Source organism: Lepidochelys kempii, chromosome 1, assembly GCF_965140285.1.
Source record: "Lepidochelys kempii isolate rLepKem1 chromosome 1, rLepKem1.hap1, whole genome shotgun sequence".
Lineage (NCBI taxonomy): Eukaryota > Metazoa > Chordata > Testudines > Cheloniidae > Lepidochelys > Lepidochelys kempii.
Genome location: NC_136380.1, coordinates 215,982,545 through 216,121,628, shown reverse-complemented (window position 1 = coordinate 216,121,628; position 139,084 = coordinate 215,982,545). Strand labels below are relative to the sequence as shown.

General features: G+C 47.4%; 1 protein-coding gene across 1 annotated transcript; it reads left to right on the top strand.

Annotated features, from left to right (window-relative positions):
- Positions 1–59,622: 59,622 nt before the first annotated feature.
- LOC144930230 (scavenger receptor cysteine-rich type 1 protein M130-like) lies at positions 59,623–132,387 on the top strand. Its single transcript, XM_078851739.1, is given in 16 exon segments — positions 59,623–59,644; positions 60,292–60,426; positions 68,240–68,554; positions 86,437–86,751; positions 97,223–97,537; positions 97,993–98,304; positions 101,888–102,205; positions 114,732–115,046; positions 116,029–116,343; positions 119,299–119,364; positions 120,988–121,125; positions 127,042–127,137; positions 128,147–128,218; positions 129,288–129,377; positions 131,288–131,440; positions 132,021–132,387. Coding segments are annotated over 16 exon segments (3,102 nt in total). The 3' UTR covers positions 132,146–132,387.
- Positions 132,388–139,084: the final 6,697 nt, after the last annotated feature.

The window sequence follows — 139,084 nt, the reverse complement described above, 5'->3', positions numbered from 1 at the left end:
AGTGATTTTATTAAGAACAAAAAGTAGGATTTCAGTGGTTTCAAGTAATGACAGACAGAACAAAGTAAGTTACCAAGCACAATAAAGCAAAAACACACAAGTCCAAGCCTAATACATTTAGAAATCAATTACAGGTAAAATCTCACCCTCAGTTATATGCTAATAAGCTTCTTTCACAAACTAGACTCCTTCCTAGTCTGGCCCAATCCTTTCCCCTGGTGCAGACTTGTTAGTTCCAGGAGACATTTTAGGTGGAAAGCAGGGGTGTTCTCATGACTGGCAGCCTCCTTTGTTTTGTTCCACCCCCTTTTATAGCTTTGGCACAAGACTGGAATCTTTTGTCTCTCTGGGTCCCCACCCCTCCTTCTAAATGGAAAAATACCAGATTTAAGATGGATTCCAGTGTCAGGTGACATGCTCACATGTCCTGTGAGACCCCAGCCTCCATTCTTCCCTGGCTGGCTCCCAGGAACACTTGCAGGTAAATAAATCATTTACAACCAATTGTCCTAGTCTATGGGAGCCATCAAGATTCTAAACCACCATTAATAGCCCACACTTTGCATATTTACAATAGGGCCTCAGAGTTATACTTCATATTTCTAGCTTCAGATACAATGATGATTTATGCATACAGATTGGATAAATATATTTTATATAGCTTTGTAATGATACTTTACAAGAGACCTTTTGCATAAAGCATATTCCAGTTACATTATATTTAAACTCATAAGCATATTTCCATAAAACATTATGGAGTGCAACTTCACAACTGAATCACCAAAAAGTAGTAATGCTAAAATATCACTTCTCAGGTATCGCAGGCTCTAGGATGGGGCACTGCACTGAAAGTGAATGCTCTATCAGGGTTGCGGTAACAGTGAGAAAGCCAGCAACAAAATATTCCTAACTCCAGAGAGGGCCCTAACCCCCAATCCAGACTCTAGGCTTTCCTCTGAAATCCAGGAGGATAAATGGGAGGTTATTTACAGGTATCTTAATGAGCACACACACACACGACTAGACAGTGACAAGAGGCCCCTAATCTCTTCTCTGCCCTACAAATTCTGATACTATGCCCTTCACTGTGGCATCAGAGCATCGTATAGAGATGCATGAAGTGACATGATTTTCTTTCATCCCATGTGGGTCGTTCTCCATCCTTCCCCCTAGGGAAAAAGTGCATGTGGATTCTTATGGAGGTTTATTTTATGACATGCTATGAGCTTATGCTACTGAAGGCAGATTTCAGACGCTCACTTTCAAGTGGAACAGAAAGAGGGCTCAGGTGATTTTGTGATCCTGTGGGAGTTGGGTCCAGAGTCTCAGATCAACCACCAGGAAAACTGTCTCCTGAACAAATGAGCTTCCCCTGGCTGGCGACAGCTCCACTGTGCCTGAGGGACAGCGCTGATCAATGCAGTCCTGGAATAGGAAGGAATCTTTCATTTGTCAAAGGCCCAAATGCTAAAGACTCAGATCCTCAGAGGCATTTAAACCCCCTAATGTCCATTGATTTCAATGGAGCTTAAATACTTCTACAGATCTGGGCCTAAGTGGCTTGAAGATAAGGACTGAGACCTTCCATGAAACATGATAGTCTAAGCGAAGGTTGAAATGCTTTGTTTAGATAAGGTTAGATTTGCTCACCTTTGTTCAAAGAAGGCATCTTTGTACCATTTTGACTCTTATGTTGCATGGTGCATTGTGGGTGTGGCACATCATGGCAGTGTGTGATGGTATCCACGTGGTGGTGTGTTATGTGATTTGTACAGAGTGTGTGGTGGTTGGGTATTACATGTGATGGTGTGTATATTATGGCGGGGAGTGATGCGCTGGAGTTGTACGTTGTATATGTGCTGTGTGGGGTGTGAATGATGTGTGGTAAAGGATTGTGTTCGGCATATGGATGTGACTGTGGATGCGATGTGTGGGTGCTATGGTACAATTTGAAAGTCAAAAAGATAAAGTCAAAATGAAACTTTTTAATAATTTCCTCTCAGAAATGTTCAGGAAATCTATACTTCCGACAGAATGTTTTGATTTTGTGGAATCAGCATTTTCTGATGGAAAAATATTCCAATTGGAAAAAATGCAACTATCTGTCCTGGTTCTCTTTCGAAAAGATACGCTTTAGGGGCTTGATGTAGGAATTCCTGTGTGAAATGTGTGTTATTCAGGAGCTCAGATGAGATGATCATAATGGTCCCTTCTAAGCTGTGAAAGTCAAATATGAATCTCTGATGTGAGATAACATAGCCAGATCCACCCACTTCCAACAATCCAGGGAACCCTACAACACCCCTCCACCAAAATAGTCAGACAACTGTAGCAGTGTCACTAATGAAAGAGCAAGGAAATGGCAGAAGTCTGCAGGAGATTAAAACAGCCCTACTGGGTTTTGGTTACAGTATGATCATGTCCACTCCCTGAGGGTAACAGAAAGGGGATGTACTGGAAGCAAAAACATACAGAGGTAAATAAGCATCCTGGCTGAGTTCTACAATATCTAGCAACTGACCCAGGACTGGATTAACTTTTTGTGGGCCCGGCCCCAAACATATTTGTGGGCGCCCTTGGGGAATGAAGAGGCCAGGGGCAAGAGCACAGCGGGGAGGGTGGATTTGATTTAAATCACTAGTCAGGAAGACTCAATATAGTCATGGTTTTCTACATAAAAGTGCATTCTTGTTGGTTGTTATAACCTTAGTACATATTCTTCACAACTGAGAGATAGATGTAGGTTTCATTTTTAGAAGCTACACACTATACATTTTTAAACTGTGATTTATTTTGAAAACTTTTCAGATTAGTTTTACAGGTATATTACAAAACGAATGAGTGTTTGGTATGTCATTTCCCAAAGGTAACTGAAGCAGATATTTATGAAGTTATTGGGAGGTGAACTATCTCCAATTCAACAGGTTAATCATTAATATTTAGAGGATTTTCTTGCCAGGTTGTATTAGGAGGAGAACATCACCAGACAGATATTTAAATTGTTTTATTTAACTAAAACAACAACGTTAAGTAAGTATTCTGGATATTTTTCTTCAACAAGAAACAGAATAGTTTAACAAAAAGGCAGATGTCCCTCACTTCTCATCTTTATCTCCAGACTTCTTTTGCTTGTCCAGATCTATTCCGCCCCCAACAATCTTCTATTCATTGAACTTTTTGAAACTTTTCACTTTTAAAGAGAGGTAAGGGATTGACGCTGTGTACACAAATTTGCAGAGGGACAATAGAGTTGAGGTCTGTTATTTCTCACCTCTATATATTATTTATGTATTTAGTTAAAACATTTTTGCTGTTAACTGGTATGTTCCCTCTGGAGACACAAATCCACAGTTTGAGAAGTGCAAAACTCAGCATCTCTGATGGTATCTTCTAAGCTGAGCACTGAGTCCCATTGGGTAGATAGAAAAATTAACCTAAATAATCTATACAGAAGCCTGTGGAACCCCATAAGATTGGGTCCCTAATCCATGAACTATTAGAACTCATTTACAAAACTTTTCTTAAACATTACACGAATATATTGTCTCATACTATAGAATTATGGGGGGAGGGAGAGCTCAGTGGTTTGAGCATTAGCCTGCTAAACCCAGGGTTGTGAGTTTAATCCTTGAGAAGGCCATTCAGGGATCTGGGGCAAAAATTGGGGATTGGTGCTGCTTTGAGCAGCAGGTTGGACTAGATGACTTCCTGAGGTCCTTTCCAACCCTTATAGTCTATGACTCTATTAATTAAAATTTATAATCCTTATTCCATGATGAGATGTAGTGTACCTTAATTAAAACTAGCTTTAGGTATTTTTTCCCTCAAAAATCCACTTTAAATTTAAAAAATCTGATTATTTGATTTTTTTTAAAGTCATTGATTTTTATCCACCCTGACAGTTGGGCATGGTGTGTCGGGGGGAAGGATTGGTCCCCAGCTGGAGCAAGGCAGGGGCCAGGGCAATATGAGCACAGCAGGGCATGCAGGGAGGATTAGTCCCTGTTGACTGGAGGAAAGCAGGGGCTGAAGGTAAAAGCAAAGTGGGATAGGAACTAGGGTTGGTCCTTAGAGCTGAAGAGGGGCCGGGGGTAAACTGCACAGAGTTCACCCTGGTTCTAGCCCTTTTTCTTCATCTTCCTCTGCACCAAGCTGAGGGTGGGGGTGCACCAAGCACAGGGCTGGGGGTGCAGGAGTGTAGGAGAAGGCTGCAGTTTGGGGTGCAGGGTCTGAACAGGAGCTAGAATGAGGGAGGGGGCTCAGGGTTGGGGCAGGAAGTTGGGGTGGGGAGCGCTTACCTGGGGCAGCTTCCATTCGGTGTGAGGGGTGCAGGTGAGTATGTGGGGGGGAGGGTGCAGGATCTCCAGGTTGGTGCTCAGGGTGGGGGTGGGGATGTGTGGGGGGTGCAGGAGTCAGGGCAGAGTATCTGTGTGTGGGGGGGTGCAGGAGACAGTGCAGAGGGCTGGGAGGGGCTGGGTAGGTGTGTGGGGTGCAGAAGCCAGGGCTGGGTGTGTGGGGTGCAGGAGTCAGAGTAGAGGGTTTGTGGGGGGGGTTCAGGAGTCAGGGCTGGTGGGGTGTGAGGGGCTGCAGGAGTCAGGGAAGGGGGCTGGGTAGGTGTGAGTAGGGTGTAGGAGTCAGGGCAGAGCTCAGGGGGCTGTGGGGGTGGGCTGGGGTCATGGGGTTGCTCCCATCCCCCTGCCCTGAGCAGCTCAAGGCAGGGGGCTTGTCATAAATATAAAGGGAAGGGTAAACACCTTTAAAATCCCTCCTGGCCAGAGGAAAAATCCTCTCACCTGTAAAGGGTTAAGAAGCTAGGATAACCTCGCTGGCACCTGACCAAAATAGGAGGAGGGAGAAAAACAAAGGGTCTGTGTCTGTCTCTGTGATGCTTTTGCCAGGGACAGAACAGAAATGGAGTCTTAGAACTTAGTAAGTAATCTAGCTAGATATGTGTTAGATTATGATTTCTTTAAATGGCTGAGAAATTAAGTTGTGCTGAATAAAATGACTATTCCTGTCTGTGTGTCTTTTTTGTAACTTAAGGTTTTACCTAGAGGGATTCTCTATGTTTTGAATCTAATTACCCTGTAAGGTATTTACCATCCTGATTTTACAGAGGTGATTCTTTTTACTGTTTCTTCTATTAAAATGGTTCTTTTCAAGAACTGAATGCTTTTTCATTGTTCTAAGATCCAAGGGTTTGGGTCTGTGGTCACCTATGCAAATTGGTGAGGATTTTTACCAAACCTTCCCCAGGAAGTGGGGTGCAAGGTTTGGGAGTCTTTTGGGGGGAAAGACGTTTCCAAACAACATTTTCCCAATAAACCCAGATAAACGTTTGGTGGTGGCAGGGGAAGTCCAAGGGCAAAGCGTAAAATAGTTTGTACCTTGGGGAAGTTTTAACCTAAGCTGGTAAAAGTAAGCTTGGGGGGGGGGTTCATGCAGGTCCCCACATCTGTACCCTAGAGTTCAGAGTGGGGAAGGAACCTTGACAGGGCTGGAGGGGGTATGTCCCAATTCCACCCCCTTCTCCAAGGCCCTGCCCCTGCCTCTTCTCTGCTTCTCCTGCTCTCTGACTTTGGCAAACAGCTGATCGGTGGTAGGGAGAGGGACAGAAGTAGCAAGCTGGGGGAAGAGGCGGATGGGGGGGAGCTTGGTTGCTGGCAGAGCCTGCCATGCAGCAGCAAGACAGAACCCCGGGAGCCGGCAACACCAAGCTTCCACCCCTTCAGGAGAGAGCCGGGGCAGAGAAGCGCAGCTGGCCGGGGCCCCTTCGGAGCGTGGGCCCAGAGCCCTGGAGCCTGTGGCGCCGTGGTAAATCAGCTACTGTCTAGGAAGCAAGCCGGCTAGACAGTGAAACATCAGACGTTGCTCCAAATGCTGCACTCAGTTTTTCAGAAATTAGTCGACTTTATGGCCAGAAGAGACCATTAGAGCATCTAATCTGACCCCCTGCATATCACAGGACTGCTGGATGACACAATAGCTGCTTTTTAGGCAAACACATTCCAGAAAGGCATCTAGTCTTTATTAAATGACATCAAGAGATGGAGAATCCACCACTTTCCTTGGTAGCTTGTTCCTGTGGTGAATTGGCCCCGCTGTTGAATATTTGTGCCTTATTTGTAATATGAATTTGTCTCTCTTCACCTCCCAGCCATTGGGCCTTGTGCCTTTCTCTGCTAGATTAACGAGCCCTTTAATACTCAATAGTTTCTCTCCATGAAAGCACTTCAACACTTCAATGAAGTCACCATTCAATCCTCTTTTGATAAGCTGAACAGGTTGAGCTCTTTCAGTAGCTGACTAGAAGGCATTTTTCTCCAGCCCTCAGAACATTTGGTGGCTCTTTGCTGCCCCAGCTCCAATTTCACAACATCTTTTTCAAATGAGGACACCAAAATCAGATGCAGTTTTCCAATATCAGTCCCACTGATGCTGTGTCACCTCCTGTGATGTTACTGACAGAATCTGTAACTGTGTAGATCACTGTTGCGACCACTGTTATATATTTGCAGCCAATATTGTATAAAGGTTGTCGTGTAAGCGGTCTAGGGAGAGGTTATGATTGGCTGATGAAAATTATGCTCTCTGTGTCTGTGCATCATTTTTGTAGTTGAAGTTATGAATATTGGCTCTATACTGTCTGTATTTCAAACTTGTGCTATGCTTCCGGGGAACACCCCAGACAAGTTGGTGTCAGCTCAGCCTAGCCTGCTGGATGGCCCATTAAGGACCATCGGCTATACAACTGACCCATTGAGAGAAGGCAGATACGCCTTCTGACTCAGCAAGGTATGCAGGGACCTGCCTACGGACAGAACTCTGAGGTTTTTCTGTGCCACGTGCTGGATAGAGTGTCCTTGGGACAAAGAAAGCAAAGACCACATGGCAAGAGACTAAAAGGCTGATGCCTCCCCTCCATCTTGTCTTCAATCCTGCTTCATACCTCTGGAGGGACTTTGCTACAAACTGAAGCTCTGTACAAAAGACCGAATGACCCATCCCAGCTGTGAATGTACTCCACAGACTTGATTTGAACCTGCAGTTTATTCTATCACTGCTACAAGCCTGAACCAAGAACTTTGCCATTACAGTATGCAATTAATTCTAGCTCTCATCTATATCTTTTTCCCTTCATGAATAAACTGTTAGATTTTGGATTCTAAAGTATGGCAACAGCGTGATTTGTGGGTAAGATCTGATTTGTCTATTGACCTGTGTCTGGGGCTTGGTCCTTTGGGGTCCTTTGAGAGAACCTTTTTTCTTTTACTGGGGAATTGCTTTTCATAACCATTCATCCACATAATGAGTGGCACTGGCGGTGATACTGGGAAACTGCAGTGTCCAAGGGAATTGCTTGTGTGATTTGTGGTTAGGCAGTGGGGTAAAACTGAAGTATTCTCTGTTTGGCCGGTTTGGTTTGCCTTAGAGGTTTAAAAAACCCAGCTTTGAGCTCTAACTGGCCTGCTTGAAGCAATTTGTCCTGAATTGGAACTCTTAGTTGGGTCCCGGCAGAACCAGCATCGTTACACCTCCCTAGCCTACTCATGGCTCTGCCCCTATGTCAAATGATGACTTTAGCCCTGTTCACCACAGCATCACACTGGGAGCTCATTTTGAGTGGCTTCTTCACTCTGGCCCCTAAATCCTTTTCAGAGTCACTGCTTTCCTGGACACACTTCCCCATTCTGTCGGTGTGGCCAGCATGCCTTGTTACTAACTATAGGACCTTGCATTTGGCTCTGGCACTAACATGGGCATGGAAGTTTGAGAAACAGGGCAGAGGCCTGTGTGGGGCAAGGAGGGCAGAGATTGGGGAAGAAAGAGCAGAGGATCAAACACATTCTTAAGGTGGTCATGATGATCCCCATTTCAAAGATAGAGAAAGTGAGGCACCAGGTGGGAGAGTGACCTGGCCAGGATCCTGGTACCACTGAGGGGCAGGGCTGCACTACAACCTGTTCCCTGCTCTCATCACTGGACCCTGCTGCCCCTTCTGTATGACCACTCGAGCCATCCTCTCCCATAGGCCATCCCCACCACTCTCCAATACTAGGCTGCTTCCATAATGGAAGCAAGCTTGTAACAGAGTTCACTCACCGATAGGTGCCCCTTCCTGGCAAGGCCTGGTGTCACAGCTTTCTTGCTGGGCTAGCATCCCCGCCAATAGTCGCTAGGGCACTCTGGCAGTTTTTTGCCTGGGAACTCAGCCCTTCAGCCAGGTGACCGTCTTTTCGTCCACTCCTTCCTGGGTCGTGCTCATCCCAAACTAAAAGTCCAAAAATGTCTTTAACAGAAGGGGGGAGGGATAGCTCAGTGGTTTGAGCTTTGGCCTGCTAAACCCAGGGCTGTGAGTTCAATCCTTGAGGGGGCCATTTAGGGATATGGAGCAAAAATTGGGGATTGGTCCTGCTTTGAGCAGGGGGTTGGATTAGGTGACCTCCTGAGGTCCCTTCCAACCCTGATATTCTATGATTCGAAACAAGGTCCTCTGTCCCTTTGGGGGCGCTTCCTCAGCCTGACTTTGGCTCAGCCTGCCCTTGCTGGCCTTGGAAGCCCTTTCTTTGGCCTTGTACGTCCCCTTCCTCAGAGACCATGGGAGAAGCAGTCCTACCCTGGATTCTAGGTTCTGCCCCGAGGCCCTGTACCAAACAGCTAGGCCTGCTCCTGTACCTTTGCTGCGGTTTTCCCTGGCTTTCCCCTCAGGTGGAGCTCACTCTGTAATCCATTTGGCCAAGCTCCAGGCTTTATAGCCCACAGGCCAAGCCCCCCCCATCAGACACCCTGCTCCTTAGAAACTGGCCCACACGAGGGACGAGGTCTGTTCTTCTCCAAGCTTCATCTCGTTGCTGTCACCGGCTGCGCGCTTGTACAGCCTGCGCGCACAGTATCTCCAGCTCCACTGCCAGCTCGCTCACCAGAACGAAGAGGCAATTCTTCTCTTCTGCAGTATCCCAGCGCTCTTCCTGCAGCCGCTCCTTCTCATTAACAGCTGCCTGCAGAGCCTGTTCTGAAGCCTTTAGCTTCTTCTGTAGCCTTTTTGCTCCTGCTGCTACATACGCCAAAACTTTTCCCACTATGTCCTGCTCCACTCTTGGGTTTCTCCCTACTACAGTCTGCTTCATCTCTGGGCCAACCATTTCGTCCTTCACCTCCCTGCAGCACCCCACGGGCTGTGTTGGTGGAGGGTCTGCGAGGTCCATGGCCATCCCTGCCAGCTCCCCGTTGCCTGCCTCATGTGGGTTTGTGTCAGAGGACACCTTCTCCTCTCTTTCTAACTTCTTGGGGCCCTAGTCCCTTGTTTTGTGACTCAGGAATTTCCTCAACAGGCCATGTCATTTGCTAGGGCCTGCTTCTCTGCTCTCAAAACAAAGGACTCTTGTCCACATCTTGGCATTTGGCCACGCTTGTCCACTTTCTCATGCCCTGCTCTCCTGGGCTAACCTTCTCAGCACAGCCCAGGCATGCTCTCCGTGTCTGCTCTGTTAGTCCATAGGCATAGCAGTCCCTGGGTTGATTTCCCTTTCTAGGATCTCACACAGGTATTGCTGCTTCTGCTCCGTCTGTAGCTCTGCCTGCATTTCCTTCTGCTTCTGTTGGTTTTCTAGGAACTGCTGGAGAAACCTCTGGACCTGCTTTGGCTGCTTAACCAGTCCCTGGAACTGAAGTGGGAAATCCAGTGACCAGCTCAGTCCCTCGATACACCCGCTTGGGAGGACAGACCTTCCTTCAACAGCCAAGACTTTCATCAGCCCTCAAGCATCACAGGGGGAATTCAATCCTCTTGACATTGCCAATCATAAACCAATCTACTCATCGTTACGTCTCCCCCTTCCCCACCGGCAGCCAGGTATCGCATCACAGCTCTCTCGCTGGGCTGGCGTCCCCCATGCACGGTCGCTGCAGCCTGGCAGTTTCTCTGCCTGGTAACTCAGCCCTCCGGCCAGGTCACCACCTTCAGTCCACCCTTCTGGGGCCCAGCTTGTCTCACACTAGGAGTCCAAAGAGGTCTTTCCACAGAAAGAAGTCCTTCTGCCATCGCTGGGGTCTTGCTCAGCCTGCAACCCCCTTGCTGGGCTTGGTAACCCTCTCCGGGTGTGTGTACGCCCCGCTCTTTGGGGCCAGAAGGGGAACCTAGTCTCACCCTGACATTGGTAGCAGCCCAGGACCTTGTACCCAACAGCTAGGTCTGCTCCTTTCTCTTTGCTGCAGGTTTCCCTGGGCACTTTCTACCTCTCTTTTCAAATTCCCCTCTAGACTTTCCTTGATGCTCTGAACTTCCTACCTCGTTCTCATTCCTGTGGATACCCAAGCTGGGCTGTGTCACCACTGAAGTCTGGCTCTTTAGCAGGAGGTCCATGGTGCCTCTCAGTTGGGCTCATTCTGTAATCAGCTTGGCTCGGCCCCAGGCTGTGCAGCCCAGGGGAAAGCACCCTGTTACAGGCCCGCTCTGCCCACTCCTACTCTTACTGGTCTGGGGTCCTTGTTCCCCATTTCAGATCTGGTTTCCAGAGGGGCCGAGTACACACAGGCCCCACTGCCTGGAACTGGAGATTGCTTGTCCTGGTGACTCTGACATTCAGGCCCTTCATCCTTCAGAAGGTGAGGGGAGGGGGAGGTGGGCGCAAGGTGGAAGTTTCGCCTAGGGCTCGAAACATCCTTGCACTGGCCCTGCCTCCAGGAAGGAGCAAGGTCTTCCATCTAAGCCTCTTTGAGAGCCAGCGTTGAGAGCCTGGAAGACAGTTGGGAAGGAGGCTCCGATTCATTTCACACCCAGAGACCCCACAGAAGGGCCAAGGGAAGAATAAAGGGCAGGAGGTGAAGCTAGCCCTGAGCCTCTGTCCCACCCCCACCTCCTCAAAAGTGGAGCTTTCTGAGCTTCAGTGGGGCTGGGCCTGTGGCCTTTCTGCACCATATGGGACAGGGAGAGCTCTGCCTGGGAGCAGGGGGAATGGGATGGGGGTAGACCAGGGAAAGGGGGGAGGGGAATGGGTGTGAGGGAAAGAGCTCCTGTCCCAGATGAAGGAATTTGAGAGGGGAGAGAGTGCCGGGGGCTCCTCCATTTCCCCTTCCACTAGCTCCCCACTTACAGTGAGCCAGAGCAGTACCTGCAGCAGGGAGCAGGAGTTGTTGGTGGCCTCAGAGGCACAGCCCCTGCAGTGCCTCAGGCACCTGGCGCAAGTGCCAGATGATGTGGAGCTGGCGCATAATATGGGCCATGACATCCTCCTGCTGCAAGGGAACGAGAACCTGTCACAGACTCAGACGCCCCCCCGAGGAATCAGAGGGGATTAAGGGCATCTGGAACCAGCAGCATTTCCACCCAGCACCTGCCCACCTCTGAGGGATGGATTCACCCTCCTGACCCCCAGAATGGAGTCTTGTTGTCCTTTCCAGTGACCTCCAGTGGCAACCCCCTCCTTGTAGGGTGAGCTCCTGCCACCTCCCCCTCAGTGCCCCTGACAGCTGTTCCATCTCCAATCCACAGCTCAAGTTCTCAGAACCGTCTCCTCCACCCCCACCCAGGCAGGGCAGGGAGGGGGCTCTAGCAGGGGGGCAGAACTGGATCTGGCAGCAGTGAAGTGGGATGTGGGGAGGTTGAGACCTTTCCCCAAGTCATCCCGGCCATTCATGCTGAAGCCACATCGTGGCAGTCCTGGTGAATGGGGCAGATCAGCAGCCCCTGCTGACTGAATCCTCCCATTCTCTCTAGAGCAGGTCCAACCCTGCCAGCAGCAGGACAAGCTTTCCCCGTACATGTGCCTCAGAACTGCCTGGGCAGTCGCCATGACCCGTCAGTCCTTGGCCTCCCAGGATGCCAGTGATGGGAGCAACTCTGGGTGGTGGCTCGGGTGACAGGAGAGGCTGGCCAAGGGCACTTAGGGGACTCTGCTGTTCTTCCCAAAAGCGATAACACTGTGTCCTAAGAACATAAGTCTGTAATGAGGCAATGCTTGTCATTAATTAGCCTTGCTAAAGAGATGGCTTGGAGCTGCTCCAGGGACAAGCTGGCTCCCTCCTGCTCATGAAGATGAATTCATCTCCCTTCCCAGTAGCACCTGCTCTCACCCTCATTCCCCATCAGGCTCCTTGATGCCAGGCCAGCGAATGGCTGTAGGATGGGAATGAGGCCTGGGCCCTGCCCCAATCTCTGAGTCTAATGCAGCTGCTTACCTTGTCCCCCATCAGCTGCTGGCCTTTCCCTAGAAGGGAGTAGGTGAGGAGCAGCCCTGCCTGGCTGACATGCAGCAGGGGGCCGTGGATGGCCAGCACTGCCATCCAGAGGAAGAATCTTCTCTGCTCCTCCGAGAAGAACTTCCTGAAGACCTAAAACCAACCATATGTGAGGCTTCAGCAGATTGCCCAGAGCCAGGCTCCAAATCTTGGACTAGAATGGCGTCTCCAATTAGTGGCTCCAGGAGGCAGCCACCCCCACTCCCATGCCCTGGCAGAGTGTCCTTATCTCCCCCACCCTGGCCGTGTTCTTGTAGCCCAGGAGCCTGCTGTCCTGGTGCCAGTCCCAGACCCACAGGTCTTCGGCCTCATGGATGGTCCGGCCTGGGAAAGAGAGAGAGACACACACATTTGTCATTCTAGTTGCAGTGCTTGTGTCCTTCCAATCCCATTGGTGGCTGCACAGTGGGCAGAGTCCTCGCTTTGTGCCTGGCCCAACACAATTGAAGGGGGTGGTGTAGAACACCGAAGGAGGTTGAGAGAGACTCATCCTCCAGCAGGAGTCAGTCTGAGAGAAATTGGCTGGGGTCCCAGTCTCACTCTTCTATCGGGTGCCATTTCCCAGCTGAGTTCCTTACCCCTCTGGTGTAGCAGCAGCTGGTAGAGCCGGTAAACCCCCTCCCTGGCCTGCCGGCTGATGTCCTTGGATGGGTCACCGATGAACAGAGCCCAGCTGAGCCACATGGTGACCCATCCTGGGGAATTCGGCTGAGTTCTAGTGGAAGGGAGAGGGAGAGGGGATTCCATCAGCATTTTCCTGTCAGCTCCGAGTCCCCCTGGGCCAGGACTCTCCTTCCCTTTAGCCCCTCTGCAGGAGATGCTAGACCATAGGAGCTATAGCTAGACCCTTACTTTTCTCTCCCCACAAGGGAGCCTGGAGCACAGGGATATGGGCAGGGCCCTCCATGAGGATTTGCTTCCCTGGCTGCTCCAGGATGACAGGAAGGCATGAATCTGGAGCAGGGTCTCCTTAAAAGCCCAGAGTCATCACTTAACCAGGACAAGAACTTGACTCAAGCCAAGCTCATTTCCTTCTCACCATACCTGCTCCAGCCAACCTATACATGGAGCCAGAAACCTGGGGTCAGAGGCCACTTACGTTGAACTCAGGGAAGGTGATGGTGGATCTGAGCAGGGCCGTGCTGCTCCTAATGGCCCTGGCTCTCTCTCGTGACACCCTGGACATGATCCAGTAGTTAATGTGCTGTGGGGAAAGGAGGCAGCTCAGGATCATTGGGCAGGTGCATGTGTTGTGCTAATGAGCCCCTCCCCATCCCCAGGGGCCGCAGACATTGTGTGTGGGGTGGAATATCTAATTCAGTGATCGCAGAGCTTTAGAAGGGGATTGTTGCCCCCAGGATGATGCTTCTATCCTGCAGGTCTCAACTTGTCACTGTCTCTCTACACTGGGACAATGCTCGGTGTTGAGGCTGGTCCCATCCTCCCTGAACTCCTGATTCCTGAACAGCTCACCAGGAAAAAGACAGACCCTCACCCCTCCCTGGCTCTCAAGTCCTTGGTTGGAAAAGGGACTGAGTGTGAGCACAATCCCCCCAGGAATCTTAGGGCCCGTCAGACACAAGAGTTGATTCTCTGGGGTCCCCCGGTTTCTCTAGGAACGAGCCTGTGACTCTTCTCTGAGGACCGTCTTCTGGATCTCACAGGAAGGGTTCAGACTCTCACTCCCCAAGCCAGCCAGAGGCCCTGTGATTAGTGCTCAACAGAACCAGGCAAAGCTCTGGCTTGAAGTCCCAGCTTCTTCCTCTGTTTTTCCTGGAGAAAGGGCCTGACACTGCATTGTAATGACTGCCCTGATCAAGGACGTCCCACTGCGGGCTCAGCTAGGAGGACAGACTGGAAAATGGATCTCAGCGTTTAGGTAAAATTGCCCCCACCCCTCTCATTGGACTCACCTCCAAGATGTAGTGGAGCCTGTTGGTGCCTGGGGACTCTGCCAGCAGATTCCCCAACATGGCATTCACGATGTCTAGAAGACCCTATGCAGATCCTGCAAAGCAAGGGAGAGTCAGGGGTCAGAGTTAGGGAAACTGGGGCTACACCTGCCACAGGATAGGAAGAGGGGTCTCTGGGAAGCAGTGATGAGACCCCCAAACACATATCCTGGCCTCTCTCATTCACATCCTAGTGCAAGCAATTAGCAAGGATTCGTGGCAGGATGACAACTAGCTCTTCAATCCATGACTTTAGCATGATCTACCTGGACTTGGGTGGCGTCCTCCTCCATGCCCAGGGTGAACAGGGCATGAAGGGTATCTTGAAGGAGGTAGGTCTCCAGCTCCGGCTCCAGGGCAGGTGTCATGGTGCTGGCAAGAGAGAGAGAGGAGCCGGTATTAGACTGTGCAGAGCAGGGGTGGGACTGGCACGAACACGGATGTAAAACTGCAGGAGAAAAGGCAGAGGCTGGTGAGAATGGAAACTGGGGCACCGAGGCAGGGAATGATAAGGCCAAGGTTTCCCAGACAGACAGTGGCAGGGCAGGAATAGCGCCTGGACCCTGCTGCCCCTCCTGTATCTGATCCTGGGAGTCAGCCTCTTCCCAAAGCCATTGCACTGTTACTGGAGTGAAAGGAACAGCACAGCAAGGAGAGAGTGAACCTTCCTGCTACCTCTGCCAGAGGAGTCACCCTTGGGAGGTGACTTGGGAATGGGAGTGGCAGTGACTCCCAGCCCTGGGCCTGAGCAGCGCCGGGGTTAGGGGAACCGGGCAAGAGGGTCTCGGTACCTGAGGTTGCCCACAGCAATCAGGGAGTTGGCCAGGATGGCGCCGGGTGGAGAGTCATCAGGAAGCTCCTCAGTTAGCTTCTGTGAAACCCAAAGGAGACAAAGGAGTGTGTGAGATTTGGGCCTCACTGACAATTCCCAATGAGGAGATTACACAGCCAGCACCCCACACAGCCAGCAGGATCCCCCCACCTGCCTCCTGCTCCTCCAATTCCTGCCCACTATTTCACCCGTCTCTTCTCCCCAATCTTCAGCCCCAGCAATCCCTGCCCTCAGCTGCCCCTCCAGCACCAGGCATCCCCCAACCACCAACCCAGAGAAACCCCTGCCCCTCCCATGTCTCTGTCCACCCTCCAGCTGCCGGGCACAGTGTCTCGCTCACCACAATCCTCTCCACCACAGCTGCCTTGCAGCAGTGCGGCTCCAGTGTGTCCTGCCCTCTCTGCTGTGCAGCAAGACACGCGGGGTGGATGGCGTGCAGGAACGTGAGCTGCTGGGCCTCATCCTGCACCCACCAGGAGTGGGGTTAGGGGAGAGAGATCCAGTTAGTCAGGGACCTCCCTGCCCCAGCCACAGCAGCTGCAGGACTTAGGCCTGCATGGGGTATAGTGGGGACCTGCCCATTCTCCAAATCACCCACGGCTCTTACATAAGCAGGGTCAGGAACTGGGACAGTGCCTGTGGGGGGAGGAGACCCCGGCTGGTGTGTGACAAACACCCCCATCTTGGGGGTCCCAGATCATACAGGAGAAAGGTCCCTATTAGGGGTGGTGGCTCATGAGGGCCAAGACCCTCTGCAGGGGTTGGGATGCTGGGAAGGAGCAGGACAATCTTGATTCCAGCACAGCTGGGGAACATTTGTACCTTTCCTCGGCCCCGGAGCTGCTCTCGAATGCTTTTGACCACGTCCACCCATTCATAGAATCATAGAATCATAGAATATCAGGGTTGGAAGGGACCCCAGAAGGTCATCTAGTCCAACCCCCTGCTCGAAGCAGGACCAATTCCCAGTTAAATCATCCCAGCCAGGGCTTTGTCAATTCCTTAAAAACCTCTAAGGAAGGAGATTCTACCACCTCCCTAGGTAACGCATTCCAGTGTTTCACCACCCTCATAGTGAAAAAGTTTTTCCTAATATCCAATCTAAACCTCCCCCACTGCAACTTGAGACCATTACTCCTCTTTCTGTCATCTGCTACCATTGAGAACAGTCTAGAGCCATCCTCTTTGGAACCCCCTTTCAGGTAGTTGAAAGCAGCTATCAAATCCCCCCTCATTCTTCTCTTCTGCAGACTAAACAATCCCAGCTCCCTCAGCCTCTCCTCATAACTAATGTGTTCTAGACCCCTAATCATTTTTGTTGCCCTTCGCTGGACTCTCTCCAATTTATCCACATCCTTCTTGTAGTGTGGGGCCCAAAACTGGACACAGTACTCCAGTACAAGCAGTTCCCTCCTGCCATCACAGGCCACACTCCCCTCTTCCCCCCACCACAAGCCCCCACCCAGGCTGGAGAAGGAACTGAACCCAGGAGTCCAGACTTCTCCTGGGAAACCATTCCCCACTTCAAAGTCCCTAGGCATAGCAAGGTCAGAGCCCCCTCATTTCCCATTGATTTCCATGCTCAGCAGCTCACAGGGTCTGGCCCAGCTCAGAGACTCTCAGCCTGGGGAACAGTCTCCCACAAGGGAAGGGCTGGGAACCCCATTGCTGGGACCTTTCCAAACACACCGGAGACGGCTCTGGAGAAGCCCCTCCCTGGTCTGAGAGCCAGGGGCTCCTGGGGGCTGTTTGCAAATCCAATCTCCTTTGGATGAGATTCTCTCCCCCTCTTTCTGCCTCTCCCCAGATAGACGGGGAATGCCACAGAGGAACCCTAATGCCACTCATTTGCTCTAGATGATGAAGAGATGGATGGAGGATGTTCAGTGTCATCCCTCACCCTTCTCCTCACTCTCCAAGCCCAAGGCAGGCTGGAGAGGGTGGTGGTGACCTGAGGAGTTACCCTGCCCAGGCAGCAGGCAGGGGGATGACACTGGGCGATCAGTTGGCTGTGAAAAGAAGTGTGTTTTCTTGCCAAGGGACAGAGAAACTCGGCCTGCAGCAGCGGATGCAGAACACCGCGCTAGTGCGGGGCTGACAGCGCCTCCAGGATCCTGACATCCCAGCACTTTACACACCTTCCTGGAGCCTCCCAGCCCCCTGGGCTGTAGGGACTGCAACCCCAACCCGACTGTTGAGAAACAGGCCTGGGGAGGGGAAGCTACTGGCTCAGGGTCACCCCAAGTGTCAGAGCCATGGATGGGACCCAGCAGTCTTTATTTCCAGGCCCCTTCGCTAACCACTTCTGCACACTGCCTCCCGCAGCTGGCAATTACAACCAGGCCCTCATGTCTGCTCCCCCTGCCTTTGAGGGAGTGTGCTCTGCTGTAGTGACTAGACCAGGGGATTGGGAGTTAGGACTCTTGAGTTCCATTGCTGGGTGTTTTCCTTTTCCTGTGGGACTTTGGGCAAGTTGCTCCCCCTCTATGGCTCTGTCCCCAGCAGTCAAATGGGGATTTAATACTTTCCACTCTTGGAAAGTGCTGGGAGAATCCCCCAGCAAAAGTTGCTCTGACAGTGCTAAGCAGCATCTGACTGTTAAAGGTCGGAGCGCACTGCCCGGGGGAGGAGTGTTTGGCTCTGGGGTTTCACTTCAGCCCAGTCTATAGAGAAGGGCCCATCCATGGAGTTTGGCTCAAGGAGACCAATTCTCCAATTTGCTAAGGGCTTTTTGAATTCCAGTCCTGTGTTCCAAAGTGCTTGGTGTCATTTGCAAATTTTAGAAGCATACTCTCCACTCCATTTTCCAAATCATTAATGAAAATATTGAATAGTACCGGACCCTGGACTGATCCCTGCCGGACCCACTAGCTACACCCTCTCCGTTGGACAGCCAAACATGGAGAGGGGCTCTTGGAGTATGTGCTTTCAACCAGCTCTGCACCCACATTACACTAATTGCATCCAGACCAGTGGTTCTCAAAGCCAGTTCGCCGCTTGTTCAGGGAAAGCCCCTGGTGGGCCGGAACGGTTGGTTTACCTGCCATGTCCACAGGTTCGGCAGATTGCGGCTCCCACTAGCCACGGTTTGCCGCTCCAGGCCAATGGGGGCTGAAGGAAGGGCGGCCAGCATGTCCCTAGGCCCGCGCCAATTCCCGCAGCCCCCATTGGCCTGGAGCGGTGAACCGCGGCCAGTGAGAGCTGCGATCGGCCGAACCTGCGGACGCAAAAGGTAAACAAACCAGTTTGGCCCATCAGGGGCTTTCCCTGAACAAGCGGCGGACCGGCTTTGAGAACCACTGTTCCAGACCACATTTCCCTAGTTTGCTTGTGAGAATGTTCTGTGGGACTGTGTCAAAAGCCTTAGTAACACCAAGACAGATCACATCTACTGTTTACCCACCTCCACTAGGCCCGTCACCCTGCTAAAGAAGGAAATAGGATTGGTCTGGAATGGAATGAGTTGTTCTTGACAAATAAATGCTCACTCATCCTAAGAACCAAACTATCCAGTAGGTGCTGACAAACTGATTGTTTAATAATGTATTCCAGGATCTTTCCAGCTATGGAAGTGAGGCTAGCTAGTCTGTAAGTCCCAGGGTTCTCTTTGTTCCCCGTTATCATGTTTTGCTAAAGGGGGAAATGGGAACAGGGAATGGGAGTAAGGAAGTTGGAATCATGTTTGGCTAAGGGCAGGAATGGGAACAGGGACACAGGTGTAAGGCTTTGTGGTGTCAGAGCTGGGAAGGAGGATACTAAGGAAGGAAACTGGAATCATGCTTGCTGGAAGTTCACCCCAATAAACATCGAATTGTTTGCACCTTTGGACTTCGGGTATTGTTGCTCTCTGTTCATGCGAGAAGGACCAGGGAAGTAAGTGGGTGAAGGAATAAGCCCCCTAACATCTTGGTGCCGGTGACTCGGATGCATCGTATTGGATAGGTGAGTGGCAGCCTGTAAGTCCCCCTCCCCAACAGTCCGCGCAGCTGCTTGGAGGGGGTATCGCGAACTCTCGTGATGGTAGTTGCGGGTTCTGGCAAGCCAGGGTAAAGGATTTTTTGGATAAATGGATAAGGGAGGACCAGGGCCCATACCAGGTACAGGGGTCAACCTGGGATAAGATTAAAAAGGAAATGGAGGAAGTGTTAGGGGACCCAGAGGTATGGGGGGTGGCTGAGGAGCCCACCCTCCTTGGTATATGGGTAGGGGAAGAAGGTCCCTGCCCATCGGGACTGAATGCCTCCCAGGGAAAAGAGGCACTTCAGTCTGCTTGAGAGGTTTGAAGTAAGGGCAGCATTATGGGAAGCTGCCAGTAATCTTTCAAGTTTGGTGCTGCTTCAGCAAGGGCTGCTGAAGGGTTGTAAATTAGTTAGGGATAGTGAAAGATGATTTGGCACAAAAGGGTTTAAGGTTAAAAGCAGAGTTAACACACCACCTTTAGAGACTGGATCTGAGACTTGGTCCTGGGGGAGTGGAGGAAAAAAAAAAGTTTCAAAGTGCAACCTGCCTTTCCACACTCTTTTGTTTTTCTGAAGTTTTAATGGAGGGTACTTTGGATACTTATGTGAGATGTCAAGAAGGAAGTTTTTGTTTAATGATAAAACCCAGTTATATAAATGTAACTGTATGTCCAACTCTGTGCAGTCACATTGGATGGAAGCTTGGTAATTAAATTATCCAAGGGGGTCAGGTAGAGTGGCTACTACCACCACTACGCTTCTGTCCCCAGAAGCCTTTATAGCTATTCTGTGGGAAAATGGGCCCTTTTCCCACAGAAATGGTCTATAGGGGACTGCTGCAGGCAGCAGGCGGAGAGAGAATCCGAGCAAAATTATTTGACTATTGGGTAATGTAATCAAAATCACTAAAGGATGGAAGAGGTTTCTTTTGGAACTTAACTTGGCTGCCCCTAGTTGTGTCTAGTTGTACAAGATGGAAGTGTAATCGGGGTACAGTTATGTAAAAAGAGTAATTACAGTGCAAGGGATGTTAGGCAAAACAGAATTTTGTGTATGTGTGCACAGGTAAAAGAAAAGGAAAAGGGGAGGAATGATGGGAACACTGAGCCTTGGGATGGCTCTGGGGGATCAGATTGTTGCTTTGGTGGGTTCTGCATGAAAACTCTGTAGGCATGGGGGAGGCAGTTATACCTTGTGTAAAATTAATTTGGCTAATATGATGTTATGGAGGTTAAACTATATGGAAGGAATTTGCATTTTCCCAGGACATGTGCAGTGTATATTGGAAAAGGAGTAAAGAAATGCAAATAAAACATGGTACTTCATTAAAATCCTAATAGGGCTCCAAAAGGAGCCACAATAGGTTGTGCTTTCTTTTTCAGATCGCTGTGTTTTGGAGCAGGAGATGAAAGTGGAAAGTGATCAGAACTCTGGTGGAAGTAAAATGCTTCCCTTTTAAGACAGTGTCTGAGCTGCTAACAGCTTTGGATCCAAAAGCAAGCTAGTAAGCCTCTGTGTGTAAATGCAAATTACCTAGCTGATGGGCACAAAGGAGCTGCAAATAATGAATACATCCGGTCAGCAAACAAGCTACTAGAAGACTCAGATTATGGCCCTTCAGGAAAGGGAGGTGAAAAAAAAAACAAGTTAAGCCTGAAAATAAGGGGGACAGGTTAACCTTAAGGTGTGTGTGTGTGTGTGTGTGTACAGTGCTAAAATCTGAAGCTGTGTCTCAGCTATTACCTGAGAATAAACTTAAAGCTTGGTACAGCAGAGAAACTATTGCAAACTTGGTCTGTTGTACAAGAGGGGAAACTGAGGTACACCATCTCATGAATTTCATAAATGACCAGTGAGTGAGGTAATTCACTAGCCTGACTATAGAACAAAATAAGGACAGTCTGGAGGTAATTCTTCTGTTTTTTCCTGCAAGTAGCAAGGACATTTGTAAAAGAAAGTGGTATTATTATTAAGCAATAATCTGTCCCCACCAGGGGGGTGGAAATTATTTCTTTTGTTTTTCAGATACTCTACAAGCAAGCTGGCGCCAGCGGAAAAATAACCCAGAATACCATGGATCTATGTTTTGTGTTGTTTGTCTGTGGTGTTTGTCTTGTTGCTAGCATTGTTGTGTTTTAATGAACAGAAAACCTCATGATGTGGGTGGGGGATGGCTTCCAAAGGCTGGCCTTGTGGGGGAAGATGTGTATGGGAATGCAAATTCTCAACTAGGAGGCCAGCACCTGTGTAATAGCTACTGTGGTACCTGGAAATGGAATGGCAACTAAGGTGGCCCCCACAAGCCCTATGGAAATAATGAAAAGGGGAGGAGCTCACTGGGAAATCAATGGGGGTGTGTGTAAAATAGTGTAAATTAATAGAAGATGTTTGGATGTGCCCCTCTCTTATGACTAGAGAGGAGCGGGATCAATGGCCTATGCAAGGGGTGGACAATTGGGTGTACTGTGTATAAGGTGTTTTGCTGGGAATGTACATATTACTGGGGGCACAATTACACCAGCCCATAACCAAACTATACCCATCTACATGCTGCTATATGGACTTTGGTGCACAAATGGATCTGTGAATCTTATTGCTGTGAATAAGCCAGGGCTTACTGCCTGATTCCATACCAAGTGGTCAAGCTGGTTTGGACAATATCCCATTTCTCTGTGAACATTCAATGGACTTGTGATATGGACAAAAGCATACAAAACTTGAAGGAGCAGCTTGTTGCAACTGCCAGCAACTGGACACAAGATCGTGACCCCATCGAAGGAGGAGAGGCAGTATTTTGGGGGTGTCTCGGATGTTGGACCATACTGCAGTGGTCAGGACTCGGTGTTGCTGTGGATTTTGTATTGTTAACTGTACTTGTGTTACGTTGCATAGGGAGATAACCTATTAGGAATGTAATAAGCCCTCCAAACCCTGCAGTGTACTAGACAACCCGGACCCAACCTTCTCAGGCCCACTCTAATGGGAAGTCTGGAACACTAATTGGAATAGGTGTGGTATGCCCGTATGAGAGAAGGTGCAGGGCACTATACTACACAAGGGGCAGTGGGACAAATGGAATATGGACACCTTCCACCTTGATGCCTGGCCCTATCAGGAAATGTGTCGCCATATGTCCTATGCTTTTCCAGGGATACCTGGGCAGGAGGATCCCAAAAGAAAAAGAAAAAAAAAAGGGGTGGAGTGTTAGGATATAGATATTCAGGCCTGTCTGCAAAGGCCTGTACTCTAAGAATTTAGGTGTATTCTTATCACTTGGCTAATGATAGAGGTATAAAAGAAAGAATCAAGATCACTGTCTGCTGGTGTAAAGGCCTTCTCTTACTGTGACAGTCTGAGGCCCTGTTCTTAAGCTAAGGCCTTTGGCTAAGCAGCAGAGGCAGCCATAAGCTGGGAAGCGAACGGTCACATCCTCACATTCCAAACTAGTCACATTGAAATAAGGTGCTATTGGGCTGTTAGGCACTATCAGGACAGGATTGTATTCCTATCACCTCCAGAGAAAGGGAAGTGCCTAGAAAATGTAAAAGGAAACTTAGTTTGATAGCATCCTGTCTGGCAAGAACTCACTTATCAATAGCTGGGATGTGAAATCCTCACTTCTGTATTGGTTTGTCATTATAGTTCCCACTTTGCTGTTGTTTGTCTGTATAATCTCTGTCTGGTTCTGTGATTGTTCCTGTCTGCTGTATAATTAATTTTGCTGGGTGTAAACTAATTGAGGTGGTGGGATATAATTGGTTACATAATCATGTTACAATATGTTAGGATTGGTTAGTTAAATTTCAGGAAAATGATTGGTTAAGGTATAGCTAAGCAGAACTCAAGTTTTACTATATAATCTGTAGTCAATGAGGAAGTGACGGGGTGTGGGTGGGGGTGGGCATGTGGGTGTGTGAGATGGGAACAGGGAATGGGGGTAAGAAAATTGGAATCATGTTTTGCTAAAGGGGGAGATGGGAACAGGGAATGGGGGTAAGAAAATTGGAATCATGTTTTGCTAAAGGGGGAAATGGGAACAGGGAATGGGAGTAAGGAAGTTGGAATCATGTTTGGCTAAGGGCAGGAATGGGAACAGGGACACAGGTGTAAGGCTTTGTGGTGTCAGAGCTGGGAAGGAGGATACTAAGGAAGGAAACTGGAATCATGCTTGCTGGAAGTTCACCCCAATAAACATCGAATTGTTTGCACCTTTGGACTTCGGGTATTGTTGCTCTCTGTTCATGCGAGAAGGACCAGGGAAGTAAGTGGGTGAAGGAATAAGCCCCCTAACAGATAGGTCCTGTCTTGTTCATGGATGGGAAGATGTTCTTTTTCAGGGATCTCAGATGAGAACTGGGGCACAGCACCTGGTTTGTTAAGGCCACAAAACTGGAGGCAGGAACCTCTTCTCTCCTGCTGGCAAAGAATCCCAGGTACCTAAAAGACAGGGACTCACATCCCTGAATGGGCTTTAAAAAAGGCAATGGTTAAAAAATTTGGCCCCGACCATTTCTTGTTTCCGCAGACTAGACATTTTAGCAAACTTTAGAATTCCTTGGTGCTAAACTTTGGTGAAAATCCCCTTATCTCCCTCTGGCTCACGACTGCCCAGAGTTCGAGAATTGTCCCTGTTATCATTGGACAGATGGGGAGGAGCCTGAGGTACAGGAAAGGGAATTGACCTACCCAAGAGCCTACACAGCAAGGTGGTTTCAGAGACAGAAAGAGAAGCCACCAGTCCTGCCTCCTGTTCTAATGGACAACAAACCCCCCAGAGGCAGGGATAGAGCCCAGGAATCAAGATGGTGGGGAAATTTCATTGAAACCGTTTCTGTCAAAAAATCCCATTCAGACTAAACCAGTTTGTTTCTTGAAATCATAACAAGTGGGATGAGAGTTCTTTGCAAAAATATTTTGTTGAAAAACAAAAGCATCTCCTCTTTGTCACCGTGTCTTAAATTGTCTCATCACACACAAAGAGGAGACATTTAGATCTCAAAAATTAGAGAAGAAAATACAAATAAAAAAGACTATTTCAGCTATTCTATTAGGTCATAATCTGATCTGAGTAAATGTAATAGGACACCTCATATTCTGCACTACTCCTAGTGACACTCTCCAATGGAGGCCCATCCTCCACCCACCGTGAGGTAGGTAGGAGTGGACTGTTATTATCCCTACTTGAAAGAGGGAGAAGCTAAGACTGAGAAAGGAGAATTGACTTGTCTTAGGTCACACAGCCAGTCAGTGGCAGAGTTGGGAATAGGACCCAAGAGCCCTGATTTTCAAATTAACCATCGAATCTTGAATTTCATACATTGAATGACATGAATAAAGTGCTTTCAAATGAGCTCCAGACCAACAACAGTGCACAGTAATTATTCAGCAAGTATTTGAGGAGAACTGGAATGTTAGAGAGAATCATGAACTGCTCAGAGACAATGAATGCAGAGAAGCAGCAAAATTTGTTAAACATATGACTGGTTTATGACTTACTTGGTCTTAAAAGAGAACAAGGACCTGAGTCTCCTCCCTGTCAATAACCCCCTGCTCAGCCAATCAGGGTAGAGGCTGAGGACGGGAGGCTGAGGGTTCTTACCAGAGAGCCCAAAGGAGGGCCCAGGTCACTGGTGGAGATCGTTGCCAGAGCACTATTTCAGCCCCACATTTTTGGGTGGACCTCCCAGGATGGGAGCTGCAGAGCACTCCCCCACCACACACAGACACACACACAGACACACACGAAAAGACAAAAGAAGCAAGAGAAAGGAGGGAGGGATGGAGGAAAAGGTGAAAGAAAAAGGACAAATCCGAATGTCCCCATTGATTCTAAGGGACAAAATTTGAGATGAGGAATAAAATTCTGCCTCTTTAAGCTTGTGTTTTCCATGCCTAGAATTCAACTGTCACCAGATGGATCAGACTGAAGAGGTTTCAACCCTGAGGAGGCTCTTACCTTCTAAACAGGGACGTCTGTTTTCTAGTAAAATCAATAAAAGGAAAGGAGAAAACTTGAAAGAGGTTCCTCCTTGCGCTCACGTACATGAACCCCAATACTCTCTCAGTCCTCAAAGAGAGACCTCGAGAAGAAGACTTGCTGAAGCAAAGCCACAGGAGTCTCCAAGGTTTCCCTGGCCCCTCACCTCTGTCCTGCCTGGCTGATGTCAGCATCTCTCCATGAGGTCATCACCTCCCCACCACCTTTGACCAATAGGCTGGGGTCCTGCAAAAGGTCTGTGTCATGTCACTGCCACACCCCTCCCTTGCTGTGCTAATGTCCTGCCCCTGACCAGACGCTTTGGAAGTTTGAGCTACACCCTGTGGATCATTCGGGTGTTCATTCTAAGAACAGGGCCCGATTAACTTTTTGTGGGTCTGGCGCCAAACATATTTGTGGGCCCCCCTGGGGAATGAAGAGGCCAGGGGCAAGAGCACAGTGGGCAGGGTGGATTTGATTTAAATCACGAGTCAGGAAGACTCAATTTAATCATGGTTTTCCACATAAAAGTGTATTCTTGCTGTTTGTTATAACCTTAATACATATACTTCACAACTCAGAGATAGATGTAGGTTTCATTTTTTGAAGGTAAACACTATACATTTTTAAACTGTGATTTATTTTGAAAACTTTTCAGATTAGTTTTACAGCTATATCACAAAATGAATGAGTGTTTGGTTATTTCATTTCCCAAAGGTAACTGAAGCAGATATTTGTGAAGTTATTGGGAGGTGAACTATCTCCAATTCAACAGGTTAATCATTAATATTTGGAGGATTTTCTTGCCAGGCTGTATTAGGAGGAGAACATCACCAGACAGATATTTAAATTGTTTCATTTAACTAAAACAACAATGTTGTTAAGTATTCTGGATATTTTTCTTCAACAAGAAACATAATAGTTTAACAAAAAGGCAGATGTCCCTCACTTCTCATCTTTATCTCCAGACTTCTTTTCCTTGTCCAGATCTATTCCGCCCCCAACAATCTTCTATTCATTGAACTTTTTGAAACTTTTCACTTTTAAAGAGAGGTAAGGGGTTGACCCTGTGTACACAAATTTGCAGAAAGACAATAGAGCTGAGGTCTGTTATTTGTCACCTCTGTATATTATTTATTTAAAACATTTTTGCTGTTAACAAACATGTTCCCTCTGGAGACACAAATCCACAGTTTGAGAACTGCAAAACTCAGCATCTCTGATGGTATCTTCTCGCCTGAGCACTGAGTCCCATTGCATAGACAGAAAAATTAACCTAAATAATCTATACAGAAGCCTGTGGAACCCCATAAAATTGGGTCCCTAATCCATGAACTGTTTGAACTCATTTACAAAACTTTTCTTAATCATTACATGACTATATTGTCTCATACAAAAGAATTAAAATTTATAATTCCAATTCCATGATGAGATATAATGTACCTTAATTAAAACTATCTTTAGCTATCTTTTCCTCAAAAATCCAATTAAAATAAAAAAAATGTGATTATTTGATTTTTTTTAAAAGAAGTCATTGATTTTTATGCACCCTGACAGTTGGGCAGGGCAGGGGGAGGATTGGTCCCCAGCTGGAGCGAGGCAGGGGCAAGGGGCAAGATGAGCACAGCAGGGCATGGCGGGAGTATTAATCCCTGCTGACTGGAGCAAGGCAGGGGCTGAGGACAAAAGCACTACGGGGCGGGAGCTAGGATTGGTCCTTGGAGCAAGAGAGGGGCCGGGGGTAAACTGCAAGGGCAGCAGGGCAAACAGGATGCCCCCAACCCCGGCCCACTTAGAGTGGGTACCTACCTTTGGCCCTGGTTCTAGCCCATTCTCTTTGTCTCACTCTGCACCGAGCTGAGGGTGGGGGTGCACTGAGCACAGGGCTGGGTGTGAAGGAGCAGGCTGGGGGTTGGGGTGCAGGGTCTGAACAGGAGCTAGAATGAGGGAGGAGGCTGAGGGTTGGGTCAGGAGGTTGGGGTGTGGAGCACTTACCTGCGGCAGCTCCCATTTGGTGCGAGGGGTGCAGGTGGGTATGTAGGGGGGAGGGTGCAGGAGCTCCCGTTTGGTGCTCAGACTGGGGGTGGGGATCTGTGGGGGGTGCAGGAGTCAGGACTGGGGACTGGGTGTGTGTGAGGGGGGTGCAGGAGTCAGGGCAGGGAGCTGGGGAGGTGGGCTGGGGTCATGGGGGTGGTCCCAGCCCCCTGCCCTGAGCAGCTTATGGCAGGGGGCTGGAGGGGGTATGCCCCAATTCCACCCCCTTCCCCAAGGCCCCACCCCTGCCTCTTCTCTGCTTCCTCCCTGGCTCTGGCAAACAGCTGATCGGCGGCAGGGAGAGGGATGGAAGTAGCAAGCTGGGGGAAGAGGCTGGGGAGCGGGGAGCTTGCTTGCTGGCAGAGCCTGCCATGCAGGAGAGAGCAGGGGGCGGAGAAGAGCGGCTGGCCGGGGCCCCTTCGGAGCATGGGCCCGGTGCCCTGGCACCAGTGGTGACATTGCTAAATTCGCTACTGAACTGAACGATCTAGGTACTCGTACGGCCCCGTCATTGTAATATTTCAGCCTCTCCCAGACATTCATCAATTTACCTCACATCATCCCGGTGAGTTACATAAGTGTCATTGTCCCCAGTGTACAGGTGGGGAGCTGAGGCACAGAGTGGTTAATAATGTAGCCACAGATGATGCTTTGGGATAACCCAGGCCAGTAAGGGGGTTCAGACAACATCTGCCTTGCAACGCTGGCTGCCTTAAATGCGATGTTGCTGTGGCTCACTACTGGCTGAGACCATTAATGCCTTGCTATGGAAGAGCACAGAGCCATCCTCACTCAAATGATCCGTTGTTAGGCCCATGCCCAAGAAGCCATGACGTGAAGCTCTCATTGCCCTGCTTTTACTCTCCAAGTTCTGGGTAATTGCATTGAGCAAATTGTGGAGAAGCTACTCTGATGTTACCTGAGGTCTCCTGCTGTACCTGAGTTATTTTAGTCAGGAGAAATCCTGGGCATGGGATGGAAACTGCTCTGATTTCATGAGTTGATGATCTCCTAACCATGCTGGCTCTCTTAGATCTGCCGTCAACTTCTGACATTCTTGACTCTGGTTTTGTGGCTTTACCTGCATGTCATGGCTGGGGTGCAGGGTACTGCCCTAAAATGACTCCATTCCTTCCTTCCACAGAGATCCCTGAGGGTCAAGGAAGACAGGGTGAGGAGAAACGTTAAAGTTTTCAATTTTGTTATTTTTGTCAAAAATTTGAATTTAAACATAAGAAGAAGGGGGGGAAATGTCCAACAAAGGACATTGGTTCTGTATATGGTGATGGTGTGGATTGCACCCTCAGCAAGTTTGCAGATGACACTAAACTGGGAGGAGAGGTAGATACGCTGGAGGGTAGGGATAGGATACAGAGGGCCCTTGACAAATTAGAGTATTGGGCCAAAAGAAATCTGATGAGGTTCAACAAGGACAAGTGCAGAGTCCTGCACTTAGGACGGAAGAATCTCATGCACCGCTACAGACTGGGGACCGAATGGCTAGGCAGCAGTTCTGCGGAAAAGGACCTAGGGGTGACAGTGGACGAGAAGCTGGATATGAGTCAGCAGTGTGCCCTTGTTGCCAAGAAGGCCAATGGCATTTTGGGATGTATAAGTAGGGGCATAGCGAGCAGATCGAGGGACGTGATCGTTCCCCTCTATTCGACATTGGTGAGGCCTCATCTGGAGTACTGTGTCCAGTTTTGGGCCCCACACTTCAAGAAGGATGTGGATAAATTGGAGAGAGTCCAGCGAAGGGCAACAAAAATGATTAGGGGACTGGAACACATGAGTTATGAGGAGAGGCTGAGGGAGCTGGGATTGTTTAGCCTGCAGAAGAGAAGAATGAGGGGGGATTTGATAGCTGCTTTCAACTACCTGAAAGGGGGTTCCAAAGAGGATGGCTCTAGACTGTTCTCAATGGTAGCAGATGACAGAAAGAGGAGTAATGGTCTCAAGTTGCAGTGGGGGAGGTTTAGATTGGATATTAGGAAAAACTTTTTCACTAAGAGGGTGGTGAAACACTGGAATGCGTTACCTAGGGAGGTGGTAGAATCTCCTTCCTTAGAGGTTTTTAAGGTCAGGCTTGACAAAGCCCTGGCTGGGATGATTTAACTGGGAATTGGTCCTGCTTTGAGCAGGGGGTTGGACTAGATGACCTTCTGGGGTCCCTTCCAACCCTGATATTCTATGATTCTATGATTTTGTGCCCTTCTACTAGGCTCTGTTCTGTAACCGCTTGTGTCCAGAGTCTGTTAGGCCTCTGGGGAATAGCGTGATGAGGAGATGTCTTGGACCGTGGCACTATCAGGATGTTTCTTTTCCATCTCACATGAATGCTGCAGTCCCATACTCTAGCATTTTTGTGGTCTTAGCTCAGAGCCAGCTGGCTGAAAATGCTGATACTGGTGGCTCAGGGAAATGCCTGAAAAATGTGAGGTGATGCTGTTATCTCCCATCATTGAAGTGGTTTCCCAATCTGTCAGTGAGGTTTTCAATGTGTGTGACTTCTAAGTCCCCAACTGCTCCTAAACCCCAGCTAGCGTCAGTGCCCAGTGCCCGATGCCCGGTTCCTTTTGTGTTTTGAAACAAGACTTCAATGATCTGTCAGTGAAGCGGACTCATTACAGGTATCCGTGGCTCTGTGATCTTCTCACTGCATGGCCTTCATGTGCTTTACATTGGCATACTGCAGCCCTTCTTTTCACACACTTAATTCTCTTGGTCAGAGGCAGTGCAGCCCACCAGGTCTCTGCTGTTTGTTTTGGCTTCTTCTTTACAGAAGTGTGCAATTCCAGGCCTTACCCTATGATCCCCTCTGTTGTCTGGGTCCTGGATAAATACAGGACTCTCCCTCTTTCCCTTTGTGACTGCTGAGATGCTCCTGCCACACATCTCCCAAAAACCGGATCATAAATACTACAAGCTACACAATATCCTGAGAGGAGGTACGCTAAGGGCTGCATTAGGGAGGCTGTGTTGGTGAGTATCTGAGTGTCTGTTGTGGGGAAAGTTTGACAGTTTGACCGTGTGGTTGATTGGTGGTTTGAAAAGTGTGAATTGGGAGTGCTTTGTTCCAGGTGAGCTTTGAGTGGGCCTGACTGTTATAAAAAGCCAGTCAGCTGCGAGTTTGCCCGGGATCTGCCTGAGAGGAGGGCCCACTGAGGCTTACATCTTGCCAGCTTCTCTGAGTAGTCACTACAACTCCTGAGGAAGCTCATAGAAGGAAGGTAATATGGATGGGGAGTGTTCAGCTGTTGTGACGTGCACTGGATGTGCCATGTTCGTCTTTCTTCCAAAGGACAGAAGTGACTTTTGTCTGTACAAAGTGCAAGCTGGTCTCCATATTGGAAGAGAAGGTTTAAGGTCTAGAGAAACAAGTATTGACCCTGCGTTGCATAAGAGAAACTGAAGATTTCCTGGACAGACGTCAGGATATGCTTCTACGGACACAGTGTTCTGAAGATTCAGAGCAGGCTGCGCAGTGGGGACAGGAGGACGGTGAAGAAATTTGGCAGCAAGTGACCTCCAGAAGAAGAAAGGAGAGTGTCCATGTACCAGCAACACAGATACAGGTAAGTAATCATTTTCATGTTCTCTCCACAGGTACTAATGCGGAGAATGCACTAGATGATATATCTGAGGGAACGGAACAGAAGGAGACTCCGCCGATTGGAAGGCATGAGATGCGCTGTCCTAGGGATGGGGGTTCCACGAGTTCCATGGGTTCACTGCTCCCAAGAGAAGGAGGCGGGTGGTGGTGGTCGGGGACTCTCTCCTGATGAGGTGTCATCTATCTGCCGCCCTGACCGGGAAAACAGAGAAGTCTGCTGCTTGCCAGGAGCTAGAATTCACGATGTGATGGAGAGACTGCCGAGACTCATCAAGCCCTCGGATTGCTACCTCTTCCTGCTTCTCCATGTGGGCACCAATGACACTGCCAAGAATGACCTTGACCAGATCACTGCAGACTACGTGCCTCTGGGAAGAAGGATAAAGGAGTTTGAGGCTCAAGTGGTGTTCTCGTCCATCCTCCCCGTGGAAGGAAAAGGCCTGGGTAGAGACCGTTGAATCGTGGAAGTCAACGAATGGCTACGCAGGTGGTGTCGGAGAGAAGGCTTTTGATTCTTTGACCATGGGATGGTGTTCCAAGAAGGAGGAGTGCTAGGCAGAGACCGGCTCCACCTAACGAAGAGAGGGAAAAGTATCTTCGCAAGCAGCCTGGCTAACCTAGTGAGGAGGGCTTTAAACTAGGTTCACAGGGGGAAGGAAACCAAAGCTCTGAGGCAAGTGGGGAAGTGGGATACCGGGAGGAAGCATGAGCAGGAGTGCGTGAGAGGGCAGGGCTCCTGCCTCATACTAAGAAAGCAGGACAAACAGCAAGTTATCTCAAGTGCCTATACACAAATGCAAGAAGCCTGGGAAACAAGCAGGGAGAACTGGAAGTCCTGGCACAGTCAAGGAATTATGATGTGACTGGAATAACAGAGACTTGGTGGGATAACTCACATGACTGGAGTACTATCATGGATAGATATAAACTATTCAGGAAGGACAGGCAGGGCAGAAAAGGTGGGGGAGTTGCATTGTTTCTAAGAGAGCAGTATGACTGCTCAGAGCTCCGGTATGAAACTGCAGAAAAACCTCAGTGTCTTTGGATTAAGTTTAGAAGTGTGAGCAACAAGGGTGATGTCGTGGTGGGAGTCTGCTATAGACCACCGGACCAGGGATGAGGTGGACGAGGCTTTCTTCCGGCAACTAACTTACTAGATTGCAGGCCCTGGTTCTCATGGGAGACTTCAATCACCCTGATATCTGCTGAGAGAGCAATACAGCGGTTCACAGACAATCCAGGAAGTTTTTGGAAACTGTAGGGGACAATTTCCTGGTGCAAGTGCTGGAGGAACCAACGAGGGGCAGAGCTCTTCTTGACCTGCTGTTCACAAACCAGGAAGAATTAGTAGGGGAAGCTAAAGTGGATGGGAACCTGGGAGGCAGTGACCATGAGATGGTCGAGTTCAGGATCCTGACACAGGGAAGAAAGGAGAGCAGCAGAATACGGATCCTGGACTTCAGAAAAGCAGACTTTGACAACCTCAGGGAATTGATGGGCAGGATCCCCTGGGAGAATACCATGATGGGGAAAGGAGTCCAGGAGAGCTGGCTGTATTTTAAAGAAACCTTATTGAGGTTACAGGGACAAACCATCCCGATGTGTAGAAAGAATAGTAAATATGGCAGACGACCAGCTTGGCTTAACCGTGAAATCCTTAAACACAAAAAAGAAGCTCACAAGAAGTGGAAGATTGGACAAATGACCAGGGAAAAGTATAAAAATATTGCTCGGGCATGCAGGAGTGAAATCAGGAAGGCCAAATCACACCTGGAGTTGCAGTTTGCAAGAGAAGTTAAGAAGAACAAGAAGGGTTTCTTCAGGTATGTTAGCAACAAGAAGAAAGTCAAGGAAAGTGTGGGCCTCTTGCTGACTGAGGGAGGCAACCTAGTGACAGAGGAAGAAGGGAAAAGCTAATGTACTCAATGCTTTTTTTGCCTCTGTCTTCACAAACAAGGTCAGCTCCCAGACTACTGCACTGGGCAGTACAGCATGGGGAGGAGGTGACCAGCCCTCAGTGGAGAAAGAAGTGGTTCGGGACTATTTAGAAAAGCTGGACAAGCACAAGTCCACGGGGCCGGATGTGTTGCATCTGAGAGTGCTAAAGGAGTTGGCGGATGTGATTGCAGAGCCATTGGCCATTCTCTTTGAAAACTCATGGTGATTTGGGGAGGTCCCGGACGACTGGAAAAAGGCTAATGTAGTGCCCATCTTTAAAAAAGGGAAGAAGGAGGACCCTGGGATTCACCAAGGGCAAGTCATGCCTAACTAACCTAATTGCCTTCTAGGATGAGATAACTGGCTCGGTGGATGAGGGGACAGCAGTGGACGTATTGTTCCTTGACTTTAGCAAAGCTTTTGACATGGTCTCCCACAGTATTCTTGTCAGCAAGTTAAAGAAGTATGGGCTGGATGAATGGACTATAAGGTGGATAGAAAGCTGGCTAGATTGTTGGGCTCAACAGGTAGTGATCAATGGCTCCATGTCTAGTTGGCAGCCGGTATCAAGTGGAGTGCCCCAGGGTCGGTCCTGGGGCTGTTTTTTGTCAATATCATCTGGAGGATGGTGTGGATTGCACCCTCAACAAGTTTGCAGATGACACTAAACTGGGAGGAGAGGTAGATACGCTGGAGGGTAGGGATAGGATATGGAGGGCCCTAGACAAATTAGAGGATTGGGCCAAAAGAAATCTGATGAGGTTCAACAAGGACAAGTGCAGAGTCCTGCACTTAGGACGGAAGAATCCCATGCACCGTTACAGACTAGGGACTGAATGGCTAGGCAGCAGTTCTGCAGAAAAGGACCTGGGGTTACAGGTGGACGAGAAGCTGGATATGAGTCAACAGTGTGCCCTTGTTGCCAAGAAGGCCAATGGCATTTTGGGATGTATAAGTAGGGGTATTGCCAGCAGATGGAGGGATGTGATCGTTCCCCTCTATTTGACATTGGTGAGGCCTCATCTGGAGTACTGTGTCCAGTTTTGGGCCCCACACTACAAGAAGGATGTGGATAAATTGGAAAGAGTCCAGCAGAGGGCAACAAAAATGATTAGGGGACTGGAACACATAACTTAAGAGGAGAGGCTGAGGGAACTGGGATTATTTAGTCTGTGGAAGAGAAGAGTGAGGGGGGATTTGATAGCTGCTTTCAACTACCTGAAAGGGGGTTCCAAAGAGGATGGATCTAGATTGTTCTCAGTGGTAGCAGATGGCAGAACGAGGAGTAATGGTCTCAAGTTGCAGTGGGGGAGGTTTAAGTTGGATAGTAGGAAAAAGTTTTTCACAAGGAGGGTGGTGAAACACTGGAATGGGTTACCTAGGGCGGTGGTGGAATCTCCTTCCTTAGAAGTTTTTAAGGTCAGGCTTGACAAAGCCCTGGCTGGGATGATTTAGTTGGGGATTGGTCCTGCTGTGAGTCGGGGGTTGGACTAGATGACCTCCTGAGGTCCCTTCCAACCCTGATATTCTATGATTCTATGAAGAAGAAAACTAAATTCTCAAGACATAAATGGTCTGGCCAGCAATCTTCCTCATCCCAGCCATCCACCTACAAACACCAATTTTGTTGTGATGGTTGAGGTGCTGGCAAACCACTCCCTACAACTGAGCATCACTATTCACGCATTTGGCCACCATCTGGCAGTGTTCTGAGGCACCTTGGAATGCCTAACAGAATTGTACTGATGTGCCCTAGAGTTTGTTTGATTGTTTGCCATGGGTACTCTAACCATTTGATCTCCCCCCCCACCCAACATCCTTCCCCATCCCTCTTCGGGGACCCTTCTTACTAGAGTGTACTATGACAAGAGGTAGACTGTATCCTCCAGCTAGGAGCCATGGAACTGGTACCTCAACATCTGCGAGGAAAAGGGTTCTACTCTCGGTATTTCCTAATACCCAAGAGAAAGGGCAGGGCTGGAGACCCATATTAGACCTCAGAGCTCACAACAAATTTGTCAAATCTCAGAAATTAAAGATGGTTACTTTAGAAATGATCATTCCAGCACTGGAACAGGGAGACTGGCTTTTGGCCCCTGACCTTCAGGATGCATATTTTTACATCTTAATCCGACCGACTCTCAGATGATTTCTCAAATTCTTTCTGGGACAAGACCACTACCAGTACAGGGTTATCATCGCCCCGAAGAGAATGCTCCAAGGTTCTCTCAGTGGTGACCACCCACTTACCTTCCCGAGGGATCATGATTTACCCTTACCTGGATGATTGCCTCCTCAGCATTCGGTCTCTCCAAGCAGCTCACCGAGTCAACGAAGCCGTGGTGTGACTGTTTACAGAGTGGGGTGTGCAGATCAATGCCCAGAAATCAACCCTTACTCCTGTGTAACGACTGGTGGAAAGACCCAGCCACCATTTGCAAAGGGATCCCCTTTGTGCAAAAACCTACATCATTGCTCCTCATTTCCGATGCATCACTCATAGGATGGGAAGCCCATCTGAACCACGTCACAACACAAAAAAAAGGGTAACCCCTTGGGGATATCCCACCTGTCAAAAATATAAAGGGAAGGGTAAACCCCTTTAAAATCCCTCCTGGCCAGAGGAAAAATCCTCTCACCTGCAAAGGGTTAAGAAGCTAAATGTAACCTCGCTGGCACCTGACCAAAATGACCAATGAGGAGACAAGATACTTTCAAAAGCTGGGAGGAGGGAGAAAAACAAAGGGTCTGTATCTGTCTGTATGCTGCTTTTGCCAGGGACAGAATAGGAATGGAGTCTTAGAACTTTTAGTAAGTAATCTAGCTAGGTATGTGTTAGATTATGATTTCTTTAAATGGCTGAGAAAAGAACTGTGCTGAATAAAATGACTATTCCTGTCTGTGTGTCTTTTTTGTAACTTAAGGTTTTGCCTAGAGGGATTCTCTTTGTTTTGAATCTAATTACCCTGTAAGGTATCTACCATCCTGATTTTACAGAAGTGATTCCTTTACTTGTATTAAAAGTCTTCTTGTAAGAAAACTGAATGCTTTTTCATTGTTCTAAGATCCAAGGGTTTGGGTCTGTGGTCACCTATGCAAATTGGTGAGGATTTTTACCAAACCTTCCCCAGGAAGTGGGGTGCAAGGGTTGGGAGGATTTTGGGGGGAAAGATGTGTCCAAACTACGTTTCCCAGTAAACCCAGATAAAGTTTAGTAGTCGCAGTGGAAATCCAAGGGCAAAGGGTAAAATTAATTTGCACCTTGGGGAAGTTTTATCCTAAGCTGGTGAAGGAACCTTGACACCTCCACATCAATCTCCTTGAGCTAATGGCAGTCAGAAATGCCTGCGCCTACTTCCTCCATCTGATCAACGGGTCACATAGAAAAGTCCTAACAGACAACGTTATCTGCATGTTCTACATCAATTGACAAGGGGGAGCCTGGTGTATCTCCCACGACATTACACTGTTAGCAGCCAACCTCCTGGCTACAGAGAACTCGATGGCGGACAGTCTCACTTGCAAATTCCCACATGACCACGAGTGAGAACTAGACCCAGTAGTACTTCATGATCTATTCAGGTGGTGAGGGACACCAACCACACACCTGTTCACCACTTACCGGAGGAAGAAATGTCCATGCTAGGTTCCAGAGTGTAGATAGGAACACTCACTTGGCAATGTTCTCTTCCTCCTTTGTGACAGTGCCCCCGTAAGGCTTTATGAAAATATGCTTATGAATATATGTGACATAACTGGAATATGTTCTATGCTACTGTCAGGGTTCCCTCCCCACTCTGAACTCTAGGGTACAGATGTGGGCACCCACATGAAAGACCCCCCTAAGCTTATTTTTACCAGCTTAAGTTAAAAAATTTCCCAAGGCACAAACTTTGCCTTGTTCTTGAACAGTATGCTGCCACCAACAAGTGCTTTAACAAAGACCCAGGGAAAAGGACCACTTGGAGTTCCTCTTCCCCCAGCAGTCCCCCCAAACCCTTACATCCCCTTTCCTGGGGAGGCTTGAGAATAAATAAGTTGAGCACAGACCAGCTTGGGTTTCTTAGGACCCTAAAAACCCAATCAGATTCTTAAAAAAACAGAACTTTATTAGAAGAACAAAACAAAGATAAAAGAAACACTCTGTAGGATAGAATGGAAGATAATCTCACAAGCAGGCAGATTCAAAACATAAAGATTCCCTCTAGGCAAAACCTTAAGTTACAAAAAGACACAAAAAACAGGAATACACATTCCCTCAGCACAGCAAATTTACAAGCCAAAAAACAAAGAAAACCTAACGCATTTTCTTGCTAGATTACTTACTAACCTTACAGGCATTGGAGGGCTTGCATCCTAGATCTGTTCCCAGCAAAGGTATAACACAGATAGACAAAACCCATTTTCCCAAACTCCAGATTTGAAAATATCTTTTCCCCTCATTGGTCATTTGGGTCAGGTGCCAGCGAAGTTACCTTAGCTTCTTAACCCTTTACAGGTGAAAGGATTTTGCCTCTGGCCAGGAGGGATTTTATAGCACTAGAAACAGAAAGATGGTTACCCTTCCCTGTATTTTTATGACAGCTACATATGCCATGTAACATATCTATGTAAAGGTTATGATCTACTGAATCTATTAATACTATTTGTATACATGTATCATTTTTGTATTCGAAGTTATGAATATTGGCTGTTTACTGGCTTGATTTCTAAACAACCTTACTAGAGCATTTGGTCAGTTCCTGGAGAAAGGAATTCGCAAAGTTAAGTGCCCAATCAAGAAGCACTTACGGAACAATGCAACTTGGAATGCTCCAATCCACATAAGAAGTCTTCCTGGAGACAATCAAGATACCATGTGGGCAAGGGCTTCTGCCTGTAAAAACTGTGAGTCATGCATGGGCATGTGACTTGCCCAGGTGACTCCAGAACTCCATCTTGGAGCTGGACTTTGCATAGGAGAGAGTAGGGGGTCTCCATCCACAAGACAAAGTCTATTTAAGCCCATGGGAGACCCCTCCATTTTGTCTTCAGCTGGCTAAAGAGAGAGCCTCTCCATCCCCCAGAAAGAAACTGGAACAAAGGACAATAACCATAGGGGGTGTGAGTGATTGCTGGACCCAGACTAGAAAGAGATTAGTCTGTAAAAGGAATCTTACTGGAACTGGTGAGATTTTATCAGTATTCAGTTTTTATTACTGTACTAGACTTAGACTGGCACGTTTTATTTTATTTTGCCTGGTAATTCACTTTGTTCTGGGGTTTGGACCCCATTGGGAGTTGGGCATCTGAGTGCCAAGGACAGGAACACTTCTGTAATCTGCTTTCAGTTAAGCCTACAGCTGTTAGGGGATGTGGTTCAGACCTGGGTCTGGGTTTGCAGCAGGCTAGTGGGTCTGGCTCAAACCAGGCAGGGTGCTGGAGTCCTAAGCTGACAGGGCAGGAAAGCAGGGGCAGAAGTAGTCTTGGCACGTCAGATGGCAGCTCCCAGGGGAGTTCTGTGATCCAACCCGTCACAAGGAAACTCCCTAGGCAATGCTCTCCTCCTCCTTTGGAATGGGGACCTCCTTTACAGCATCCCTTCCTTTCACCTGAAAAGTCCCACTGAAAATAAAAAGAGACAGAGCACACATCAATCTGATCACTCCTACGTGGCTCAGATAGACCTAGTATCCTTACCTCTCACAGATGGCAATGTGCCCACCATTCCCTCTCCCACTCACTCAACGTCTCGTCCACATAGAAGCTGTAACAGCCTTTCATCATCTAGTAGAGGGGTACTCAAATGTAAAATTGCAGAACTACTAACTGTGGTTTCTAACCTCATTTAAATGTGCTTCTGCACCAAATGACTGGAGGATAGCTAACATGACGCCCATTTTTAAAAAGGGCTACAGAGGTGATCCCAGCAATTATAGGCCAGTAAGCCTGATTTCAGTACTATGCAAACTGGTTGAAACTATAGTAAGGCACAGAATTGTCAGACACATAGATGAACATAATATGTTGGGGAAGAGTCAACATAGTTTTTGTAAAGGGAAATCGTGCCTCACCAATCTACTAGAATTCTTTGAGGGGGTTAACAAGCATGTGGACAAGGGGGAATCCAGTGGATATAGTGTACTTTGATTTTCAGAAAACCGTTGACAAAGTCCCTCACCAGAGGCTTGGAAGCTAAGTAAGCCATCATGGGATAAGAGGGTAGGTCCTTTCATGGATTGTCAACTGGTTAAAAGATAGGAAACAAAGGGTAGGAATAGATGGCCAGTTTTCAGAATGAAGGGAGGTAAATAGTGCTGTCCTCCATGGGTCAGTACTGGGACCAGTCCTATTCAAAATATTCAGAAATGATCTGGAAAAAGGGGTAAACAGTGAGGTGGCAAAATTTGCAGACGATACAAAACTACTTAAGATTGTTAAGTCCAAAGCAGACTGCGAAGAGCTACAAAGGGATCTCACAAAACTGGATGACTTAACAACAAAATGCAGATGAAATTTAACATTGATAAATGCAAAGTAATGCACATTGGAAAACATAATCCTGACTATACAAATAAAATGATGGGGTCTAAACTGGCTGTTACCACTCAAGAAAGAGATCTTGGAGTCGTTGTGGATAGTTCTCTGAAAACTACCCACTCAACGTGCAGCGGCAGTCAAAAAAAGTGAACAGAATGTTAGGATTCATTAAGAAAGGGATAGATAATAAGACAGAAATATCATTTTGCCTCTATAGAAATCCATGATATGCCTGCATCTTGAATAGTGCATGCAGGTGTGTTCTCCCCATCTCAAAAAAGATATATTGGAATTCGAAAAGGTTCAGAAAAGGGCAACAAAAATGATTAGGGTTATGGAACAACTTCCATATGAGGAGAGATTAATAAGATTGTGACTTTTCATCTTGGAAAAGAGATGACTAAGGGAGGATATGATAGAAGTTTATAAAATCAAGACTTGTGTGGAGAAAGTAAATAAGAAAGTGTTATTTACTCCTACTTATAACACAAGAACGAGGCATCACCAAATGAAATTAACTGGCAGCACATTTAAAGCAAACAAAAGGAAATATGTCTTCACACAACACACAGTCAACCTGTGAAACTCTTTGCCAGAGGATGTTGTGAAGGCCAAGACTACAACACAGTTCAAAAAAGAACTAGATAAATTCATGGAGGATAGGTCCATTAATGGCTATTATCCAGGATGAGCAGGGATGGTATCCCGATCCTCTGTTTGCCAGAAGCTGTGAATAGGGACGGGGGATGGATAACTTGATGATTATGTGTTCTCTTCATTTGCTCTGGCATCTGGCCATGTTTTGTAAGAAGGATACTGGGCTAGATGGACATTTGGTCTGACCCAGTATGGCCATTCTTATGTTCTCAGTGCTGTCACACACAATCACCAGACGGTTCCTCAAAGATATTTTAAAACTCTTTCCACAAACCTGGCTTCCCACTCCCACATGGGACTTAAAGCAGCTACTGAAAGGACTGACCAGTCTTCCCTTTGAACCTGTGCCCCATTGTTTGCTTACTTACCTCTCGATGAAAACGGGATTTCTGATAGTGATTACTTTGTCCAGGAGAATAAGAGAAACAGCAGCTCTGATGGCAGAACTCCCCTGTATGGTATTCTTTCAAGATAAGGTTACACTCAGACAATATCCAAAATTCATTTTGAAGGTAATGTCCCCATTTCACATGAACTATTTGATTCACCTTCCAACCTTCTACCTCAAGCCTCACAGAGATAACAGAGAGGCTACATTACATTCCGTAGATGCCTTCTACCCGGACAGAATAAAGGCCTTCAGGAAATCCTCTCCATTTCAGAAAGATCCAAGAGTTCAGAAATGTCGGCCAAAAGACTTTTCAAGTGGGTCTCAAACTGTGTCTGGGAATCACAGTTTCATCAGACCAGAAAGGACCTCAAGAGATCATCTAGTCCAGTCCCCTGCACGCATGGCAGGATTAAGTATTATCTCGACCATCCCTGACAGGTGTTTGTCTAACCTGCTCTTAAAAATCTCCAAAGATGGAGACTCCACAACCTCCATAGGCAATTTATTCCAGTGCTTACCCACCCTGGCAGTTAGGAAGTTTTCCCTAATGTCCAACCTAAACCTCCCTTGCTGCAATTTAAGCCCATTGCTTCTTCTCCTACCCTCAGTGGTTAAGAAGAACCCTCCTCCTTGTAACAACCTTTTCTTGACTTGAAAACTATCATGTCCCCTCTCAGTCTTCTCTTTTCCAGACTAAACAAAACCAATTTTTTCTATCTTCCCTCAGATCATGTTTTCTAGACCTTTCATCATTTTTGTTGCTCTTCTCTGGACTTTCTCCAATTTCTCCACATCTTTCCTGAAATGTGGAGCCCAGAATTGGATACAGTATTCCAGTTGAGGCTTAATCAGTGTGGAGTAGAGTGGAAGAATTTCTTCTCATGTCTTGCTTACAACACTCCTGCTAATACATCCCAGAATGATGTTTGCTTTTTTTGCAACAGTGTTACACTGTTGACTCATATTTAGCTTGTGGTCCAGATCCCTTTTCACAGTACTACTTCCTAAGCAGTCATTTCCCGTGTTGTATGTGTGCAACTGATTGTTCCCTCCTAAGTGGAGTACTTTGCATTTGTCCTTAATGAATTTCATCCTATTTACTTCAGACCATTTCTCCACTTTGTCGAGATCATTTTGAATTATAATCCTATCCTCCAAAGCACTTGCAACCCCTTCCAGGTTGGTATCATCCAAAAAACTAATAAGTATACTCTCTATGCCATTATCTAAATCATTGATAAAGATATTGAACAGAACCTGACCCAGAACTGATCCCTGCGGGACCCCACTCGTTATGCCCTTCCCGCATGACTGTGAACTGCTGATAACTACTGTCTGGGAATGGTTTTCCAACAAGTTATGCACCTACCTTATAGTAGCTGCATCTAGGTTGCATTTCACTAGTTTGTTTATGAGAAGGTCATGTGAGACAGTATGAAAAGCTTTACTTTAAGCTTTATCTTTAAAGCTTTATCTTTAAAGTCAAGATATACCACATCTACCATTTCTCCCCTATTCACAAGGCTTGCTACCCTGTCAAAGAAAGCAATCAGGCTGGTCTGACAAGATTTGTTCTTGACAAATGAATGCTGACTGTTACTTATCAACTTACTTTCTTCTAGATGTTTTCATATTGATTGCTTAATTATTTGCTCTATTATCTTTCCGGGTACAGAAGTTAAGGTGATTGATCTGTAATTCCACAAGTTCTCCTTTTTTTCCTTTTTATAGATTGGCACTTTATTCGCCCTTTCCCAGTCTTCTGGAATCTCTCCCATCTTCCATGTGTTTTGGAAGATAATCGCTAACAGCTCAGATATCTCCTCAGTCAGCCCCTTGAGTAGTATAGGACACATGTCAACAGGCCCTGGTTACTGGAAGACATCTTACGTGTCTACGTAATTTTTAACTTGTTCTTTCCCTATTTTAGCCTCTGATCCTACCTCATTTTCACTGCCATTCACTGTGTTAGATGTCCAATCACCACCAACCTTATTGAAAACCGAAACAAAGAAGTCATTAAGCACTTCTACCATTGCGACATTTTCTGTGATTGTTTTTTTCCCCCTCATTGAGTAACGGGCCTACCCTGTCCTTGGTCGTCTTCTTGCTTCTAATGTATTTGTAGTATGTTTTCTTGTTACCCTTTATGTCTCTAGCAGGTTTGATCTCATTTTGTGCCTTGGCCTTTCTAATTTTGTCCCTACATACTTGTGTTATTTGGTTACATTCATCCTTTGTAATTTGACCTAATTTCTACTTTTTGTAGGACTCTTTTTTGATTTTTAGATCATTCAAGATCAGCTGGTTAAGCCAGGGTGGTCTCTTGCCATACTTCCTATCCTTCCTACGCAGTGGGATAGTTTGCTCTTGGGCCCTGACTAATTTCTCTTTGAAATACTGCCAACTGTCTTCAATTGTTTTCCCCTTAGACTTGCTTCCCATGGGATCTTCCCTACCAACTCCTTGAGTTTGCTAAAGTCTGCCTTCTTGAAATCCATTGTCTTTATTTTGCTGTTCTCCCTTCTACCATTCCTTAGAATCATGAACTCTACCATTTCATGATCGCTTTCATCCAAGCTGCCTTCCACATTCAAATTCTCAGCCAGGTCCTCCCTATTTGTCAAAAGCAAATCTAGAACAGCCTCTCCCCAAGTAGTTTTCTCCACCTTCTGAAATAAAGAATTGTCTCCAATACATTGCAAGAACTTGTTGGATAATCTGTGCTCTGCTGGGTTTTTTTCCCAACATGTCTGAATAGTTCAAGTCCCCCATCACCACCAAGTCCTGCGCTTTGGATGATTTTGTTCATTGTTTAAAAAAAGCCTCATCAACCTCTTCTTCCATTTTTAATGTATAAAGCAGCAGCTCCTGCCTTTTTCCCCTGTCTGTCCTTCCTGAGCCAGCTGTACCCTTCCACACCAATATTCCAGCCATGTGTGTCATAGTTGTGTTAATTTACTAGCAATTCGAGTTCTTCCTGCTTTTTCCCTATAATGCTCGCATTAGTATGCAGACATCTGAGATACTGATTTGATCCCGCCCCCCAGTTCTGTCTTGTCTCTCCCTTATCCCTGCTCTAACAGCCCATGTTCCCCCTAAATTCTCACTGTTCCCCCAAGTGTCCTTGTTTTTGACTTATCTGTGTGCTTTGGTCACCTCCCCTCTTTGAATCTAATTTAAAGCCCTTCTCACTAAGTTAGCCTGTCTGTATTCAAATATGCTTTTCCCCTCCCTCGATAGGTGGACCCCATCTCTGCTTAGCAGTCCTTCTTTCTGGAACTGCATCCTGTGGTCAAGGAAGCTGAAGCCCTCCTGGCGACTCCACCTTCGCAGCCAGGCATTCACCTCCAGGATGTATCTGTCTCTGCCTGGGGCTCTACCCTTGACCAGAAATATCAAAGAGAACACCACCTGTGCTCCCAACTCCTTCACGCTTACTCCCAGAGCCCTGTAGTCACTTCTGATCTGCTGAGAATCATACCTGGGAATCATTACTACCCACATGGATGAGTAGTGTTAGGATACAGATATTCAGGCCTGTCTGTAAAGGCCTATACTCTAAGAATGTAGGTGTATTCTTATCACTTGGCTAGTTATAGAGGTATAAAAGAGTCAAAGTCACTGTCTGCCGGTGTAAGAGCCTTCTCTTACTGTGAAAGTCTGAGGCCCTGTTCTTAGGCTAAGGCCTTTGGCTAAGCAGCAGAGGCAGCCATAAGCTGGGAAGCGAAAGGTCACATCCTCACATTCCAAACTAGTCACATTGAAAGAAGGTGCTATTGGGCTGTTAGGAATACATTCCTGTCCTGATAATGCCTATCACCTCCAGAGAAAGGGAAGTGCCTAGAAGATGTAAAAGGAAACTTAGTTTGGTAGCATCCTGTCTGGCAAGAACTCACTTATCAATAGCTGGGATGTGAAATTCTCACGTCTGTATTGTTTTGTCATTATAGTTCCCACTTTGCTATTGTTTGTCTGTATAATCTCTGTCTGGTTCTGTGATTGTTTCTGTGTGCTGTATAATTAATTTTGCTGGGTGTAAACTAATTAAGGTGGTGGGATATAATTGGTTACATAATCATGTTACAATATGTTAGGATTGGTTAGTTAAATTTCAGGGAAATGATTGGTTAAGGTATAGCTAAGCAGAATTCAAGTTTTACTGTATAGTCTGCAGTCAATCAGGAAGTGGGAGGGTGGGTGTATGGGTGGGGGAAATGGGAACAGGGAATGGGGGTGGGGAAATTGGAATCATGTTTAGCTAAGGGCAGGAATGGGAGCAGGGACACAGGTGTCAGGCTCTGTGGTGTCAGAGCTGGGAAGGGGGACACTAAGGAAGGAAACTGGAATCATGCTTTCTGAAAGTTCACCCCAATAAACATCGAATTGTTTGCACCTCTGGTCTTCGGGTATTGTTGCTCTCTGTTCATGCAAGAAGGCCCAGGGAAGTAAGTGGGTGAAGGAATAAGCCCCCTAACAAGTAGCATGGGGTAGTAGTCAGGGGGCCGGATGATCCTCAACAATCCCTCCATAACATCTTGGATATGGGCCCTTGGCAGGCAACATATCTCCCAGGATGCCATGTTAGGGCGACAGATGGGTGCTGCTGTCCCCCTCAGAAGAGAATCACCAACCACCACTACCCTACATTTCCTCCTGGGAATGATGGCTGTGATCCTCCCAGCCTTGGGGGTACATGGCTTCTGCTCCTCCACCTTTGGGGGTGATTCCTCATCGCTCGTTGCCAGAGCAGCATATTGGTTTTCCATTAGCATGGTGGGTGGTTTGGGAGTAGGGGTGGAGCACTGCCTGCTGCCAGAAGTAATCAGCAGCCAGTGTCCTCCCTGTGACTGAGTCATATCCTTGTCCCCCGGTGGTGTGACAGCAGTCCTCTGTATCTGGATAGCTTCCTCAGCCTTGGATGTCTCCATGTGAATACTCTCAAGGAAATCCTCGTGGGCTCGGATGCTCCTCAGCCTAGCCGTCTCCTCTTGTAGCTCTCCCACCTGCTTCCTGAGAGATTGCACCAGCAGGCACCTTTCACACTGGATAGTCTCTCCAGCCTGGCTTTCTGTGAGTGGGAAATGCAGGCCACAGTCTCTGCAAATCCACCCCAGGATCTGGATAGAAGCTCCCATGGTTAGGTTGTCTGTCTGGATACAGGTGCAGGTGGAGGAGATAGGAGCAGCATTGGTACTGGTGATACGGCCCTTCCTAATCATAACGATGACATTACATCTCCCTCCCATTAACTCCCTCTCAAACTCCCCTGTTTGCAGTCCCCTATTCACTACCAAGTTTGCAATAGGACCCCTCTGGAAACTATTCATACACACTCCACAAGGTTTATCTTCTCATCTCTCTCCTTCTTCAAGAATGTCCCTATCTTAGAGATCTGTAGAGTGGCAACAATTGGTGTCAGTCCACACCTTCGCAGAACTCCATGCGATTGCTGGAGACTCTGCCTCCGATGCCATTTTCGGCTTCACAGTACCATCATCTGTAACTGACCCGACTCCGAAGTTTCAGTCCCCCACATGGGTACTGCTTGGGAGTCACCTAAAGTGAAACACCCATAGGGAGACTATTCAAAGAAGAAGAAGGAGTTACTCACCTTGTGCAGGAAAAATGTCTCTTTGAGATGTGTGTCCATGTAATGGGGCACATGCCGTGCCCCTCTGGTTCAGGCCTGCTCTCCCTCTTCTCAGAGACTCAGGCAGGGCTGTCCTTAGGCTTATGCACCATTCGCAGCTGAGTAGGGCACCCAAAAATTTGGGGCACCCTTGGATCTTAGTGTCCACCCTTCCACCTCTTCCTATCGCTGTTCTGACCCTTCCTGCAGTATCCCACAGCTAGCTGCTGCAGCTTGGTGAGTCTTCCTCCTGAGGGGATCTAGTACTTAAAAGTGAAAAAGTCTTCCAGCCTGCCAGACCTCCATTAGTGCAACATTGAAACTGTTAAAGAGCTATTCAAGTGGTAACGAAGCCATTTAACAGCCATTTGCCAACCCCCAGGTATATACTCTCAGTTTATGAATTTACTGACAAAAACAGTTGGGCATTACTGCAATGTTGACTCAGAACATGTTAGTCTACAGGACTTTAGTTTAAAAGTTGCTTTAAAAATATTTTATTAGTGTGTTGCTGAAGATGAGAAAATCACATCTATAAAAAAAAACTTGCGTAGATTTTTAGATGCACAGTCTGAGTATTCATCTTTAGGCTTAAATTCTTGGATCTTCAGACACAGAGTTTTTAATATAAATCCTTCAAAAGACCACCCTTATCTAAAATACATATTTTAATTTTAATGACTATAGTACAAAAAACTTGCTTCCCAAGTCTTCCTGTCCTTTCTGTCCATCCCTTCTGCCTTCACCCTCCTGTTGAAGAGAGCCTTTAAAGGGACAACACCCCTTTCCTACCAGATAGCTGGACAACTAAGTCTCCCTTTCTTTACTTCGGACTATTTGATGAACTAGTTTTAAGAGAACCCTCTAGCAAAATCAGTACCTTAGTAAGATATAAAATCCTTTGTTATGCCTAAAGCCTAAAATCTTTGGAAACACATTTTTTAAAGTTGGTGACATTTCATAAACGTGTCTATTGTTATGGAGATCACACAAAGTAAATTAGTGTTCCCTTTTTCTAAAAGCAATGAACATTGTTATGAACACACTAAACCTGTCTGACTTAATTTAAAACAATGTCTTTGTTTCAGTGAGTTAAATATGTAGCAATCTGGAATGATTACTTTATGAAGGCTTAGGAGTACATTTAAATGATAAAATCAGCTTAGAAATACTGATTAAGAAAATGTAAAACAGGGAAGAGCTGCATCATGTATTCCATAATATTTAATGCTGTATTCAGCAGGGCAGCTGACTTGCCCTTACTACACAGTTTTTGCAGATAAATCTCTGACACACTTCAGGGTATATCAAAAAACCCAGGACTGACATTTTTTTACTCCCAAATTTAGTGCTTTTAATTAGGTACCTTCTGCATGTCCAGGCTTCACCTTCTGGCATGCAGTGGAAAACATGCTCCATTTTCTTTAGAAAGAAATTGCAGAAGTTTTTTTTCAAACGTCATTTGCATCATTTGGGTTCAGGGATTTGGCTGGAAGGAGGTGAGCAGGGAGGGAGAGGGAAGAGAGGAGGGAGACAGTGGGGAGAGGGTGGGGCCTGGGTGGAATGGGGGGGGCAGGGCCTCGAGCAGAGCAGGGGTGGAGTATTGGTGGGGCCACAGGCGGAAGATGTGGGCTGGGGAGCTAGCCTCCCCAAGTGGCAGCTTCACTCACTGCCCATGACAGCAGGTAAGAGCGGGTTGGCTCCCGCACACCCAGCGCGCACTGCAGTCTCCTTAGGCAGGGACCGTATTCACAGAGCCGAATGCATCAGCATTCTGCATGAGGGAGAGGATACGGGGGTCTCTGTGGGGAACTGTGACACTCTGCTGCTATGAGACGGGCCGGGTGGCTTGGTATCCTTTGCTGCCTCGTTCCTCCCCACCATGGGCTGTGAGCCCAGGCTGCCGTTGGGCATAGGTGCACCAGTTTAATAATACTGCGTAGGGCCCCATAAATCCTAAGGACGGCCCTGAATTCAGGGACACTTCAGACTGGTGCAACACCCATGCTCTTTATTTGTGATCATGTCCCCACCACCTGTTTCCAACTATATACAGGCTTTTTACAACAGCTTCGCCCATCACAGGCCTGGCCAGCAACAGACTAGGAGACTCCCACCTCCGTCTGAGGCTGACCTTCCCCTCCTGGTCTCCACCCTTCTGCTCTCACTTCCCCCCAGCCTTATAGCTCCTGGCAGGTGTGATCGGTTCCCAGGTAAGCATCAAGCTATCTACCCAGCCCCAATCCAATAACCCTGATTGGGCCTGGAGTGGCAGGAATCGATTAAGGCCTCTCTAGCAGCACCCTGCCCCAGTACCTATGCGTGCTCCACAACCCACCCTCTTCCCCTCCATTTCAGAGTTCTTGTCAATGACTCTGCGGTTGAGAAGGAACTGAGGACAGTTAGCCCACGCGTGCTGACTAGCCTCGTGGTACAGCACGAGGAGAGACAGCACGTGTGCAGGCCCAATGGACACTGCTACTGAAGTTCTCTGATCAGCAGCACAGAGATGCAAGCACACCTACAGTGGAGCACGCATAGGAAGACATCTCGAAGAACCATCGCTACTGCACAAGGTGAGTAACTTCTTATTGCATAAGATACAGCGATTATAAGTGCATGCATCACTTTACAATCATTTCATAAAGTCAAAACACAAAACACATTTCTATGTGGCCGAAGACCCTGTTGCATAGGCTCAAGGACGTCAGCTGCAAGTGGTTGAAGCCTGAGGCCAGGACAAGCTGGTCCAACTTGAGGGCCCTGAGCTGGGACCCAGGAAAGTGGGTGGGCCTGGGTTCCCCTACCAACCCCCTGACAGATCTCACAGAAGCAGAGCACCCCCTTCTGTCCAGCTTCCTGGTGAATGGCCACCTTGGCCAGCACCAGGCGGAGATTGACAAGGAGGTCTGATGACTTTGTTGGCCCAAGGATGGGGTGCATAACCCATGTCAGAGTCTATAGACAAGCCAAATCAGTGTTGGAGTCAGAGTGCAGATGCAGGCCAAGCGCTAAAGCCAGATAGGAGTCAGTCCCAGTGTCTGGAGGCAGAAGCTGGGCTGGAGCAGGTCAGTAACAAGGCTGGAGCAAAAGGTCAGAATAAGGCACAGACAAGGCTGCAGTGAGCTGGAAGGATGCTCGGGCAAGGCTGGAACAGGAACAGGAATCAGATCAAGGGCAGGTTGGAAGCCTAGGGAGCCATCTGTGACACGGTGAGGCATCAGGAAGTTCCTGACCAGGTAGGGCTGTTTCACAGACTAACTTGCAGCTTGGGGAGGGTCAGGGAAATACTTGAGCCGGGGGATCATCTGACCCATACCCTGCTCAGGTATAGTCTTCTGCAGCGTGCCTGAGAGCTGGATCACTGAAGCACTGGGGATGGGTGGGTGTAAGTCTACCCACATCTAAAGGCAACTCCCCTCAGCCTAAGAGGGGGATTCACTGGACCCAGGCATCAAATAATTTTAGGGGACAACAAATGAAAATCAGGGATGGGAGTGAGGGTCACAGATATAAAATCAGGGATCCAGAGGGGGACACTGAGCAGAGAACCCCAGACAGCACCCACTGCTCCTCAAAGGCCTCCAGGAATGCAGTGGACACTTCCCAGAGGAACTCTGCCCTGAGATGTGTCTTGAGGGATGTTTGGAAATAGGCCTCACAGAAGCAGAGCACCCCCTTCTGTCCAGCTTCCTGGTGAATGGCCACCTTGGCCAGCACCAGGTGGAGATTGACAAGGAGGTCTGATGACTTTGTTGGCCCAAGGATGGGGTGCATAAATCATGAGGTGCGGGGAAAAATTCAGCCAGAATCAGAAGAGGAGGTTCTGGAGGAGCCAGAAGAGGGGCTGTGAACTGGCACACTCAACATAAATGTTCATCAGGGTCTCCCTCACTGGAAAACAAGCAGGTTTTGGGGGTAGTTGTAAACCGCATCAGGTAGACGCCCGTGTTCATGGCTCCATGAAGGAGCCACCAACTAATATACCCACCAGGCCGTGGGACCAGGGTGAAATACAGACTTACCCACCAGGGTTCCCCACCCTCCTTGGGTGATAGGAGGTCCCACTGTGACACTGCACCCCATATTTTTTGCAGTGATATTGCTAGGAGATGATTATAACATAATTATATTTTATGCAAAACAGGTCATGTGAGATGTCATTGGAAAAGTTATGATTTGCTAATATGATTATCCTATTTGTATGCATGTATCATTTTTGTATTTAAAATTATGAATATCGACTATGTATCTGTATTTCATATATAGCTACACCTTAATAACGCTCACTTGACAAGATGCTTTCAGTCTAGATAGTGGGTGGGGAAGGATTAGGGATGGGTGATGAGGAAAAAACAATAGGTCTTAGGAGAAGCTTATCCCCCACCTGGTGAGCCTTCCTGTGAGACTTACAGGTACAGCCTGTAAGTAATCATGAGACCACATGTCTCTAGACTCCATCTTGGGATGTAATTATTTTTCCACAGACTGGTCTGGGAACCAAGCTTTGGGAACCAAGGGTTCCTGACATATACAAAAGCTCCATAAGGCAGGAAGTGACATCATCTGGTGTTCTTCGTTCCCCACACAAGAAGACTCCCGGTAACACCTGAAAAACAAAGGCTGAACTGGGTAAGTGCTGGACCCAGGCTGAAGGGATTTTTACCCTGTGAATGAAACACCTGGGATTTCAAGCTGTAAAGCAAGTGCAGCTTGCCCATTAAGAAACTGCAGCCTGAATGTGTAATCTCTTAGGGTAGGAATCTGCTATTCATATCCAATCTATTTAGTATATTAAGCTTAGTCTGCATTTTTGTTTATTTGCTAGGTAATCTGCTTTGATCTCTTTGCTAGCACTTATAATCACTTAAAATCTATCTTTTGTAGTTAATAAATTTGTTTTTGCTTTATCGAAACCAGTGAGTTTGAGTGAAGTGTGTGGGAATCATAACTCAGGGGCAAAGGCTGCTCCACATTAAGGGAGAGGGTGAAGTTTATGAGCTTACGCTGTACAGTTCCCATTGCAGGGTAAAATGGTATAATTTTGGGTTTATACTCCAGAGAGGGTGTGTGGGTGAGGAGCTTGAAGTGGCCTCAGCTGTAGCCTTCCTATGCAGGGGCTGGTCACAGAGCCTGCATGTAACTGTAGCTGAGTGTGTTTCTACCTGTATATATGCTCATGAAAGTGAAGGCTGAAAGGCTTTGCAGCTTGTTACAGAAGTACAGTGTGAGAGGGCACCCAGGCTGGTGGGTCAGAGGGTTCAGTGATACTCCAGTTCCAGGTGGAACCCTGGGGGGAACCCGTCACACCCACCTCTTGCTGTCAAGGCAGGACACAAGGGTGAGGAAATGAAGGGAGAGGAGCATGAGTGCATAGTTGTTTTCTGGGTGCTGTCTGGAGACAGATTAGTTGCATATCTCACAGCCATCTCACATGGTACATAGGGGGTGGCCTGGGATACTCGTGGGGCAGGGGGCCAGCGGTGAGGTCCCAAGCGTCATGGGTGAGGGGCAGACACGGAGAACCTTGCCACAGGACCCACTCAAGGAAAACACAAGAGGTGGGTGGTAGGGCTGCCCGCACCCCCTGGAGGACGCAACGAGAAATGTGTGGGGTGGAGAACCCCAAGCGCTGGTGGAGCACCATAGGGGTCCACCAAGTCCATCCGGTCATAGTCCAGGGGATCCTGGTTGCACCAGCTGGGACCAGCCTCTGGTGTACCGAGGGGGACTCTGCCACCTGCACATCTAGGTAGTGACTTTGTAGCAGCGGCAGCCATGGACATGGTTGCAAAGAATAGCTTCTAGGTCCCGAGGAGGTCCTGGTAAAAGACCAGCCGCTCAGAGAGGTCTTATGGGAGAACCCTTAGGTGGAGATAGAAGAGCTGTCAATTGCATGGGAGATCTCGGAGGGGTCAGAGAAAGGCATGTGCTAGCATGCTCTATGCCGGACTAACTGCACCAGAAAGGAGCCTGTGCAGGGCCTGGAGGTGGAAGAAATGGACCTGACTGCGGAAGAAGAGCAGACCCTGTCTTTCCTCCTCCGGGGAGAGGCTCAGTACACCTGGAGAGACCCAGCACAACCCTGGCCAGAAGAACTCCAATATTTTATTCTGTAGACCAGCCAGGGTGCCCAGGACTGGGTCAGCATGTTGAGCCTGTTCCAGAGCATGGACAGGATCAGTTTGGTTGATCACCAGTGCCCTCTCCTGTAGGGAAATGCACCGGAGAGACTCCCCACACCTCCGCAAACTGTCAGCCCCCCTGGTCTTGAGAGCAACCCTGTTCCTAAGTGTGGAGGGATCAGTGGGGGAAAGATAAATGCCAAGATAGAGCAGTGGACCTGCTCTGCACCAAATGGCCTGCGGTGAGTCAGTGCAGCTGAGTGAGCAGCCTTGGTCTGGCTGTGGGTTTGCCTCACACTGATACTGAATGCCCAACTGAGAGCCGGGTCAGGCTGTTCCAGGCTATAGAAGCAGAAGCAGTGCACCAACGGGAGTGTGTGACCCGGGAAGCCACTGAGGCTGCTTTCCTACATTGCCCTCTCGTCATGGCCCCTGTTCCCGGAGGGGGAGGGCAGGATCATGACCATAGAATCACAGAATCCTAGAATATCAGGGTAGGAAGGGACCTCAGGAGGTCATCTAGTCCAACCCCCTGCTCAAAAGCAGGACCAATCCCCAATTAAATCATCCCAGCCAGGGCTTTGTCAAGCCTGATCTTAAAAACTTCTAAGGAAGGAGATTCCACCACCTCCCTAGGCAACGCATTCCAGTGTTTCACCACCCTCCTAGTGAAAAAGTTTTTCCTAATATCCAACCTAAACCTCCCCCACTGCAACTTGAGGCCATTACTCCTTGTCCTGTCCTCTTCCACCACTGAGAATAGTCTGGAACCATCTTCTCTGGAACCACCTCTCAGGTAGTTCAAAGCAGCTATCAAATCCCCCCTCATTCTTCTCTTCCGCAGACTAAATAATCCCAGTTCCCTCAGCCTCTCCTCATAAGTCATGTGTTCCAGACCCCTAATCATTTTTGTTGCCCTTCGCTGGACTCTTTCCAATTTATCCACATCCTTCTTGTAGTGTGGGGCCCAAAACTGGACACAGTACTCCAGATGAGGCCTCACCAATGTCGAATAGAGGGGGACGATCACGTCCCTCGATCTGCTCGCTATGCCCCTACTTATACATCCCAAAATGCCATTGGCCTTCTTGGCAACAAGGGCACACTGCTGACTCATATCCAGCTTCTCGTCCACTGTCACCCCTAGGTCCTTTTCCGCAGAACTGCTGCCTAGCCATTTGGTCCCTAGTCTGTAGCTGTGCATTGGGTTCTTCCGTCCTAAGTGCAGGACCCTGCACTTATCCTTATTGAACCTCATCAGATTTCTTTTGGCCCAATCCTCCAATTTGTCTAGGTCCCTCTGTATCCTATCCCTGCCCTCCAGCGTATCTACCACTCCTCCCAGTTTAGTATCATCCACAAATTTGCTGAGAGTGCAATCCACACCATCCTCCAGATCATTTATGGAGATATTGAACAAAACCAGCCCCAGGACCGACCCCTGGGGCACTCCACTTGACACCGGCTGCCAACTAGACATGGAGACATTGATCACTACCCGTTGAGCCCGACAATCTAGCCAACTTTCTACCCACCTTATAGTGCATTCATCCAGCCTGTACTTCTTTAACTTGCTGACAAGAATACTGTGAGAGACCGTGTCAAAAGCTTTGCTAAAGTCAACATACAATACATCCACTGCTTTCCCTTCATCCACAGAACCAGCAATCTCATCATAGAAGGCGATTAGATTAGTCAGGCATGACCTTCCCTTGGTGAATCCATGCTGACTGTTCCTGATCACTTTCCTCTCATGTAAGTGCTTCAGGATTGATTCTTTGAGGACGTGCTCCATGATTTTTCCGGGCACTGAAGTGAGGCTGACTGGCCTGTAGTTCCCAGGATGCTCCTTCTTCCCTTTTTTAAAGATTGGCACTACATTAGCCTTTTTCCAGTCATCCAGGACTTCCCCCGTTCGCCACGAGTTTTCAAAAATAATGGCCAATGGCTCTGCAATCACAGTCGCCAGTTCCTTTAGCACTCTCAGATGCAACTCGTCCGGCCCCATGGACTTGTGCACGTCCAGCTTTTCTAAATAGTCCCTAACCACCTCTTTCTCCACAGAGGGCTGGACATCTATTCCCCATGTTGTGATGCCCAGGACAGCAGTCTGGGAGCTGACCTTGTTAGTGAAGACAGAGGCAAAAAAAGCATTGAGTACATTAGCTTTTTCCACATCCTCTGTCACTAGGTTGCCTCCCTCATTCATTAAGGGGCCCACACTTTCCTTGGCTTTCTTCTTGTTGCCAACATACCTGAAGAAACCCTTCTTGTTACTCTTAACATCTCTCGCTAGCTGCAGCTCCAGGTGCGATTTGGCCCTCCTAATTTCATTCCTACATGCCCGAGCAATATTTTTATATTCTTCCCTGGTCATATGTCCAACCTTCCACTTCTTGTAAGCTTCTTTTTTATGTTTAAGATCCGCTAGGATTTCACCATTAAGCCAAGCTGGTCGCCTGCCATATTTAGTATTCTTTCGACACATCGGGATGGTTTGTCCCTGTAACCTCAACAGGGATTCCTTGAAATACAGCCAGCTCTCCTGGACTCCTTTCCCCTTCATGTTAGTCCCCCAGGGGATCCTACCCATCCGTTCCCTGAGGGAGTAGAAGTCTGCTTTCCTGAAGTCCAGGGTCCGTATTCTGCTGCTTACCTTTCTTCCCTGTGTCAGGATCCTGAACTCAACCAACTCATGGTCACTGCCTCCCAGATTCCCATCCACTTTTGCTTCTCCTACTAATTCTTCCCGGTTTGTGAGCAGCAGGTCAAGAAAAGCTCCCCCCTAGTTGGCTCCTCTAGCACTTGCACCAGGAAATTGTCCCCTATGCTTTCCAAAAACTTCCTGGATTGTCTATGCACCGCTGTATTGCTCTCCCAGCAGCTATCAGGAAAATTAAAGTCACCCATGAGAACCAGGGTGTGCGATCTAGTAGGTTCCGCGTGCTGCCGGAAGAAAGCCTCATCCCCCTGGTCCGGTGGTCTATAGCAGACTCCCACCACTACATCACTCCTGTTTCTCACACTTCTAGACTTAATCCAGAGACACTCAGGTTTTTCTGCAGTTTTGTACCGGAGCTCTGAGCAGTCATACTGCTCCCTTACATACAGTGCTACTCCCCCACCTTTTCTGCCCTGCCTGTCCTTCCTGAACAGTTTACAACCATCTATGACAGTACTCCAGTCATGTGAGTTATCCCACCAAGTCTCTGTTATTCCAATCATGTCATAATTCCTTGACATCACCAGGACCTCCAGTTCTCCCTGCTTGTTTCCAAGGCTTTGTGCATTCGTATATAAGCACTTGAGATAACCTGCTGATCACCCCTCATTCTCAGTATGAGGCAGGAGCCCTCCCCTCACAGACATTCCTGCCTGTGCTTCCTCCCAGTATCCCGCTTTCCCACTTACCTCAGGGCTTTGGTCTCCTTCTCCCGGTGAACCTAGTTTAAAGCCCTCCTCACTAGGTTAGCCAGCCTGCTCGCAAAGATGCTCTTCCCTCTCTTTGTAAGGTGTAGCCCGTCTCTGCCCAGTACTCCTCCTTCATGAAACACCATCCCATGGTCAAAGAATCCAAAGCCTTCTCTCCGACACCACCTGCGTAGCCATTCGTTGACTTCCACGATTCGACGGTCCCTACCCAGGCCTTTTCCTTCCACGGGGAGGATGGACGAGAACACCACTTGCGCCTCAAACTCCTTTATCCTTCTTCCCAGAGCCACGTAGTCCGCAGTGATCTGCTCAAGGTCATTCTTGGCAGTATCATTGGTGCCCACGTGGAGAATCAGGAAGGGGTAGCGATCCGAGGGCTTGATGAGTCTCGGCAGTCTCTCCGTCACATCGCGAATCTTAGCCCCCGGCAAGCAGCAGACTTCTCGGTTTTCCTGGTCAGGGCGGCAGATAGATGACTCAGTCCCCCGGAGTAGAGAGTCCCCAACCACCACCACCCACCTCCTTCTCTTGTGAGTGGTGGTCGTGGAACCCCCCCCATCTCAGGACAGTGCATCTCATGCCTTCCAACCAGCGGAGTCTCCTTCTGCTTTCTCTCCCCAGACATATCATCTGGTCCACTCTCTGCAATGGTACCTGTGGAGAGAACATGAAAGCGGTTAGTTACCTGTGTCTGTGTTGCTGGAACCCGGACATTCCCCCTTCTTCTTCTGGAGGTCACATGTTGCCAAGCTTCTTCACTGGCCTCTTGGCTCCGCTGTGCAACCTGCTCTAAATCTTTAGAGCTTTGTGCCCGTAGAAGCATATCCTGACTTTTGTCCAGAAAATCCTCCGTTTCTCCTATGCAACACAGGGTCGTTATCTGTTGCTCCAGACCTTCAATCTTCTCTTCCAATATGGAGACCAGCTTGCACTTTGTACACACAAAGTCGCTTCTGTCCTGTGGAAGAAAGACAAACATGGCACATCCAGTGCAGGTCACAACAGCTGAACGCCCCCCTTCCATATCACCTTCTTACTATGAGCTTCCTCAGAGAAGTTGGCAAGATGTAAGCCTCACTGGGCTCACTCCAGGCGAACTCCCAGGCAAACTCCTGCTGTGTGCTGCTCTGCTGTCCCCCGCTGCTCAGCTGGTTCGCTAAGCTCTGGCTATTTTTAAACAGCCAGGCTCCCCTGAAACAAACAAACAGACAGCCCCAGTGCCCGCCCCCTGCAGGATACCAGCCAATCAGGCACTCGCTCAGGCTCTCACACTGCCCTCCCAGCACTCGGATACTCACCAATCCCAGACAAACTCCTGCTGTGTGCTGCTCTGCTGTCCCCCGCTGCTCATGTTCCCCTGTACTGTACTGAGGCTGATAGTTCCATTCCATCAGGAAAGATCCTGCTGCTTCAGCCTCCCAGCTGGGTTTTGGAGCATGACACAGCCAGGCCTGAGCCAAACTGAGAACTACTGGCACTATGTGTCCCCTCCCCGCACTACACTATGATTGAGAGAGAATTGGGACTGACTCCCGCCAGAGTGCTGCAATGTCCTGGAGACCATGGCCCTCCAGATTCCTGGCCAGGAGTTTGGAACTACCAAATAAGAAATGGACTCAGAAGTTCCAGCTCGGCTCTTGTACTGAGCCCTGCACCTGGTGGGAGTTTCTTATGCAGTGAAATCACTGAAGGATTTTGGGGTGATGGTGTCAGAGGGAGAGGATCTGCCCCCTCCAGCCTCAGTTACTCCCCCATGAGCAGCAGAGACCAAAAACGAAGAGTCAAGCATAGGAACGTCTCAGGGGTCACAATGAAGGTGGTGCTACTGCATTCCCTCAGCCTCCTTCTCCCTGGCCCTCCTGCACTGTGAGTGTTGGGGAGATGGTCCAGTTCTCCTTTCTGTGGTCTGCACCTTCAAATGGGAGGAGTTTCCCTGCCTTCCTTACAGATTGAGCAGGCTGGGAGCACAGCACGGACCCCACACTGTGCCTGTCTCTCATGGGTACTCCATACTGATCCCCTTGGCGTTTTGCATACTGTGAAATAAACCGAGACTAACAGGGCCTTTGGGAAAGCTTCTTCTCTATCTGGGGGGGAGCAAATCAAGGCAAGTAGTAAAATATATCACTGTATAGGACTAAATAGGAAATTGAAACAACAGGAAATGGTTATAGCAGCTTGTCACAGGAACAGAAGCAAAATTTTTATTACTCTCCCCACCCCCAACATACACACATGCATTCTCCATGTGGGGCAAAGCCAATACACTTCCTGGTTTAAGTCATACTCTAAACTCAGTGTAAGTCATGAAAGCCGAGTAGCAGGACCCTATGGATATTCTTTGCTTTCTGGCAGTGGGATTTAGGAGGTTTCAGGACTTCTCCCCCAACTTCTAACCCCAGATCAGTAGTAGCACAGGGTGCAGTCTGGCACAGGCCCCCGTGGTGAGGAAATGTGGCCATCCTGCCTCTGTTTCCCCTCTGTCAGTTCCATAAGTACTCATACCCCAGAGGGGGCAGTTAATGTCCCCTTCCTTGGGGCAGTTACACCACTGAACTGTATCCCCTTCTTCACCTCCAAAGCAGAGCTCTCCCACCTGCTTCATCAAACCCCTCCCAGCTACACAGGGGCAGGACCTCACCAGCTCACACGGCCCTTTCTGAGATCTCCACAGTTACCCCTCGTGTCCAGACTTCTGATCCCATCCTCTCATCTCCCAGCCACAGGCTCGCCTGCCCCAATCCTCGGGCTTCTGTCCCAGCTTCCCTCAGGCAGGGAGCTCTGCTGGCCCCACTCCAGACACTAGACTCTGAGCAGAGATCTGCCCCAGGACTTTCCCAGCCCTTTCTCTGCACTTACTGAGCAACAATCCTCGCCTGGCTGTTTCCGCCTTGCTCGTGGGATCAGCCACATGACATAGTCACCCCCATTCACAGCATGGCCCTGTGCTCCTGTAGGGGGAGCTGCAGAACCCACCCAAGACACCTGTTCTGAAGGGGATGACCTTGGAGCACCTGTCACAGCGCTGCCAGATCTGGCAAACTGCTCCTGGTGATGGGATTTCGATGAGGAGGGGCCCAGTCTCCAGAAAACATGAGAAGCTCCAACCACATTACAATACACATTGTAAGGAGAGTGATCATTTTACATATGCTATTACCAGCAGGAGAGTGGAGTGGGGAGAGAGAAAACCTTTTGTAGTGATAATCACTCATTTTTCCATGGTTTGTGTGTATAGAAACGTCTTCTGTACTTTCCACAGTATGCATCCGATGAAGTGAGCTGTAGCTCACGAAAGCTTATGCTCAAATAAATTGGTTAGTCTCTAAGGTGCCACAAGTACTCCTTTTCTTTTTGCAAATGCAGACTAACACGGCTGTTTCTCTGAAATCCTAGCACCTAGTGAATTTGAGCCTTTGATCGGCAGCCTGCCCCACTTGTTCACCTCCTGGGGCAGAAAAACCAACCAGAGCTGTGTCAAGGAGAGCTCACCCCCCCTCCCGGTAACGCTTCCAGCACCTTCTTCCATTATCAGTCAGTTCTTCAATTCTCTGACCTGTGTTCTGGTTATTCAGGGTCAGGGGCTGCACTGTGCTTTACTGGCCCTGGCATGGTGAGCCGCTGACAAGGACTGTAGTTAAGGCAGAGCTGGGGTAGCTGCCGCATGGTTCCTGGTCTTTGCCGCTCTCTGGACAGATGAGAGAGAACTTCCTGTGCTGAGTCAGAGTTCTCGCCACTCACCAAGATGGCGTCTGTCTGGGGAAACACCTTGTTGTTTGTTGCCAAGGAGCTCACACTGTGGCAGTTTGGTCTTCCTGAGGTAGGGGCTGCAAAGTGCCAGAGATGTCTGCATTTGAGCTGTTTCCTACAAGGCCACCTTTCTGTTTGGTACCACAATTGCTGCGATGGGCTGATTTCAAATTCCATTCTAAACGCCTCTGTTAGGCCTGTTCTCACACACACCTACACACGGCTCTTTCAGGCTGGATTTTACCTTTGATTATTCCCTCCCCCAGCTGATTTTCCACTGGACATCAGCTATGTTGTTCTCCTGGTTAACTTGCTGCTGTCTCCTGGGAAGCTTGTGTCCTATGGCTGATGTGCTGCTCTTCGCTGTAGAGAAGAGACGGGTTTCAGCTGCACTGACTATTGTAGAGATTCTCTATTCAGACGGACGGAAATGGCCAGGACCCTGCAATTCTCTCTTGCTCCCAGACTGACTAACACAGCCTGTGCTGCCTAGACTTACTACACAGGGCAGTCCTAGCACTGACCTGGGCAGAGAGTCCTGGAGTGGGTTGCTACCTACACTACGGTATGCGAGATGGTCACTCAGAACCTAGTCAGTCAGTGTTAAGAACAAGCTCTAACTTGGTGAACAGGAAGCCCTCTGAGACTGTGATGCCACTGATGGTCACATCTGAAGAAGGAAGCTCCATGACTCCTACCACTAATGTACCACTGCCATTCAGGAAGCCCTGAGCAGTCTGGGTTCCACAAAGGGAGCAGGGATTGGTCCCTTCTCCTCTGGGTACATCTGACCCCAGTGGTCACATCCCAGCTCTGTGGTTTAAATGCATGGCTACAGTTGGACACACACAGCTCTGTGGGGTTCAATTTTAGAGGTTTTTTTTCTTTCCCTACATTTGTTTTCTTAATTAATTAATCAATCAGATGAGCAGCATTCAAGGTTCACTTTTTTTCACCTAAAAAGAATAATTTTTCACACTGTTCTGCCCTATGCCAAGGAGGGCGGTTACATGATGATCCGAGACTGAAGCGAACATGACATCAGAAGCGGACTCGTCACTCATATATGGTCACAGCCAGAGTTTTAGAATTGTACTGGATGTTTTAGCTGCATAAAGTTTTAGATAAACCCTCTGATAATGTCTAAAAAGGTGAATATTGTTTCTATTGGTTCCTTCTGGCAGCTGATGCCAGCCTCTGAATCTATATATTTCCCTTCCACTGCTTTGTTGTCACTTGTCAGACACAGAGGAGCCCTGGGAGGTGCTAAGGTGCAGCCAGTGCAGTGTCAGGAGGGAACAGCAAGTCTGTCTGGCAATGAAGGGACATCTCTCCACTCAGCTGCTTTGGCTTCTCCTCTTTCTTCAGGACACCATGGGTAAGTGCCTGCTTTATTTCATGAGTTGGGCAGACAAGAACTAGAAAGAGAGTTTTGAATCCACTAGAAATGGAGTTTTATTCCAGAAATCAATGAAACAAATGGAAAGCAGGCAATTGGTTTTAAGTAAATGTATGTGTGTGTAATTATCTCCCCGTTGGTTATTCTGAGAGAGGAGGTTTATATATTTGCAATAATCATAGATTTGATCCAGTCCCAGACTGTGTGTACTTTATAAAATACCCCAGTCTTGTTGCACTGTGAGCCCAGAGTTCCTTTTGGTGAACTAATGGCTTCAGTGCTTAGAAATTCCTGATAACTAATCAGAAGAAAAGCAGAGTGGGCTTCTATATTATGACTTCCAGCCTCATCGCCCGTCCAGCTCTGTGCCTGTGTATGGAACCTGTGAATAATTCCAGATATACACTCCATGCCATTTAAAATAACACCGCTGTCCTGTGTGCATCAAACGTGCCGGGCCAACTTCAGCAGGGTTTGAATGATGCACTTCTCAGGACACTGAACTGTTCAGTAGCAGCCTGTTTCTGTGAGTTGCTGCAGTCTGAGACGCTGCTGTTCTGTAGCTGCAGTATGAACAGGTGAAGCTAAAGATGAAAGTCAGATTTTAGAAACCTCAAATATTTTGCTAGAGATGAACCGTGGTATCACAGCTGGTATGTAGAGATCACAGATAGCTCTGCAATGTGTCTGTGCCTCGGAGGGTAGGTGCTGAGGATTCCAAAGCAAGGACATTTTCCGGAGCAGCTAATGTGGGTTTTGTACCTGAACTTCCCAAGAAATTCAAACAGAATTAGCTGGAATTTGATCTCATGATAAAACTGACCTTTATAACAGGGAAACAGCAGAGAATTACGCTGGGATTCCTGGGTAACCAGACTGACATGGAATGAGCGAATGCTTCATAAGAAATCATGGGGCCCTATTCTCCCCACAGGGTCGGTGTGCCTCCCATTAGCTACGATGGGCGTCCTTTGTACCCTGCATGAGATATATTGGACTTAATACAGATTAATGTTATTGGGGATATTTACCCTTATTGCGTGGAGTATCCCCAGAAAAGCCTGTGTATAAAGAATGCTGTGCAGTTTAATGCACTGAAAACATTACATGCTGAAGGGCTTTAAAATTCAAGCACATAAGAGCTAAAGTGACTCAGTTATGAGCCAGTTTCCTTTACTTTGTTATATCTGGTGCGGAGGAACAGAGGCAGGGGACTTTGTGTCTTTGTGTGAAGGGGTGGGGGGACAGGCAGAGGGAGAGAGAGACAGAAGTTGTGGGCTGTGTTGGGCGTGGAAAATAAGGAAAAGTGATAAGCCAGCCTTGGATTGGTTGCTTGAGAAAATTTGTATTTTACTGGATCCTGAGAGAAGGGAAGGGGGCAAGTGGCGACTTCCTTATCTCGGGGTAGATTAATGTGATGTTCCAAAGATACACAGCATACAGGCTTAGAACCAACAGTGCAGGTACTTTGACTGTTGAGGGAAAAGAAATAAGTGCATTGCCAAAATTGTCAGCATGTGGGTTCTGGGTAATTCCTGGATCACAAGGTTTGTGGGAGAGCAGTGAATACACCACGACATGACATGGGGATTGCTGACTACAGGTTGACTAGGTGGAGAGAGATCATCGACTCATAGAATATCAGGGTTGGAAGGGATCTCAGGAGGTCACCTAGTCCCACCCCGTGCTCAAAGCAGGAGCAGCCCCAACCAGGGCCGGCTCTATCTTTTTTGCTGCCCCAAGCGGCGAAGCAAAGGCAAAAAAAAGCGGCCACTGAAGAAGAAAAAATGAAGAATCTGCCGCCGAAGTGCCACCAAGAATCCAAGTGCCGCCCCAAGAACGGCTGGAGTACCGCCCCTTCAGATTTGCTGCCCCAGGCACGTGCTTCCTTAGCTGGTGCCTAGAGCTGGCCCTGGCCCCAACTAAATCATCCCAGCCAGGGCTTTGTCAAGCTGGGCCTTCAAAACCTCTAAGGATGGAGATTCCGCCACCTCCCTAGATAACCCATTCCAGTGCTTCACCACCCTCGTAGTGAACTAGTGTTTCCTAATATCCAACCTAGATCTCCCCCACTGCAACTTGAGACCACTGCTCCTCGTTCTCTCATCTGCCACCACTGAGAACAGCTGAGCTCCATCCTCTTTGGAACCCCCCTTCAGGTAGTTGAAGGCTGCTATCAAATCCCCCCTCACTCTTCTCGTCTACAGACTAAACACGCTCAGTTCCCTCAGCCTCTCCTCGTAAGTCATGTGCCCCAGACCCCTGATCATTTTCATTGCCCTATTCTGGACTCTCTCCAATTTGTCCACATGCTTTATGTAATGGGGGCCCCAAAACTGGACACACTACTCATTTTGCCCACTCTGCAGCATCTAACCATTGACTAAAGAGATTGTGATTTACCAGACATTGTGGTGATTGACATGGGCAGATATGATCTGGGCCTTATTCCTGGGTACATCTCATATGTTGTATGGACCGCATCAGAGATTTGTGTCCAGGAGCTGTGATAGCTTTCTCTGATTTGGCTGAGCATCTGAATCATTGCTACAGCAACAATACCAAACCTATTAATTAATGTTGGAAGAATATTGATCAGGAAATTGGCATGTTCATGGCTGACCAGAAAATGTGTACTGACCTCACAGATAAAGAACAACTGAAATTCTGCAAAAGGGGAAAGCCCCAAAAAATTAAAGCAATTTGTGCTTAATTTTTAGCACCCCGTGGGTGAGTGAGTGTGTTGTAAAAGTAGGTGAAGAGCTTGCACATTTCAGCAACTGTGGGGTTGGCAGGGTAAAGTTTTGTGTGTTAACAGGGTATATTGGAGCATTGCTGAAAGAGGGCAGAGCTAAGGTTGAATGGGAAACCTTAACTCTGCATTTCCTGGTTGAGTTTTGCTCAGCTCATAGTTCTGCCAGGGGATAACGTACCACCAAGCAACCTTAACTCTTTTAATGTAGCTTTTGATTGGAGCCTCACTTATAATTTTCTTTACTCTTTCAAATGCCTAGTCTTGTTGCTCTGCACATTGCCACACTACATCATTGTGTGTTAACTAGGGTGACCATATGTCCCATTTTGGCCGGGACAGGGCCCTTTTTAAGTCCTATCCCGGACACCCTGACTTTTTTGGCAAAACTGCATATCATCAGTTGGCAAAAGCAAACAGGAAAAATGCCCAATTTTGACAAAACAGTGGGGTGCACAGAACATTTGGGGGGAGGGAAGCAGTGACGTCTGGGGGGGACGTTGCCACATATACACCCCCATGGGCAGCTAAAGGCCCATGCCCCACCCCCCCACCAGGAAGCCGCACAGGAGCCTGGCCAATGTATCTCTGCTACACCCTGCCCTTCCAATCAGAGAGCAATGGGGTATCACATACTCACTCTGTAGCCCAATCAGAGGGCAGTGCTATTGGGGCCCTAATTCAAACTCTTGTCTGCTTTCCGTGGAGATGGCGGGGCCAGCCGGGTTACAGAGACATGACTAGTGGGCCCCACGCCCTACTGGGCAACTGGTCTCATAAGTGCCATCTGGGTCCTGCAGCATACACTTAAACAGGGCACCAAATGCAGCATGCCCCACCACCGCAGCCCACAATCCAGACTCATGTACCCCACCCCAGCTTCATGTCCTCTCCACTCCCTGTCCTTTGGGACCAGTCCCCAGAGCCCTTTCCACCCCCCCCCCACACACACACACCAGCCAGCCATTTTACCTCCCCAGTCCACCTCCAGTTCCTAACTTCTGCCACATCCCAGACTCCCCACATCTCCCCAGGGCTGCTATCTGGAGTCTCCTTGGTCCCCCCCGCTACCCTGAGCCTCCTTCCTGCCCCTCTGTTATCCCAGCCCCCAAAGGGGCAGCACACCACTAGATGGATCATAGTCAAATAGCTTCATCTCATGGCTCCGAGCTCAAAAGTACTCACACACACTCACACAATCACACCCTGCTTTGCTGCCCAGATCCCAGCCCATACCTATTCCTCTTTCCCCCATCTCTGCTATTAGGTTCAATTGAGGGCACAGAGGAATACTGGGGGGGACAAGTGGCAATGCCAGGTGGCTCAGGCCAGGCCCTGTATCCCGTTATCAGTTTAGGGAAATATGGTCACTTTAGTGTTAACTGTGTCAGGGGTTTACAGGCTTCTGATAGAGGTGCCCAGAATCTCGAAAGGTAGTTGGCCATCCTTCTAAATCACTACACTTCCTTCACAATCCTTTGATCTGGCATTTCCTTAATGACTGTCAATTTCTCAGGGTATGGCTGTAGTCCCTCAGGAGTCAACATATGTCCATTGTAGGGAGCCTCAGTTCTTCTCAGCTTCAACTTGTCTACATTTAGCTGAATATTCCACTCCCAGGACTTGTTTAGGAATTGTCACAGCTTGGTATCATGGTCCTGGGTTGCTTCTTTCTTGATGTCTCCTCTTATAATAAGAATGTCATCAGCTGCAATCTTGATGCCTGGAAGTCCCTGTTGTACCTGGTTCAGTTTACATTGGAACACCTCTGGGGCTGGGCCGATGTCCATAGGCATGTGTACCCAGTAGTACTCTGGTGGTACTCTGGTATATCAAGAACTATAAATTCCAAGCTATAATGTCTCTTGTTTCATGGATTTCTTACTGACAGCCTGTATTTGCCCACTGTCCTCAGAATGGTTTTACTGTACATCACCAGCAGTTGGTCACATTTTTCCAGTTTAATTTGGGTGCTTATCAGTGTTGCTGGCACTAGGGTGTAGCTGGCTTTGCAATCCAGTTGGAATTGAACCGGCCACTGGATTAATACCATAGTTTGAAATATGGTAGTAGAATAGCTGGCAGCCTTCTTCGGTAGTGTGTGTACATTGAGAGTCTTTGGATCTGCTAAAATCATATTGTAGATATCTTCTCCATTGCAGGTCTCTGCATCTTCCGTTACTGCATGTACTGCTCCTTTTTTTCTTGCAGGGGTATCTGGGGCATTGGGAGAAAAAGTAGTTCTGTTCCCCAGTCCCCTTGAATCATTGTCCATAGATTGAGCATTTTTCTTTCTGCCTTTTGTGTTGCTTTCCATAGTATATGCATTGGACAATGTCTGCATTCTCAATCAGTCTCTCTCCTGCTTCCTGGATTCCATTAGTTTGAGCCTATGTACTTGTTCTACATTAGTGGCTGTAATTGTTTTGATCTTTTCCCTGGACAGTTCAGCTGTCCTTGCAATTTGGAGGCATTTCTTCAGGGTTAGATCTATTTCTTTCAACAATCTCTCCTGTAAACTGGAATCATGTATCCCACAAATGATTCTGTCCCTGCTTAAGGAACCTTTAATGTCTCCAAAGTTATATGTGGATGCTAGAGTTCTTAGGTCTGTGAAAAATTTCTCTGCCCTCTTCTGCTTCTTGGTTTCATGTTAAAAAAAATAACAACAGTATGTCTCTACAATCTCATTCTGTCTGGGGTTGCCAGGGGGATGCTATGAAGCACCACAGAAAAGCCTTTAAATAAATTCAAATAAATATTTTTTGTCCCAAGTCTGATACAGACATTCCCGTAGAGAGAAGAAAGGTCAGAAGAAACACCAACTTTAGATAGGGTTGCTAATTTAATAATCACATAAAAACGAACAGACAGACCAGCCCCTTCCCTGAGGCCCCGCCTCCCTCTCACTACATTGCCCCTCCCTCACTGGCTCGCTCTGCCCCACCCTCACTCACTTTCACTGTGAGTGAGGGTGGGGCAGAATGAGCCAGTGAGGGAGGGACTGAGGCAGGGGGTTGGGGTGTGGGAGGGGTTGAGGGCTCTACATGGGGGTGCAGGCTCTGGGGTGTGGCCAAAATGAGAGGTTCAGGGTGTAGGAGGTGGCTCCAGGCTGGGACAGGGAGTTGGGGTGTGGGAGGAATGAGGTCTCTGGGGTGAGGCTGGAGATGAAGGTTTTCGGGTGCAGTAGGGGGCTCCGGGTTTGCAAGGGCTCAGGGCTGGGGCAGGGGTTTGGGGCTTGGGAATGGGGCTCAGGCTTACTTCAGACTGTTCTCGGTCAGCGGCGCAGTGGGGCTAAGGCAGGTTTCCTGCCTGTCCTGACTCCATGCTGTACCCCGGAAGCTTCCAGCAGGTCTGGTTCCTAGGCTAGGGGGGGCGTCAAGCGGCATGCACTGCTTTCACCTGCAGGCACCGTGGGAGTGCGGAGCCGGTGTTTGTGCAGTGCGCAGAGCCCCGTGGCTCCCTGGCCTAGAAGCCAGACCTGCTGGCTGCTTCTGGGGCACAGCATGGTGCCCCAAGACAGGTAGGGACTAGCCTGCGTTAGCCCTGCAGCACCACCGACAGGGCTTTTAACGGCAGATGTTGGAAGAGCTCCTGAGACCATGGGGCTGGAGTTTGTTAGTAATTTATATTTCATGGCAAGGGAAAATTGAGCAGAGGAATTTAAGAAGAGGCAAATCCATGCTACTGCCAGACTAATACAGAAATTGGATACAGAAATTCTCCAACCTGAGGGTGGGATCTAACCCCAGTAGTGGAGACCAATGGATATGCAAATCACACTTCACTGGTGAGGAGAGTCTAGGGATTTGGAGCTCAAAGTGACCTTGGAAATGCTTGACGTGGGGACAGGAGGGTAGGGGGAACTTCCCAGGGGGTACAGAAGGACAAGGGACTGATTCCTTTCCTCTAGAGGGCACCTAGTCAAACACTGCTTTGTGGAAATGCTGATGTGACCTCACAGTAATGTGATGATGAACTCTAGCATGTGGCTAGGGACAGCATGCAGGGCTAGAAAAAGCAATGGGAAGAGACTGGTAGCAGAGGCTTGGAGACACAGTGATAGGGGGGCAGTGTCAGCTTGTCCCTGACAAGGCGGTCAGAACATGGACATTGCTTTCAAGAGATGTGAGCTCACGTGCTCTTTTCTCTGTAATTATACAAGGGGAGCCCAGCTCACTGGGCTTTGCAAAAATTTCACATGGGGTTTCTTATCAAAACTGTTTCTTTTATTTTACTCTGATTTTCTGTATCTCTAAACAATCTTGTTTTAAGAAAACTTCTGGTTTTGGAGTAATTTCCTGCTCTCTGCCCCCAAGAGACAGGAGTCACTCACCTCTTTGGGAGAGGTGCTGAGGGGATAGGAGTTTCTGAAGTCTAATTCCCTGACTCAGTCTCGGGCCAGAGGTGGGGACAGGAGTGTCCTCTCCCATGGAGCAGTCTGACAGAGGTCAAGTGCACACAAGGGGAAAAGCCAAAGGACAGTGATGTGGGGTGCAGGTGAGACCCCCCACTCTGTAACCCTTATGGGACACATTTAATGATCTGAGACTGGTGGGTTAGAGGTTTGGGGGAGATGGGAGCTGAGGTGGTAAGGAAAATGAGCTATGTGGGCACTGAGGAGGGAGCAGCAGTTTCGGAGAGGAGAGGACTAAGAATACATGGCTGGTTCTCCTTTGCAGGTGGTTGCACATGAAGGGAGGAGCTGGTGCCCAATAGCGGGTGGGGCATGTTTTCTGGGGTGTGGGTAGGGAGAAGGATCGATGGATGGTGGGGGTGGGCCTGGTGAGGGAGGGGAGGAGACTGTCAGGAAACTGCTGCTGTAAATACCCCAACAGTGATGGTACTCAACATCCAGTAAGCTAGAGAGCTGAGAAGGGAGGAGACCTCTCATGCTTCCTCCCCAGTGATAGGCCTGCCTGGTGGAGCAGGGAGTAAACCCCTGGGCCCCTGTGAGATACTATCCAGATCAGATGGGTTATTAACAACAGTGAGGGGGCCTTTGTACTCTCTGTAACTCTGCTCTGTATCTGTTTGAAGGTGCTGATGAGCTGAGACTGGTGAATGGAAGCAGCCCCTGTGCTGGGAGAGTGGAGGTTAAACACCAGGATCGGTGGGGAACAGCATGTGGTGGTAACTGGAACATGAAAGGTGCTGTGGTGGTTTGTAAGCAACTGGGATGTGGCTCTGCTCTTAAAGCCCTTAATAAAGCTCCCTTTGGAAAAGGATCTGGACCAACTTGGCTGTATCGAGTTAATTGCCATGGTAACGAATCAGCTCTCTGGGACTGCAGTCATGGAGGATGGGGTTCAGTCAACTGTAAGCATGAATATGATATTGGAGTGATCTGTGCAGGTAAGATGAGGGAGAAGGCAACGAACCCAAAGTGTGTGACATTCCTGGGCACTCAGAGCTGGACCGTGCGCTGCACTTGGTCCACGTAGAGCCAACCAAACTCTCCCTGACTTCCCCTGGGCAGACTGGGGATAAGCACGCTGCACCATCCTCTGGGCTGCCAACAGGGGCCATCTGAGACAGTTGTCATGGGCTAGGGGTGGGTTGGGTGGCCCCATTAGCAGGTCTGTGCTACGTACGTGCCCGGGTACAACATCCTAGTGTCTCCCCAGGGCTGCAGCAGCAACGGTGACCTGCCTGTGGCTGCTGGAGCTGGGACAGGAGCCAGTGGGGGCAAGTGCTGTGGAGATTTCCACAGAGTTCCCTGAGACAACAGGAGATGAGCCCTGAGTCTCAACTTGTTCAGATTAGGTTAGATTGTACCTATTTTGGCCCCAGCTATGACCTATGGCAGCACAAAGGGGCCACAAAGTTACTAAAGCCCCCCCCCCGCATCCTGAGCAAATACATATGGCATAAATGCCCTCCTCAAGAGGCCCTGAGCTAGAGTAACCCACAGCAGATGGAGGTGCATTGGCTCCCCTCTCAAACTCTGTGCCAGGTTTGGCACTTTTGCAAGGATATAGCAGGGCCAAGCTGTCTCTGGGCTTGAGTCTGGGTTTCCTGCGTAAAGTGAGTCCTGCAGCCGCACTGTCTCTTGTGATCCTGGTGCAACTGACTGAGTTGCAACATCCTTATTCCCCAGTATTTTTATACCAGAAATGCACAAGTGCAGAGACCAGCTTATTTGCATAACGGGAGGAGCCAAACGTGGGAGTCTTGCAGCCACACACCCATTCCCACTGGGCCTGTTCTTGTCTCTGTGGCAGCAGCTCTGGGCTTGTAAATCCTGAATTTGAGGGCCTGTCACTATGGTTTGGGGACTTGGAGAATATCCAGAGGGTACAGAGGAATCTGACCGGCTGGCTGGGAATTAGGCACAAGCATTTACAAGGCAGACAGCTGCAGCGGCACAGGAGCTAGCAAACAGAGCTGAGTTTGAGTGGGAGTTTGCAAGAGGAGTTTGGGGGGCAGACCAGGAGAGCCCGGCAGAGGAACAGGCTGGCTAGTGAAGGGAGTGTGGGGTGGTCTGGCAGTGTTGTGGTGCTTGTTGTGGGTTTGTTTTGCTGTTGGTGTTGGGGGTTTGGTTTGTGTTTCCTGGACTAACAGGACTTAGGTGGGAAGGCTATGACAGATACAGAGGCAGCAGGGGAAGTGACCCAAGAAGTGGAAGACACAATGAAGATGACTGGATACGGAAGCTGCGGCATGTACATGATCCTGGAGGGGGTACCTGAAAAGAGTTTTGTCTGCATGAAGTGCCACCTGATAGAGCTGATGGAAGAAAAGATCTGAGGATTGGAGATGCAGGTGTAAACTCTGGTTGAGTTTAGAAGGGGGTTCGAGCGGATGATGGAGCAAAGACATGAGGAGGCTGAAGGGAAAAGCTCAGACTTGCAGATGGAAGCAGGACCAAAGAACTCTGAGGGGAGACTGCTGGGTGAGGAAAGTGGACAGTGGAAGCATGTGACTACGAGAACCAGGCAGAGGAAAAGATGGGCTAGTGAAGGCGAAACAGAGCTCAGGAACAGGTTTGCAGAGTTGGAAAATGAAGAAGAGACACAGCAGGTGGTCACTGAAGGAGGGCAAGGAAGAAGAGAAGAGCAGCTCATCCTATAGGAAGGGGGGAAGAGTCAATGGAGATAACAAAACCAAAAATGATCCCCAGGAGGATACAGGATGGGCTGCAGAGGATTGCAAAAGACAATAGGAATCAAGAGGACTTGTAGCCAGAAGGAACAGGAGATAGACCGGAGAATTGCACCATCACCAGGAAAAGGCAGGTCTACGTGATTGGGCACTTCTTACTGAGAAGAATAGACAGGCCTGTAACCAGAGCTGATCCAGAGAACAGAAGGGTGTGCTGTCTGCCGGGTGCTAAGATACGGGATGTGGACCTGATGCTGAAGAGGATCCTAACAGGAGCAGGAAAGAATCCACTCATTGTCCTCCATGTGGGAAAAAATGATACGGCTAGATTCTCGCTGGAACGTATCAAGGGAGACTATGCCAGGCTGGGGAAGACACTTAAGGAAATCGAGGCTCAGGTGATCTTCAGTGGGATTCTGCGTGTTCCTAGAGAAGGGCAACTAAGGTGTGACAAGATTATGATGCTCAACAGATGGCTCAGGCAGTGGTGCTATAAGGGGGGCTTTGGGATGTATGGCCACTGGGGAGCATTCATGGACAGAGGACTTCACCTGAGTAGGGAAGGAAATAGACTTCTAGGATGGAAGCTGGCACAACTGATTAAGAGAGCTTTAAACTAGGAATTTGGGGGAGATGGTTGGGAGATGTCCAGGTAATCTCCACGCCGGATTTTAACATTGAGAGGGAAGAAAACGAAGTAAGAGAGGATACAGCCATGGGTAGGAGAATGGACATAAGGAGGAAAGGTAGTGTAGATACCAGTCTAATAGGTGATACTGGTGGTAGAATGTCTGTGCCTAATTGGGTAAAGAATGTGAGAGAAGCCAAACAGCAAAAATTTAAGATGTTTGTACACCAATGCGAGGAGCCTAGGTAACAAAATGGAGGAACTAGAGCTACTGGAGCAGGAAGTGAAAGCAGATATTATAGGGATAACAGAAACATGGTGGAATAGTAGTCATGACTGGAGTATGGGTATTGAAGGGTATGTGCTGTTTAGTAAAGACAGAAATAAAGGCAAAGACGGTGGAGTAGCATTGTATATCAATGATGAGGCAGACTGTAAAGAAATAAGAAGCGATGGAATGGATAAGACAGAGTCTGTCTGGGCAAAAATCACATTGGGGAAGAAAGCTACTAGAGCCTGCCCTGGGATAGTGTTTGGGGTGTGCTACAGGATCCAATTTGGATAAGGATAGAGACCTCTTTAATGTTTTCAATGAAGTAAATACTAATGGGAATTGTGTGATCATGGGAGACTTTAACTTCCCAGATATAGCCTGGAGGACAAGTGCTAGTAATAATAATAGGGCTCAGATTTTCCTAGATGCGATAGCTGATGGATTCCTTCACCAAGTAGTTGCTGAACCAACAAGAGGGGATGCCATTTTAGATTTGGTTTTGGTGAGTAGTGAGGACCTCATAGAAGAAATGGTTGTAGGGGACAACCTTGGTTCGAGCGATCATGAGCTAATTCAGTTCAAACTAAATGGAAGGATAAACAAAAATAGATCAGTGACTAGGGTTTTTGGTTTCAAAAGGGCTAACTTTTAAAAAAAAATAAGGAAATTAGTTAGGGAAGGGGACTGGACTGAAGAACTTGTGGATTTAAAGGCAGAGGAGGCCTGGAATTACTTCAAGTCAAGGTTGCAGAAACTATCAGAAGCCTGCATCCCAAGAAAGGGGAAAAAATTCACAGGCAGGACTTGTAGACCAAGCTGGATGAGCAAGCTTCTCAGAGGTGATTAAGAAAAAGCAGAAAGCCTACAAGGAGTGGAAGATGGGAGGGATCAGCAAGGAAAGCTACTTTATTGAGGTCAGAACATGTAGGGATAAAGTGAAAAAGGCCAAAAGCCATGTAGAGTTGGACCTTGCAAAAAGAATTAAAACCAATAGTAAAAGGTTCTATAGCCATATAAACAAGAAGAAAACAAAGAAAGAAGAAGTGGGACTGCTAAACGCTGAGGATGGAGTGGAGGTTAAAGATAATCTAGGCACGGCCCAATATCTAAACAAATACTTTGCCTCAGTCTTTAATGAGGCTAATGCGGAGTTTAGGGATAATGGTAGGATGACAAATGGGAATGAGGATATGGAGGTAGATATTACCACATCTGAGGTAGAAGACAAACTTGAACAGCTTAATGGGACTAAATCGGAGGGCCCAGATAATCTCCATCCAAGAATATTAAAGGATCTGGCACATGAAATTGCAAGCCCATTAGCAAGAATGTTTAATGAATCTGTAAACTCAGGGGTTGTACCGCATGACTGGAGAATTGCTAACATAGTTTCTATTTTTAACAAAGGGAAAAAAGGTGATCCGGGTAACTACAGGCCTGTTATTTTGACATCTGTAGTACGCAAGATCTTGGGAAAAAATTGAAGGAGAAAGTAGTTAAGGACATTGAGGTCAATGGTAATTGGGACAAAATACAACATGGTTTTACAAAAGGTAGATCATGCCAATCCAACCTGATCTCCTTCTTTGAGAAAGTAACAGATTTTTTAGACAAAGGAAATGAAGTGAATCTAATTTACCTTGATTTCAGTATGGCATTTGATACAGTTCCACATGGGGAATTATTAGTTAAATTGGAAAAGGTGGGGATCAATATGAAAATTGAAAGGTGGATAAGGAACTGGTTAAAGGGGAGACTACAACGGGTCATACTGAAAGGTGAACTGTCAGGCTGGAGGGAGATTACCAGTGGAGTTCCTCAAATATCGGTTTTGGGACCAATCTTATTTACTCTTTTTATTACTGACCTCGGCACAAAAAGTGGGAATGTGCTCATAAAGTTTGCGGATGACACAAAGCTGGGAGGTATTGCCAATACAGAGAGTGTCCAGGATATCATACAGGAAGATCTGGATGATCTTGTAAACTGGAGTAATAGTAATAGGATGAAATTTAATAGTGAAAAGTGCAAGCCCATGCATTTAGGGGTTAACAACAAGAATTTTTGTTATAAACTGGGGGCACATCACTTAGAAGTAACAGAGGAGGAGAAGGACCTCAGAGTATTGGTTGATCACAGGATGACTATGAGCCGCCAATGTGATCTGGCTGTGAAAAAAGCTAATGTGGTCTTGGGATGCATCAGGCAAGGTATTTCCAGTAGAGATAAGGAGGTGTTAGTACAAGGCACTGCTGAGACCTCATCTGGAATATTGTGTGCAGTTCTGGTCTCCCATGTTTAAGAAGGATGAATTCAAACTGGAACAGGTACAGAGAAGGGCTACTAGGATGATCCGAGGAATGGAAAACCTGTCTTATGAAAGGAGACTCAAAGCGCTTGGCCTGTTTAGCCTAACCAAAAGAAGGCTGAGGGGAGATATGATTGCTGACTATAAATATATCAGAGGGATAAATACCAGGGAGGGAGAGGAATTATTTAAGCTCAGTACCAAGGTGGACACAAGAACAAATGGATATAAACTGGCTATCAGGAAGTTTACACTTGAAATTAGACAAAGGTTTCTAACCATCAGAGGAGTGAAGTTCTGGAATAGCCTTCCAAGGGGAGCAGTGGAGGCAAAAGACATATCTGGCTTCAAGATTAAGCTTGATAAGTTTATGGAGGGGATGGTGTGATGGATAGCCTAATTCTGGCAATTAATTGATCTTTAACTATTAGCAATAAATATGCCCAATGGCCTATGATGGGACACTAGATAGAGTGGGATCTGAGTTACTACAGAGAATTCTTTCCTGAGTGTCTGGCTGGTGAGTCCTGCCCACATGCTCAGGGATTATCTGATCGCCATATTTGGGGTCAGGAAGGAATTTTCCACCAATGCAGATTGGCAGAGGCCCTGGGGTTTTTTCACCTTCCTTTGCAGCATGGGACACAGGTCACTTGCTGGAGGATTCTCTGTACCTTGAAGACTTTAAACCATGAGTTGAGGACTTCAATAGCTCAGACATATGTCAGGGGTTTGTTACAGGAGTGGGAGGGTGAGATTCTGTGTCCTGCATTGTGCAGGAGGTCAGACTAGACGATCATAGTGGTCCCTTCTGCCCTTAAAGTCTATGATTCTATGAAATATTGAATAAATGTGGAGTGGAAACCTATCTGTCTGAAAAAAGAAAAGGAGGACTTGTGGAACCTTAGAGACTAACAAATTTATTTGAGCATAAGCTTTCATGAGCTACAGCTCACTTCACTGGATGCATTCAGTGGAAAATACAGTGGGGAGATTTATATACACAGAGAACATGAAACAATGGGTGTTACCATACAGATTGTAATGAGAGTGATCAGGTAAGGTGAGCTATTACCAGCAGGAGAGCAGGGGGGAGGGGGGAAACCTTTTGTCGTGATAATCAAGGTGGGCCATTTCCAGCAGTTGACAAGAATGTCTGAGGAACAGCGGGGGAGGGGGGCGGGGAAGGAGGGAGGCGGGGAGCGGAATAAACATGGGGAAATAGTTTCACTTTGTGTAATGACACATCCACTCCCAATCTTTATTCAAGCCTAAGTTAATTATATCCAGTTTGCAAATTAATTCCAATTCAGCAGTCTCTCCTTGGAGTCTGTTTCTGAAGTTTTTTTCTTGAAGAATTGCCACTTTTAGGTCTGAGATCGAGTGACCAAAGAGATTGAAGTGTTCTCCGACTGGTTTTTGAATGTTATAATTCTTGACGTCTGATTTGTGTCCATTTATTCTTTTATGTAGAGACTGTCCAGTTTGGCCAATGTACATGGCAGAGGGGCATTGCTGGCCCATGATGGCATATATCACATTGGTAGATGTGCAGGTGAATGAGCCTTTGATAGTGTGTCTGATGTGATTAGGCCCTATGATGGTGTCTCCTGAATAGATATGTGGACACAGTTGGCAATGGGCTTTGTTGCAAGGATAGGTTCCTGGGTTAGTTGTTCTGTTGTGTGGTGTGTGGTTGCTGGTGAGTATTTGCTTCAGGTTGGGGGGCTGTCTGTAAGCAAGGACTGGCCTGACTCCCAAGATCTGTGAGAGTGATGGGTCGTCCTTCAGGATAGGTTGTAGATCCTTGATGATGCTTTGGAGAGGTTTTAGTTGGGGTCTGAAGGTGATGGCTAGTGGTGTTCTGTTATTTTCTTTGTTGGGCCTGTCCTGTAGTAGGTAACTTCTGGGTACTCTTCTGGCTCTGTCAATCTGTTTCTTCACTTCAGAAGGTGGGTATTGTCATTGTAAGAACGCTTGATAGAGATCTTGTAGGTGTTTGTCTCTGTCTGAGGGGTTGGAGCAAATGTGGTTGTATCGTAGAGCTTGGCTGTAGACATTGGATTGTGTGGTGTGGTCTGGATGAAAGCTGGAGGCATGTAGGTAGGCATAGCAGTCAGTAGGTTTCTGGTATAGGGTGGTATTTATGTGACCATTGCTTATTAGCACCGTAGTGTCCAGGAAGTGGATCTCTTGTGTGGACTGGTCCAGGCTGAGGTTGATGGTGGGATGGAAATTGTTGAAATTATGGTGGAATTCCTCAAGGGCATCTTTTCCATGGGTCCAGATGATGAAGATGTCATCAATGTAGCGCAAGTAGAGTATGGGCATTAGGGGACGAGAGCTGAGGAAGTGTTGTTTTAAATCAGCCATAAAAATGTTGGCATATTGTGGGGCCATGCGGGTATCCATGGCAGTGCCGCTGATTTGAAGGTATACATTGTTCCCAAATGTGAAATAGTTAAGGGTGAGGACAAAGTCACAAAGTTCAGCCACCAGGTTTGCCGTGACATTATCAGGGATACTGTTCCTGACGGCTTGTAGTCCATCTTTGTGTGGAATGTTGGTGTAGAGGGCTTCTACATCCATAGAGGCTAGGATGGAGTTTTCATGGAGGTTTCCACTGGATTGTAGTTTCCTCAGGAAGTCAGTGGTGTCTCGAAGACAGCTGGGAGTGCTGGTAGCGTGGGGCCTGAGGAGGGAGTCTACATAGCCAGACAATCCTGCTGTCAGGGTGCCAATGCCTGAGATGATGGGGCATCCAGGATTTCCAGGTTTATGGATCTTGGGTAGCAGATAGAATACCCCAGGTCGGGGCTCCAGGGGTGTGTCTGTGCGGATTTGTTCTTGTGCTTTTTCAGGGAGTTTCTTGAGCAAATGCTGTAGTTTCTTTTGGTAACCCTCAGTGGGATCAGAGGGTAATGGCTTGTAGAAAGTGGTGTTGGAGAGCTGCCGAGCAGCCTATTGTTCAGATTCCGACCTATTCATGATGACGACAGTACCTCCTTTGTCAGCCTTTTTGATTATGATGTCAGAGTTGTTTCTGAGGCTGTGGATGGCATTGTGTTCTGCATGGCTGAGGTTATGGGGCAAGTGATGCTGCTTTTCCACAATTTCAGTCTGTGCACGTTGGCGGAAGCACTCTATGTAGAAGTCCCGTCTGTTGTTTCGACCTTCAGGAGGAGTCCACCCAGAATCCTTCTTTTTGTAGTCTTGGTAGGAAGGTCTCTGTGGGTTAGTATGTTGTTCAGAGGTGTGTTGGAAATATTCCTTGAGTCGGAGACATCGCAAATAGGAATCTAGGTCACCACAGAACTGTATCATGTTCGTGGGGGTGGATTGACAGAGATTGACAGAGCCAGAAGAGTACCCAGAAGTTACCTACTACAGGACAGTCCCAACAAAGAAAATAACAGAACGCCACGAGCCATCACCTTCAGACCCCAACTAAAACCTCTCCAACACAACATCAGGGATCTACAACCTATCCTGAAGGATGACCCATCACTCTCACAGATCTTGGGAGACAGTCCTTGCTTACAGACAGCCCCCCAACCTGAAGCAAATACTCACCAGCAACCACACACCACACAACAGAACCATTAACCCAGGAACCTATCCTTGCAACAAAGCCCATTGCCAACTATGTCCACATATCTATTCAGGGGACACCATCACAGGGCCTAATTACATCAGTCACACTATCAAAGGCTCATTCACCTGCACATCTACCAATGTGATATATACCATCATGTGCCAGCAATGCCCCTCTGCCATGTACATTGGCCAAACTGGACAGTCTCTACGTAAAAGAATAAATGGACACAAATCAGACGTCAAGAATTATAACATTCAAAAACCAGTCGGAGAACACTTCAATCTCTTTAGTCACTCGATTAGAGACCTAAAAGTGGCAATTCTTCAAGAAAAAAATTTCAAAAACAGACTCCAAGGAGAGACTGCTGAATTGGAATTAATTTGCAAACTGGATACAATTAACTTAGGCTTGAATAAAGACTGGGAGTGGATGGGTCATTACACAAAATAAAACTATTCCCCATTCCCCCCCGCTGTTCCTCAGACATTCTTGTCAACTGCTGGAAATGGCCCACCTTGATTATCACTACAAAAGTTTCCCCCCACCCCCCACTCTCCTGATGGTAATAGCTCACCTTACCTGATCACTCTCGTTACAGTCTGTATGGTAACACCCATTGTTTCATGTTCTGTGTGTACATAAATCTCCCGACTGTATTTTCCACTGAATGTATCCAATGAAGTGAGCTATAACTCACGAAAGCTTATGCTCAAATAAATTTGTTTGTCTCTAAGGTTCCGCAAGTCCTCCTTTTCCTTTTGCAAATACAGACTAGCACAGCTGCTATTCTGAAACCTACCTGTCTGAGAAACCCTCACTCCGATAAATCCCACTCTGGTGTACCTCATTCTGAGAGTTGTAACTCATTGTGGTCCCAAAGTGACCGATGAGCCACTTACATTGAGTGTCCACTTACATCTATTATTGAAAATAATTTTAATCAAAAATGAAGAATAATTTCCCAGAGGTTACAGATTCATTTATACTAAAGGAAAGGATCACAAAGCATTTTAAGTTTCCTGCACCAATTAGTTTGTGTCCTTCATTTTGGGTCTTTGTCAGACATTGCATCCCAAGTCTGGACCTTGGCAGTTTGTGAGCTCTGCTCCCAGTCCACATCCACTGTATAATTGCCCAGAGTCTGTGCTAAGAGAATATTCACATGTATTTGCCTGCAAGATGACCCTTTCCCCCTCCTGATAAGCAGTATGTTGAATCAATAATCAGCTGAGCTTCTTTGCCACTTTCCCTATCTCCCACCTGTCTTGTCTGCATGGCCTGCACCCTGCACCTGTATGGCCAATGATCCATATCGCACCAAGCCAAATACATCACAATTCCCATAGTCTACATACCAGGCAGTAGTTGTGTACACCAAGGCAGTACAGGGGGAGAAGCATGAAAATGGATGTGTCTCACCAAGGTACTAAACTGGGAGGAGTGGTAGATACGCTGGAGGGGAGGGATAGGATACAGAAGGACCTAGACCAATTGGAAGATTGGGCCAAAAGGAATCTGATGAGGTTCAATAAGGATAAGTGCAGGGTCCTGCACTTAGGACAGAAGAACCCAATGCACAGCTACAGACTAGGGACCGAATGGCTAGGCAGCAGTTCTGCGGAAAAGGACCTAGGGGTGACAGTGGACGAGAAGCTGGATATGAGTCAGCAGTGTGCCCTTGTTGCCAAGAAGGCCAATGGCATTTTGGGATGTATAAGTAGGGGCATAGCGAGCAGATCGAGGGACGTGATCGTTCCCCTCTATTCGACATTGGTGAGGCCTCATCTGGAGTACTGTGTCCAGTTTTGGGCCCCACACTTCAAGAAGGATGTGGATAAATTGGAGAGAGTCCAGCGAAGGGCAACAAAAATGATTAGGGGACTGGAACACATGAGTTATGAGGAGAGGCTGAGGGAGCTGGGATTGTTTAGCCTGCAGAAGAGAAGAATGAGGGGGGATTTGATAGCTGCTTTCAACTACCTGAAAGGGGGTTCCAAAGAGGATGGCTCTAGACTGTTCTCAATGGTAGCAGATGACAGAAAGAGGAGTAATGGTCTCAAGTTGCAGTGGGGGAGGTTTAGATTGGATATTAGGAAAAACTTTTTCACTAAGAGGGTGGTGAAACACTGGAATGCGTTACCTAGGGAGGTGGTAGAATCTCCTTCCTTAGAGGTTTTTAAGGTCAGGCTTGACAAAGCCCTGGCTGGGATGATTTAACTGGGAATTGGTCCTGCTTTGAGCAGGGGGTTGGACTAGATGACCTTCTGGGGTCCCTTCCAACCCTGATATTCTATGATTCTATGATTCTATGAAGGTTGAAGAGCAGAGATGCCAGCATGGAGCATGACATTGATAGGTACAATTATCAAGTAGGATCCCTATACACCAGCTTTGCACTTCTGTTTAGAGCCACTTAATGTCTGCGCTGGTGTACACCAGCCACTTACACCAACGTTACCCAGGTCTTATCTGGAGAAGAAGCACAGAATAGATTTGCTACCTGATCCCAAAGGATCAGACACATTACCCCTCAGGTCAATGAATATTTCAGATCTTACCCAAATACATGCTTACAGCCAATTCTTATTAACTGATCTAAGATTTGTTAAAAAAGAAAGAAAAAGTTTATGCGGTTGACAAATCATTATACATACAGATTAGGGCTGTCAAGCAATTAAAAATTAATTGTGATTAATCGCGTGATTAATCGCACTGTTAAACAATAATAGAATACCATTTATTTAAATAGTTTTGGATATTTTCTACATGTTCAAACATATTGATTTCAATTACAACACAATACAAAGTGTACAGTGCTCACTTTATTTTGATTACAACTATTTGCACTGTAAAAAACAAAATAAATAGTATTTTTCAATTCACCTAATACAAGTACTGTAGTGCAATCTGTTTATCATGAAAGTTGAACTTACAAGTGTAGAATTATGTACAAAGAATAACTGTATTCAAAAATAAAACAATGTAAAACTTTAGAGCCTACAAGTCCGTTCAGTCATACTTCTTGTTCAGCCAGTCGCTCAGTTTGTTACATTTGCAGGAGATCATGCTGCCCACTTCTTGTTTACAATATCACCTGAAAGTGAGATCAGATATTCTCATATCACTGTTGTAGCTGGTGTTGCAAGATATTTATATGCCAGATGCACTAAATATTCATATGTCCTTTCATGCTTCAACCACTGTTCCAGAGGACAGGTGTCCATGCTGATAATGGGTTCTGCTCGATAACCATCCAAAGCAGTGTGGACCGAGTCATGTTCATTTTCATCATCAGAGTCAGATGCCACCAGCAGAAAGGTTGATTTTCTTTTTTGGTGGTTCACATTCTCCAGTTTCTGCACTGGATTCTTGCTCTTTTAAGACTTCTGAAAACACACCTCTTCCCTCTCACATTTTGGAAGACACTTCAGATTCTAAAACCTTGGGTCAAGTGCTGTAGTTATCTGTAGAAATCTCACATTGGTACCTTCTTTGTGTTTTGTCAAATCTGCAGTGAAAGAGTTCTTAAAATGAACAACATGTGCTGGGCCATCATCCGAGACTGCTATAACATAAAATATATGGCAGAATGTGGGTAAAACAGAGTAGAAGACATACAATTCTCCCCGCAAGGAGTTCAGTTACAAATTTAATTAATGCATTTTTTTAACAAGCATTATCAGCATGGAAGCATGTCCTCTGGAATGGTGGCTGTAGCATGAAGGGTCACACGAATGTTTAGCATAACTAGCATGTCAATACCTTGCAATGCGGGCTACAAAAGTGCTGTGCCTGTTCTCACTTTCAGTTGACATTGTAAATAAGAAGAGAGGCAGCATTATCTCCCACAAATGTAAACAAACTTGTTTGTCTTAGCGATTGGCTGAACAAGAAGTAGGACTGAGTGGACTTGTAGGTTCTGAAGTTTTACATTCTTTTGTTTTTGAGTGCAGTTATGTAACAAAAAAATCAACATTTGTAAGTTGCACTTACATGATAAAGAGATTGCACTACAGTACTTGTATGAGGTGAATTGAAAAATACAATTTCTTTTGTTTGCCATTTTTGCAGTGCAAATATTTGTAATAAAAATAATAATATAAAGTGAGCACTGTCAACCTTGTATACCATGTTGTAATTGAAATCAATATATTTAAAAATGTAGAAAAAACATCCAAAATATTTAATACATTTCAATTGGTATTCTATTGTTTAACACTGTGATTAAAACTGTGATTAATCACAATTCATTTTTTAATCACAATTAATTGTTTTTAGTTAATCGCGTGAGTTAACTGTGATTAATCAACAGCCCTAATACAGATATGAATAAATTTCTTAGGTCAGTTTCACTGGAGAACTGGCAAGGTTGCTGCTTTGTAAAAATCCTTCTGGAATCAATTTAAAAGCTATAGTCCATTAGGCAATCCATGTATAGAATTTGGTCAAATTCTTCCATGAAAATTTGCAGGGTAATCGAAGGACATCTGGAGACCTCAGTCTTACTTCTTGAATTCCCCTGGTGAAGTTTAAGTAGATCTGAAATAAACAGGATCAGGCCTGAGACCCTTTTTATAGTTCCCAAGCAGGCTGAGAAGCCTCTTGTAACCACAGGTATTTCTTGGATGAAGAATAGGTAATGTACATTGTTCCTTTGAAGCTAAATTTCCTAGGCACACTTGGGTAACTAGTTGCATTCATTAGCATAAGGTTATTAACGATTCAAGCACTTCAGAGGTAGTTTACTACAAACTTCAAAGAGAAATAAAGACAATTATATTATTACACGACAAGCTTCATCTAATTGCTAATATTCCTTTTAGATCTCTGAATCAATAGAATATAATAACAGACAGGAACAGAAGTTTATTATCTACAAGCTAATTATATCACTGTTAACTTCTAATAGGTAGAGGTAAACACAGACAAATACAATTAGTATCTACTTCTACTTTTCTAACAATTACAGGTTTAGATTTCAAAGACTCTGGTCTTTGCGAAATTGGAGCTATATTTCTGGGCTGGAGTTTATTCAGCTTGCATATAATTATTATTACTGGTTTGGATTGTGTTCTGTTTGCGCATAACAAGTGTGATCAAGTCATTATCACTTTCACCTGAGCAAACCACTAATTTTTATTTCTGTGATCAGTAACCCTTTATTTTGAATAGTCATTGGGCCAGAGAAAGAGAGAGTGAGAATGACTCTTTAACCTGGTGGTTGGGGCACTCAGCTGGCAGAGGGAGAACCAAATTCATACTCCTGCTTACATTGGACTATTTCATTATTTATACACAATGGAACAGCTTCACTAGGAGAGACTGAGAAAGACCCACATCAGAATGCCCCATAGCCCAGTGGCTGGGGCTCTGTTTTGCACATGGAAGATGCAAGTTCAATCTCCTTCTCCATATCAGGCACAGTGGGCAACTGAATCTGGGTCTCCCACATGCCAGGTGAGTACCCTAGCTACTGTGCTGAAGTTTATAAGAGAGGCTCCTCCTCCAGCCATTTTGTAAATCTAGCCCTTCAAAATGCCCAGAAACAAAATGTTTTGGGTCAAATAAAATGTTTCATTTGACTGAAACGGAACTTTTTCCGATTCATCAAAATGTTTTGGAATTTTCAGATTTGGTTAGAATAAAACTGATTTTTTTATCATTATTTTTCGGGCTTGCCAGCGAACTGAAAACTAAATTATTTACCAGCTCTATTCATTAATAAGCAACTCCAATTCTTCTTGTTTATTACCCAGACTCCTAGAATTGGTGTATAGGCCATTAAATAATTGCGTCTTTCCATGTGCTTTGATTAATTTCATTCTCAACATCATGTTTTGTGCTAAAGGAGTGCTTATTTGTTCCCCCTTTTCCTCCTCACCTTTTGTTGTTAGTTTAATGCCTGCCTGACTAGTCTAGCCAGCTTGTTCCCTAGAGCAGAGATTCTCAAACTGTGGTCCGTGACCACCACTGGTCCATGAGCTCCATTCAGGTGGTCCACAGATAGTTCCCTCTAAGGTGAGCACCTGTGCAGCCACACACAAGAGAATGAAGGGCCACCCATCTAATTAGTGGAGCCGTGCAGGTGTGGCTCCACTAATTAGGTGCCTGGACCCTGGAGAAGACACACATGTAAGGTGAGGCGGTGGCCTTGAGGGGAATAGGGGCTGTGAGAAGGGGAAGTGGGATGAAAAGAGAGGGTGGGAGGAATTTGGGACGTGCAGGGCTGCTGCGGCTAGAGAAATAGGCGACTTTCTCTAGCTCCAGGGCTGTGGCTACCTGGGAGATACGGCCCTCCTTCACAGCCTTAGCTCTGTGGCTGCTGGTGGGGGAGAGACCCCCCTCCTTCCCAGCCCAGCTTGGTGGCTGCCACGGCAGGGGAGACCCCACTCCTTCCCAGCCCCAACTCGGGGGCTGCCACAGCAGGGGGACAGAGAGCACATCCATTGCATTAGGAAGGTAAGACTACTGATATTAAAGTATGAGTTGTGTGCTTTTATTGGTAGAACAAAAAAAGTTAATTATTATTAAGGTTTTTTTAATATAGCGCTTTTATCCAAAGTGCTTTACAATGGTTAGCTAACTGTACAAACAACATTTGGAAAGATCATGACGTGGTCCACGGAGACCCTCAACAATTTTCAAGTGGTCTGCAAAAAATAAAGTTTGAGAACCACTGCCCTAGAGGATTGGTTCCCCTTCCACAGAGCTGGAGGCCATCCAAACTGTACCACCCCCTCTCCCCATAGAATGTTCCACAAAACCAAAAATCTATACCTTACACCACTTACCTAGCCAGTGGTTCAGTTCCAGAATCTTCTGTCTTCTGTTTTACTTTGCTTGCAGAACAGGACGGAGCTCTGAGAAGATCAGTCAGACATTCTTCTCTTTTAGCACTTAAGTTCCCTGAAGCCACCTATAATCTGTGAGGTATCTCGGGAAGCACCGTCATTAGTGCCAATATGCACCATCACCAGTGGATCCTTGCCTACTGACTTCAGAAGCCTATCCAGTCTTGGACTGATGTCTCATGTCCTGGCTCTGGGAAGACAGCACACCTCCTGTTGTCCAGCTGTCCCTTTCAGAATGTTCTTTCCATTCTTAGGTGTGGTCTAAACCAGTAGTTCTCAACCAGGGGTCTGGGGCCCCATGGCGGGGTGCGTGAGCAGGTTTCAGGGAGTCTGCCAATCAGGGCCAGCACTGAACTCGCTGGGGCTCAGGGCAGAAAGCTGAAGCCCCACTGCATGGGGCTGAAGCACAAGGCCCCGAGCCCCACCACCCGGGCCTGAAACCAAAGCCTGAGCAACTTAGCATTGTGGGGCTCCCTGTGGCATGGTGCCCCAGACAATTGTCCTGCTTGCTACCCCCTAACACTGGCCCTGGCTTTTATATGCAGAAAACCAGTTGTTGTGGCACAGGTGGGCCGTGGAGTTTTTATAACATATTGCGGGGGGGCTCAGAAAGAAAAAGGTTGAGAACCTCTGGTCTACACTACACTACACTACACTACACCTCTCAGGGAGATGGAGTACCTATGTCATGGGAGAAGCTCTCCAGTCAGCATAGACAGCATCTAAATGCTGCAGCTCTGTGTGTGTAGACAAGCTCTTAATATAGAATCTCCCAACAAGGATCGTCTGTCTTCTTTTGATGGTTGAAGATCTCTGTGAGCACCTTTGATTGTCTTATGGGTTTGCCTGAGCAGCCATCCAGAGGTGTGTCCCATACACCTCTCTGTTTCATTCAACCAGGTGGATCTTGAGAAACATTTTCTCCAATTTTCTATGCTGAGAACATAGTAACAATTGGCTACTTCTAACTTTGAGTTATTCCTCCCTCTTCTCTGCGGTGGTCACAGCCTGCACATCCTTCTCTAATTCCAGCCATATGGAAAGCCACAGTTCCTTTTGCTTCTGGTGGTTATGAATTGCCAAGCCTTCTCTCTAATTTCCTCTCTTTGGTTCCTTTGGGACCAGTTCCTTCCTTCCTTCCTGGAATATGGAGTGGTGCTACTTCCTGAATCTGTCTGTCCAAGAGCTCCTAGGCCTCTCAGGTGCGCCGTAGTGTTTGCACCTGTCCTTCCAAACAAACAATATTTTGTTCCAGGACAGCCACTTTATTCTTCATACATAGGAAGACCCTTCTGGTTTCAGGCTGGAAAGAATGGCACATCCAATCACAGTTACTGGTTTATCACTGGCCATCATGGTATTGAGCAAAGAACTGTACCTAAAAGGAAACCTCGCACAGTCCCTCCTATAGACCCGCTCCAAAACTCTCCTGTTTGCTGCTTCTGTTCACCTGCTCCGGAGTTCATCTGACAACTGATCAATATACAAAGCCTCTCTGCTCAGCTCCATCCCCTTGCTAACCGAGAGGGATTACCCATTCAGAGACTTCAGACATCAGGGCTGATCAAAGACCCACGGATCCCAGCCACATGGCCCTCATTGAGACAATGCACATTAAACACAATAAACAGACCTGTCTCACCTGACCAGGCAGCCACACAATCCTCACTGAAAAGAAACGGATGGGCCAAACACCCCTCACAAAGTCCGTCTAAATGCATGATCTGCAGCTATGCTCTCTGAGACTCCCTGGGTGAGGTCAGGGATGGGGGTGCCACCTGGCTGGGGAAAGGCAAAGGGATTTTTAGAGTCAGCAGCACCAGCAACAAGAAGGGAGCTGTATCTGTCCTCTCTTCCAGTGATAAACACATGTTCTGCTCTTACTGAGCTTGTGCTAAAGTCACCATTCCAGGGAATCTCCCTGTTTCTGCAAGCAAACAAAGAGATTGCAAGGTCTCACAATGAATCAGTAGATTAAAAACCAAGAAGCTATTTTCTTTTCTATGTATTTTCAAAAGTGCTTAAGTAAATTAGGCACATAAGTCCCATTGGCTTTTGGTGGGACTTGTGCTCATAAAAGATGCTTCTGAAAGTCTCATCCTTTGTCACTACTTCGACATTGAAAGGCTTTTGTTTTTATGGTTCTGATTTAGACACTAACAATCACTGTTGTGTGTCACTGAAGCAGAACACAATATCCTTCCTGAGAACTGCCAGCACACGCACACTAACGTTGCTTTTGGTCTACCTATGCACTCCCAAGAATTGTCACTGTCTTTCCCCAGCCCCCAGCAGTGTCACACTTTGCCCTCTTATTTAAACTCTCTCTTATCACTGGAACACAGGAACTGTCATACAGGGTAAAGGGCTCTGTTGGGAGAAGGTGCCCTTCATTTTGTCCCCATGAAGGCATGGGAGAGGCTATGGGATGGCAGCATAACCAACACTCACTGATGAATGTGTTGACTCTCTAGGTCGCATTGAGGTCCGTCTGATTGGAGGGGACACTGCCTGCTCAGGACGTGTTGAAGTCAAACATGGAAAAACATGGGAGACAGTCTGCGATTCGCACTTAGATTTCAAAGCTGCTACAGTTATCTGCAATGAATTAGGGTGTGGACAGGCTGTAGCCACGTTGGGAGCAGCTCACTTTGGAGAAGGACTTGATCTGATCTGGAAGGAAGAGTTTCATTGTGTGGGGAATGAGGCTGTCCTTTCAAACTGTCCCAGGATGTCCCGTCCTAACGACACATGCTCCCAAACTGATGCTGTCAGCATATTGTGTTCAGGTAAGAATTCAAACTGATCACTTTAACATGTCACTAACATGGGCCCTACACATGGGCTACTCAGTCTCTTTTCTCTCACATCTGCATATCCCTCCTGTGAACCGAAATCTGAGAAGACTTTGCATGTTTCCGTGTTGCTCCAAAGGATTCCTGTCTGCTAGAGCGGGTGGCTCCACTTTCCCACCACCTAGGAGCCAAGTTGTGATGGCGGGAAACTCCATTATCTTTCTCACATTCCTCACTCTATTTCAAGTCGTTCCAATAAATGGGGACAGTTCTATTCACTTTTCTCCTACTACACAGATAGGGTCCCAGGAGAGCTCTGATTCTCCTTATCCTCCACTAGTGATGCATGTTCTCCACTGCTGAGCACTCTCCTCCCTACTCAGATAGATCTGTAAAGGGAGGGGGCAGGCTGTAGTGGTCAGAGCACAGAACCAGAAATCACAAGACCTGGTTTTTATTTCACATTGTGCTGCTGTATTCAATAATGTCCCATGTCTCAATTTCTCCATCTGTAAAATGGAGACAACAATATACTATCTACCTCAGCGAGTGGCTGTGAGGCTTAACCTCATGAGTGTAAAGTGCTTTCAGGCACTTGAATGCATAGTGCTATGAAGAGGCCCGGCGTTATTTTAAACTTACTTGACAGAATTGGAGCAGTTGTGGCTAGTTTTCTGTTATTGCCCTGCAATGGGGGTTGGCTTTGTGCCACCCATTCATACAGATCTCATTATTAGAGACTAGCAGAAAGCCCGTGCTATTGCATGGGTGTAATTTGTAAAGTCATGTGAAGCAGCAGTGACTTCTGGAAGCAAATATTAGGCAACAAACACAGAAAGAATATAAATTAAAAACATGTGCATTGCCAAATTGCAATGTACGCACATGTGATACCTTTAGCTCCTATCACCTAACTCAGCATTTCTCAAACTGGGGTCTCCAAGGGTACTCCAGGGGGTCAGCGGGCCCCGCTGATCAACTCCTCTCCCTCCCTTAACTCCTCCCCCTCTTCCAGTACCTCCTTCACGCTGGAGAACAGCTGTTCCCTGGCATGAAGAAGGCGCTGGGAGGGAGGTGGCGGTGCGGGGACCCTGGGTCCGTGCTGCTCCCGGAAGAGGCCAGTACGTCCCTGTGGCATGGGGGCAGGGGACTTGGGGGGCATGGGGGTCTCTGCGTGGTGCTCCCAGCCCAAGTGCTGACTCTGCAGCTCCCATTGGCCAGGAACTGCAGCCCATGGGAGCTGCGGGGGTGGAGCCTGTGGGCAGGGACAGTGCATGGAGACGCCTTGCCCCGCCTGTCTAGGAGCCACTGACAGACGGATATGCCGGTCTCTTTTGGGAGCTGCCCAAGGTAAGCGCCGCCAGCCCAGAGCCCTCACCCCCTCCCACATTGCTGCTCCTAGAGCCTGCATCCAAACTTCCTCCCAGAGCCTGACCTCTCACCCCCTACCGTACCCAAACTCCCTCCCAGATCCCACACCCCTCACCCCCTCCTGTGCCCAAACTCCCTCCCAGAACCCACACCCCCTTCTGAACCCCAACCCCCTGCACCAGCCTGGTGAAAGTGAGTGAGGGTGGGGGAGAGTAAGTGATGGAGGGAGGGGGGATGGAGTGAGTGGGGGTGGGCCTTGGAGAGGGGGAGGGGCAGGGGCATGGCCTTGGGGAAGGGAAAAGGAAGGGGGTGGAGCAGCAAGGGCTGAGCAGGTGAGGCTTGGGGGTCTCCAACATTTTTTAAAACAAAATGGGGGTCCTCGTGTCACTAAAGTTTGAGAACTGCTGAAAACTCATATACCCACCTCCCGCTCAGTTGTTTGTTAAATTACTGAGGACATTTGTCAATGTTTTCACAGAATTTTGAACCACACGCTTCATTAATGTTTATAGTGTGTAGCTATTTTCATTCTGAGGCAGACAATGCTTGACAACTTGAATGCCTGACACCTCTGTTTTATTTGAATGTGAAACTGACTTGGTACCAGGTGCTTTTCACCAATCTGAGTATATCACTGTATCGATACCATATTTATTGCCAAAGTATTTTTTCCGCCTAGTCTGTCTTTGGACTTTTTAACTGTCCTCTATTCCCCTGCCAATGTGGGTGTGATAATTTCAGGTTGAAATGTCAACTTCTAATGGACATAAAAAGCACCCCTCTCCCTGGCTGCTCAGCTGGAAAATGCACTTGCCCTCTCCTCATCTGAGATGGGGAACTACCATCCATTCCCTAGTGCTGTCTTCACCCAGCAACACTCCCCTGCCTCCCGGTGCCCGGGGACTTGTCTTCTGCCTGGGTCCCGGCAGGAACACTTTCCCAACTTCACCCTCCCCTGTCTCTTGCTGCCCCAGGACCCTCTCTCTGCTCTAGGGACATACATAAAGGCAGGTCTCAGTGGCAGGGCAGGTCTGTGTCTTCAGCCCCGAAGCTCTCGCACACAGTTCGGCCCAGCCCTGAAAATTGGAGGATCAAAGGAGCTTCTCGCATAATCATACCAGCTCCTCCTGTAGGTATCAAAATCCCATGACTCACGATTAGCTTGCAGGAACCGGAAATATTTCAACACTGCCTTCCTCTCGCTGCTTGGAAGGGAGTCCTCTTCCCTACCACCAAACCCTGGCTGGAGAGCTGCCACCTGATCTCCTACATCTATCACCCCATCACTGTCCTCTGCACTCCCCTCAGTATCCCTTCTCTCCACCACATCCCTTGCACCCCCATGAACCTCCTCTTGCCCCCACACTGCTGTGCCCTCCACATCCTCTTGCAGCCACATCCTCCTACACCCCATTTCCGGAAACCCCTAAATCTGCCTTTTGCCCTTCAGTGCTCTGTTCCCTTCACTCGCCCCACCGTCCTTTCACAGTCTCCGCTGCCTCTTACAGTCCATGGTCCTGTTCAGCCTCCAGATCTATAGGGTGCAGCCATGTTCCCTGTGGACTTCGTTGTCATTGAAAACGGAGGTGACAGTCAAGTTTACTTAGGGTGGCCTCACTCCCACATGCTGACAGACTGTAGGGAGATGGTGGCATCTCACTGCCTTCAGCCCCGCTGACAGTAACAGGGGGTGGAGCCATTTGGAGTAAGGAAAGTGTGAGTTGAAAATGGCTTATAACTTACAAGTTGGATGGTAAGTGACTGTGACTCCCCCTGATGATTGAACCTGGTGAAATTCTTAACTGAACCAAAGGAGCTCTCAGTGAGGCTTGTAGCTGTTTCCAGGACTTCATTCTGCCTCAGCAGCTTCAGAGTGACTCACAGACAGAGTGACATTCCTGGAATCTTATTATATATGTAACAAATAATTGTCAGGGCCAAGGTCTTGTCAGGATAGCAATCTAAATGGATGAACTAGAATCAGGGTGGGGCCACCTAGCACGGTGCCTTTCCCAACCAACATCACTGCTAATGGCAGGGCCTGGAAAGGATCTGCACTGCCCACCACCCACTTAGTGCAACACAGCATGGCTGAAAGCCCAGTCCATTGCAAGTAGCCAGCCAGTTAGCCTGTCACTTTGTGAATGAGGAGCCGTGGCTGGCTGGCCATGCTTATGCTGTCAGGTTTGATAGTGGAGTGGGCAGAGGTAAATGGAAAACAGAAGGCTCTTTTTATTAAAAAATAAAATCCTGGAGAGAGGAGGCCAAGATTGGAGGGGCGGTGCACTTCTGTGCAAGGTGGGGTCGCCACCTCCAAGGAACAGAAAAACTCCCCACTATATGGGGAGGGCCAGATCTCAGGGGAAGTGTGACGGGTCTGTGTGCAGGTCCCAGAGCTAGGGGGAGAGAAGGAAGGTTGCAGTGCTGGGAACAACCATGGGGAGGGCCCAGCTCTTGGAAATTTATGCAGGACTTGGAGGGATTCAGGTTGGGTGTGGGGTACCACTCTCCCATTGACTAGTGTCTACCCTGGCACACTGCACACATGCAAAGGAGGATGTGGGTGCCAGCTGGGCTGCCGTTGTGTGCTCCCAACCATGACACATGTAGCCAGAGTGATGAGATTGCTCTGCATCGAAATGCATGTGTGCACAGCTAAAAATCCTGGCAACAACAACTCCTCCTCCCCGACCCTGAGCCAATAACACCTTTGGACCAGCAACTGGCATGGCCACTCAGAAACCAGCCAGATAGTATAAGGCTGTTGGCTTGGAGAGAGGGAGATGTCATCCCCATGGTGCTGATTACTGCAAATTTCTCTGTGTGAGCTTCTATTGATAATAAAGCTTTCACCTCCCCAGCATTGGCTGAAAGCTCCCTCCTTTTGCCCTTCAATGTAGGGCTGGATTAACTTTTTGTGGGCTCAGTGCCAAACATATCTGTAGACCCCTCCCCGGGGAATGATTGTAAAAGGGGCAGGGGGCAAAACACACAATGGGGCGGAAGCTAGGGTTAGTCCCTGGAGCAAGGGAGGGGCCAGGGGTAAACTGCAAGTGCAGCAGGGCTGTGGAGAGGGTAAACAGGATCCCCCCCACCCCTGCCCACATAGAGTGGGTACCTACCTGGTTCTAACCCACTCTCTTCATCTGTCTCTGCACTGAGCTGCCCCTCCTCCCACATCAGCAGGACAAATTCTCTTCCAGCCCTCTGAGGTGGGTGTTGGGAGTGGGAGGAGCAGAGGCTAATGTAGTTACTCCTATAACCGGACTTTTAGTTTCCAGTCAGCACTGCTAACCGGACACTCAGGTCCTGTTTTCTACTGGAGTTTCCAGTCTAAAACTGGATACCTGGCAACAGGGCTGCTAGAAAAGCCTGAGGGGGGAGGGGCAAGCAATCATTTTTAAAAGTGAGAGGGCTAAGCCTTAAGCAGAGCTGAGCGGGGCAGGTGGGAAGCAAGTGGCGGGTGGGCAAGGGAGTGGAGAGGAACTAGTGAACAGGGCCATGTCTGCTGTACTGCCCAGGTACGTTGGAGACTGTGGGAATCAGTCGACACAGTATCCCCAGCCCAGGTGACGTGACAGCCAGTGGTGGATTTAGAGTTAGTGGGGCCCCCAGCCCTGGGCTCAGCTTCTTTTTTGGGGCCCCTTCTTGGGACCCAGCCAAGAAAAAGAACATTCTATCTTATCTCCCCCACCCCTCCATTTTTCATTCTTTTTTTTTCTTCATCCTCCTCCTATAAGTTAATAGGAAGTAAATGAAAATAAAGTGAGGTACCTTGATTGTTTTTGTAGTCTAACTTATTTTTCCACAGACCACTTGAAAATCGCGGAGGGTCTCGATGGACCACTTAAAGATCTTTCCAAATATTGTTTGTACCGTTAGCTAACTATTGGAAAGTGCTTTGGATAAGATAGCTTTATTAAAAAAATGTAAAACAACAATGGGGTGCAGGGTCTGGCCAGGAGCTAGGGTGAGGGAGCAGGCTCAGGAGGTTGGGGATGTGAACAGCTCCTGTTTGGTGCGAGGGGTGCAGGTGGGAATGGATGTATGTGCAGGAACTCCCATTTGGTGCTCAGGGTGGGGGTAGGGATGTAGGGAGGTGCAGGAATCAGGGCATGGGGTGTGGGGGTCTGGGTATGTGTGAGCATGCAGGGGGCTGGGGAGTTTTGAGGGAGTGCAGGGGTCAGGACAGAGGGCTGGGGGGGTGGGCTGGTGTTGTGGGGGTGCTCACGGCAGGGGGCTGGAGGGGGTATGCCCCGATTCCACCCCCTTCATCAAGGCCCCGCCCCCACCTCTTTTCCTTCTCTCCCCGAAGTGGCGAGTGGGCTGTGCCTCTACTCCTCCCCCTCCTTCGCGCTGGCAAACAGCTGTTCTGCGGCAGTGAGAGGGAGGGGCGGGAATGTAGCATGTTGAGGGAAGAGGCCGGGGAGAAGCTTGGCTGTCGGTGAAGCCTGCTCTGCTGCAGCAGGAGCCTCAGGAGCCAGCAGCATCAAGCTTCTGCTCCTGCAGGAGAGAGCTGGGGGTGAAGAAGAGTGGGCCGAGCCGGGGCCCCTTTGGACCATGGGGCTGGCGCCATGGTAAATCTGGTACTACTTCAATGGTGTGTTTGACTCACTTTGGGTCCGATTCAGCAGTGGCAGCTGAGGGCACTCAGCCGTTCACAGGATCCTCTCAATGCCTTGTGGGATTGTGCCTTGTACTTGGGGAACCCTCCCTAGCTGAACTCAATGCTCTGGAAGGGCCCAGGCTATCCTCGGGCAACTTTAACTCTGCAATAATGAAGTTTTTTGGTGATTTAATTCTACTCAAAATTGCTCTGAATCCTCAATTCTACCTACCATCTTGAACAGCTCTGCAACTTGGGGCAGGGAGATAGTCACCAGGGCTTGATTTTTAATTGTCATCAGAAAGCCCCAGATTGAGCAACGTTCTGAGCAGAGACTGAGGCAATTCACAACTCTTAGAGCTACTGTTTCAGTACCTTCAAAGGAAGCCCCAAGCAGCTCTTCACCAAGGGAAATCATCCCCTTGGAGCTGGCAATAACCATTCAGGCTTATCTGCTCTCCAGCTGCAGTCACTGCATTAGGTTTATCTGTATTGAATGGTGGAGGAATATGCTGGAGCAGTTTGGGAGAGCTGTGATGGTAATATGAGGAGATCTGGAGGAGCATCAGGGAGCTGTGATATGAGGACATCTGGGCCTGAGCATGCCCATGTATGTTATCAGAGGAAAGATGTGTATATAGACCTTGAGGTTCCAGTTTGCATCATTTCAGTACAGAATTGTTTCAGTTGTGTCAGTAGCAGGGTACTGGGTTCATCTTGCTATGGGTATTGTCACTAGGGAGGTGGGACATGAGAGCTGTCTGTGGATTTAATGATGGATAGGGGAAAGTGTAGGTTTAGGTGATATCCTTAGAACTGTGAGCAAACTAAATGTGATGTGATTTTTGGTATAAGTGACCAATTATCACTAAGTCCAGTTTGTCTAGGTGAAAAGATAGAGAGTCCAAGGGGATGGTCTGTGACTCCCATGGTAAAACTGGTACAGTGATCCAGGAGGTTTTCATGTCAAGGTTCCTTCCCCACTCTGAACCCTAGGGTACAGATGTGGGGACCTGCATGAAAACCTCCTAAGTTTACTTTTACCAGCTTAGGTTAAAACTGCCCCAAGGTACAAACTATTTTGCACTTTGCCCTTGGACTTCCACTGCCACCGCCAAACGTTTATCTGGGTTTATTGGGAAAACGTTGTTTGTCTTTCCCCCCCAAATCTTCCCAACCCTTGCACTCCACTTCCTGGGGAAGGTTTGGTAAAAATCCTCACCAATTTGCATAGGTGACCACAGACCCAAACCCTTGGATCTTAGAACAATGAAAAAAGCATTCATTTCTTAAAAAGAACCATTTTAATCGAAGAAATAGTAAAAAGAATCACCTCTGTAAAATCAGGATGGTAAATACCTTACAGGGTAATTAGATTCAAAACATAGAGAATCCCTCTAGGCAAAACCTTAAGTTACAAAAAGACACACAGACAGGAATATTCATTCTATTCAGCACAACTTAATTTCTCAGCCATTTAAAGAAATCATAATCTAACACATATCTAGCTAGATTACTTACTAAGTTCTAAGACTCCATTTCTGTTCTGTCCCCAGCAAAAGCATCACACAGACAGACACAGACCCTTTGTTTTTCTCCCTCCTCCCAGCTTTTGAAAGTTTCTTGTCTCTTCATTGGTCATTTTGGTCAGGTGCCAGCGAGGTTACCTTTAGCTTCTTAACCCTTTACAGATGAAAGGATTTTTCCTCTGGCCAGGTGGGATTTTAAAGATGATTATCCTTCCCTTGACATTTATGACAGTTCTTCGTTTGCATTCCACAAGTCTTCTTTTTTAATGAGATGTTCTCAGCTGAAAGAGAATACCCTAAGGAGGTGAATTCAGCCTGAAACAATATCTCTGAGATGTGTGAACTGCTCCGTTCCTGTCTGTGGGTGTTCCCTTCCCCCATCCCCAGTTCTGGAGAGTTTTGATATGTGTCAAAGATAACCATTCTCAGCTCCTCACCCCATCTCAGCGGTGTGATCTTGGCAGGGGTGAAAGAAACATAGAAGACTTACTGGTATGGGGCCCGGCTCCAGGCACCCGGAAGGGGCGGGGCCTTGGGTGAAGTGGGGGGCTGAGGGTCAGCCTCCCCCAACCAACCTATCTGCGCTGCCTGGCCCATGCCTCCCGGGGCTCTGGTGGCAATTTTAAAAGGGTCTGGGGCTCTGGCAGTAGCAGCAGCCGGGAGCCCCCGGCCCTTTTAAATCACTGGGCCCCAGGGCAGCTGCCCCTTTTACCTCCTCCCTCCCCTATCGTAGCCGCCGATGGAGTGGGGAGGGGGCAGGCAAAAGGGGCAGTGACGTTAAAGCCGTGGAAGCGCTTTAACGTTGGCTGCGTACGGGCTGGTACTGGTGGCCACTTCTTACCAGTACGCCGTACCAGCCTACTTTCACCCCTGGATCTTGGTGCATGCTCCAAGCATGCCTGTTCTAAGCTCCCCACCCAGAGGGGCAGGGCTTCCATAGATCATGGCTTCCATTGGCAGGGGAGGGAGATGAGCCCAGACACCCCGAAAGGAAAGATTCCTCCAGAACCTGGCTTACATGAGGGGGCCAGGTAGGGGGTCAAACCCCCTTAGATAAGCAGGGCTCCCCAGATCCTGGCACACCCATGGGGGCAGGTAGTGTAGCTCAAGCACCACTAAGGGTCAAGGACCCCTAGATCCCAGCTCATGGGGGGGGGGGGGGAGAGAAGTGGGGCTCAGACTCCCACAGTGATGCAAGTCCTCTCCAGAACCTGGCTCATATGGGGGGTGGGGCAGGGCCAGAGATGGGTTGGGGGTCCCCAAATCATGGTACACACACAGAGGAGGGAACTGTGGGGCTGACAGGTGCCCCTGCCCTTATTCACCACCAGTCCTGCATCACTCACCACCACATCCACCTTCCCAGCATCCCACCCCTCCCCTCCACTCCCATTCCCTCAGTCCCCATCCCCTCTGTGATGGGTCCCACCCCTCTCAGGGTGCCATCTGGAACTGGGGTATCACTGAGCCCACCTCACCCCCCAGTCTGGGCTCCCTTTACTCTGTACTGCTGCGACCAGCCTGTCAAGCCCTCTCACAGGCTCCAGCACATATACAGGTAGGGACACACCCAGCTGCAGCTTCACACAGCTGCTGAGATCAGCTCTGCATGGGAAGGCTCAGCTAAAGAACTGCCCAGTTACTCAAGTGCACACCCCTTTCCGGAGGGTAAACCCCAAATTATACTGTCATGCGCTGCACAGAGAACTTTACAGCATAAGCTCATGAAATTTGCCCCCTCCCTGAATGTGGAGGAAGACATGCAACAGCTTTTTGCCCCCAGTTATGAATTCCACACTCTGGTTTTAAACAAAAAACCCCAAATCTATTAACTACAAAATATAGATGTTTAGTTATTATAAGGGATAGCAAACAGATCAAAGCAGATTACCAAGCAAATAAAACAAAAACACAATCTGAGCTAAATATACTAATGAAACTGGTTATAAGTATCAAATTCTCACCCTAAGTGTTGTTTTAGGGTGACAGATTGCAGATTCGTGTAGGCAAACTGCACTTGCTAGCAGCTTGAAACTCCAGATATTCCTTTCACAGGCTAGAAAACCCTCTAGTCTGGGCCCAATGTTTCCCCCTCCCCCTGTCCCGCAGTCCAGTCTTTTATTTCTCAGGTGTTTTCAGCAGTCTTCTTTCTTGGATGGGGAGTCAGAGAAGGATGAAGCCTGATGATGTCACTCCCCTGCCTTAAATGTTTTTTTGTATATGGCGGGAACCCTTTGTCTCCCAGTTTAATTCCCATGCACAGTCAATGGAAAAAAACTCTAGTATTATCACAGAGTCCAGTATCAGGTGACATGGTCCCATCTTTCTCTAGGGTCACAGGAGCCATGAGACAGGGAAGGCTCCCCAGTGGGAGTTTAGTATCTTCCAAGGCCTATAGTACTTTCTAATGGCCCTTTCCAGCCAGTCATCTAGACTGATTGCATTCTGTCTAGTGGGAGTTCCCAGATGTAAACACATTTGTAATAGATCCATAGACCATATGCCTATCATCAGATATGAAAATGATACATGCATACAAATATGATAATCATATTCAGTAAATCATAACCTTTCCAATGATACCTTGCATAAAATACATCTTAGTTATGTCACAATCATAGCATAACCTGTTTCTTCACATGACGTGTGTGTGATATCCTGGGGACAGTCCCTTCAGACTCATGACCAGCCAAAGAAGAGACTGACCCCACCCACAGAGAATCCATCCCAGGTGTGACCCTGACCTTAAAGTGGTACATGACCCCTCACCGAGGGAAGATATTGGCAATAATGCCTGCACTGTAAGAGCTTGATGATCAAGATTGAGCATCCTGATTTAACAAAGTGCCCAGTAAACTGGGAAATAATTATCCCAAGTCACTGGGGCTCCTACATCACATCTTTGTTGACAATTGTGCAAGAGAAATGTTCCTCTGATCTCCCTTCTCCTTCTTCTCAGGGTACGGCGGGTACAGGCTGGCAAATGGCAGCACAGGGTGTTCGGGGAGAGTGGAGCTTCGCCATGGAGGCACCTGGGGAGCCCTCTGTGACTCCCAGTGGGATTTACAGGCTGCTCACACCCTCTGCCAGCAGTTTGACTGTGGATTCGCCCTGTCGATGCCAGCCAGGGAGCTCTTTGGCACAGGAGACGGGCCTGTCTGGAACGGCACGTTTGGCTGTGAGAGGAACGAATCCCGCCTGAGAGACTGTCCTGTTACTGCGCTGGGCACAACTGAGTGTCCCCCTGGGAGTGAAGCCAGCATGATGTGTTCAGGTGAGTAGCTGCAGGGGGAAAGAAAAGGATTGGGGATTGGGGAACATCCTCAGCCAGATCTTCACAGTGTGTCAATCAGCCAAGCTCCATTGGACTCAATGAGGCTATGCCAATTTACACCAGGTGGGGACCTGGCCCAGGATATTGGCCCCTTGTCCGTGCACCAGCCAAGTCTGCTGGAACTGATCCCTTAGTGAAATGCTTGTGGTGCCTTGAGAATGGAATATACCAAGGAAGCCAAATTCTGGTCCCTGGTCCTCCCTTTGCACTAACTGACGTGGATCAAGTATCAGTTTGTGAATGTGCAGGTGTGGAATAGTCCCACAGCCCCCACAGGGTAACTGCCAGCATTGATCACGAGCAACAATCCCTTCCTGTTCCCCACTCTCCTCCCTGCCATGGCCGTTAACACTGATCACTGCGCCACCTCGACACTCACTTTCCCTTGTGCTCAGGGTGCCTGGGCGGCAGGTTAGTGAACGGCACCGAGTGCTCCGGGAGAGTGGAGATCCGACATGGAGACACATGGGGAAGCCTCTGTGCCTCCCACTGGGATTTGCAAGATGCCAACGTCCTCTGCCATCAGCTGAACTGTGGATATGCCATGTCGATCCGGGGAGGAGCCCATTTTGGAGAAGGGAGCGGACCCGTATGGAGTGACGCTTTTCATTGTGAAGGGACTGAATCCTGTCTGTGGGATTGTTTTCGCATGGCCCTGGGCAACCCAGCCTGCTCCCCCAGAGACACAGCCAGGGTTACTTGCTCAGGTAAGTTTAATACAGACGTGTGTATGTCAGTGCAATGTACTTCCCAGATTAGGATCATCATGAGTAGTCCCATTGACTACAGTACTCAAGGTAAGTAGGGGTATCGGAGTGTTGCTCTCTTTGTTTAGGTTCCCCAGATCAGAGACACCTCCAGGTGCAGTGAGGGGTGCCGAGGTGGATCCTAGCATGAGGCTAGAGTGAACCGGAGAGAATGGCTCTGTGCTATAAACCTGGGGTTTGTGATTCACAGATTCCCTCAGTCCCAGCAGGGCTGACTCAGCCCTTCATCAGGTTGAGGTTGGTGTTGCAGAAGCAACCTATACACAGAGATCTCATCCAAGCTGTGGGCCCATTACAATCCCATTTCACTCTCTGGAAAAGTAGGTGTTTGCCGTGGTGTTCCTGGCCAAAATGCTTCCCCCGTTGCCCATCCCGGGTTGTGTGCTGGTGGGCTGCAGCCCTCAGCTGCAGAGCTTGCTTAGTGGGTGTGTATGTTTATAGATCATTAATTCCCCACAACACTTCATAGAAATAGTCATTTCTTTGTGAAAGATCCTGGTTTTCAGGAAAGCGTTCAAATGGCTCCAGAGCTTGGCTCCTGAGCCAGCTGGGAACTTTCACAAAGATCCTGCTCTTAGTGAGAGCAGCTGGCGCTTTGATGAAGATCCTCTTCTCCACTGCAACACAAATACTGCAGGGGTCCTTTTCCCTGCAGGCTTCTCCAAAGATCTTCAAAGGCTTCCCCATGCCACACCAGAGAACTGCAGTAGCTGATAGATGGGAAGTCGTCTGATGGCTATCCATAGTGGCTTTGGCCCAGATTTTTACAGCTGTTTCGCTGTTGCTCCATTCAGCATGGCAATGCCTAACTGGTTTAAGAGCCTACATTTCATTTTCAGTAAGGATTTAGGCACTTATCAGCCTTCATCAGTGAGATCAATAGGAGTCACATCCCTGAGTGACATAACCATGCCAACCTCACCCCCAGTGTAGACAACAACAGAAGAATTCTTTCATTGATCTAGCTACCACCACTTGGAAAGATGGATTATCTACAGCAATAGTAAAACCCCTTCTGTCGCTGAAGGAAGCATCTACACTACAGTGGCATAGCTGCAGTGATGTTCTGTGTCACTGTAGCGCCCATAGTGTAGACATGGCCTTAGTAAAGCATTTAATGCCTACAGAAAACATTGTAAATAGTATTTGGAATACTATGAATAACTTTTAAACAAAAGCTATTTTGACAGTAAATCCACAGGTCCTCCTTATACAGACTTTCCCCCTATTGTTTCTGTTACTACTTCACATGTTCTATACTCCAGCATACACATCCAAACACATTCCCCACTGATCTTCTCTTAGAGATGATTTCTCAGGCTTTGCAGTGTGGTTGTGACATGTCGTGGGTCTTCAGAGCTTGAGAAATGGCAGTACCTCAGCCATTTCAAACACTTCAGAACTCAGTGAGCAACGAAACAATCTGGGGACCTTAGCAGCTAGCAGTGCTCCAGCCCTAGGCTTGGGTTAAGAGTTGACTGGGTCTCTCAGTTGCTGGTGAAACAGAAATCTGTAGCCTGTATTCAAAGTGGTACCAGGATTGGAAGCAGCCTCTACAATATCTGTTCCCTGGATCTCTGTGAGGCTCTCACTCCATGGAGCACTGTCTTCTCCCCATAAGCCCAGCTAAGTCAGGCAAGAATTCACAAATCCTCACCTCACTAAGTGCTGCCCCGTTCTCTCTCTTTAACTGAGACAGAATCCCAGTTTAGAGCAGTCAGCTGATAGCTAAATGTAAATTCCATAGTCTCTGTGGTCTCCACAGCAACAAATACTGCCCCAGCTCTCCCTCTACGTCCATAGACCACACTATGGTGCACCAAACATTATCTCAATGGAGGGCTTCCCTAGCAAATAAAGGACATAGCACTGCTCTATATCCACGGTGGTACAGGGGTTGGGACCAGCCCTCACAGCAGACATCTCTCAGTGCTGCATCTATCAGACACTGAGTCCACAGGGCTGTCTTCGACATGATATATGATATACAATGAGGTCAACATGTGTTGACCCAGCTACATCATTCAGGGGTGTGAAAAATCCACACCCCTGAGTAACATAGTTAATCCAACCTACCCTGCCCCCGACCCCCAGTGTAGACAGCACTAGGTAGACAGAAAAAATCTTCTGTCAAGCTCGCTACCACCTCCCAGGGTGGTGGATGAACTATAGCAATGGGAGAACCCCTCCGGTCGGCATAGGTAGGGTCCACACTAAAGGGCTGCAGCTGTGCCCTTGTAGCCTTTCAAGCGTATAAAAGCCCTTCAACTCCTGTATTTATAACCTTCCCCCCGCCTTGCACTCTAGCTCTGCCCTCAGAGGGTGACCTGCCAGGTGGGTTGCCCATAATGTAACAGAGGCCCAGAGTATCCAGATAAAATCTGTGTCCCCTCCCCACTGCATCTTTTGCTTCCTGTCAAAGAAAAATAAAGTCAAACGCTGCAGTACAAGGAATGTGGGTCACACTGACAAAGATTCTGTGTGGGAAGTAAGGTGAGATTATACTGGGCTGAATTCTTACTAACCCTAAGAGCTCATTTACACCTGCTCAGAGTGTAGGAGCCTTAATGTGAGAATCAGACCATACATAACTTTTATAAAAAACAGAGTAGTTGGATCCCTGTCTTAAGTGCAATATTAATTTCATCTTTAAATATGGAGTCACTACTGTCCTCCGTATGTATATTCTTATAACTGTTTATATATTTAGGAAGATTTGACAGGTTTGCAGATCATATTTTGGGAGCACTTTGGCTCCTTTGAAATGTAAGGTGCCACATACTGTATAAATCTCCATTGCCCAGAGGTCACTCACCTCTCCAAACATCATCTCCAGCCAAGCCAGTAGCTAGAGTTCATGAGAAAGGTAACTCAAGTGTCCACAGTTGCAGACCTGGCCTGGAAAATCCTTGCTGAGTGCAGAAAAGCCTTTATTGTGTTAGCTCCTTATGAGTTTGGAGCTGACGTGGTGATTGCAGGTCACCAATGTACACTGAACAGGGACAAACAGGGCAGGGTTTTCTTTAAAGGAGCCATGTGTCCTGACAGTCTGGGTCTGGGAATTGCAAGAGGGAAGTGGGGCGCTTGGTGCGCTCATTGCAGGCCAATCCCTAGACTCCTGTTGTGAATCACAGCTACCTCACAGCGCTGCCACTATCAGTGTGTTGAGTGATCACTGAGCACTTTTGCACAGACCATTTTGGAAACCAGGGGCCTGATCTGCCAGGTGTTCCTGAGCACTCTCCACTCACATTGACTCCTTAGGGAGGTGAGAGCGCTCCACATCGTGCAAGATCCAATCTCAGAGCTGGGGAATTCTTTCCTTCCATCACCTCCTGCATTTCTGAGTAGACAGACAAATGAAACCCTTGAGAGAGGTTGTTCCCTGTATCACTGCACAGAGGTGAGGGTTACCTCCCACACGGCACAGAAACCTGTGTTTCACATCACATCTGTGTATTATTTCTCATGCAGTACCAACAGGGAGTGTTATTCAGCATATTTTGTGTCTCTGTGAGCCCAGGTCATTCTGAGGCGCTCAGACTGTTGAATGGAGAGAGCCGGTGCGATGGGAGAGTTGAGATTTCCCTCCATGGAGTGTGGAGCAGAGTCCTGGATGACCAGTGGGACATGGACGATGCCAGCGTGGTGTGCAGACAGCTCCAGTGCGGAGACGCTGAGAAAGCTTATAACCCCCCTAAGTCTGAGCGAGGAACGGGCCCCGTGGAGCTGAAAAGTGTCCAATGTGGAGGAAATGAGACTCGTCTGACTCTCTGTGACAGCTCCACGTCTGAGACAGCCCAGGCAGGAATTGCTGAGGACGTTGGTGTTGTTTGCTCAGGTGACTTAGTGTGAAAATCTTATAAATATCCTGTCCTTGTTCAATGGGAACATGACCCACCCCAGGGCCTGCCTCCACCCCACCTTGTGCTGTGATCTCGGCAGTCCTTGAAATGATGTGGATCTGGGACCCATTTATAGTAAAAATATATTATATGCAGAACAAAGCATAGCCATGTTATAGGGTTAATGCACTATAGCAACCTCTCTCTCTCTCTCTCTCTCTTATATTTTTAAGTAATAGAGATGTTCAAAGATTTCATCAAAACTTTTTTCCTGTGAAAAATCTTCACAATAAGATTAAAAATTTTCACACGTCTGTTTTCCTTGAAAATGTTCAGATTTTTGTTGAAAAACTTGGGCTGTCGATTAGCCACAGTTAACTCACATATTTAACTCAAAAAATTAATAGAGATTAAAACAATTAATCATGATTAATCACAGTTTTAATCGCATGGTTAAACAATAGAAACCAATTGAAATTTATTACATATTTTTAGATGTTTTTCTACATTTAAAAATATATTTATTTCAATTACAATACAGAATAGAAAGTATACAGTACTCACTTTATATAAATATTTATATTAAAATATTTGCACTGTAAAAATGATAAACAAAAGAAATAGTATTTTTCAATTCATCTCATCCAAGTACTATAGTGCAGTCTCTTTATCGTCAAACTGCAACTTACAAATGTAGATTTTTTTTTACATAACTGCACTCAAAAACAAAACAATGTAAACTTTAGAGCCTACAAGTCCACTCAGTCCTACTTTTTGTTCAGCCAGTCACTAAGAGAAACAAGTTTGTTTTCATTTACTGGAGATAATGCTGCCTGCTTCTTATTTATAATGTCACCTGAAAGTGAGAACAGGCGTTTGCATGGCACTTTTGTAGACAGCATTGCAAGGTATTTACATGCCAGATACACTAAATATTTATATGCCCCATCATGCTTCAGTCACCATTCCAGAGGACACGCTTCCATACTGATGACGCTCGTTAAAAAATACGGTGTTAATTAAATTTGTGACTGAATTCCTTGGGGGAGAATTGTTTGTCTCCTGGTCTGTTTCACCTGCATTCTGCCATATATTTCATGTTATAGCAGTCTCGGATGATGACCCAACACATGTTGTTTATTTTAAGAACATTTTCACTGCAGATTTGACAAAATGCAAAGAAGGTACCAATATGAGATTTCTGATAAAAGCTCCAGCACTCAACCCAAGGTTTAAGAATCTGAGGTGCCTTCCAAAATCTGAGAGGGACAAAGTGTGGAGCATGCTTTCAGAAGTCTTAAAAGAGTAACACTCTGATGCGGAAACTGCAGAACCCGAAGCACCAAAAAAGAAAATCAACCTTCTGCTGGTGGCATCTGACTCAGATGATGAAAATGAACAAGCGTTGTCCACACTGCTTTGGATTGTTATTGAGCAGAACCTGTCATCAGCTTGGACACATGTCCTCTGGAATAGTGGTTGAAGCATGAAGGAACTTATGACTCTTCAGTGGCTCTGGCACGTAAATATATTGCGATGCCGGCTACAAGAGTGCCAGGCAAATGCCTGTTCTCATTTTCAGATGACTTTGTAAATAAGAAGCTGGCAGCATTATCTCCTGCAAATGTAAACAAACTTGTTTGTCCGAGCGATTGGCTGAACAAGAAGTAGGACTGAGTGGACTTGTAGGCTCTAATGTTTCATATTAGAAACATTATGACAGCTGCAGCAGCACAGGAGCTAGCAAACAGAGCTGTAAACAGGGGAGTTTGAGTGGGAGTTCTGTTGGAGGAGAAGGTATTTGTGTTTGTTTGGCTTTGTATTGGTAGTATTTGTATGTGTAGAGGCTTGTAGGGGCTTTGTGCTGGAAGAGAAGCTGAGCCCTGATTAGGGGGCGGGGCTTCACTGACTAGGGGTCCTATAAAGGTAGCAGCCAGTCAGGCAGCAGCACAGACAGCTGCAGCAGCACAGGAGCTAGCAAACAGAGCTGTAAACAGGGGAGTTTGAGTGGGAGTTCTGTTGGAGGAGAAGGTATTTGTGTTTGTTTGGCTTTGTATTGGTAGTATTTGTATGTGTAGAGGCTTGTAGGGGCTTTGTGCTGGAAGAGAAGCTGAGCCCTGATTAGGGGGCGGGGCTTCACTGACTAGGGGTCCTATAAAGGTAGCAGCCAGTCAGGCAGCAGCACAGACAGCTGCAGCAGCACAGGAGCTAGCAAACAGAGCTGTAAACAGGGGAGTTTGAGTGGGAGTTTGAAAGCGGAGTTTGTCTTGTGGTGCTTGTGTGGGGTTTGGTTTTGCTGTGGGTGGTGGTGTTTTGGTGTGGTTTGTGTTTCCCAGATTAACAGGATTTAGGTGGGAAGGCTATGACAGATTCAGAGGTGGCAGTGGGAGTGACCCATGTAGCAGATGACACAATGAAGATGACTGGATGTGGAAGCTGTGGTATGTACATGATCCTGGAGGGGGCACCTGGTAAGAGTTTTGTCTGCATGAAATGCCGTCTGATAGAGCTGATGGAGGAAAAGATCAGAGGTTTGGAGATGCAGGTGGAAAGTCTGGTAGAGTTTAGGAAGGGGTTTGAGCAGATTATGGAGCAAAGACATGAGGTATCTGAAGGGAAAAGCTCAGACTTGCAGATGGAAGCAGGACTAGGGAATTTTGAGGGGAGACTGGGTGAGGAAAGTGGTCAGTGGAAGCATGTGACTAAAAGAACTAGGCAGAGGAAAAGACGGGCTAGTGAAGGAGAAATAGAGCTTCAGAATAGGTTTGCAGAGTTGGAAAATGAAGAAGGGGCTCAGCAGGTAGTCACTGAAGGTGACAGGGCAAGGAAGAAGAGAAGAGCGGTTAGTCCTATAGGAAAAGGGGAAGAGTTAATGGAGATTACACCAAATATGAGCCCCAGGAGGATACAGGATGGGTTAAAAAGGATTACAAGGGAGAATGGGAATGGAAAAAACTTGCAGCCAGAGGGAACAGGGGATAGACTGGAGAATAGCACTGTCACTAGGAAAAGGCAGGTCTATGTGATTGGGGACTCTTTATTGAGAAGAATAGATCGGCCTGTAACCAGAGCTGATCCAGAAAATAGGAGGGTGTGCTGTCTTCCAGGTGCTAAGATACGGGATGTAGACCTGAGGTTAAAAAGGATTCTAAAGGGAGCGGGAAAGAATCCCCTAATTATCCTTCATGTGGGAACAAATGATACGGCTAGATTCTCACTGGACAGTATTAAGGGAGACTATGTTAGGCTGGGGAGGACGCTTAAGGAAATTGAGGCTCAGGTGATCTTTAGTGGGATTTTGCCTGTTCCTAGAGAAGGGCAACAAAGGTGTGACAAGATTATGACTATCAATAGATGGCTTAGGCAGTGGTGCTATAAGGAGGGCTTTGGGATGTATGGCCATTGGGAGGCATTCATGGATAGAGGACAGTTCTCTCGGGATGGACTTCATCTGAGTAGGGAAGGAAATAGACTTCTAGGATGGAGGCTGGCACAACTGATTAAGAGAGCTTTAAACTAGGAATTTGGGGGAGATGGTTGGGAGATGTCCAGGTAATCTCCACGCCAGAATTTAGCATAGAGTGGAAAGAAAATGAAGTAAGAGTGGATACAGCTGTAGGTAGGAGGAAGGGCAGTGTAGATACAAGTCTAATAGGTTATACTGGTAGTAAAATAACCGTGCCTAATAGGGTACAGAATGTGAGTGAGGCCAAACAGCAAAAATTAAGATGTTTGTACACTAATGCAAGGAGCCTAGGTAACAAAATGGAGGAACTAGAGTTACTGGTGCAGGAAGTGAAACCAGATATTATAGGTATAACAGAGACCTGGTGGAATAGTAGTCATGACTGGGCTACAGGTATTGAAGGGTATGTGCTGTTTAGGAAAGACCGAAATAAAGGTAAAGGTGGTGGAGTAGCACTGTATATCAATGATGAGATAGAATGTAAAGAAATAAGAAGCGATGAAATGGATATGACTGAGTCTGTCTGGGCAATAATTAAATTGGGGAAGAAAACTATTAGAGCCTCCCCTAGGATAGTGCTTGGGGTGTGCTATAGACCACCGGGATCTAATTTGGATATGGATAGAGCCCTTTTTAATGTTTTTAATAAAGTAAATACTAATGGAAACTGTGTGATCATGGGAGACTTTAACTTCCCAGATATAGACTGGAGGATGAGTGCTAGTAATAATAATAGGGCTCAGATTTTCCTAGATGCGATAGCTGATGGATTCCTTCAACAAGTAGTTGCTGAACCGACTAGAGGGGATGCCATTTTAGATCTGGTCTTGGCGAGTAATGAGGATCTCATAGAGGAAATGGTTGTAGGGGATAATCTTGGCTCAAGTGATCATGAGCTAATTCAGTTCAAACTGAATGGAAGGATTAACAAAAATAAATCTGCAACTAGGGTTTTTGATTTCAAAAGGGCTGACTTTCAAAAATTAAGGAAATTAGTTAGGGAAGTGGATTGGAATGAAGAATTTATGGGTTTAAAGGTAGAGGAGGCCTGGGATTATTTTAAATTAAAGCTGCAGAAGCTATCGGAAGCCTGCATCCCAAGAAAGGGGAAAAAATTCATAGGCAGGAGTTGTAGACCAAGCTGGATGAGCAAGCATCTTAGAGAGGTAATTAAGAAAAAGCAGAAAGCATATAGGGAGTGGAAGAAGGGAGGGATCAGTAAGGAAAGCTACCTTATTGAGGTCAGAATATGTAGGGATAAAGTGAGACAGGCTAAAAGTCAAGTAGAGTTGGACCTTGCAAAGGGAATTAAAACCAATAGTAAAAGGTTCTATAGTCATATAAATAGGAAAAAAACAAAGAAAGAAGAAGTGGGACCGCTAAAAACTGAGGATGGAGTGGAGGTCAAGGATAATCTAGGCATGGCCCAATATCTAAACAAATACTTTGCCTCAGTCTTTAATAAGACTAAAGAGGATCTTAGGGATAATGGTAGCATGATAAATGGGAATGAGGATATGGAGGTAGACATCACCATATCTGAGGTAGAAGCGAAACTCAAACAGCTTAATGGGGCTAAATCGGGGGGCCCAGATAATCTTCATCCAAGAATATTAAAAGAATTGGCACACGAAATTGCAAGCCCATTAGCAAGAATTTTTAATGAATCTGTAAATTCAGGGGTTGTACCATATGATTGGAGAATTGCTAACATAGTTCCTATTTTTAAGAAAGGGAAAAAAAGTGATCCAAGTAATTATAGGCCTGTTAGTTTGACATCTGTAGTATGCAAGGTCTTGGAAAAAATTTTGAAGGAGAAGGTAGTTAAGGACATTGAAGTCAATGGTAAATGGGACAAAATACAACATGGTTTTACAAAAGGTAGATCGTGCCAAACCAACCTGATTTCCTTCTTTGAGAGAGTAACAGATTTTTTAGATAAAGGAAACGCAGTGGATCTAATTTATTTAGATTTTAGTAAGGCGTTTGATACTGTGCCACATGGGGAATTATTAGTTAAATTGGATAAGATGGGCATCAATAGGAAAATTGAAAGGTGGATAGGGAATTGGTTAAAGGGGAGACTACAACGGGTCCTACTGAAAGGTGAACTGTCAAGTTGGAGGGAGGTTACCAGTGGAGTTCCTCAAGGATCAGTTTTGGGACCAATCTTATTTAATCTTTTTATTACTGACCTGGGCACAAAAAGTGGGAGTGTGCTAATAAAGTTTGCAGATGATACAAAGCTGGGAGGTATTGCTAATTTAGAGAAGGACAGGGATACCCTACAGGAGGATCTGGATGACCTTGTAAACTGGAGTAATAGGAATAGGATGAAATTTAATAGTGAGAAGTGTAAGGTCATGCATTTAGGGATTAATAACAAGAATTTTAGTTATAAGCTAGGGACGCATCAACTAGAAGTAACGGAGGAGGAAAAGGACCTTGGAGTATTGGTTGATCATAGGTTGACTATGAGCTGCCAATGTGATATGGCTGTGAAAAAAGCTAATGTCGTCTTGGGATGCATCAGGAGAGGTATTTCCAGTAGGGATAAGGAGGTTTTAGTACCGTTATATAAGGCACTGGTGAGACCTCACCTGGAATACTGTGTGCAGTTCTGGTCTCCCATGTTTAAGAAGGATGAATTCAAACTGGAACAGGTACAGAGAAGGGCTACGAGGATGATCCGAGGAATGGAAAACTTGTCTTATGAAAGGAGACTCAGGGAGCTTGGCTTGTTTAGCCTAACTAAAAGAAGGTTGAGGGGAGATATGATTGCTCTCTATAAATATATCAGAGGGATAAATACCAGAGAGGGAGAGGAATTATTTAAACTCAATACCAATGTGGACACAAGAACAAATGGATATAAACTGGCCACTAGGAAATTTAGATTAGAAATTAGACGAAGGTTTCTAACCATCAGAGGAGTGAAGTTTTGGAATAGCCTTCCGAGGGAAGTAGTGGGGGCAAAAGATCTATCTTGCTTTAAGATTAAACTCGATAAGTTTATGGAGGAGATGGTATGATGGGATAACATGGTTTTGGTAATTAAATATTCATGGTAAATAGGCCCAATGGCCTGTGATGGGTTTTTAGATGGGGTAAGATCCAAGTTACCCGGGAAAGAATTTTCTGTAGTATCTGGCTGATGAATCTTGCCCATATGCTCAGGGTTTAGCTGATCGCCATATTTGGGGTCGGGAAGGAATTTTCCTCCAGGGCAGATTGGAAGGCCCTGGAGGTTTTTCGCCTTCCTCTGTAGCATGGGGCACGGGTCACTTGCTGGAGGATTCTCTGCTCCTTGAGGTCTTCAAACTACAATTTGAGGACTTCAATAGCACAGATATAGGTGTGAGGTCTTTTTTAGGAGTGGTGGGTGAAATTCTGTGGCCTGCATTGTGCAGGAGGTCAGACTAGATGATCATAATGGTCCCTTCTGACCTAAATATCTATGAATCTATGAATCTATATTGTTTTATTTTTGAATGCAGGGTTTTTTTGTACATAAATCTACATTTGTAAGTTCAACTATCATAATAAAGAGATTGCACTTCAGTACTTGTATTAAGTGAATTGAAAAAATCATTTATTTTGGTTTTTACAGTTCAGATATTTGGAATAAAAAATAAATATAAAGTGAGCACTGTAAACTTTCTATTCTGTGCTGTAATTGAAATCAATATATTTGAAAATGTAGAAAACATCCAAAATATTTAAATAAATGGTATTCTATTGTTGTTTAACAGAATGATTAATCCCAATTAATTTTTTTAATCACTTGACAGCACTATGGAAAACGCAAATTTATTTACGGAACATGAAAAGTATTCACGGCCATTCATATTTGTGGGGAAAAGGATGACTTTCCAAGCAGCTCTAGTGTATGTAGTGGCTTCTTTATTTTAAAGTCTTAAAAAACCTGCTGTCTTGACTCAGAAAACAATAGTAAGAAAAGGAAGTCATATGCAACCTGTTTTGACCAAGGCTGCCATGGATAGTGGCTCTGGGCTAGATCCCCAAAGGGACTTGGGTGTTGCAAGGGCTGACTCCTAGGTGCCTTGCCATCAAATGGGATCCTCAGCCATGAGTCACGCACCCAGCTCCACGTACAATGCATGGGGAGAGTTAGGCACCAGAAGCCAGAAAGCTGAATAGGGAACCACCTAAATTTGTCAGCAGTGAAATGCCAAGGAAGGGAGTAGGGCCTAGATATACAAAGTTATTTGGATGCCAAACTGCCATTGATCTATGCCTCAGGCCCCTGACATACAGTCAGAGGTAGGCACCTATCTCTGCTCAGGAATCTTAGTCATGAACCCACTCCTGGAGCTAGGCACATAAGCCAGGTCAGCTCTCTCATCTCCCCATTTTACACATGACCCAGTGGTTAAAGCACTCAACTGGGAGGTGGGAAATGCACATTCAATCCCTGCTCTGCCTGATTTGGAGCAGGGACATGAACACAGGGGAGTGCCCTAGTCACTATAGACTATGCTGGGGTGGGTCTCTCCTGCTGGAAATGTTCCACTTTGTACAAATAATCAGTCACTGAATAAAAAAAAAAGCTAGAGATTGATTCTAGCTGGTGGCTCGGGCACTCGCCTGGGATGTGGGAGGGTCAAGTCCCTGCTTCAATAAATATGTAATGATTTATTTATTAAGAGGCAGTTCGGGATCTATGTACCTTTGTGGAACTAACTCTCTGTCACTTAGGAAACACATCAAAGTTGCTGTTATAATGTGACCTTGTTAAGTCCTAATCTATAACTGTGCAATTTTTCTTCATTTAAAGGAAAAGAAGGAAAAAGGAAACCTTGATGAGATTTTTTTTTCATTGTTCTTGGTTGTACATGACTATTGTACAAGATAATTCTGTTGTTCTTTTTGCTGGTATATGATTAACATTAAGGTTCCACAGTAAAGGTAAACAAGTAACATATTTTAACTATGTCCCTATATCATGCACTGTATGTTACTGCACTGATATTTTTCATGCCCATTCCAACTGCAGGGTAACTACAGCACATTAAGGGCTTTTTTCCATTCTCACTGTGTCAGTGGGAGATTCACCGTTGATTTCAGCAGGGTAGAATTAGGCCCTAAGCATCTGGGACTTGATTGGAGACACATGGAGCCCATTTGCCCATCTTCCCCTTTATCTGTAAAATAAATTGGTACCACTTTTCTCTAATGTTCTGGTACCGCCTGTCATGCTGTCTGGAGTGGCTCACCACTGTAAGAGACTATTTCAGGGCAGACTAAAAAAATAAGGGCAGATACCCCAAACTGGTGGTGTGTTCTTTCATTAGATTTCACCAAGTCAGTGACAAACAAACTCCAGGATCACTATTCAAGTCTCACTATGGAGTCACAGACCGCCTCTCCAGCCTAACCTGCCACCCAGACAAACTGAAAGTTGTGATAAAATGTCACTTAATCCTAACATCACACCACACCAAGTTTCTCCCAGTCCCAAGGGACCAGTCAGTCACCCCAGAACTTCCTCCAAAGATAACGCTGGCAGCCAGTTCTATAGTACATAACTAAAGGTTTATTAGCTAAGAAGAAAGAATGAGGGTTATTGAGAGGCTATAGCAGGTAAAATATAACAACAGGTAAATCAGTTTGTAACTCCGAATGGTGGCAGTGATGTAATAAACTGTCAGTTTCCCCAAAGTCTTTTACAGGGTGTCATGATTTAACTGGGAATTGGTCCTGCTTTGAGCACGGGGTTGGACTAGATGACCTTCTGGGGTCCCTTCCAACCCTGATATTCTATGAGGTACTCCACTCACTGCCGGTCTGGCATCTCTTCCTGGTCACTCTGGGGATTAGCTGTCGAGGCCAACGCCCATCCACAGTTTGCACACCATCACTCTCACTCTGGTCTGCAGCGCCTCTTGCTCCAGGACCCGCAGCATCCTCTTTGTCACTTAGCCCTCCAGCTAGGTCACTCAGTGTTCCCCTTGACGGGATTCAGTCCATCAACAGTCCTAGGCTGTCTTCCCATTCACTGCCCTGGTGCCACTCCCTCAGTGGCTGATAGGGGAACCCAGGCCTGCCCTCTTCTCTGGGATCCAGTCCAGAGACAGCTCAGCAGTTCTGGGCTTCCTCCCTCTGCCCACACTGCTCCTTCCCTGGACTGATTTAGTTGGGGTTGGTCCTGCTTTGAGCAGGGCGTTGGACTAGATGGCCTCCAACCCTAATCTTCTATGATTCTATGGCTGCTTCCTATACTCTGGTTCCCCTCCTCACTCTGGGTGTGCCAGCCCCAAGAATCCTCCTCCCAGGGAATAACTACAGACTATCTCCCTGCAGCCCCCAAACACTCCTCCCAGGGCATGACCGCTGTCTACCTTACTGCAGTCATTCCCAACAGCCCCAACCCAGAGCCACCTTCCTGGCTTTATAGGTCCCACCTGTTCCTGAACAGGTGAGACTCTCTCTAACCAGCTGATTCCGGCCTAAAACTCCACCATTTGCAGCATAATTAGCTGACTGGGCCCACCTGGCCCAACCCAGCTCTTACAGGGCTAGTGTGGGGAGCTCACCCCATCACACAGGGCTACCCAGAATAACCCTGGGGATCTCTGTCTTCTCATTCAGTTCATAGAATCATAGAATATCAGGGTTGGAAGGGACCTCAGGAGGTCATCTAGTCCAACCCCCTGCTCAAAGCAGGACCGATCCCCAATTAAATCATCCCAGCCAGGGCTTTGTCAAGCCTGACCTTAAAAACTTCTAAGGAAGGAGATTCTACCACCTCCCTAGGTAACGCATTCCAGGGTTTCACCACCCTCCTAGTGAAAAAGTTTTTCCTAATATCCAACCTAAACCTCCCCCACTGTAACTTAAGACCATTACTCTTTGTCCTGTCATCTTCTACCACTGAGAATAGTCTAGAACCATCCTCTTTGGAACCACCTCTCAGGTAGTTGAAAGCAGCTATCAAATCCCCCCTCATTCTTCTCTTCCGCAGACTAAACAAGCCCAGTTCTCTCAGCCTCTCCTCATAAGTCATGTGTTCCAGACCCTTAATCATTTTTGTTGCCCTTCGCTGGACTCTCTCTAATTTTTCCACATCCTTCTTGTAGTGTGGGGCCCAAAACTGGACACAGTACTCCAGATGAGGCCTCACCAATGTTGAATAGAGGGGAACGATCACGTTCCTCTATCTGCTGGCTATGCCCCTACTTATACAGTCCAAAATGCCATTGGCCTTCTTGGCAACAAGGGCACACTGTTGACTCATATCCAGCTTCTCGTCCACTGTCACCCCTAGGTCCTTTTCCGCAGAACTGCTGCCTAGCCATTCGGGCCCTAGTCTGTAGTCTGTAGCATTGGATTCTTCCGTCCTAAGTGCAGAACCCTGCACTTATCCTTGTTGAGCCTCATCAGATTTCTTTTGGCCCAATTCTCCAATTTGTCTAGATCCCTCTGTATCCTAAGTTCTTTTTCTCTGTTAGAATCCAAACAGTCCAGAGATACGGGATCTTTCTTTGAATCCATATTTATATCTTCTTCTCAAATAAGAACATAAGAAAACAAGCTCACAGAAAGCAAGCTCACAATCTACCCCTGTGGGCTTTTCCTTTGATCCTACTGGGATCCGGGAAGTGGGCGGGCTTAAAGGATCCCCTCCCAGCCTAAGAGGGGGATCCACAGGACCTGGACACCAAATAAATCTGGGGGACAACTAATGAAATTAAAAGGACAGGAGTGTGGTCAAAGGGTCAAACGAAGGAAACCGGACAGGGACACCAAGCAGAGAACCCCGGACAGCGCCCACTGCTTGTCAAAGGCATCAAGGGAGTCAGTGGATGCCGCCCAGAGGAACTCTGTCCGGAGGCGTGAACGGACCGAGGATCGGAAATAGGCCCCACAGTCACAGGAGACTCCATCAGCCAACCTCCTCACTCTGGCTTTATAGATGGCCATTTTAGCTAGGGCTAGAAGAAGGTTGACCAGGAGATCCTGTGACTTTGTGGGGTCGCAGATAGGGAGTGCATAAATAAGAAAGTGAGGGGAAAAGTGCAGCCAAAAACGTAATGAAATATTGGTGAGGAGCCGGAATAGGGGCTGCAGCCTGGCACACTCCAAATATATGTGTGCCAGGGTTTCCCTCATGTCGTAAAAGGGGCAGGTATAGGGGTGAACCGCACCAAGTACATGCCCGTGCTCACGGCTCTGTGAAGGAGCCGCCAACTGATATCCTGGGCGGGCCTCAGGACCAAGGTGGAATATAGGCTGGCCCACCGGGGCTTTTTCTTTGATGACAGGGAGTGAGAAATGCACTTAGATTTTTGACCTCAAACCTTCTTCATAATGGCTATTTCCTTTGAAATTAGCATTTTCTGTTAAAGTCCTTAAATCCTCCGCATTTCACAAAATGTATTTGATGTGTTATTTAGCTACACGTATATTTATCATGTAAATGTTTGGCATTACATTATGACAGCAATAGACACGCAAAAACAATACCCATAACATTCCACTGGTTTTCATAAAGTTTAAACATCTGAATACACACGTATACATCTAACCATTACTTTAATCTACACAAGTGAACTGATCTAACTACACTCTAGCATGACCTGGTCAGCCAGTGTCACCCCCTCCCCATTCTGTAACAACTGAAAATAATATTTGGTTCTGGGTAAATTAATTGCCTAATAATTCCCTGAACACCTTGATGCTTATCCTTTAAGAGTTGTTTGAGAATATTCAAGATTTTGAGTAAGGGCTGTTTCCGCTAACCCTTAGTCTCACAAATAGTTCTGACCCATGTGACGAGTCCCTTAAGGATTACTCCGATGAATAAGGAATTCAGAATTAGGCCCTTACACTCACATGCTGTTTATCAATAGTGCTCTGTAAGAAGTATTCCTCATTTCCTTATTCAGCTTTTCTCCTTTTCTGTCTTTCTTGTTAAAGACAGATTTTAAAAAGCATTTCAATATCTCAGCCATTGTAGCATCATCATTGATTTGCATGGAAGCTATTTAATAATCATCATATTGCATATTAACAGCTGGGATCTATCCCTGCAGGAAGCAGGCGGATCAGACTGGTGAATGGGGCAGGTCGCTGTGCTGGGAGAGTGGAGATTTATTATAATGGCAGCTGGGGGACAGTCTGTGATGATTTCTGGGATCTGTCAGAGTCTGATGTCGTTTGCAAACAACTGGGATGTGGACGCGCCATCAACGCAACTGCCTCTGCTCATTACGGGGAAGGATCCGGGCAGATCTGGCTGGACGATGTGAACTGCTCTGGAAATGAATCCAATCTTTGGGACTGTCCTTCCAGGGGCTGGGGCCAGCACAACTGCAGACACAAAGAGGACGCGGGAGTTCTCTGCTCAGGTCTGGTCCGGGAATGCTCACGTGAGCCTGGTTACCAGGGGATTTAATGGAGGGGACAGACATTTGAGGAGAGCAGTGAGAAGGATAGAGCCTCTCCCTTACTGTCTTTTCTATAGGGTGTCCATACAGCACGTTTTGGCCAGGACACTCTCTTTTTTAAGCCTGCTCTGGCCGTCCCGACTGTTTTGGCAAAAATGGACATTTCTCTCGTTTCCTCTTGCCAACGGATCACGAGTTGGGAAGAGCAAATTGGACACATACACAGTTTTGCCAAAAAAGTGGGATGCACCCACTAGCGGAGTGCGGAGGAACATGTGGGGGGAGGGGGGACAGTGGTAAAGCTAGCCCAACCCGGGAGGACAGCAGGGGTCTTCGGCCGCTGTGTGTGCAGGATGGAAGAATGGGGCCTCGCACTGACTCCGCACGGGTGGGTGGCAGGGGGGCTCAGGCTGGCCCACGTGCTGAGGGGAAAGAGGAACCTCAGGCTGTCCCTGTGTAGGTGGGAGGTAGGGTAGGCTCAGGCTGGCCCCACCTGTGTGGGGGAGAGGAAGGGAGGTTTTGGGGTTGGGTACCCCGTGGGGTGTTCGGTTTTCCCTTTGAGAAAATATGGTCACTCTACTCTTCTACCTACCAACTGGGGTCATGATTAGAAAGTCACCATTTCCCATCGATTCCCACCCAGAAGTATTGGAGATATCGCAGCATTTCTCTAGTGTTGGCAGGGCAGTCACTGCTGTATTGCAGGTGTCTGTGTGTGTAACTGCTGGGAACTGGTGACTTTTCAGAGGTGACCATTGTATTTCTAATAGTCCCATGGTGTCCAGGAGAGTCTCTCATTCTTAGAGTGATTCTCTCTGCACTTGCTCCTGCAGAATGATGTGACTATACTTTTGGGTTGAGCAATGGCTGGGATTTCACTCTTCATCACAGTTCATTTCAGAATCAGACGATTTAAATTCCCTTTTTGTGCACTTCCTTCTAGAATTCACGGATTTGAGGCTGGTGAGCGACCGTGATTGTGCTGGGCGGCTGGAAGTTTTCTACAATGGGACGTGGGGCAGTGTTTGCTCCAATCAGATGTCTGGAGTCACCCCAGCAATTGTCTGCAAACAGCTGAACTGTGGGGATGGAGGGCAGGTTGCAAGAGACTTGGCATATGGAGCAGGTTCTGGTCCCACATGGCTGGACCATGTTGCATGCAGTGAGCAGCACAGGTCCCTTTGGCAGTGCCCATCAGGCATATGGAAACAGCACTCCTGTGATAACCGAGCAGAAGAGACCCATATTTCCTGCAGTGGTAATTCTGAAACTGTCTGTGCACACACCCACTCCATCTTTTACTCATTGAAAGGCTGTGATAGAAATTTTGAATGTATTTACTTTTCAGTAGAGACAGTTTTACATTCACAGTAGTGACAGACATATTTTCATTGTCAATTCTCAATACAGCACCTGGAAAACAAAATGGGAGTTATTCATACAAGCTGTGTGTTACACGGTGCAATCACCTAGTGAGAGCCTACAAATGCCCGTAGGCACGGGAACTTGGGGTGCAAAGGGTTAATCAGTTTGTGTGGGGTCCCGGCTGCCGGCCCCACGCTCCACTGCTGGTCCCAGACACGGGGTCCCGCTGCTAGCCCCGCAAGGTGTGGTCCCAGCCTGAGTCACCTTACCCCGATCCACAGCCCAGTCCTGGCCTCAACTCGGGGGAGAGGGAGCAGAGACAGGGTAAGAAGGGGCAAGGTAAAAAGTTTGGGAACCACTGACTTTCAGCACCCCAACTATAAAAATTGTTCCAGCACCACTGCAAATGCCTCCCATTAGCGAGCATCATTTGGGAATCTCTGTGGCTGTACTTTTGGGATGAACAATCAGAGATGGGCCCAAGGTCAGTGACTAGGACGTGAGTCGTCATGTTGAGTGGTTGGAGCAGGAGTCATATCCAATGGTTAGAGCAGATAGCCAGAAATTGGAGCCAAGGGTCAGAGCCAGAGGCAGAAATCAGAGCTCAGGGTCAGGACCAGGTTACCAGGAGCAAGGCAAGGGGTAAGTCTGGAGTAAAGGTAAAAGCAAGACTGAACAAGACAGGAAAGTGAGATATCTTAGGTGTGGGAAATGCTCTGAGCAGTTGCTGAATGCTGGTGTGGCTGCTGGACTGCTGACCTATCAGGCAGTATGACCAGTCAGGCAGCCTAATACAGTCCTGCTGCTCTCATTAAGTTGCCTAGAGACTAGCTCCGCTGCAGCCCCTGCTTCCTGACACCCAGGCTGTGAAATCTGGGTCAGGATCAGAATTCCCAAAAAGTGGGTTTGTGCATGTAGGTGAGTCTGTTTCAGATCTAAAGTCCCATTTAGTCCTTGTAACCAGGGCACTGACTCACCAGCGGCGCCTGCTGCTGGTTGTCCTTGGGATTTAGCGTTCCAGCCGCCAGAGCGCCCTCTTCAGGCCAGTGTCTCACCTTGCTGCTGGCTCCCGTTTCCCTCCCAGGACCTTGGAGCCCCTTTCACTGGGTGCTGCCCCCTGGCAGTACCCCACAGTTCTGGGTCTCCCCATCCCAGGGGAACCCCCGCACCCACTATCCCTACCTCACCTCAGTCATAGGCTCCTGCTAGTCACCAGCTAGTTCCTGCTCCCTGGGGCAGACTGCAGGATGAGCCACTCATCACCAGCAAGTTTGGGTTTGGACCAGCTGCCTCTGCCTACTCGTGGCTGCCCCTGCAACCCCTGTACCTAATAGAGCTTATCAGGCTCGCAGTCTGGGGCTTTCCTAGGCTGGAGCTCCCCGGCTCCCTTGGCCTTTCCCCAGGCCTGCTCCAAACTAGGTCCTCTATTCAGGTCTCTACAGCCAGGTCTCTCCATCTCAGAGCAAGAGAGTGGTCAACCTTGGCTTCTGGCTCACAGCCTTTATAGAGCCAGCTGGGTCCTGATTGGGGCGTGGCCCCCAGCTGCCACCACTTCCCCCAGTCAGCTGGGGTTTTACTTCCTTCCCCAGCGCCAGCCCTCTGCAGGGCTTTTCCAACACTTTCAGGGCTGGACTGGGTGCCCACTTCCCATAACCCAATAGGTACAGTCCTCAATTCTAATACCACCATTTATTGTCTCTGGATCCTCACAATAATGTGGGTGTGTTTCAGCTGACAGATCTGTTTACCTTCAAACAGGGCCAAGAGCAGCTGTACACAGGGTGGATGGAACAGACTCAGATACCCACAAATGCGCACACACCAGCAGCGAGCTGAATAAAGATTTCAACATCCAGAGAATCCACTGAGGAACGAATCCATTAGCTATGAAACAAAATAGATTTTAGATTTAAGTTTATAAAATTGCTGAAATTTAGGGGTTTAATACACAGATAAGCCCTACTCTCTCCTACATCATACACTCTTCTCGGTCCGTTCACTTAATCATTTTCTCTGCATAGGAGAAAGAGAGAAACCACCCCAGACCCTGTTTGCCGACTGCCCGAACTCGACAAGCTGCACAGGTATTTCTGCTTCTCACTGTCTCACTCTTGGTCCCGAAGGACTTTCCCAGCTGTCCCAGTAACATGTGAGGTTTCTGCATTTCCAGATCAGGAGAAGTTACGCGTCGTGGGAGGAGAGGACAGATGCTCGGGGAGAGTGGAGGTTTGGTACCGTGGCTTCTGGGGAACAGTTTGTGATGACTCCTGGGATATGGCGGATGCTAACGTTGTGTGTAAACAACTGGGCTGTGGATCTGCTGTACCAGTCCCAGGCGAGGCTGCATTTGGTGAGGGGACTGGTCCCATCTGGGTGGAGACGTTGAATTGCAGAGGGACAGAGTCATCTCTCTGGGACTGTCCTGCCAAGCCCTGGGGTGAGAGCAACTGTGGTCACAAGGAAGATGTTGCAGTGAATTGCTCAGGTGAGTGACAGGAGATGTTTCTGCTACATGCTGTAATTTTCTGGAAAGAGGATGGGTCCAAGTACCCGCCCACCCTTGGTCACAGGCCAGGCCCTCCCATCTCCTGTTTGCAGAAGCATCATGGATGCTGTGGGGTGGAAGCTTTGTGGGGCCATATTGGCTCAGACATCAGCCCACATAACCCCTGCGTCCATCACAGACCCCAGTGTGCTGGTTTGTTACTAGTCAGCCTAGGGGGACGTGGGCCCTAAATCACTAACAGACAGACCCTGTGCTGCTCTGAGGGAGTTTGTAGAAGTGATGTCTGGAGATCTGAGGGGGACGCTACCCAGTGACAAACACATCACCTCCCCCTCGCTCCAGACTCCAACTCTCCTCCCTTTCCCCTTGCAGGTGTGACAGAGACGACAGCATCACTGAGTAGAACAGGTAAAACATCCCCCGCTCCCATCAAGAGTTAAAATTTACCGGGTGCTGGGTCACGAGGATGAGCTGCAAGCTGTAGCCCAAGGACAGGAGCTCCTTGCCATGAGTAAGCAGGGGGATGGTCCCGCTGTTGTGGGGAACTTTCCTGGCTTATACACTACCCCAGTGAAATGGGCTAGCGAAGGGATCTGAGTCCTCGCTCCCTCTTCCTTTACCCAGAGGCCTGCCTGACATCAAGGGCTCCCCTTCCACGCTCCTGTCTGGCAGAGTCCTCGTAACCCCGACAGGGCTGGGCCCAGGATTCCTGGGGGGTCGACCCCCAACCCTGTCGTAGTCACTTAGGGCAGGGGCTAAGGTGTCCCCACTCCCAGATGCTCTCTCTGCACTGGATGCTTCCCTGACCCACTGATCATTACATGCAGTTCAAAGGAAATACAGTGTATTAAACAGCAATCGATTTTAAAAAATAAGAAAAAAGTGGGAAAGGTTAAAGGAAAACACGTCACCCTGCACTGTGGCACGGGGACGTCACAACCAGCGTCTCTGGACCGTAAGGGAAGTTGAGTCTGTTCCTCACATGTCCCAGGCCTCCTGCCCAGGCCCTGGCTGTGCTGCAGGGATACTGCGGGTCGGACACTTGCTCTGGGGGTGGTCACACGCCTTCAGGCTGAACGAGGCAGGACCCTTCTTCCCAGCATCGCCCCCGCCCAGTCGGGGTTACGATCCCCCTCCAAGTCTGGCCTGCCAGGCCTCTTGGCTGGGGGCGTCTCCCTGCTCTGGGCCCGCTGCCCAGGGTCCCCCTCCCTCTCCTCAGCTCCTCACCGCACCTGGCTTCAGACTGCTCCAGCCCCAGCCCCAGGCCCAGCTCCTGCTCCTGCTCCCCTCTGCCTCAGCGCTGCTGCTGCTCTGCCTCCAGCTCTCTGGGCTGCTTTTTCCGGCCCCTCCGGATCTGGTTGCTGCAGCTCTGCTCCCAGCACAGGTCTCCTGTGACTCTGCTCCCAGCACTGACCTGCTCCCCCGGGCTGCTGCTCTGGTTCTCTCTGGATCTGGCGCGGCTCTGCTCCGCAGCTCAGTCAGGCCCCTGCTCTCTCCGCAGCTCGGCCCCACTCTGTCTGACCCAGGCAATCCAGCTCACAGGGAGGACAGGACCCACCTTGTCCTCCTGACTCCCTGATTAGCCTGCCCGCCCTGTCAGTCAGGCTGACTTGGGGCACTGGCCTCTCCCCATTGTTCCTGGGGACTGTCAGTCTCAGGGTCCTGCTTTCCTATCAACCCTTCCCCTTCCTTCTGGTCCTGGGAGCTAGCCAACCGAAACACCCCCACCGAGTTTTAGTAAGGGGCCAACAGTCCCCTTACACATGGCCTGTGAAATCTAGGGGCGAATGACACCTGGGTGGGAGCTGCAGGCTGTGCTGAGCCAGAGAATTCCTGTCTGCTGGCTCCAGCTGTCAGGGCAGGGCCCATGATTTAAACTGCAGCCTGTGAGCTGCCCCCATGGCACACAGACTGTGTCCCAGCTCCTTACCCTGCTGTCCTGGGCACTGCAATGAGTGACTGGGGAGATCCCTGGGCTCCCCGGACTCTCACAGGATAATCCCTCCCTCTTCCATGTTCATTTCCATCCAGCTCCCCCGCGCCGCCCTCCGACCGACAGTGGAAGAATCTCGGTGCCCGTGGTCATCTGCATTGTCCTGGGAGCCCTGCTCTGCCTGGTCTTAATCATCCTGGGGGCGCAGGTGCGAAGTGCCAGGGCAGAGCGCAGAGGTGGGTCCTGCTTGGTGTCACTGTGTGAAATGCCTCTGAAATAGCAGGCGGAGCTGTGCCTAAGGGGCGTGGGGCGTTGGCAGTGTAGTGGAAGGTTAAATTGTATTATACTGTTCAGCCACGAAGTGGTGTTGCATGTAACAACTTACATTCGCTAACCTCAGCCATGCCTGGCAGAGCATTAAGGGATCTTATTGTGAACACATCTGTTGAGTATCTCTCCGGAAAGGAAGCTCTGTAGCCAGCCCATGTCTGGTACAGAAGCCTGACCTGCTTATAGCAGCCTTGCCACCTACCATGTCCAAGGTGTATGTGACATGGTGCCCCAAGTTAAGCAGTGCCAGAGGAGAAGAAAAACAGAAGGAAGAGAGCAACAGAAGTTGCAGACAGAAGGAGGAGCAATGAAGGATGCAGACAGGGGAAAAAAAAGCAACACAGGTTGCAGGATTTCATCAACATCTCCCTCTTCATTGACCAGAGAACTTCAGCTTTGACAAACCTTCACAACTGACAGACTAGAAGCAGCATTTTGCAAGATTTCAGATTGCTACAAAACCCCATAAGAAACTGAAGCTATACAGGTATGGTGATTACTTTGTGCTATTTGGAAGCAAGCAGAGCATTTCTTTCAATCCTTTGATTTTCCTGAAGACAGGCACAAAGATGACTATGAAAGGGTTCTGGCTTTGTTTGATGCGTCCTTTATACACTGGAACCTCAAAGTTACAGAACTGACCAGTGAACCACAGACCTCATTTGGAACTGGACGTATGCAACCAGGCAGCACCAGACACCAAAAAAAAAAAAAAAAAAGAAAGAAAGAAAATACAGTACAGAAGTGTCTTAAATGTAAATAACTAAAAAAATGAAAGGGAAAGGTTGAAAAAAGATTTGACAAGGTAAAGAAACTGTTTCTGTGTTTGTTTCATTTAAATTAAGATGGTTAAAAGCAGCATTTTTCTTCTGCATAGTAAAGTTTCAAAGGTGTATTAAGTCAATGTGCAGTTGTAAACTTTTGAAAATACAACCGTAACATTTTGTTCCGAGTTATGAATGTTTCAGAGTTATGAACAACCTCCATTCCAAGGTGTTTGTAATTCTGAGTTTCTACTGTACCCTCAGAGAAATGTGGTTTATGAAAGGGCATGTTTTCACCAGAGAATTGAAGGACTAGGGGAAAATGCTGAATAGTTTATAAGAGCTCTGCATGCCTTGGCTGAAAACTGTGATTCAGAAACTGCAAACATGAAAATTTCAGAGAGAGGCTGGTTATTGGGTTAACAGAAAAAAATCCTTCACAGGACCTACAATTCAAAACAGACTTCACCCTACACACTGCGATTCAAACGGCAAAGCAATCTGAGCTCATGAGACAGCAAAACCCAGAGCAACTTGCCAAACTTGAAAAATGAGAAACTAGCTTAGAAGCTGTTAACAAACGCAGCCTGAATGAAACAAGTTAATACCATGAAATTGGTGAGGTAAAGAGGGAGAACTCCCTGGCTAAGAGGAACAAATTCCACTCAAACATTCAGGATATATTAAATGCACGAAACATGGACTTTTTGCAGTTGTTTGCCACATGAACGCAGTCAGGGAATTGATTCACATTCCAGACAATCAAGAGCTATTGTTTCTTGGATCTATCCTGTGTGAAGATACAGAGCCTGCCTGGAGAGTGAAACTGATCATTCAGAGAAACACTATGGACTTTAAAATGGACTTAGGAGCAGATGTAACAGTCATCTCAGAAGGGCCTTACAATCACCTTCAACCCCTCCCAGAGATGAAGTTACCTGCCAGAGCTCTGACTAACACTAGAGGCATTCTGAATTGCATGGGACAGTTCACCACAGAAATCTCTTTCAAAGAGAAAAACTTCTCATTCAGAGTGCATGTGATCAAAGGATCAAAGACCATCAGCCTTCTCCACCTCAGTGTGGCAGCCATGATGGGCCTCATGAGAAAAGCGGAAGAACTTGAAAGAGGGATATTTGAAAGGAGACCCAGTACAAATAAACTCAAGATAAAATGCTGGAGCATACAGTGTACCTCAGAAAGAACAATCAACAGAGCAAACTCTACAGATGGCAGATGGAGAACAAGAGGAAGAAAACTCAGAGATTCCAAACAGGCCTCAGGCAGTCATTGCTACTGATGGAAAGCCAGATGACCAAGTTGTTACGTGTTTGGGTTGGGTAATTAGAAAACTAGTACCACTGAGAGATGTTAGGGCTTTTTCCCTCACCCCTCTCTTGGTTCTTATCACGCAAACAGAAAGCAGAAGACCATAGTCCGAGTGCAGGCAATGCAATGTTTAGTGGGGTTAATCAGGCAAGCATATCCATAGCTCTGTATGCCACAGAGTTTTTCCTGTCCTTTTTCCTACCTTCTTTTTCTTAGCAGGTTTAATTATATCCCTTGGTCCCACCCCTTACAATTTATGGTCATGTTCTGTTTTGGAGGATCGTAGTATGGGGACTTTGGTACCACTTCTTTTGTACCCTACGGGTGGGGTAAGGAGTAAGGTTATGTTTCAGCCAGGAACACCTTTTCTCTGGCTTTTTAGTGTTTCTTATGTTTGCCCACCACCCCCCTTGCCCCTCCCATGTGGTTGCTTGACCTTGCCTTGAGATAAGGGTTGAGGCAGTCTTCAAGTGTACACTTGTATATTAAACTCCCACCATACCCAGCAACACTTTAACTATTTTCCTTATTTCTTTTCATTGTGCTATAAACACCATCTGGAAGCATCACACAGTGTTTTCATTCTTTGTTCATACATATTCGTAAGGAGGATATAAAAGTATCAAAAGTCAAACCCAAAATTTTATCCAAGGCTAAGAGACAGACCTATATACTAACAAGAGACACTTAATAGACTGATCTGTGCTAAACTGTAAAGATACCATGATAACTTAAATGTTGTAAATGGTAGGAATGTAGAACTCAAAGGGGGAGACGTAGTGGAAGGCTAAACTGTATTATACTATTCAGCCACTAGGTGACACTGTGTGTAATATACCTTGTTTAAACTAACTTCAGCCATACTTGTCGGAGTATTATGGTAGCTTACGGTGAACACATCTGGTGTGTACCTCTCTTGCACGGAAGCTCTGTAGCCAGTGCGTGTCTGGTACAGAAGTCTGGCCTGCTAGTAGCAGCCCTGTAACCTGCACAAGGTGTACATGTCAGGGAAAGCTAGGTGGGGGATCCAGGGACCATCTTAAGTCCTATCATATCTAATATGATATGTTAGGTTGGATATTAGGAAAAATCTTTTCATTAGGAGGGTGGTGAAACACTGGAATGCGTTACCTAGGGAGGTGGTAGAATCTCCTTCTTTAGAAGATTTTAAGGTCAGGCTTGACAAAGCCCTGGCTGGGATGATTTAATTGGGGATTGGTCCTGCTTTGAGCAGGGGGTTGGACTAGATGACCTCCTGAGGTCCCTTCCAACCCTGATATTCTATGATTCTATGATTCTAATATCTTCAGCTATGATCTGGCCATGGAAATGAACAGCACAGCAGCGACACTTGCAGATGACAATCCATTGGGAGGAGTTGAAACTAATGGGGACGACATAGAAATAATACAAAGGGGAAATGCAGTGGTCCCTTGCTCTCAAGTGGAGAGGGAGGCCACACCCTCTCACTGTGTCAGGCAGCAGCACTCAGGCTCGGGTCCCACTTGCTGGGCCGATCTGTAAGAAGTCTAGAGTTCGCAGCCTCCTGTCAGAGCTGCCGCCAATCAAGAGTCTAGAACCCTGGCGTTCTAGGCGGGGTGGAGTATAAACAGTCTTTAGTCCACAGCATCCTGGCTGGGACAGCCAGCAGTTCATGGTTGATAAGGGAAGCTGTGGCCCTCTGGGCAGGGCAGAGTGGGAAGCAGGCTTTGCCTAAGCCTCTTGGCAAAGGCAGCCAGCAAAGACACAGTCTGGGGCTCTGGCTCCTTGGGTGGGGAAGAGCAGGGAGCACCAAACAATCTAGGGATTCAGGCCCTCAGGCAGGGCAGAGCACCAAACAGACAGTTTTGATGACCTGGCTCTGGCAGACAGCAGACCTCTTGGCCTAACATGGGTAGGCTGCCACCCCAGGGATGGGGTTGGCAGCAGGGGATGGGGGGACCTTGGCGCACCCTACTCCACTGCGTCCCAGCCCTGGGCCCAAACACTGGCGGACTGTTCCGCCACTGGGTCAGCATGGATCCAGCTAAAACATGTTGACTCGGGTTTTGACAGTGTAACGGGATCAAAGTGCAGTTTCCTTGGGCTACTTCCTTCCAGCGTCTGGTTGAGGGGTTCCATAGTGCCTGGGTCCTTGGTCTCGTCAGGGTACTTGGCTGATGGCAGTGCCGGCAATTTCTCTCCAGGGTCAGTCTCCTTTGGGGACAGGATGCTGCCCGGTGCAGATCCAGCTCCAGAATTCTGCAGCAGGCTGGAGACTTCTGTCTCCTTCCCTAGCTCCCACTCCAATGAGATGCAAGGCCCTCCCTTTATACTTCCTGTCCTGCCCTAGTAATTCCGGCGACGGGGGCAGGGCAGGTTTGGCTCCACCCACCAGAGGGAGTGTAGTGGTCCCTCACTCTAAAGTGGGGAGGGAGGTCACTCCGCCTCACTGGAGAAAATAATACAAAGAGACTTCAAGTATTCTTAGAAAAAATAACACGTTGAGATTCCATTTAGAAAAGTACAAGAAAATCCATGTGAGGGAAAGATCCGGAATAGAGAGATACAGCAGGAGGGAGGGTACGAGGAAGGAGAAATGCTGCAAAAGAGCTTGGGTGATTATGGCCAAAGAGATCAGACAGTTCTACTAGGCATTTAGGGCATATCTACACTGCAATGAGAGGTGTGATCACAGCACATGTAGAAATACCCAAGCTAGCTTTTACCTAGCTCGGTGAAAGCTAGCTGGCATAACAACAGCAGTGTAGTTGCGTCAGCATGGCTGTGACGTGGGCTAGCCACTGGAGCGTGCACCCAGGCTCCTAGGCGAGGCTGTACACGGCAGGTTAGCCTGTGCTGCTGCGTGTGCTGACACAGCTACGTGACTAGCTCGATCAAAGCCAGCTCAGATGTGTTTATGCATGCTGCAATCACTCCTTGATTGGGATCCTGGGATTGCTTCTTGAGCCTTTTTAAAAAATTTGCATCACATTAGCTATTCTCAAGTCTTCTGGTACAGAAACTGATTTAAATGATAGGTCACAGACTATAGTTAGTAGTTCTGCAATTTCACATTTGAGTTCCTTCAGAGCTCTTGGGTGAATACCATCTGGTCCTGGTGACCTATTACTGTTTAGTTCATCAATTTGTTCCAAAACTTCTTCTCATGACACCTCAATCTGGGACAGTTCCTCAAATTCGTCACCTAAAAAATATGTAGATCGTACTTTCCATTTTTAAAGCACTGCACAAATATTAGCTAATTATTCCCCCCACAGTCTCTAGGCAGTACATATGCAAGTACTATTTTGCCCATAGGTGTGAGCACCAGGATAGGAGAGGAACGATTTTGGGTGGTAGTAGGAGTAATAGGATACATTTATGAAGGGACCATTAAAGTTGAATATCAAGATAAACTTAAAAAGAAAAGGAGTACTTGTGGCACCTTAGAGACAAACCAATTTATTTGAGCATGAGCTTTCGTGAGCTACAGCTCACTTCATCGGATGCATGCCATGGAAACTTAAGATAAACTTAATAACCGTAAAATAGTCAATAGAACAAACATGACAGGGACATGGTTCCCATCACCTGGGATTCTGAAATCTAAACTGGAGAGAGCAGTGGGAATGTGCTGTAGGAACCAGTCCTGCACTGGAGTCGGGGGGGGCAGGGGCTGGATGATCTCATAGGGTTTCCCATCCCTAGCTTCTCTGAGCCTGTGCAAACCCTGCCCTTTGTTTTCAGGCTCCAGAAGATCCTTGGACCCTTACTCTGAGGCCGTGTACGAGGAGATCGATTATAACCTGATGAGAAAGAAGCAGTAAATGTTTGATCGCTCAGGTCTGTGTGTGTCATTCCTAACAGGGAGAAAGTCTCTAATGCACTCTGCCTTCTAAAGCTCTGACTTAGAGCTAAATCTCTGCAGCCTTCAAGCCTGTGAGTCATGGATGGCTGCAGATGCTGGGTCTGTGAAGAGACCAGCCAGTTACTGGACTGAGATGAATGAGTTTCCTCCCTAGCAGAGTCTGCTAGCCCCATTCTGAGGACAGTCAGGCCCATCTGTACATCCTGCAGCCGTAGGGGGTAATTAGTTTTGGGTCAGGAAAGTGACTGTTCTCGTCATTTTGACTGAATGTCAATCAGGGGGGAAGATGCTGCTCTCAGTTTAGCACATTGTGGGGCCCTCTGAGCATGGTCAGTGCTTCTCCCCGAGGCTACTTCTGAGATGCACATTCTCCTCTCTGCTAATGGTGGGGGTTGGTCACAGACTCTGATCATGGGAGGGGTGTTGCCTTATCTGGCAAAAAGTCGGGGGAGGGGGAGTATCTTCCAGAACAAAATGGAAGTCATGTCTGTTGCTGAGGAGATCTGGACCAGCAGCCTCAGCCATAATTTTCTGCTGGATTAGGCCATGAAGCAGCAACATTCAGGAGGAGAAGATAAACATTCCTCTCTAAAGAGATTCTTACACCCTGAGTGTGACTCAAAACAGGCTCCCCAGTTCATGAGAAGGATTTGAAAGAAACCCACAGGAGGGGGTCTCATGGTAAAAGGCTCATTCAGTTCCTGCCTCACCTCATGAGGTCAATATGGCTGTTCCCAGCATCTTCCCAGTCTGAATTATCCACCCCAAAGCCTCATTTACTACAAAAAAACTGATATTTAGCTTAGAAAGTCTGTGTCAGCCTCTCACCACTCAGTGGCTGTGAATTCAGCATCTTCTCTTGAAGAAGCAATATAGTGAGACCATAAATCTTGCTCCAGGACCCGGATACATTGCCCATCAGCCAGTTTCGCTGCTCTCACTGTGATAACATCCCATTTACCCTTTCTCCAGTTTCCTATTCAGATGACTCAGTGACAAAGCTGCAGTATTACACCGGGGACAGCGAGGGGGAAAATGATCCTGGATCAGAGCAAGGTAACAAGGATGGGGGTGGACACAGAGACACACAAACGATTTCTGTCCAGCTCTTGATGGAAATGTGAACAAATCCTGACCCTTTCTGTGTGTGGTTGAGTGTGCTCTCTCCCAGGGGAGGAGCTGCAGGGAACCGGGCAGAGAAATATTCACACTGTATGAAAGAATCTGACTTCCACAGCTTACACGTGTCACTGTACAACCCCTGATCTATGCCCCATGACCTTAGCCCCCTGCCTCCTCGACAGGAGCATATAGCCGAATTCACGATCCAGCCCATATAATGTAAGGACTTTAAACCATGTCTTTATAGAGTTCAGTTGAATTCACAATGGTCAGCTCTGGTTTGGCAGCTACTATCGCCCAACAGCCTGTGATGGGATGTTAGATGAGGTGGGATCTGAGTTACTACAGAGAATTCTTTCCTGGGTATCTGACTGGTGAATCTTGCCCATATGCTCAGGGTTCAGCTGATCACCATATTTGGGGTCGGGAAGGAATTTTCCTTCAGGTCAGATTGGAAGAGGCCCTGGAGGTTTTTTCGCCTTCCTCTGCAGCATGGGGCACTGGTCACTTGCTGGAGGATTCTGTGCTCCTTGAAGTCTTTAAACCACGATTTGAGGACTTCAATAGCTCAGACATGGGTGAGAGGTTTATTGCAGGAGTGGATGGGTGAGATTCTGTGGCCTGCATTGTGCAGGCGGTCAGACTAGATGATCATAATGGTCCCTTCTGACCTTAATATCTATGAATCTATGAAATAGGTCCAGGGTTAGCTCAATACCAGCATAGATCCTGATCTCATTGAAGGGCATGACAAAGTTGGTATTGGATGCTGTGGGGCAGGGCTGGGCCTTAGTTATTTTTGAGGAAATAAAGGTGGCACAATTATTGTTTGAGAGAATGTCCATGACTCTCCCTTTTCCCCTGGGTCACCCTGTGACTTCCCCTGCAGACTCTATGATGAAAAGCCCAAACTTGAAAACAACAGGCCTTTAATGGGGAACTAAAACCTGCTGGGGAAATGGGTGTGTTCAGGGGAAGCTGACCGTAATGTTTGCTGTTCCAGAGGGAGCTTCCCCAGGGGGGTCTCAGTTGGATTACGATAATGTGGAGGAGCCTGCCTTGAGGAACGTCCTCCAGACTCCAGACAGCCGAGGTGAGCAATGATGAATCTGCCTCCTGGAAGCCACATTACCCCTTGGCTACTGCTGCTCCACCCCCTTCATTCCCTAGTCTGCCCTTTGATCCTGAGCTCAGGGCTGGGAAGAATTAACCCAAAGTAGCCTGGCTGGAGCCAGCGAAGGGCTGTCAGGGTTCCCTCCCCACTCTGAACTCTAGGGTACAGATGTGGGGACCCACATGAAAGACCCCCGAAGCTTATTTTTACCAGCTTAGGTTAAAAGCTTTCCCAAGGCACCAATTGCATCTTGTCCTTGAACAGTATGCTGCCACCACCAAGTGATTTAGACAAAGACCAGGGAAAGGACCACTTGGAGTTCCTATTTCCCAAAATATCCCTCCAAGCCCTTACACCCCCTTTCCCGGGGAGGCTTGAGAATAAACAAGATGAGCACAAACCAGCCTTGGATTTTTAAGACCCAAAAACCCCAATCAGATTCTTAAAAGAAACCCAGAACTTTATTAGAAGAACAAAAAAAGATAAGAGAACAACTCTGTAAGATCAGAGTGGGAAGATAATCTTACAGGCAGTCAGATTCAAAACATAGAGAATCCCTCTTGGCAAAACCTTAAGTTACAAAAAGACACAAAAACAAGAATAAACATTTCCTCCAGCACAGCGAATTTCACAAGCCAAACCAAAGAAAACCCAAGACATTTTCTAGCTAGATTAGTAACTAACTTTACAGGAGTTAGAGAGCTTGCATCCTTGATCTGTTCCCGGCAAAGGTATCACACAGACAGACAAAAGCCTTTCCCCCCAGTCCAGATTTGAAAGTATCTTGCCCCCTCATTGGTCATTTTGGGTCAGGTGCCAGCCAGGTTACCTGACCTTCTTAACCCTTTACAGGTAAAAGGACTTTGCCTCTGTCCAGGAGGGATTTTATAGCACTGAATACGGAAAGGTGATTACTCTTCCCTTTAAATGTATGACAAGGGCTGTCATAAATATAAAGGGAAGGGTAAACCCCTTTAAAATCCCTCCTGGCCAGAGGAAAAATCCTCTCATCTGTAAAGGGTTAAGAAGCTAAAGGTAACCTCGCTGGCACCTGACCAAAATGACCAATGAGGAGACAAGATACTTTCAAAAGCTGGGAGGAGGGAGAAAAGAGTTGTGCTGAATAGAATGACTATTCCTGTCTGTGTGTCTTTTTTGTAACTTAAGGTTTTGCCTAGAGGGATTCTCTATGTTTTGAATCTAATTACCCTGTAAGGTATCTACCATCCTGATTTTACAGAGGTGATTCCTTTACTTCTATTAAAAGTCTTGTAAGAAAACTGAATGCTTTTTCATTGTTCTCAGATCCAAGGGTTTGGGTCTGTGGTCACCTATGCAAATTGGTGAGGATTCTTACCAAACCTTCCCCAGGAAGTGGGGTGCAAGGGTTGGGAGGATTTTTTGGGGGAAAGACGTGTCCAAACTACGTTTCCCAGTAAACCCAGTTAAAGTTTGGTGGTGGCAGTGGAAATTCCAAGGGCAAAGGGTACAATTAATTTGTACCTTGGGGAAGTTTTAACCTAAGCTGGTAAAAGTAAGCTTAGGAGGTTTTCATGAAGGTCCCCACATCTGTACCCTAGAGTTCAGAGTGGGGAAGGAACCTTGACAAGGGCATTCCACAATTAACTGTTTCCCTCATTGTTGCCTTAAGGAGCCACGTCTTTGTTATTTTTATGTTTCCTGTTTGCTTCCCCTCCAATGGCCTCCTTTGTTTTTCCCTGTGCAGTCTGGCAGGATAATATCAAACAGCTAAACTGAGGTGTATGTGGCATTCATTCATAAGAAATAATACACACAAGTTCCTCCTTTGCCACACCTGGCATGTAGCTTATTTCTCTATTCAGTGGAAAGCCTCTTCTCATTACCATTAATTCCCATCATTATTTCAGAGGTCTCTGCCCTGCCTGGAGATGACCCAGGGGACGGTTATGATGATGCCAGAGAAATTTCTGACCCTGAAGACGACCCTGCTTCTGGACCGAGTGCCCAGGAAGTCACGGGGGCCCATGGGGAAAGTGTCAGGAACAGGGATTCACAGACAGGTGAGTGGAGTGTGGAGAAGTCACCGGGAAGAGCCTTTACTGGCCACTAGAGATCACTGTCACTGCACTGAAATACAGTTATTGGTGACCTCTCATCTGTGTCCCCTCCTTGACTTCTGATAAACAGAGTTAAATGGATTGAAATCAAGACAGAGAGAAGATTTCCTAGATAAGGTCCCTGATCCTACAAATACTAGATCCCATCTGTCAGTCTACTCACATGAATACTCTCTCTGACTTCAGTGGGACTGCTGGCGTGTGGTCCCTTAGGGACTATATCAGATGTCAGGAGTTACAGCAGCTCCCAGTGGCCTATCAGGGAGTTGTCACCAGCTCACTGCCATCCCCACACTTCTCCTGCACCAGGGAGGTCTCAGAAGAGAGAGAATCCGCTCCCACATGTTTTCTTTGAAGAACAGAGAGAGAAATCATGGTTTAAACATGTCAGAGGCCCACTAAGAGGAACTGTGGGTGGGGGCTGATTCACAGCCCATGCTTTATTTTGCCCATCCATTACTTGAGTGCACATGGGTGGAGAATGAATACATTGACTGTAATGTGACTTGCTTGCTATTTTCAGGCTGGAGTCTGCACACGCTAAGAAGTGAAGGGGCCTCTGGGGCTGAGAGGGAAGCCCTGTCCCCACCTCCTTATGACCCGGGTTATGATGACATTGATGATGGCATCTCTGGGATATCAATATAAGAATGGCTGGGTTGAGATCAAATATCCTGTGAGGATGTAAATGCTGTATGGTTAGACTCTTCCTGTCCCAAATGCTCATTGACCCATCGGGGTATTGGAGACAATCCCTACCTGGGAACTGCTTCAATTAGCTTTTTGATTTCAGTTTTGTTTAGATGCAAGAAATAAGTCTGACTGAGACAGGGGCTGTGATTTCCCCTCTAATTTCCCATTGATCAGACAGTTTGGAACTTCCCTGCTTTTTGTCCCTAACACTTCTTCATTGTGAATTTTTGCTTTTTCTTATTAAACCCTTTTTGAAGATCTGTCCCTGGGCTGATGTTTCTCTCATGAGGTGTGTTGGGTGGCTCCATGTGGACCAGCAGTGAGAGAGATGGAGACTGAAGTGACGGGTTCGGTCACAGAGACCCCCTTGGGACTGTCACCTGACGTGCTGAGCCCGTTTTCCCTGCCAGTTTGGGACTCCAGAACCCTGCCTAGTTGAGCCAGACACGCTAGCCTGCTACAATACAGACTCAGGTCTGGTCCACGCCCCGAAAGCTGCAGACTTTGACCAAAAACTGCTCAGCAGGTCTCCTATCTCCAGCACCCAGACACCCAGCTTCCAATGGGATCCAAACCCCAAATAAATCCATGTTACTCTATATAAAGCTTATACAGGGTAAACTCATAAATTGTTCACCCTCTATATCATTGATAGAGAGATATGCACAGTCGTTTGTTCCTCCAGGTATTAATCACTTACTCTGGGTTCAATAATAAAGAAAAGTGATTTTATTAAGAACAAAAAGTAGGATTTCAGTGGTTTCAAGTAATGACAGACAGAACAAAGTAAGTTACCAAGCACAATAAAGCAAAAACACACAAGTCCAAGCCTAATACATTTAGAAATCAATTACAGGTAAAATCTCACCCTCAGAGATATGCTAATAAGCTTCTTTCACAAACTAGACTCCTTCCTAGTCTGGCCCAATCCTTTCCCCTGGTGCAGACTTGTTAGTTCCAGGAGACATTTTAGGTGGAAAGCAGGGGTGTTCTCATGACTGGCAGCCTCCTTTGTTTTGTTCCACCCCCTTTTATAGCTTTGGCACAAGACTGGAATCTTTTGTCTCTCTGGGTCCCCACCCCTCCTTCTAAATGGAAAAATACCAGATTTAAGATGGATTCCAGTGTCAGGTGACATGCTCACATGTCCTGTGAGACCCCAGCCTCCATTCTTCCCTGGCTGGCTCCCAGGAACACTTGCAGGTAAATAAATCATTTACAACCAATTGTCCTAGTCTATGGGAGCCATCAAGATTCTAAACCACCATTAATAGCCCACACTTTGCATATTTACAATAGGGCCTCAGAGTTATACTTCATATTTCTAGCTTCAGATACAATGATGATTTATGCATACAGATTGGATAAATATATTTTATATAGCTTTGTAATGATACTTTACAAGAGACCTTTTGCATAAAGCATATTCCAGTTACATTATATTTAAACTCATAAGCATATTTCCATAAAACATTATGGAGTGCAACTTCACAACTGAATCACCAAAAAGAAGTAATGCTAAAATATCACTTCTCAGGTATCGCAGGCTCTAGGATGGGGCACTGCACTGAAAGTGAATGCTCTATCAGGGTTGCGGTAACAGTGAGAAAGCCAGCAACAAAATATTCCTAACTCCAGAGAGGGCCCTAACCCCCAATCCAGACTCTAGGCTTTCCTCTGAAATCCAGGAGGATAAATGGGAGGTTATTTACAGGTATCTTAATGAGCACACACACACACGACTAGACAGTGACAAGAGGCCCCTAATCTCTTCTCTGCCCTACAAATTCTGATACTATGCCCTTCACTGTGGCATCAGAGCATCGTATAGAGATGCATGAAGTGACATGATTTTCTTTCATCCCATGTGGGTTGTTCTCCATCCTTCCCCCTAGGGAAAAAGTGCATGTGGATTCTTATGGAGGTTTATTTTATGACATGCTATGAGCTTATGCTACTGAAGGCAGATTTCAGAAGCTCACTTTCAAGTGGAACAGAAAGAGGGCTCAGGTGATTTTGTGATCCTGTGGGAGTTGGGTCCAGAGTCTCAGATCAACCACCAGGAAAACTGTCTCCTGAACAAATGAGTTTCCCCTGGCTGGCGACAGCTCCACTGTGCCTGAGGGACAGCGCTGATCAATGCAGTCCTGGAATGGGAAGGAATCTTTCATTTGTCAAAGGCCCAAATGCTAAAGACTCAGATCCTCAGAGGCATTTAAACCCCCTAATGTCCATTGATTTCAATGGAGCTTAAATACTTCTACAGATCTGGGCCTAAGTGGCTTGAAGATAAGGACTGAGACCTTCCATGAAACATGATAGTCTAAGCGAAGGTTGAAATGCTTTGTTTAGATAAGGTTAGATTTGCTCACCTTTGTTCAAAGAAGGCATCTTTGTACCATTTTGACTCTTATGTTGCATGGTGCATTGTGGGTGTGGCACATCATGGCAGTGTGTGATGGTATCCACGTGGTGGTGGTGTGTTATGTGATTTGTACAGAGTGTGTGGTGGTTGGGTATTACATGTGATGGTGTGTATATTATGGCGGGGAGTGATGCGCTGGAGTTGTACGTTGTATATGTGCTGTGTGGGGTGTGAATGATGTGTGGTAAAGGATTGTGTTCGGCATATGGATGTGACTGTGGATGCGATGTGTGGGTGCTATGGTACAATTTGAAAGTCAAAAAGATAAAGTCAAAATGAAACTTTTTAATAATTTCCTCTCAGAAATGTTCAGGAAATCTATACTTCCGACAGAATGTTTTGATTTTGTGGAATCAGCATTTTCTGATGGAAAAATATTCCAATTGGAAAAAATGCAACTATCTGTCCTGGTTCTCTTTCGAAAAGATACGCTTTAGGGGCTTGATGTAGGAATTCCTGTGTGAAATGTGTGTTATTCAGGAGCTCAGATGAGATGATCATAATGGTCCCTTCTAAGCTGTGAAAGTCAAATATGAATCTCTGATGTGAGATAACATAGCCAGATCCACCCACTTCCAACAATCCAGGGAACCCTACAACACCCCTCCACCAAAATAGTCAGACAACTGTAGCAGTGTCACTAATGAAAGAGCAAGGAAATGGCAGAAGTCTGCAGGAGATTAAAACAGCCCTACTGGGTTTTGGTTACAGTATGATCATGTCCACTCCCTGAGGGTAACAGAAAGGGGATGTACTGGAAGCAAAAACATACAGAGGTAAATAAGCATCCTGGCTGAGTTTTACAATATCTAGCAACTGACCCAGGACTGGATTAACTTTTTGTGGGCCCGGCCCCAAACATATTTGTGGGCGCCCTTGGGGAATGAAGAGGCCAGGGGCAAGAGCACAGCGGGGAGGGTGGATTTGATTTAAATCACGAGTCAGGAAGACTCAATATAGTCATGGTTTTCTACATAAAAGTGCATTCTTGTTGGTTGTTATAACCTTAGTACATATTCTTCACAACTCAGAGATAGATGTAGGTTTCATTTTTAGAAGCTACACACTATACATTTTTAAACTGTGATTTATTTTGAAAACTTTTCAGATTAGTTTTACAGGTATATTACAAAACGAATGAGTGTTTGGTATGTCATTTCCCAAAGGTAACTGAAGCAGATATTTATGAAGTTATTGGGAGGTGAACTATCTCCAATTCAACAGGTTAATCATTAATATTTGGAGGATTTTCTTGCCAGGTTGTATTAGGAGGAGAACATCACCAGACAGATATTTAAATTGTTTTATTTAACTAAAACAACAACGTTAAGTAAGTATTCTGGATATTTTTCTTCAACAAGAAACAGAATAGTTTAACAAAAAGGCAGATGTCCCTCACTTCTCATCTTTATCTCCAGACTTCTTTTGCTTGTCCAGATCTATTCCGCCCCCAACAATCTTCTATTCATTGAACTTTTTGAAACTTTTCACTTTTAAAGAGAGGTAAGGGGTTGACCCTGTGTACACAAATTTGCAGAGGGACAATAGAGTTGAGGTCTGTTATTTCTCACCTCTATATATTATTTATGTATTTAGTTAAAACATTGTTGCTGTTAACAAGCATGTTCCCTCTGGAGACACCAATCCACAGTTTGAGAAGTGCAAAACTCAGCATCTCTGATGGTATCTTCTAAGCTGAGCACTGAGTCCCATTGGGTAGATAGAAAAATTAACCTAAATAATCTATACAGAAGCCTGTGGAACCCCATCAGATTGGGTCCCTAATCCATGAACTGTTAGAACTCATTTACAAAACTTTTCTTAAACATTACACGAATATATTGTCTCATACTATAGAATTATGGGGGGAGGGATAGCTCAGTGGTTTGAGCATTAGCCTGCTAAACCCAGGGTTGTGAGTTTAATCCTTGAGAAGGCCATTCAGGGATCTGGGGCAAAAATTGGGGATTGGTGCTGCTTTGAGCAGCAGGTTGGACTAGATGACTTCCTGAGGTCCTTTCCAACCCTTATAGTCTATGACTCTATTAATTAAAATTTATAATCCTTATTCCATGATGAGATGTAGTGTACCTTAATTAAAACTAGCTTTAGGTTTTTTTCCCTCAAAAATCCACTTTAAATTTAAAAAATCTGATTATTTGATTTTTTTTAAGTCATTGATTTTTATCCACCCTGACAGTTGGGCATGGTGTGTCGGGGGGAAGGATTGGTCCCCAGCTGGAGCAAGGCAGGGGCCAGGGCAATATGAGCACAGCAGGGCATGCAGGGAGGATTAGTCCCTGTTGACTGGAGGAAAGCAGGGGCTGAAGGTAAAAGCAAAGTGGGATGGGAGCTAGGGTTGGTCCTTAGAGCTGGAGAGGGGCTGGGGGTAAACTGCACAGAGTGGGTACCTACCTTCACCCTGGTTCTAGCCCATTTTCTTCATCTTCCTCTGCACCAAGCTGAGGGTGGGGGTGCACCGAGCACAGGGCTGGGGGTGCAGGAGTGTAGGAGAAGGCTGCAGTTTGGGGTGCAGGGTCTGAACAGGAGCTAGAATGAGGGAGGGGGCTCAGGGTTGGGGCAGGAAGTTGGGGTGGGGAGCGCTTACCTGGGGCAGCTTCCATTCGGTGTGAGGGGTGCAGGTGGGTATGTGGGGGGGGGAGGGTGCAGGATCTCCAGGTTGGTGCTCAGGGTGGGGGTGGGGATGTGTGGGGGGTGCAGGAGTCAGGGCAGAGTATCTGTGTGTGGGGGGGGTGCAGGAGACAGTGCAGAGGGCTGGGGGGGGCTGGGTAGGTGTGTGGGGTGCAGAAGCCAGGGCTGGGTGTGTGGGGTGCAGGAGTCAGAGTAGGGGGTTTGTGGGGGGGGGGGGGTTCAGGAGTCAGGGCTGGTGGGGTGTGAGGGGCTGCAGGAGTCAGGGAAGGGGGCTGGGTAGGTGTGAGTAGGGTGTAGGTTGCTCCCATCCCCCTGCCCTGAGCAGCTCAAGGCAGGGGGCTTGTCATAAATATAAAGGGAAGGGTAAACACCTTTAAAATCCCTCCTGGCCAGAGGAAAAATCCTCTCACCTGTAAAGGGTTAAGAAGCTAGGATAACCTCGCTGGCACCTGACCAAAATAGGAGGAGGGAGAAAAACAAAGGGTCTGTGTCTGTCTCTGTGATGCTTTTGCCAGGGACAGAACAGAAATGGAGTCTTAGAACTTAGTAAGTAATCTAGCTAGATATGTGTTAGATTATGATTTCTTTAAATGGCTGAGAAATTAAGTTGTGCTGAATAAAATGACTATTCCTGTCTGTGTGTCTTTTTTGTAACTTAAGGTTTTACCTAGAGGGATTCTCTATGTTTTGAATCTAATTACCCTGTAAGGTATTTACCATCCTGATTTTACAGAGGTGATTCTTTTTACTGTTTCTTCTATTAAAATGGTTCTTTTCAAGAACTGAATGCTTTTTCATTGTTCTAAGATCCAAGGGTTTGGGTCTGTGGTCACCTATGCAAATTGGTGAGGATTTTTACCAAACCTTCCCCAGGAAGTGGGGTGCAAGGTTTGGGAGTCTTTTGGGGGGAAAGACGTTTCCAAACAACGTTTTCCCAATAAACCCAGATAAACGTTTGGTGGTGGCAGGGGAAGTCCAAGGGCAAAGCGTAAAATAGTTTGTACCTTGGGGAAGTTTTAACCTAAGCTGGTAAAAGTAAGCTTGGGGGGGGGGGGTTCATGCAGGTCCCCACATCTGCACCCTAGAGTTCAGAGTGGGGAAGGAACCTTGACAGGGCTGGAGGGGGTATGTCCCAATTCCACCCCCTTCTCCAAGGCCCTGCCCCTGCCTCTTCTCTGCTTCTCCTGCTCTCTGGCTTTGGCAAACAGCTGATCGGTGGTAGGGAGAGGGACAGAAGTAGCAAGCTGGGGGAAGAGGCGGATGCGGGGGAGCTTGGTTGCTGGCAGAGCCTGCCATGCAGCAGCAAGACAGAACCCCGGGAGCCGGCAACACCAAGCTTCCACCCCTTCAGGAGAGAGCCGGGGCAGAGAAGCGCAGCTGGCCGGGGCCCCTTCGGAGCGTGGGCCCAGAGCCCTGGAGCCTGTGGCGCCGTGGTAAATCAGCTACTGTCTAGGAAGCAAGCCGGCTAGACAGTGAAACATCAGACGTTGCTCCAAATGCTGCACTCAGTTTTTCAGAAATTAGTCGACTTTATGGCCAGAAGAGACCATTAGAGCATCTAATCTGACCCCCTGCATATCACAGGACTGCTGGATGACACAATAGCTGCTTTTTAGGCAAACACATTCCAGAAAGGCATCTAGTCTTTATTAAATGACATCAAGAGATGGAGAATCCACCACTTTCCTTGGTAGCTTGTTCCTGTGGTGAATTGGCCCCGCTGTTGAATATTTGTGCCTTATTTGTAATATGAATTTGTCTCTCTTCACCTCCCAGCCATTGGGCCTTGTGCCTTTCTCTGCTAGATTAACGAGCCC